The sequence below is a fragment of the Monodelphis domestica genome, chromosome 4 (genome assembly GCF_027887165.1).
Source record: "Monodelphis domestica isolate mMonDom1 chromosome 4, mMonDom1.pri, whole genome shotgun sequence".
NCBI classification, from domain to species: Eukaryota; Metazoa; Chordata; class Mammalia; order Didelphimorphia; family Didelphidae; genus Monodelphis; species Monodelphis domestica.
In genome coordinates this window covers 242,861,108-243,005,286 of record NC_077230.1, presented here as the reverse complement: position 1 = coordinate 243,005,286, position 144,179 = coordinate 242,861,108, and positions in this window count along the sequence as shown.

The following is a 144,179-nucleotide window of genomic DNA, read 5'->3' as shown; positions in this document are numbered from 1 at the left end:
GCAAAAAAGGTAGCAATGGCTTCCCCTAGCCCCAAAAAGAGCTTCTACCTCTCTGCTGTTTTAAGGCACAGAGCAAGGCAGTTACCAGAGGGAGTCTCAGATTCTCTGGGCTATTATTCCCAACCAATACTTTATACTTTATCCTGTCTATATAAGTGATTGTTTTTGACAAAAGGCAGCACAAGACAGCCAAATGGCACCTCTTATGGAAGAGCAATGTGCCTCTAGAGTCATCTGGAACTTCCCAGGTGACCTTTTGCTCTCCTCAATGCCATATTCTCATGGTGGAGAAGTGTTGAGTTGGGCTGTACTATAAAATGCCTGAAGGGGGCCAATTGTGGGGGCAAGAAGGGTTAGACACTTCTTGTTTAGTCATGTCCAAAAATTCATGACTTCATTTGGGATTTTCTTGGCAGAAATATTGGAGAGGTTTACCATTTCCTTTTCCAGATCATTTCACAGATGAGGAAACTGAGGCACACAACTAGTAAGTATCTGAGGCCAGATTTGAACTCTTGTCTTCCTGACTTCAGACCTGGCATTCTATCCACTGGACTGAGCTGTGATGAGTATATATCACTACATCTTTGATAATTGCCAATTGGACATCATCTTCTAAGCCTTCCTCTGTTCTCTTGGGCTTGAAGAAGAAGTTTTAGGTTCCTGGAATTCAGAGGTTCAGAGACCCTTACAATTCTACTCCCTCTCTCTGCAGCCAAGTTTGCCCTGCATCTGCAAAGGATGACAGAGTCAGCCCACACTGGGGGCGTCTGATGGAGCATGTTCTCAGGCGGGTTCCAGAGAGCCACCTGTTGCTCAGTATGGAGTCTGGAATTCATCAGAGGACTTGTTCACTTCATAATCTCCTCCTTCCCCCCTCCACATCCACTTTCCAATGAATTTTATTTTTATGAAGCACAGTTACAAAAACACTTGTTCACAACAGCTGCCAAGGATGGGAGAAAATGGAGAGAGGGTTGTTTATTCTGCACAGAAGCATCTTCAGAGGTAATTTTTTTTTCAAATTTAAATATAGGAGCCACTTGGCTTGATGTCCCTGAATGAGTTATGCAACCCCTATCAGATCTCATTTTGGTGAAACAGAGATAAAAAATTCCTGCTAGGCGCCTTTAGAAGTTTTACTTTGTATTGTATTGAATCACTCTAATGCATTTTGGTACCATTTTCTCATCTGAGGCAGTCAAATGCGGCTCTCTTACCAGCCAGCACACCTGCTGGCCTGACCAATTATTACTTTGGATAGACAGGCCCGATTTTCCATTGCTCAGGGAGTGATTATTCAATATCTGGATTATCCCAGTCTTTTGATACCCTTCCTTTTCCCTCTTCTGGCCAACTTTTACCCATCTTATTGCTCAAAAACACCACATTGGGTAAAGAAGGAAAGGTTTGCTCATCAGTGTTATGTCCCCCATTGCTTCTTCCATCAGAGAATTTTGTGGATTGGAGCCATGTGTAAACGCTTTCTTAGGATCTCTGCCAAGACTATACATAAAAATTTTATACTATTGGAGTTTAGTTATGGGGCAAATAAAGGTACATGAGTAGAGTATGTGTACTAATCGGTAGGGGAAGGAGATTGTTCCCTCTACAGCTTTCCACCATTTCATTGCTGGCAAAGGCTGGGATTCAATTTTAAGCTGCTTCCCTCCTCCATCTCTTTATGAGTTGGTGAGGGAGACACTGAGCAGCAGCCTGAGGATTCAATAATCTGTTATTGCTCCAGTTCTTAGGAGCCAGCATCAGACCCTTCACATCCTCGGAATCCTGCCTGGGGCCTTCTTCTTGTATTAAATTAGTGGAGAATTGTAATGGGCTGTCCTGCTGCTCATTGACAGCTTTGCTGGTCAATGACAGAGGATATTAGATCTACCCTCCCATTTCCTTTACTCCTATGGTGACTTTTGCTTTGTTGAGTGTTCTCAGTGCCTGGAATGCACTATTTCCTTTAATAAAAGTGTGCCATTTCTTCTTAGACCCACCTTCTCCATGGAGCTTTCCTTGATCCCCTCTATCAGGGAAAAAAAAAATATATATATATATATGGATGCCCCAACCACAGAGCTATAATAAGGGTGAGGTGGGGTAATTGAGTCTTTGTTCTGAGGAGACTAAGCACTGGCAGTCCTATTGTAGCTTAGAAACAAAAGAGCTTTGTATTATTGAATTAGAAAGAACAATCAGTTCAAAGTTAAAATAGGACACTACCATATGGCTAGTAGGGAGTGATTTTCCCTTTCTCACCTCACCTGGCTCCCACGTCTTATTCAGCATTCTTACTTGACTTCCTGGAAGGGAATTAGATTGGTTTCTTGGGCTCTCTGTCTGTCTCTACCTATTAACTAAACTTGCCCTCAGAATGATTAGTGGCACTTGCTCTGTAAGAAAATAACTTACTAGCTACTAGTCATGGCTCCAACTAAATATGCTATCTTCCTCAATAGATTGTAAGCTCTTTGTCTGACTGTGGCCCCATTTGGGGTTTTCTTGACAAAGATACTGCAGTGATTTACCATTTCATTCTCTAGATCATTTTGCAGATGAAGAAATCAAGGCAAATAGGGTTAAGTGACTTGCCCAGGGTCACACAGTAAGTATCTGAGGCCACAGTTGAACTCAGGTCATTCTGGCTCCAGATCCAACACTCTATCTGCTATACTAGTTAGTTAATCTGATGTGAGGACAAGGACTATTTTTTGTCTCTTTTTTGTATCTCTAGCACATAATGATGATAATAGCATTTGCCAAGTACTTTTTAGATATTATCTTATTTGATCCTGACAATAACCATGGGAGGTAGGTGTTACATTTTACAGATGAGGAAGTGATCTATCTTATGATACCACAGCTAGTTAGTGTCTGAGGCTAGATCTGAACTCAGATTTTCTTGACTCCAAATCCAGGACCATATTCACTGAACACAGCTTCCTGAATGTTTATTTGGTGGCAGAGTGTCCCTCTCAAGTCCCTGACTTTAAGCCAAGAAGATCTGAATTTAAAGGCAAGTAGGTGGCTCAAGGGATAGAGCACCAGGCCTAGAGAAGAGAAGTCCTGGGTTCAAATCTGATCTCCTACCTTTCCTGACTCTGTGACTCTGGGCAAGTCATTAGCCCCTACTTGAACCAATACTTAGTACTGAATCTAAGGGAGAAGGTCAATTTTTAAAAAAAGACCTGAATTTCAAGTCCTCTGTCTGATACTTAATAGCTGTGAACAAGTCACCCTCTTAGCCTCAGTTTCTTTTTCTGTAAAATGAAGAAACCATGTATTTATGAAGCTCAAAGGATACATCATATATAAAATATTTCCTAAACCTCAAAGTACTATGTTAATGCTAGTTATTATTGATGATGAAAGCTGATTAAATATTCTGACTATTCAAAGCAGTGACTCCTTTCAATTATTCTTTGGGTCTGTCTGGTTGCCATGAGAACAACCTGGATGTTTTACCAGTACTTCAGCTGCAACAGGTCCAAAATGGAAGTCATCACCTTCCATCATTCTAACTTCTCTCTTTTTGTTTATGGCACTGCCATCCTTCCAGTAACCCAGGCTTGTCATAACCAATCAGTTGCTGAGTCTTATCAGTTCTGTCCTTACAATATCCCTTAAACGTGTCCCCTGCTTTCCATTCTTAATGCAACTGACCTAGTTCTGGCCCTTCTCATCTCTTCCTCTTCCAGAATAATAGACTTTCAGCTAGTTTTTCTCCTTCTGATGTCTCCTCTCTCCAATGATCCTTCATATGACTACCCATCGTTTTTGTAATGTACAAAGTTTGACTACATCATTCTTCTGTTTCAAGACATTCCCTGGCTCCCTATTGCCTATTGGGTAAGATATTAACACTTATCCTTGAATTTTAAGAAGTTTGTGCATAATCCAGGAAAGTGAGTTAACCCATGAACTGTACAGAAGGAGGAGAGGTGAAGCTTGACGCTATGAGCAGCAGGTAGGACTTCTGGACATCTTTCCTATCATGTTAAATCTCCTGCAACAAGACCCAGCTGCTCCTAGCCTTAAAATATTCACTTAGAAAAAATCTTTCCTGATCTTCCCAAATGCTAGTGCCAAAGTTACCTCATACTCATTTTGTATACATTATACACATGCACACATACACATATACTTACATATTTATGTACATATATACACACATAAATAGGAAGTCCCCAAAGTCTTAGTTCAGCCTAAAGCTTTAATAGAGTACTATATATGTCTATATGAATGCATATGCATGTAAATATATATGTATATACACAGACATGTCTACATATATAATTATACACACATACACATGGAAGCTGGATGGCACAATGGACAGAATAATAAGCCTGGAGTCAGGAATACTTATCTTCCTGAGTCCAAACTGGCTGCAGGTACTTGCTAGATGTGTGACCCTGAGCAAGTCACTTAACCCTGTTCGCTTCTGTTTCTTCCTCCATAAAATGAGCTGAAGAAGGAAATGTCTGACCAATCCAGTATTTCTGCCAAAAAAGAAACCCTTTAAAGGGGTCACAAAGAGTTGGACACAACTGAAGACAATGGAATAAAAATGATATGTATATATATATATATATATACACATGTACCCAAATGTGCATGTATATATGTATAATTAGATTTATTTATGTACATATATTATACACATTTGTATCTGTTTATATGTGTATATTTCTTGAGGGTATCTCAAAAATCTTGCTAAAGCTCTATAATTTTTCATTTCAAGTTTTAATAAAGTGTGTCCTAAAAGCCTTAGTGGAATTTTAAACTATTAAAGCTTCTGGGACACCTAAATATGTCTATGCATGTATGTACAGACACATATACAGGCATATGACTACATGCATAATGCATGAGACATACACACATAATGTAAACATACATGAAAGGATGAAAGGAACATGAGGTAGTTTCAGAGAGAAGATACTAAAATATGGAAGGATCAGAAAAAGTTTTTCAGTTGACAACTTCTTTGGAGATAGGACTGACTGGATCTTGTATCTCCTCTAATGGAACATATGCTCCTTGGGGGCAGGTACTACTTAATTTAGACTTTGTATTACAAGTACAGGACTTGGTACTCAGTAGGTGCTTAATATATACCCTTTGATTGAGTCCTTCTGGTTAAGATATAAACTAGGAACTAAGACATGAGATACAGGAGGAAATGGATGGGGAAAGGAAGGGCAATGGGGAGAAGATGATGATTTACAGGCCAGGTTGGACAATTCAGTTCAATTCAATAAGCAAATTCTAATGTAATAGCACATATTTTAAAAAATAAATACATTTCTAGCATCAAGCATTTTCCTGTACATCCTGTTTTCAATGACTCTAATTTGGAAATACTGAGTTCGAATATCTCTAAGGTTCTTTTAAATTCTAAAGGTCTATAAATCTGGGATTGATTGGATCCATCCCAACACAAACTCATTCAGATTGATTGGAGGGAGACTAGTCAGATTTGGTTTCTCTTTTTTCAAAAAACACAAAGCAGAGTCAACAACTTCCCATACGCCAGACCTTAGACTTGGAAGAACATCAGTTCTTGCAAGAAACATTTCTAAAATTGACCACGTCTTGGACTTGGAAAAGTCTTTAACTTCTCTAAATATTCAAAATATATGCACTTGCCTAAGTAGTCCTCTTTATTTCTGGGACCTGAGTGAACAGATTGATCATGACTATCAACCAAATTTAGTTAGTAGTTTTGCCTGTAACTTTATTGAGTCATTTATTTATTGCTCTTCATTTATGAGCTCCCATTGTTCCCTCTCACCAAGCTGGTTTTCATATTAAATTAGAATCTGAGTTCAAAATGTTTCCCAAGATGGTCTCTTGATTAATAAGTCATAAAATTAAAGATAAGGGCAAGACTAAAATAAATAAAAATAACCATATTTCTATTTTTAAACCTACAAAATAAAAACCTTTGGATACTCCCTCTCCAAATCCAAAACATTTTTATACAGCTTTTGGTGACAAAGACAAACACAAACAACCTTTCATCTGTTACTTTTAATACAGGGCTTATAAAATCTATTGTAAGGTATTGTGGGAAAAGTGCTGGAAAGTAGAGTCAGAGGCTCTCTTCATTTTACAGAGGAAAAACCTGAGGCCAGAGACTTTTCCAAGATCCAAGTGTTTTCTGACTTAAGATACTTTTTAGTTTCTTTCTATAACAATTTATTTATATCAGTTAAATTTAAATTATTTGATATAAAGTATTCATTATCTGTATCTTTTCTTCCAATCATTTCCCATTTTTACCATTACTTGTTTTAAAAAGCAGAGCATTGTCTTAATTCTATGCTATATTTTCTCATTTTATTCTTTCTTCTATTATACTAATTTTTTTCTTTGCTCTCTTTAGCTGGTGAGCAACATACACAAATAGCTGATTCAGAACTAACCTTCATTTTAGCAATGTAAATTCTCATCTTTTAAATATAATTCATTTTGTGTGTGAGAGAGAGAAAGAGAGGAGTGAAAGGAAGGGAGGGAGGGAGGGAGGGAGGGAAGAAGGGAAGGAGGAAGGGAGAGAGAGAGATGTAGAGGCTAGCCTGATAACAATCTGCTGTTAGTTCAGTTACAATGATGGGACAAAATGAGACACTTGAGAGTCATGGAATAATTAATTTAAAGGAGGTTACTTTGTCCTAGCACAGCATGGATATGCTATAAGGATACAATGCACTTAGATTCTCTTCATGTGACCCTCCTTTTCTCCATGTTGAAACACCTAAGGGCAGTGAATGGTGACTCAATGTGATCTTTGGAAATCCAACAAATCAGAAGAGCCTCTTACTTTATGATAATTGGATTTTTTTATGCCCTTAGGTGACCAAGAAGCTGCTCAGTGGAAATAAGGGCCAATCAAGTCCCAAGGATAATTTTATTGCCTTTTAGGGAAAATAAATACCTATTGTTAGGGGAAGTCTGAACCTATTTCAGTGATGTTATTTCATTTTCACCACATCCAGCACTTAGTTCTGTCCTTGAACTACTATTTCTAAGTGTGAGGTGTCTGTGTACTCTAAAGAAATATTATCAAACTCAAATAGAAATAGGGAGTGCCTAATAATCCCTGAGGGCTGCAGGTTGACTTAGAAAACCACACATTAAAATTAATTATGTCCAATTTTTTTTTATTTTTAAATATCTCCCAAATACATTTTAATCTGGTTCAGGTTGCACTTGGAAGTGCTTCCCCATGTGTTTTTTTTTTTCCCAGTGCCTAATTCCTCTGTTCTTCAGCTCTTTGCCCTCTCCTTCTTATTTCTGATTCTTATTTTCCAACATATTCCAACATATCATCTGTAAGGAATAGAAAAAAAAAGTGTCTAGACCACATTGTATGTGAAAAGAAGTAATGGTATACGGCTTAATGTCAGGTGGCTGGTTGGTTGGTTCATCACCAGGGTGATGACTTTTGACTTGCACATAAACTGGACTTGAGTGAGGTAGAATTGCCCAAAGGTGTCAACCTCACTCTCTCTTCCAGAGTCATCAAAAGTTCATCATCAAGACAAAAGTCAAGATAACTGGTGATGGCTCAGGAGGTAGTGGATGACCTTGGCTTCTTCAGTGTCTAGTTAAGCTCAAATGCTCAACAGCACTTGCTTTCTCTGCCTTCCTGGCTGCTGGAGCAAATTGTTCTGATCTGCCCCTTTCACTGGGGGAAGTTTTCACTTGCCTGGGGTAGACATCCCCCTTACTCATCAATGGGTTTGAAGCCTGTTGGTTATCTGAAACCTATTTTCGCCTATCTGCCAAGACAGTTTGATAGAGTATGGTCACTGTGCATGGGAACCACAGATGAGAACTGAGGGTTAAGTGAACAGCAAAGGTAGAAAGCTGCCCTGAAAAGGGCTTGACAAGACCTCACACCAGAATTACTTAACAAACATTTATTAAGCACTTACTATGTACAAGGCACCACTAAGCACGTAGACATAGAGAAATGGGGGAGAGGAAGTCCCTGCCCTTGAGGAGCTCATAATCTATTATTGGAGACAACATGCAAAAAAACTATGTATAAACATATTAGATTAAGGACAAACAGAATATAATCAATAAAGGAAAGATACTAGAATTAAGAGAGATTGAAAAAGGTTGCCTATAGAAGATAAGATTTTAGCCAGGACTTGAAGGAAGTCCGGGAAGCCAGGAAGAAACAATGAAGAGGGAAGACATCCCAAGTATGGGGGACAGCCAGTGAAATTTTCCAGGGATGAGAGATGGATTCTTGGAACAACTTCACTGGATAACAGAGTATATGTAAATGTATCTGGGGTGGAGAGATGGAGTAAAGTATAAGAAGATTAAAAAAATAGGAGGATGCTAGATTATGAAGGGCCTTGAAAGTCAAAAAGAGGGTTTTATGTTTTATCCTGAAGATGATAGGGAGCCAATGAAGTTAAATGAATAGTGGTTGAACCTGTACTTTAAGGAATCACTTTAGCAACAGAAGGGAGGATAGATTGGAGTGAAGAGAGACTTGTGGCAAGGAGACTCACCATTCAATCTATTGCAATTGTCCAAGCATGAGGAGGTGAAAGCCTATACCAAGGTGATGAGAGTACTAGAAGAGAAAAGAAGGTATATTCAAATAATGTTAGAAAGGTTTAGAATTAACAGGAAAATCAGATAGGGAAGTTGAGAGATAGTGAGGAGCTGAGGATGATACCTAGGTTGTCAGTCTGGGGGACCGGGCAGCTGGTGGTTCCCTGAACATTAATATGGAATTTTGGAAGGGGAGAGATTTGGGAGGAAAGATAGTGAGTTCAGTTTTGGATATGCTCAGTTTAAGATAGCTAAAGGACATCCAGTTTGAGATGAGATGTCTAATAGGCAGATGGAGGTCAGCAGAGAGGTTAGGATTGAATAAGTAGACTTAAGAATCATCCACATAAAGATGATCATTGAATCCATGCGAGCTGATGAGATCACCAAATGAAACAATACAGATGGAGAAGAGAAGAGAGTTTAGGAGAAATCCCTGTGGGACATCCATGATTAGTGGGCATTACCTGAATAAAGTTTCAATAAAGGAAACTAAGGGGGAAAAAAAAACATCAGGTAGGAGGAGAATCAGGAGAATGGTGTCCTGAAAGCCTAGAGAAGAGAATATCTGGGAAAAAGAAGATAATCAACAGTGTCAAAGGCTGCTGAGAAGTTAGAAAGGATAATGACTGTGAAAAGGCCATTGAACTGGGCACTGGAGAGAGCAGTTTCAGTTAAATGATCAGTTTGAAAGCCAGATCATGGAAAGTTTAGATAGTGAAAGGAGTACCTATTATAGTCTTCTCAAGGAAGGTAGTATAAGAAATGTCTTCCATACTCCTACCTCAATTATTGCAAAGGGCCAGGGCATATGATTTAATCAATCTGGCCTATGATCTACACGTGAATGAGGGATAGACATCTCCAATGAATCAATCAATTGATCAGAAAGATCAAAGGCATTTCAACTCAGTGCAACAGAAACATTGGGATTGGTTGGGAAGACTTCAGCCTTCCCTATGAGGCTCTGTATAAAATAACTTGCTAGTTCAGAATCCTTGGGGCTAGAAGGGATCTCATACATCATCCAGGCCATCATCTTTATTTTACAGATGAAGAAACTGAAAACCAGAAAGAGGGTATGATTTTGATCCAATATCAGAGAATTAAAATATTGTAAGGATGAAATTTTAACTGAGGTCCCTGTGCCTCTAAGAGCTCTTTAAGAAATTTATTAGATAATTAGTATATTTTATTATCTTTGGAGCCATAGTTATAAATAATGACTCATTTCATCTTGATAGCTTTCCATCTCTTTCAATGATCAGAATGAAAGTTTATTACATATTTAGAGGGGAAATTGGGTCTCAGAATTTGTCTGGGTGATCATCCAAACTCGGGAATATTTATCTTAACTTTCAAAGCCTCAGTGCTTTATGATTTTTCTTGGACCTGAGAATAAATGCAATAAAAATTGTTTTTATATATGCAGGAAGAAGTGATATATTTTACACGCTAAGGTCACTGGCTTCTACTAGTAGCTTGAAGCTTTGATTTTTAATCCACTGGCCACCCAATGCTTGACATTGTATTATGAACCTGGGAAAGAGTGAACTTGAGCCAGAAATGAAGTGCACCCAAAATCAATATCCTGAAGGGAAAGAACAATCTTTTATAGACTCCTGTTCTCATAGATCATGTTTTCCCAATTACTGAGAGAGTGGTCATGACCTTAAAAATAACCATCAAAAACAAGACTGGCTCTCTGCCCAAGGGAAAAGTCTTATGTTTCACAAGAAAAAGACAAGTCCAATCTTTTTCTTCCTCCATAGCTGATCAAGAATTGAGAATTTGCCCACCATCTATTGATGATGCAGTCCCCAAATGTTAAATCTTTGATTTGAAGCCCTCCTTTGAGACAGTGAATCCTTTCTTTCCAATCTCTAGTAATCATTGGCAATAATAATCACAATATGAGCATTACATCTCTATATTATTTATCACTTTCAAAGGACTTTCTTCACACTTTATTTTGAGGGAAGTCCCAAATCAGCCATACTTGACTCCACAGTCTTTGCTTTCATGTTTCATTTCCTTTCTCCATCTACCTTGGTGGCCTCCTTTTCCCATTAATAAGTTTCTGTCAGAACTTCCATTTTGAGGTAGGGTCTAGATGAGCCATCTTTCATTTTCTGGATTTCACTGCCATGTCCTGTCCTAGAGCATGGGAGGAACAGGATAATGACTGTTATTCCCTATTACTTCCCCAGTTTTCAGTTGCTTTCTATTTGGTCTTCCTCATTAGATCACAAGTGCCTTGAAGAAAGAGACTGTTTTTCTCTTTATTTGTTTCCCTAGAACCTAACATAGTGACTTGTCACATTGTAAGCAATAAATGCGATCTGACTTGACATTATTTCATTTGATCCTTATAACAATGTGTAATGAGAATTTTGCACCCCCAGGACTCCATTTCCCAGAATCCCACTTTCGTACTCACTTTACATCCTTATATTTTGGAGAGAAAGTTTCTGTAACCCTGCCCTTTCTCTGGCTCTTCTCCTGCTAACGTGGTCAGGTAAACTGCTCTTTACTCAGGCTTTTTTCTCTTGTCATTTTATTTCCTCTATTTCAAGTGATTATTAATAAATCTTACAAAATAGAATACTTGGAGTTATTGGATATTAATTTAAATCTTACAACAACAAAGTCTTCATCCCAGCATGGATCCTAGGGCCCTTTCCACTAATTCACACTTCTTTAGGAGGAGAAGTATCTCTCTTGCCTTTGCCCATGCTTTTCCCCACTACATTTAAAGAACATTCTACCGTCATGCTATGCTTTCTACCCCAATCTCCCAAACCCAGGCTTCTTGACCATTGTGTGTGTGTATATATATATATATATATATATATATATCTTTGGACTTACTCTCCCAACACCCCCATCCTAACATAGGCACACTTTGGTTGTATTTCCTTCTCAGGTTCTAGGAGTACCTCTGAGGTACAATAGGGTTCTTTGAATGCTCCAAATCTTGTATATCCCCATACCCCAATTTGTGGCTAAAGCAGGAACTGTGGAGGATATAGAACTTGGTCAGACATCAAAGATGCCACAGGCATCTATTGCATCCTGGAACATCACCAGTTGTTCTGACTTTTGTCTTTTAGTACTTTGATGACTCTAGAAGAGTGAGACTGATGACTTTGGGCAACTCTGCCTCACTAAAATCCAATTCACACTCAAGTCAAGACATCGCCCTGTGATGTCATTAGTCTTCTTCAAAAATAAAAGATGAACAAAATAACAATCCCCCCATATCAATCACCAGTGATTAATGCCCTAATATCACCTAATGTCTCCTTTATTCCATGTTTGTGAAATTACTCGCTTCTCTTGCCTGACACCATCACCATCCTAGAGGAGGTTCCCATCACTTCATACCTGAATTCTTACAATAGCCTGTTAGTTGATGTGTCTGTATCAAATATTGTCCCATTTCATCCCATCCTGAACTCAGCTGTCAAATTAATCTTTCAAAAGTACAAATAGGAACATGTCATACACATACAAACATATACCATTCAGTAGACTCCAGTGCTTCCTATAACCTCCAGGAGCAAATATAAAATCTTCTGTTTAGCATCCAAAAACCTTTACAATCTGACATTCTCCTACTTTTCCAGTCTTTTTATTCCTTAACAACCTCTCCCAACCTCATTCCATACAAAAAATAGAGAAAATTCTGTGGGTTCAGGTATAGGAGCTCCTCGTTCTTTGACAGGTCTCACACAGGAGTATCTGCCCTAAGTCTGGCCTAGGACCCACTTCCCATGTGGCCTGAACAGAATACGTACATATATGTGCACACATGCACACATATAGAGCCTCTCTACAGCAATGAAAAAGATATATCATATCAGTCAAATTTCCTATTTCTTACTTTCATACTTCATTCAATAGCCACCCAATTCTCTCAAAAACAGAGAAAACATGGTAGCATAGTGAAAAGAAGGTTAGATTTGGAGTAAGAATACCTAGGCTCAAATCCCAGCTTTTTCACTTACTATCATCATCAGCCAGTCACATCATATATTTAGACTTCATTTTCCTTATCTATAAAATGAAGAAGTTAGAACAGATCACCTATGAAGTTCCTTCCAATTCAAAACCTTTGATCCCATGAGGGAGTAGGAGTGGATGACCCATAAGGTTCCCTCCAATTCTGAATCTATGATCACATGAAAAACAAAACTCTACCCCAACCATTCAGTTGGCCCTCTTCCCATTCCTACTCTACCACATCATGGCCAATGGTCTGAAAAAATCCTGGCTATTCCTTTAGAGGCCAGGAAAGCAAGCAATAATAATGCATTTTTGTTTTACATCCTATTCCCAGCCTTACTTTTCCTAAGGCCCTTAGGGACAATGTGGTCAGTGCTTCTGTGGAGTATAAGAGCAATAGAGTAGAACAAATTAGGGCAATGGATTCAATTTAGTGGTTTTACAAACTTTTTGGAGTCTACAATTATGGTCTAATGGGCTCAGGCTGAAAATTCTTTAATCATATCTTGAGCAGTAAATAATCATTCAATTTTGTTAAATAAATTTTGCTTCTATGACAAAGGCATATTTTGAAGCATTATAGATTTGTTTCTGCAGTGACTCAAAACCGTCATGATCATGCAAACAGCAATTTTGGTGTTCATGTAGCAATTACATCAAACTCTGATCAATTCTGACTAAATACAAAGTATTCTTTCAATTTCTCAGCCTGTTATCAAATTATTTCCAAACCACAACAAGAGTTAAACATTTGAACACAAACCATTTCCCATTAGATGATCAGATGAACATATATTTCTTAATTTGAGTATTTTACACTTATACTAGAAGAGCTCCCTCATTCCTCTCTTTTGCCCTGCAATTGTATCTCACCAGCTTTATAATCATATGACCAAGATATGAAAACTTGTCTTCTTTTAGCATAAATGTCTAGGTGTCCCAAAACCATAATCAAGGGGTACGTACCATTAAAAGACATTTTGAAACCATCTTGGACCATCACAAATGTTGTGCAGAAACAAAACTTTTAATACTTCGCATTACAGTATTAAAGCTACTTTCTAACTTAAATTTATCTTCCACTTATGTTACTCTTCTTTTATCTAGTAGATTTTCAAATAAACTGGTTGAAACACTAATAAATCATTGAGTGGAGTTTCTGTGAGAGTATAGCCAGTGTGCCAGTGGCAGAAGAGGAAAAATATCATTTCCAAATAGATACATTCCTTTAAAAGTTCATAATACACATTGTTTAAAATAAAGGTTGAAAATCAATAGTAAGTATCAATTCCAAGGCATAAGTGCAGGAAGAGGTAGGCAACTGAGTTAAGTGATTTGACCAGTCACACAGCTAGGAAGTGTCTGAGGTCAGATTTGAACCCAGGACAAAACAAACATTTATTAATCGCCACTATGTGCAGATACAATGTTAAGAAATTTGAAAACATTATCTCATTTTATAAAGAGAAATAACTGTGGGATAATTGCAAAAGACAATGAGAAACTTTTTTTTAAATCACTCTTTTTGTCTACCATATTGCCTATAAGTCTCTTCTCATTTCCGGAAAACTCTTTCTGACTCTCCATCAAAACTCACATCAACTATTAAATGTGCATGTATCTTCCTGGGTATTCTACAACTTAACTATTAATTATTATTAATTGTACATAAGCATATTATAAATTATATACTATAATTAACTATTTAATTTTAAGTATTATACAACTTAACATCATAAAATTCTGATGTGGAATGTGCCTAAAAAGAACATCTCAGACAACCACCTCATTTGCATGTGAGGAAACTGAGATCCAAGAAAGATTGTGACTTTTCCAAAATCAAAACAGGTAATAAATATTAAAATTTGGATCATAAATTTACTGTCATCCAAGGAAGAGTTCTCTGAGGATAACAGGCTGGACAGTGTACAGACAGAAATCCAGTTGTCAAGATGCTCATGTTCTAGGTATGAAGCAAATTCACATAAAATTGTGAACCAGTTTGCAAATTCAAGACAGAACCCCAGTTAGACAACTCTACATCATGTACAATGGACACTTAACAAAATAAATAAATATGATGATGCAAGGACATGATAACCTCTTACATGTGTCCATCTCAGGGCTATCAGTTTTAGAAAAGAAGATCTGGTGCTAGTTGTATGTTTTGGTGATGGATTTAGAGACCAGAAGTCCTTGGTTGAACACTTATAAGTTGTGTCAACTGCTCTGAGTTGGTTCCCTCATCTGAAAAATGAACATCATAGAATATGCATAGAAGTGTTACGAGGCTCAAATGAGATGGCCTGTATAAAGGGTATGAATGTTGGCTATTATTATCATTGCTTTGTTTACTGTTTAGCCCTGTGAACTGTTTATGATGATGATGAAAATAGTTAGGATAGAGGTGGCTCAGTAGATAGAGAGCCAGATCTGGAGAGAGTAGATCCTGAGTTCAAATCTGGACTCAGAAATTTCCTAGCTATGTGGACTGAACAAGTCACTTGACCAAAATTGCCTAGCCCTTACCTTTCTTCTGACTTGGAACTGATACTTAGAATTGATTCTAAAATACAAAGTAAGTTTTTTTTTTTCTTTTTAATGAGGGTAATGGTTATCTAGCTCCAGAGGAGACTATCATCACTATGTGTGTATATGCTCAACACAACTTATGTGCTCTTCAAGGGATTAAGGAAAAATACATTTTCGGGATAAAATATCGTCGATTCAGACTGGTTTAAAGTTGTGCCTAAAAATCGGAGTCAAATAAGGATGCTATGACATTTACACATTTGGCTGGGTCAGTGGAAGTTAAGCATGATATCCTCCAGGGATGCAGGGGGCAATGTGTACACAAGCCCCAGCTCTCTGTTCTTGAATTGCTAATTATCCTAATTGAGAAATTCCAATAAGTACATTTGCATTTTTCTCTTTCCCAACTAGAAAGAAAATAGGAAAGGAGGTTTTAGAAAACTACTTTTATAGAAAAATAGCTTCATAGAGAACCATCCCTTCTAAAGACACTACTGAAAATAGTCCAGCTAATCTGATGGCATTGCTTTGGATTTCTATGATGCCTTTGCTGAGCATTCTAAAGTTTTTTTCATATTTGTACCTAAGAAGGGGAAGCTAGGATTTCTTTGTAGGGGTCAAGCTTCTTGGGGTTGGGGGAGGAAGAGATAACTTCCTTTTTGTTATTAAAAAATGGATTTTTCCCCTTTGACCATCCAGAAACAGCAGTCTATACCTTGTACCTCTGGTCATCCCCATGTAACAGCCATGGAGGTAAGGAATTGGGAAGATTGATAAGAGTGGTAGGTAACGGAATACAGCCTGTCCCAATGCAACCACCTCTACACGTGGCTTATGGGTAGATAATGTCAATCAAAATCCCATCTTCTAGGGTCAAATGAATGGATCATCCATCCTCAGGGTTCCCAGATTATTAAGTTCTGCAGTTCTAATGAATGCAGCCCTGAAAGAGAGAAGTATTTCTTCTTCCCTCTAGAAGGTAAACCGCACTTGCTAACCTCTCTGACAGTTACTACCTACATGCAAGTCATTTAATCTCCTTGAGCCTCAGTTTCCTCATTTGTTAAAGGACAGGGTTGGAATAGCTATCCTCTGATATCCCTTCTAGTTCTAGAGCTATGAATCTTATGATACTGTGCTGACTCACAGAAACACAGCCCTACCTCAGAAAACCCAGTTCATGGAAGAGCTGGGTCTTTCTTGGGGAAAATCTCCTAGAATATGGAAATGTTTCACCTTTGCCCTGCCCCCAAAGATGGTCTAGGACTAGCCTTGCGCTCATATCATATTTAGTCATTGCCACCCCCCCCAAATGTCCAACCCCATACTATTCACTCCTACCTAGCTCTGGTGGGGGGCGGTTAGGGAGGAGTGGTGAAAAGTCATTTCAACTGTTTTTTGACCCAGGTGAAAACTACCTTAGTTTCACCCTTGGTCTCATAAATGGAAGAGACTGACTAATGAGATCCCAGCCCTTGTGAGCACACATTTCATATTTCATTAGCTGCAGTTTCCCTATGCGGATTTTGGAGTATGCGCAAGTGCTCCGTGACTATTTCCTGTCCACTTTCCCTGTAGTGGAGAAAAGATCTTCTGGTTGGTTACTGAGCCAAAACTTGAATGTGCATTGAATCTTGTTTTCCCTTAGTTGTACTCCTATATCCATGAGGGAGGAATGATGTAGCTAACATGGCTTTTAGAATCCTGACTCCTCAATTCAAGGGGTAATTGGGATAAGCACTTCACAAATTTTGTAAGGTCTCTATAAAGAACTAAGCTTCTGTGAGTCAGAAGGGCAGCTAATGGCACTCTGAGATTGATGGTACGGCTAGAGATAAATTACAATGAGACATAGAGATGGGAAAGGAGATGGCTGATTTAGGAAGCTCAACATCATATCATTACGATACTGCTAATTACCAAATGTCATGAGGCTAGTTTGCATTATTAAGAGTTGTCAGAGTGTCTGTCTATATTTGCTAAAGTAGCATAGAATTTTTTTAAGTCTTATTTTTTGGCTTAATATCAGTTCTAAGACAGAAGAGATGCAAGGGCTAGATAATTGGGGTTAAGTGACTTGCACAGTGATAACACAGTTAGAAAGTGTCCGAGGATAGATTTGAACTCAGGACCTCCTGACTCCAAGCCTGGTGTTCTCTCCACTGAATCATCTAGCTGCTCCAATAGCATAGAATTGAATTTTTTTAATATGTAACATAATATTATATATAACACAATAATATAATATATGATTTGTTATAAATATGCTATAAATTATAATAATGCTTATCCAAGAGAAACAAATTCTCACATTAGCTACGTCCAAAAATCTGTCTCATTCTTTTTCCCCCTTTCTCCCCACCTTTTCACCTTCCCCAAGAAGGCAGGTAATATGACTCTGGTTGTATAGATATCATATAATATAGTAGTGTAGAAATTTGAAGTTGTAAATGTCCTCAGAGATTATAGAGTCTCAGGAACCTCAGAAGTCACTTAGTTCCACCTGTACCTGTCTGAGTCCAATTCCTAGCCATAACCTCACCATATTGTCTTTTCTCGGGTCATTATCCTCAACCACATCTCATTAGAATCTTGGAACTTTAACTGACTAGAGTCCAGGCCTCCATGTCATTTTCTGGCCATTTCCTCACCATGCCCCCTTTGTAGACCTGTCCTGGCTACCCTCTCACCCTAACTTCTAGTACTCCTCTACATTTTGTCTTCCCCCATTAGAATATGTAATATTCTAGTTAGGTGGCACAAGGGCAGCTTAGTGGTCCAGTGGACAGAGTATGTGGTCTGGAGTCAGAAAGACTCATCTTCCTGAGTTCAAATATGACCTCAGGTGCTTACTAGTTATGTGATCCTGGACAAGTCACTTACCCATGTTTGCCTCAGTTCCTCAGATATAAAATGAGTTGGAGAAGAAAATGACATACTACTCCAGTTTTTTCACCAAAAAAACAAACAAAAAAACAAAAAAACCCAAATGGAATCACAAATTGTCAGACACAACTAAAAAATAAAAATTAGAATAAGAGGTTGTATTATATGGGGAGGTTAATTTGTAACAAAGGGTTTCAGTCTTTCAGTATTGAGAGGAGGAAAGAGTGGAGACCTCCCTTCTCAAAATGGGGTTCAGGAGAGACAGCAGATGTAATGGGTTAGCTCAGAGAGAGGAGTGGGGATTTGAAGATTTTCTCCCTTTTGCCTTCCCTCCACTACTCAAGACCAAAGGGTCTCCCTTTGATCTGTTCACTCACACTCAGCTTGGGGAACAGATAACTTTTAATGTCAACTCAATCAGGTAATACAAAAGGAATAACGAGCAGAGAATAATGCAAAAGGAATGTGGGGAAAAGGGGTCCCTGTCTCTAAACCCTTTCCCCTTCCTCCTCAAGTTTGGGGGGAACTCAGGCCTTGGCAGCCTGAGCCCCCTGAGATAAAGTCAGGTAGACTCACCCTGGGTTTGGCCCCTTGGTCACAGTTCAGACTCAAGGCAACAGGAGCGGAAGTAAAGTCCAACAAAGATTTGAAATGTCTTTCTCAGGCTTCTTCTTCAATAGTCTTTTCAACTGGGAAAAGTTGGGGGAAAGATTTCCAGTCTTCTTCTTCAATAGTCTTTTCAACTGGGAAAAGTTGGGGGAAAGATTTCCAGTCACCAGCAGGAAAAATGGGTAACCCTCAGGAGAAAGTCTTTTCCCACCTACTCTCTTAGGCTTCTGAAGACTGAAAGAACTCAACTCCTCTACCATCCAGAGTCTTCTCCTCTTCAAGATTCCAATCCCTTGGGGCCCCTCCCCCATCGAGGTAATCAGTTTCACACACTCTTCAGCCTGGCACTTTTCCTTTAGTGCCAGCCTCTGTCACAAGGTCCTTGAAAGAAGGAACTGTATTGTTTGTGTTTCTGTCCCTGGTGCTTAGACCAATGTCTAGAAATAGAACCTTTCCTACTTGCTTGATAAATAACTTTGTAGTGAGGTCAAAATAGATAAATGATTTAGATATAAAAGGTGATATCATAATTAATTTGGGGAGAATAGAAAAAAATGTACTTTTTAGATCTATGGACAAGGGAAGAGTTTATGACCAAACAAGAGATAGAATTATGGGAAGTAAAATAAATAGGTTTAATCACATGAAATTAAAAACTCTTGCACCCAAAGATCTGATGCAGTCAAAATTAGAAGAAAAACAGGAAACCAGAGTGGCAGTAGGATTTTATGCAAGTTTCTCTGAAAAAGAACTAATTTCTCAAACATATAGAAAACTAAGTCAAATTTATAGAAATATGAGTCATTCATAGATAAATGGTCAAAGGATATGAACAGACAGCTTTCAGATGAAGAAATGAAAACTAACTGTAGTCACATGAAAAAAATGCTCTAAATCTCAACGGATTAGAGAAATCCAAATTAAAATAACTCTGAGATACTACCTCACACTTATCAGATTAGCTAACATGACAGAAAAGGACAACAACAAATGCCTGAGGGGATGTGGAAAAATGGAACCCTTGAGTACTGTTGGTGGAGCTGTGAATTTGTCCAATCATTCTGAAGAACAAGTTGAAACTACACTCAGAGGACTATAAAACTATGATATCTTTTGACCCAGCAATACTACTAGTAGATCTGTAACTTGAAGAAATCAAAGAAATGGAGAAAGGGACCTATTTGTACAAAAATATTTAAAGCAGATATTTTGGTGATAACAAAGAATTAGAAAATGAGAGGATGCTATCAATTCAGGAATGGCTATGATAGACTACTATTGTGCTTTAAGAAATAATGAGCAAAAAAGCCTAGAAAGACTGATTTAAATTCATGCAAATTAAAATTACGGAACCAAGAGAACATAATACATACACTATTGTACATATTGTTCAGCACTATTATAAGGAGAACCAACTGTGAAAGATTTAGCTACTCTGCTCAAGACAATGATCCAAGGCAACCAAAGAAAGAAAACCAAAGAGCTCTGAATGCAAATCGAAACACACTTTTTTTACTTTATTTTTATTGTTTTCTTTTATTTATGTTTTCTTTTACAGCATGGCTAATATCCTATCTACACTTTTCTTTCCATCTATTCCTCTGTATCTTATCTTTTGATTGATCTATCAATCTATCTATCTACCTACCTAACCTATCTGTCTATCTTCTGGTCTGTCTGGCGATCTATCTACCTCTCTGCCTGCCTATATATCTTTACAGTATCCCATTAAGTAATCCTTTGGGCTTTGTTTGAAGACCTCTTTCAATGAAAGGACCCACTAATAGTCCAAATAAACTATTTCACTTGTAGGTAGCTTTTTGTTTTTCCTTGGATAGAGCTAAAATTTATTTCTCTTCTATGTCTACCTACAGATCTTGGTTCTGCCCTCTGGAGCCAAGGAAAATCTTCTCTCTTCAACATATGGCAGCCTTTAGAATACTTGTAAACAGCAATCAAGTCATTTTTAAATCTTTAAAAATTTCCCCAACTTGATAATCCCGGGTCCTCAGCTTCTTTATTTAAAATTATCTCAAGTTCCTTTATCATAATTGTGTCCTTCTTCTGAAAGTTTCCTAGTTTTTCAATATCATTTAGCTCAATCACATATTGCAAATATAGGCATATGGGTGTCTGTCTTAACTAATATCTGAAGAAAACAATATCAGCACACACTAAAGTCCTGTCAATATTTCTATAGTCCATTCTAACCATCTGTCTGAACTAAAAGATTCTCTTTTCATTATAGGTCATAGAAAATGGAGGGGAAAGAATGAACAAATGAATGAAAAAAAATTAAATGCTTACTATGAGCCAAGCACTATGATAAAGGCCAGAGATATAAAGAAAAAGTAAGTCAGAGACTGCTTTCAAAGAACACATATTCTAATTTAGGTAAGTATATAGAAGGAGAAATATTCTGGCACCTCCTCCCCTCCTGCAGGTTAGACTATTCTTTTCTTTAAAAGGTATTGAAACATTCCTCACAAAAGACTTCAATGGCTCCAGGGACTATTGGCTTGGATTGCTGATGTCATCCCATCATCATCTGACTACATAGCAGCCACAAGATGCTGGAGGGGCTCTCAGATGTTTGACTGATAAATCATTTTAGGAGCGTTGCTCAACTGAAAAAACTTGAGGTATCCTTGATATTTATTGTTGTTGAATATCCTTTTATTATCACTAAGAAAAACTCATTTTGTTCATTGCTAAGTGACCCATAAGAATCTTATTTTGTTGAAATATTGCAACTTAAACTAGAGTACTAACCTGCCTAAATCAGGGCCAAATCAGAATATGGAGACAAGGCATAAAGAAAGTTTGTTGTCAAGGAGGATGACTATGCCCAGAGGTTCTAAATGTTCAGTGATGAAGAAAGTGGAAAGCCAGAAGTCCTCAAATTGCCTCAACAGATCAAATAGTAGGAACAGGGATCTGGGGGATGTAGAAAGAGGGCATTTCCCTGATAACCACAGTAAAATACCTCTGGTGAACATTTCTTACTTGATGCCACTCATCAGAGAATTATTGAATTTAGTTCTCTTTGAGATCATATGTAACTTGGAATCATGAATGAGCTTCATATATGCTTGGGAAATATTTGTTGGAAGAGAGTGCTTGATGTTGTCTTTTGCTCTCTAAGTCAAAGAAAGTCATCCCAAGCCAGTTGGGCAGTAGTTGACAATTTTTTTTGGCATTGAGATTCCAGAAACTGGTAACATTTCATAAACATATATTTTCGAATGGTACTCAGCTTCACTTAATATTTCATAGGAAGGCAATTTGAAACAATTGCATGAGATCTTATTTAAACTCCCAAGTGATTGGGCTTTCACAATAGAACTATAAAAGCAAGCCACTACAATTAATTTGCTAACAGCTATTCCTTGTTTAAGGAGGTTTGTCCAAGTTGCTTCTTTGGCTCCAAATATGCACATAGAAATCTGATACATGTGTAAGTTTTCTTGTATGTTTGCATGCTACGTGAATTTAAATATTTCATTCTCCTTTCTTCCCCCCAAAAAATGAATTCACCCAAAATATTCCCTTAGAAATGATACTTATTTTTAATTTTTAGGATCACTGTACTTTTATAAGCCTTCCTATTTTTTTATTTTTTATTTTTTGCCAAGTCCTTGAGCAGAAGATATCTGTTTCTAATTGTTTTCTTACTGTTGGCTTTGAACTTCACATCCTTTCAGTTGATGCATTTCTCAAAATCCCTTCTTTCCCAGGGAGTATAGAATTGCTAATGTGAGCTATTGGTCTGCCCCTTTGGGAGGGTGTTTATCTGCAGAGGAATGTTTTGATGAAGGCTTGTAGACCTAGTATTCTGCTTATGTGCACACAGATATTTGTTTGATTCTTCAAGATCTGCTACACTGTGGGCTTTGTCCTCTGTTTACATGACACTGATTTTTCAAATACCACTCCCCCTTTCAACCTTATCACCTAGTCTGTCTCTAGCAATTGGGCATAGAATCATAAGGCTACCTGCCTTGGAGAGCTTTAATTCTCCTTTCCTGATAATCATCATTAGTAGCTCTCCCCATTCCCTTCCTCCCCAACTCCACTGAGGTCTAACTGGAACAAACTATGTGTGTTTCCAGGGCAAGATTTGAAAATAGAAGTCCCTATGTTTTTGCTCCCCTGAGGCTTTAACCCCTCATTGTGACACATATAATGATGACCTGTTATAAAATAAATACTTATCAGTCATGGGACGTAGGACTGTCTAGCATTAAAAATTGAGCATTCTTACAAAAATATATTAAAAAATCATCCCCTTCCTCCCTATTTTTGCTGCCTGGTGGTTGCCTACTTATGTGTTGTGATGAATAAAACTGGATTTGGAGTCAGGAAGACCTTAGTTCAAATCTGGCCTTAGCAACTTACTGGCTGTGTGACCCTGGGAAAGGTACCATTTTCTTTTCTAGATGCTAATTAACAATTTTTAATATGCCCTGAAATTTTGTCAAAAATCAAAGAATGCTCAGTGGCCTAAAGCCATTAACACATAACATTCAACATGGGGTGAGTGTGGGGAGGTTACAGATAAAAAATTACATCTATTAAACAATGTCCACAATATTTTTCTAGGTCAGTTTTCTCCCTTATTCCCTACCCCCAATATTTCCCTGATCCATGGGTAGATTCCTGAAACACTTTTAGAGCGGGGACAATGTTTTATTTTATCATTAAGCCTATAGTATAGAAAGCAAGTATCTTCTTGGAGAGGGGGAAAATGGTGGCTTAAATTTAATCTCGGGCATAAATAAATTTGAGCAATTGGCAAGCAATTATTAGATGCCTACTAAATATCAGGAACTGTCCAAGATTCTAGGGATTCAAAGAGGAAAATGAGCCTTTCCTGCCATCAAAGAGCTTATATTCTATCAGGGAAGAAAACATGTACACATATAAATAGATACAAATATGTTCCAAACAAGCATTTGGAGTGAGGGTAACTAGCAACTAGAAAGATCAGGAAAAAACTAGTGTGAAAAATGGTACAAGCTAAGCTTTGAAAGAATTTCTAAAAGATAGCAGAGATGAGAGTATATATTGCAGGCATGGAGAGCAGTTTGTGAAAAGGAAGTGTCAGGAAATGTGTGTGAGGAACAGCAAGGAGTCTTGTTTGGTTTGACAATAGAGAACATAAAGTGGAGTAATGTATACTTCTATAAAAAGTAGGTTGGAATCAGAGTGTGGAAGATTGTAAGTATCAAATAAGAGGAGTATGAATTTGATCCTACAATTAATAGGGAGTCACTGAGGTTTGTTGAGTAGTGGGAGAGCATGAACAACCAAATATGCTTGACATTATCAGGCAACTGGGACCATAGAAAGGTAGAATGAAGTACCAAGTGAGGAGTCTGGGAGCCACAAAAACAAATGTCACCTATTTGACAATATTGCACTGGACTAGCCCTACAGATGGGTCACTACTTATGAAGATGTCACTCAGACTCCTTTAAACCTCTCTATAGTGGCTGCATTTTGTAGGGCTTTCATTGCTATTCTCCCTGAAACCTCTGCAGACTTCTGCAGTGGAGTCTGCACATGACTTTCATAAAATATACACTCCATTTCCAATGACACTGCCAACCCCTACCAACCATCAATGGCACTGCCTAAGTTGGCATTTTAACAAATTCTGATAGTGATCTTCCTTTCACCTTGCTTGCCTTCTTACCCCATAAGGCTCAATCATCCTGTGTTGGTATATTCTTGATGGGCAGGGGCTACTGGAGCAAGAATTCAGTTCCAGTGGATTGAGAGTAGACATGATAGGGCTTCCCTAAAACCTTAGAACCATAGACCAGGAGACCTGAAGAGGATCTTAATGTCAAGTTCAAATAGAAATGGATCCCTGAAGTCTATATATTTGATTTAGAAAACCACAAATTAACATTATCTCTGACTCATTGCAGTTTTATTTGTTTGTTAAACATATCCCAATTATATTTTTATCTTATTCAACTATACTCGGGAACTTTAACAGCTGCCTGGGTGGCTAGCCTTGAGTTTGACACCTTTAATTTAAACCAACCCTTTCATTTTACACGTCAGGACATATCATAAGAGGTAAACAGACTCACTCAAGGTCACAATGGTGGTAATGGTGGTGACCAAGTTGAGACAAGTTTCCAGGTCTTCTAACTCCCAATTCTCTGCACATGTTTTATCCTTTGGTGTAAGAGGCTTGACATAACTAGCAATTGAAATCATAATAATAAAATGTATATAGTAGCTTAAGGTTTGCAAAGCACTTTTTCTTAGACTTTCCTTTGATCCTCACAATAACTTTGGAAGGAGGTTGGAAGATAGGTGCTCTGAAATTTATCCCCATTTTACAGAAGAGATGAGATAGACAGAGGTTTGCTCAGGGTCACCCAGAGGGTAAATATCTGAGGCTAGACTTGAACTTGTCTTCATGGCACCAAGTCCAAGGTTCTATCCACTGTGCCAAATACCTACATCTCTATCCTAAATTCTTATATGTGGCATGGGGTTGACACTAAACAATCTGAAGCAGACAGTTCCCACATCTTTGCATGATGAAGAGGCGGTCTCCTTTTTACAGCAGGTCTAAATTTCATGTAGGTCATTCCATACTTTGTCTGCAAATCTTCCAAAGGAGAGTTTACCAGATTGTTTTCTCCAGATGATAGTGTGAGAGTAATGGAAAGACTAAAAGGCAAGCAGCCTGGTTTCTGTCTAAGTGCTACCACCAATTAATTGAGTGATTTCCTCTCTGGGCTTTAGTTTTCATATCTGCATAAGAAAGTTGCTAGATTAGGCCAAGGTCTTTTTAAAATCCAAAATGTTATAATTAGAATTCACATTCAAGGAAGTTTCAGCCATTCAGACCTTTTGAGTCCAGAGTCAATCAATTATTCAGCTAGCACTAATTAATTGTGTGCCAGGCACCAGGATTCAAAGCCAGAAAATGAAACAATTCCTATTCTTAGAGAACTTGAATTCTACTCAGACATTGTGTACATATATAGAATAAATATTAAATAAATACAAATTAGTTAAATATAGAATAGTGAGAGAGGGCGCTGCTTTCAACAGGATAACACTAAAGTAAAATATGTATATATGTATGTGTGTATGTATATATATGAATGTTTCCCTTTACTCTCCCTTTCCTTCTTTCCCAACTTGCTTCTATTTTCTGAGATATTTCTGTCTTGGGAACCTTCTTATATCTTTTAGGACCTCTACAGATTTGAAGGGCATACATACCCTTTTCTCTGAGTTTAGAAGAGTTCCTCTATCCCTGCAGATTATCTCATGTTATTGGCCTGAGCCTTACCCACTGTCCTCTCTCTGAGGAGGAGGAGTATAATAGTAACAAGTTTAAGACTGACCAAGTGCTTCACATACATTATTTCAATAAAGATTCTCTACAGGTTGTTGTTTTTTGAGGATTTTTTAGGTTAAGTCCTGTATTTTTTTTTCTTTTCTAAATATTTACCTTGATTGCATCTGTGTTGGGAGATTCCGATTTGGAAACTCTAGTCAGCAATTCAGTGCAGAAGTTCCTTTATGAGTCTTAGAAAGTACCTTGAGGCAATGAGAGGTTAAGGGACTTGTCCAGGGTCCCCTAGTTCATATGTGTCAGAAACAGAACTTTCATATGAATATTTTTGACTCCATTACTGACCCTCTATTCACAATATCACAATTTGTCTCAAGTGAGACTAAAGGAATTTCTATTCCTGTTTTACAGATGATGACACTGAGATAAATAGGAATTAAGTGATTTGCTCAGCTCCAGTGATGAGAGCCAACCCTAGGTCTCTACCAACTCAAAATCCAGCACTCTTTCCACTACATCATGTTCCTCTTTATGGGTAACCTTTGGTTGAAATTAGAAAATCCCTCTTCTAAGGATGGCTAGGTGGTTCTGTGGATAGAGAGCCAGGCCTGAAGATGGGAGATCCTAGGTTTAAAACTGGCCTCAGATACTTCCTACCTATATGACCTGGGTAAGTCACCTAACCCCAATTGTGTAGCCCTTGCTATGCTTCTGCCTTGGAACCAATACACATTCTAAGATGGAAGGTAAGGATTTTTTTAAAAAAGAAAAGGAAAGAAAATCCCTCTTCTAGCACTGATATTTGACTTTAGTCTTCAGGCTGACTGGTAATCTACAGGACTTGACTGACTCTGCAAAGTTTTCTTATTATTTCAGAAGAATTTTTGATGTCTATTAGAAGCAGCCAGGTGGTGGTACAATGAATACAATGAATACACTAAGCTTGTAGCCAGGAAGATTTGAGTTCAAATCTAACCTCAGATGGTTGCTAACTGTGTGACCCTGGGGAAAGGCACTTAACCTTTATTTACCTCAGTTTCCATAACTATAAAATGAGGATAATAATAGTACCCAACTTGCAAGGTTGTTGTGAAGATTAGATGCGATAATACTTGTAAAAGTACTTAGCATAGGAGGAGGGCAGTAACACCAAAACACCAGCAATTCCTGGCTTCCCTGGGAAGACAGAACAACAACTACATAGAATGGACAATTTGCCTAGGGCTAAAGCCTCTGAACACCAGACAGAGATAAGAAAAGCTAGTCCTCCCCACTCAGATAGAGATGGAAAACAGCACAGAAAAGTCTCAAAATGCCAAGAAAAACAAGAAGAAGGGGGCGAATTTGGACACATTTTATGGAGCAAAAATACAAAATGCAGAGGAGATAGAAAAGGAAACACAAGCAAATGCTCCAAAACCTTCCAAAGGAAATGGAAACTCTCCACAAACCCATGAAGGATTTGAATCTGAAATGATCAAAAAGATGGAAGCCTGCTGGGAGGAAAAGTAGGAAATAATGCAAAAGAAATTCACACATCTACAAAACCGGTTGGACCAAACTGAAAAGGAAAACCAGGCTTTAAAGGTCAGAATCAGGCAACTGGAAGACAACAAGCATGTAAAAGAGCAAGGATTAATAAAGCAAAACCAAAAGACCAAGAAATTAGAAGAGAACATAAAATATCTCACTGACAAGGTCATAGACTTGGAAAATAGAGGGAGAAGAGACAATTTAAGAATATTTGGACTACCAGAAAAGCCAGAAATAAACAGCAAACTCGACATCATAATACAAGATATAATCAAAGAAAATTGCCCAAAGATCCTAGAACAAGAGGGCAATACAGGCATTGAAAGAGTCCACAGAACACCCTCTACACTAAATCCCCAAAAGACAACTCCCAGGAATGTAATTGCCAAATTCCAAAGCTTTCAAGCAAAAGAAAAAATCTTACAAGAAGCCAGAAAAAGACAATTTAGATATAAAGGAATGCCAATCAGGGTCACACAAGACCTTGCAAGTTCCACTCTGAATGATCGTAAGGCAAGGAACATGATTTTCAGAAAGGCAAGAGAGCTGGGCCTTCAACCAAAAATCAGCTATCCAGCAAAACTGACTATATACTTCCAAGGGAAAGTATGGGCATTCAACAAAATAGAAGATTTCCAAGTTTTTGCAAAGAAAAGATCAGAGCTCTGTGGAAAGTTCAATATCAAAAAACAAAGAGCATCAAATACCTGAAAAGGAATAATAAAGTGGAGGAATTCCATGGAGACTGGAACGACCTCCAGGAAGTGATGCAGAGTGAAAGGAGCAGAACCAGGAAAACATTGTACACAGAGACTAATACACTGTGATACAATCAAAGGTAATAGACTTCTCCATTAGGGTCAATGCAATGTCCCAGAACAACTTGCAGGGATCTAAAAAACACTATCCACAAGCAGAGGATAAACTGTGGGAGTAAAAAAAAACACTGATAAAAAGCAACTGCTTGACTACAGGGGCTGAGGGGAAATGACTGAGGAGTGACTCTAAATGAACACTCTAGTGCAAATACCAACAACATGGAAATGGGTTCAAATCAAGAACACATGTGAAACCCAGTGGAATCATGCATCAGCTATGGGGGGGAGGAAAAGAAAACAATCTTTGTCTCTAATGAATAATGCTTGGAAATGATCAGATAAAAAATTATTTTAAAAAAAGAAGTAAATATCATGGCCCATGCCTTCAAGGAATCTTACAGATAAGCAGATATGACACCTTGGCATAATAGATAGAATACTGGACAAAGGTTCAAATCCTGCTTCATACACATCCTAGCTGTGTGATCTTAGGTAAATCATTTGACCTCTGTCAACTTCAGTTTGCTCATCTTTAAATTGGGATAATACTAGCACCTACCCCCCCCCACTTCTCATGTGAGGATCAAAGAGAATAACATTTGTAAAGCACTGTATAAAATGTGAACTATTAGTATTATTACTAGAAAGTAATGTGCCAGATGAGGAGTTATAAATTAAACATTAAGGGTTATAAAGTAAAAAAAAAAAGTACTTAGCAAAATAGTATCTGAAACATAGTGTTGTGATTGTTTTTCAGTCATTTCAGACTCTTTGTGACAATATTTGGTGTTTTCTTGGAAAAAGTACCATGTCATTTCCTTCTTCAGCTCATTTTTTTAGATGAGGAAACTGAGTCATCCTGATTCCAGACCTGGCATTCTATTCAGTATACCATCTAGCTTCCCCTGGCAAATAATAGGTGCTTTATAAATGTTGATTTTTTAATAGCTAGAAAGACAGACAGAGACAAAGCAATATGTGAGGGAAAGAGATCTATGTGTTTTGCTTCTCCTTTCCCTTCTCTCCCAACATGCTCTTATTTTCTGAGATATTTCTGCATTGTGAACCATCTAGCATCTGCCAGGCTCACAGACTTGAAGACATTCCCTTTTTTCTGGATTGGAAGAGCACCTCTAACCCTATGGATTGACTGTAATCGGGTTGGGCTTCACATGCCCTCTAATGGAAATTTTTTATAATCATCACATTGTGAAAGAAAGGAATTAGCTCTCTGTGGTTGACTCCACTTTGCAACACTGCTTACAATCAAGAGAATTTTAGGGGAAAGATAGACTCACAAGATTTTCAAGGGTATATCAACTAGATTCAGCTGTCAGGAATTCAGGGAAGTTAAAAAAATGGGAGTGAGTGTGAAAAGGCATCACCAGAGTTGGAAGTGAACTCAGGTAACTGAAATGTAAAGGAGAAAAGCAAAATCAGAAAGAAATTGGTGACCACCCTGGAATGGAGGCAAAAAAAAAAAGAAAAAAGAAAAAGAAAAAACATTTTTAATGAGAAAAGGCAAACCCATTCCTTAGTACCATCAAAACAAGTTCAGATATCAAAATGAATGGTGAAAATACAAGCCAAAATTATGCACATTGAATGGGTATTAAATAAAACAAACAAGAAGGGTAAGATTGGTTAGCAGTTTTCCAGGTGCCAACACTTAGTCTGAGGGAACCCTCCTATCGAGTTTTCTCTCTGTAGGAAGTGAAATCGTTTTCTAAATGCCAGAACTAGTACTCCTTCCTTTTAAGAGAATGCAGGGCAGTCTTGGCCTCATTCCACTCAGGAATGGGCACGCAATTTTTGAAGAGAAAAGTTGCTGAGATACTATGAATGTTCATCAACAATTCCATGTATGATGTACTAATTCTGACTCTCTCACTAGCTGTGTAACTGAAAAAAATCACCTAATAACTCATCTCCAAAGGCAAAATGTAGCACTTGACCTACTTATTACAATTTGAATCCTTAGACTATTAACATGACTTAAACTCTAGATTTCAGTTAGAATCTCAGGTGCTAACTACTTAAATCTAAAGCAGACTTAGATGTCCATCTCCACCCTGAAAGAGCTTTCCCCTTCTTTGAAGGTTTGACTCTAGCATGATTCCAGGCATGAAGTAGAATCATTACTCCAGCTGGAAGTCATCACTGCTTGAGTTCAGATTACACAAAAATACAGTAAGGGACAGACCCAAAAAAGAAAGTACTTAGGGCACCTAATGAAAGAATGAAATTGTGTTTCTATTAAGGGCTAGTACTAAGTATAATTTTTAATTAGCATAATTTTATTTTCATATTTTAGTGGAAAGATTACAATATTTGAAGTCTGAGGACCTTGGGGCAGTTCCTAGCTACTGAGTAATTCCTTTATGCAAGTTCCTCTCCCTCTTAACTCAGAAACTCAATATTGTAGTGTTTTGCAACCATATAGCCACATTGAAGTGGGAGTGAGGAGCCTTAGGGTCTAATTCTAATTGTCTTATGGTATAACCTAGTTAGGTTTTCTAACTGTCAGCTTTATAAACTATAAATTGAGGAAAGTTATATTTGATCATTGGAGGATTATAAGATCACAGTTTTTCAAAGCTAAAAGGTACCCTAGAGATGACTATCTGACCCAAATCCTTCACATTACAGATGGGGAAACTGAGGTCCAAAGAGGGAGAAGTGACCTGTTGAAGATTATGCAAATAATAAGTGATAGAACTAAAAGTAAAACCCAGGTCATCTGATTTCATATTTAGACCTCTTCTGTTTCAAGGCACCTTCCAGCTTTATAGTGCCACTCTACAATTCTGCAGGCAAGAAAGGCTCTGTTTATTTTTCTCCTTATTAGGAAAGTGAGATCAAGGAAGAAGAGGAGATTGTTAAGTGTCATCATTCCAGAAGAACATGACAGCCAATATTTATAGGCAGCTCCAAGTTTTGAATATGAAAGTTTCACTAGGTGATTATGTAGCTATTTGAAAATGTATATCATGGGACTATCCTAGATATATAGCTTTCTAGGAAAGCATCTGTCATGGTTCACATTCTAGCTTGTTTCTGAGATTACAGATAAGCCCCTGGACACATTGGTCTAAAAAGGAAGAAGCACAGACTGAGTGGACCCAGATAGAGGATGGCTTCAACTTGGGGTTTGGACAGAGCTTTTCATTAGTTCATGATGGATTGCATGTTTTTTAAACGGAACAAATTCAAATATTTTCACAATGTTTAGTGCCCCAGAGGTCTTGTTAGTCCTCATTGCAGTCCCCTTGCTCACTGGAATAACTCTGAAGAAATAAGCAATCACTTCCAACAGTAAGCATGGGAACGCTGGATGGTGTCAACAAAGTCTTATGAGACAACTTGGCCCACAGACATTTCTCTAATAAATAACTTTTGGCAAGAGTTTTATAAACATGAACATGTGAGTCTTGAGTCCTATTTTTATTAGCCTGTCCTAGCAATGGCCTCTATTGATTGTTGTCAGCCATAATTTGACTCCACCTGGAGAGTGAAGGGCAAGAATCCCTAGGTGAAAGAATAGAACCTCTAAGTACTTTGCCATGATTACATGGGTTGCATTTTATCAGAAAAGAAATAAACATCATATTTCTAATTTAATTTAAATTGGAGGAATAAAGACCACTGATATATCTGGAAAAATAAAGTCTCAGACGTCTAGGAGGAAGATTAACTTTTAAAATATTTTGGGGTGCTAAAGGCTTAGAAGGAGGGTTAGGACTACAGTTGTTTAGGGATAGGACTTTGGCTCAACATAGACAAGCTCATACAGAGCATATATTAATTTTGTTTTCAGGCTAGAGGTTCTCATTTTCCTTCTCCCTAAGCCTTGCTTGGTGAATGTATTTCCAATAATTATATGAATCATTCATTCAAACTCTTCTAAGAAAAATGTAAAAGGATAGGCAAGAGTGAATAGGAGCAAATGTGGTAATTACTGAGAAGATGGAGTCTTGAATACTGGGAGTCACAGGGAAAACACAAAGCTTGAGAAAGAAAATAAAGCTCAGATTATACTACAATGTGGGTCTTTAATTTCTGGCCCTTAGCTGTCCCATTTATAAAATGAAGCTAATAATTACTGATATAGCTAATGACAGGACTGAGCTAGTTGATTTCCTGAAGTCCCTTTCAGCTTTAAGATTCGTGCTTCTGGGATATCCCATTATAGATTTTCTTCATTGGCTTTAGTTGCAAGAGAAATATGTCTCTATTTTGCACACAAACATACATGCAGACAAGAAGAGAGAAAAATATGACTGAGACGATGATCAGAAAGTATTCTATAATTCTGATTATTAAATTGACTTACGGTCAATTCTATTTTAGAATTTCTTCTCATTTTAATGTCATGCAAAACTGTCCCTTTCACCTTAATCATGTTGACACCAGAGTTAGAACAAGGGACTTGAACACCTCAGTCAAGACTTAAAAACTGTTACTGCTCCCTAGGGACTTGATCATGTCTTACAAACTATGCAAGATGTCTTTGCACAAAGTAAATATCTACATGCCATGAAAAGTGAAGATAATTGATATGAAAAACATGAGCCCTTTTAATGAGTAATGTCAAAAATAATTTTCTGGGTGTATAACACCCTAAGAAACTTGCTAAGTTGCCTAGCCCTAGGCATAGTTCTAGTAGTTCCAGCCTTCAACAATATCTGGTAAAGCATTTGAAAGTTCTCGAAGTTGAAGTCTGGATGGTTCTGCTGACAACATTTGGATATGTTTATTCCTAGCCATGCCAACTGGCACTCTGGCACCTCATGCTAAATAATGAGCTTCATACAAGCTAAAAGAATGACTCATCGCCTGTTAGTGTTCCCCAGCAATGCTTTCTGTCTAAAGACTGACTTCTCCTCTAAAAATAATAAAAACAATTTCATACATCAACATAGTTCCTTACAAAATGTTCTCATACTCATGATATCATTGGCTCCCCATGATAGTCCTGCATGGTAGACAATGGCGACATTTTATTTCCTATGGTACAGGTGAGAAATAGAGGGTCCAAAAGCTAATATACTTCTCTCAAGGTCACCCCATGAGCTAAGGGAACTGACAAGACAAAAATCCAGGGATTGAGGGACTCTCTTTTACTATCACTAATAGGATCCTTAGAACTTGGATTCAGAGCTGGCAGGGAACCTGAAAACTATCTTGTTCAATCTCTTCATTTTAAAGGTGTAGAATCTGAGATCCAAAAAGTGTAAGTGACTTATTCAAAGCCAGACAATTAGTAACAGGGATGAGATTCAAACCAAGGTCTGCTGACTTCATATCAAGTCCTTACCATCCCACATAGCATGAATGTATCAGACCATTCCACTAACTTCACTCTGCTACCAAGGAAGCAATGCAAGAAAAAAGATTAATAGTTTAATTAACAATACTAATAACCCCAGCACAATAAAGCAGACCATTTGATTTTCATGTAGAAGCACAGACATGCGTTTGAATATTTATTTTTAATAATGGCAGTTCATGGGATTATAGGAAGTTGGTATTTGTGAAGCAAATAAAAAAGATTTGACATGGCATTAAATCACAAATCAGGTTTTGTCATTTCATAGGAGGTAGGTATGGGTGTATGTGTGCCCATGTGTGTGCTTTAATTAAGCATTCTCCCCGGAGACTCTGGTCATTTGCGGTCATCTAATATCCCACCATTCATTTTTGACAGAGCAAGAAACGGCCTTGTTCAATCATTAATAATAGTTGACATTGATATAGTGCTTAAAGGTATACAACATGCTTTGCATATATTGTCTCACTTGAGCCTCTCCAAAACCCTATGAGGTAGTAGGTACTGGAGGCATTTTTTTCCCCTCTCATTTCACAGATGAGGAAACTGAGGGTCAGGAAGGTTAAATTACTTGCACCTGGTGACATAAGCTCAAAGGAGAGACTTAAACTTATCTTTCTCCTGATTCCAAGTCCAGCATTCTTTCTGCTATACATTTCTGGCTCTCATTTTCTTTCAGATTATAAAATTAGACAGAACCTTGTGAGAGGGAGCAGAACTAAATAGAAATAAAACTGAATACAATTTTTTCTCCCTTCTCCTAGATGCATTGATTTTGTTTGTGCAAAACCCTTTAAATTTGATGTACTTGAAATTTACTAGTCATTTTTTGGTAATTGTCTCTACCCCTTGTTGTTTGAGAATCTAAACCCTACACCAGGGCTGTGAATAATATATGATTTGTTTCTTTTCTGTTTTTATCTTTAATATTTAGGTTACCTCTTCATTTTATTTTTAATTTTTTTCACCTATCCATTTTAAATTATTTGAAGAAATTCCCTATTATATATAGTTTTTTTTTTCCTACTCTAGCTTTTCTGTTTTTAAATTCTGTGCTGGGAGCCCTACTAATTTCAAGGTTTTCTTTGGAAAGAAATCTAAATTCAACCTCTAACAGGGAGAAGTGTTTTACAAAACAGCCTAGATTGGTTTTCAACAAGCCAGAGGAACTAGAGACCAAATTGCCAGTATTCACTGGATTATGGGAAAGCTAAGGGGTTTTAGGGGAGAAAAAATTCATCTAATTATGCTTCAGTGACTACACTAAAATTTTGGACTGTGTGTGTCACAAAAAACATGAAAAGCTCTCAAAAAGATAGGAGTACCTGATTTTCTTTCTTGTCTCCTGAGGTACCTACCTATATGTGGGCCAAGAAGCAATAATTAGAACCAAAAATGGAACAACTGATTGATTTAAGATCAGGAATCTGAGCTACATAGTAGATGCTAAATTAACTCCTCCTCTATTTACCTGCTTCCAACTCTAGACCAAGTATCTGTCCCAGGGACTATTTATTTCCTTTAACTGATACAGAAATTCCTTTAGCTCTCTGGCACATTTGTAACATTAAGGAAGAGAAAGTCACTTCTCAAAATAGTCCCAAAGACTATGTGATGAAAGGCAATAAAATGAACAGACATAAAGAATTGGCCTTGGAGTCAGGAAGACATGAATTCAAGTCCTGCCTCTGCCATATATGTTATGACACTGGGCAAGTTACAACTACTCAGTGCCTCTAGGTGATTTTGCAAGGCTATAAGTAACAGACTAGAGACAAGAAGGCCTAGGTTCATATCTGGACTCTGACACTTCCTAGTTGTATGACCCTGGATAAGTCACTTAATTCTCATTGCCTAGCCCTTACTGCTCTTTTGCCTTGAAACGAATACACAATATTGATTTTAAGATAAAAGGTCATTTTTTTTAAAGACTATAATATACATCAGTACCCTCTTTGCTGGCTCTCATTTTATAACTGGAAAGAAAATGAGAGCCAGAAAAAGGGTGCTGATATACATTAGAAGAGACCATTTCCTTGCCAAGAATTCTTTAGCCTAATGAAATCCCAAGTCTGATCTTTAAAAAAAAAAAAAAAGTCCCGGATCTTAGCCTTGCCATCTTGGTTAAGTTCCCAGATCACTAGGGTCAGAAGGAGGAGAACTGAAAATCTGCATACTTTAATGTCTACAGGTATTTTGTAGATGGAAGAAAAAAAGTGGATGGAGAAATATTGACCTCCCTCCTTCTGACCCTGCCTGACTATTGACCTCAGTTCCCCTCATCCACCTTCATTAATTAACCTTTCTATTGAGCAAATCTCCATTTTGTGTGTACATAGTTTCATGCTAAATTCTCTGTCAAATGTATGTGATAGCTTGAAATCTGCTCTTGAAAATAATGGGTATTTCTCTCATCAGAGGGTTACCCACAGATTTGGCCAGCATTATCATTCTGCTCTTTGGAAATGAAGCCCTAGGAATGTAACCTGACCCTGTATTATGTTTATGAGCAGAGATGGCCACCCCCTTCCCAAATAAAATCAATTAACTAAATTTGTGATTCCCTATCAGTGATGGAGATTGGGACCCTCTATCCAGACTGCTTCTTAGCAACAATTGGTAAACATCATAAATAAATTGGCAATGCAATTTGTGATATCTTCTTAGGAATTGGGAGTGTTCCCAAACCCTGTTCTTTCAGGACCCACCATGACTCAAAGCAGATCATATTGCCAATAATAGCTTCAGACCTCTAAGTTCTTTGGAAAAGTGGCACATTTACCAACCCCAGGCAGGTAGAGCAGGACCCTGAGGTGATTTGGAACAATATGGAAAGGTCCCTCCCCTCACAAAGACCCCTCCCAACCAATCCTTTGTGTCTGGGACACCCTAGGAAATCTCTGGAATAGAGGAACAAAACCTTGCCTTCCATTTAAGTTTTGACTACAAGTATTTCTGCTAAGGGAATACCAACAGCTCAGATTCCCATTATATTCTAGGATCTTTTCCAAAGGATGAGCTTTGACTCATCCTGCTCTTTTCATTAAAGGTATAGGGTACTAGAGGTTTGGGGTGCTACATATCCAGTCAGAAAGAATCACTATTGGTTGTTTTTGCATTGCTACCTTTTTCATTATAAGGGAAGACTCTCTAAAGTCATATCTAGAAATGACTGTATATGAAATTGAAAGACATCAATAAAACTGTTTGGTGGGGGGCGGGGTTGGTCAGAGGGAAGGCATGAAGCTTAACTTGTTTTTGGCTACAGCTGACCCTGATATTTTCAGATCTGGAGTTTAGAATATTTTTTTTTTGAAAGGTAGAATGGAGACCACACAATAGTGGAAGGAGGGGCACACTTCTCAGCTCATTTCTCATCCTAAGAATGTCCAGGAACTAAATAAAGTCCACTCTGCCCAGGATAATATCTGATATGGAGGAACAGCATTTCTCCACTGGGTATCCTTTCTACATTCTCCTTATTCTGGGACTAACCCACAAAGGAGAATAGGATGTGTCCCTTTTCCTCCCTTGACTAGCACACCACTGCAGGGAAGATGCTCTATGACCCTTATATTACCACCCTGAGACAAAACTCATTGTCTTGCCCTCATTATGTCTCTGAAGATTAGTAGTAGTCTCTCAGTAACCGAGGATGACAATTGTCTTTGTGCGTTTTCATCTATGGTGTATAGATGAGTGTGCACAAAAACATTTGTGCATGAAGGAGATTTAAGTGGAAAAGTCAATGCACAGAGATAGTCCCACTCTCTCGGTGTTGGAAGCCTGGGTCCAATGGAACGAAAAATCGTTACACCTGGAGACTTCCCCAGCTGCATTGGATGGCCGTGTTGTCTTTTGTGCTCCAACATGCCCTAAGCACTCCACAGTGCTTTGCTGCATCGCCATCTCAGCCGTTGAACTTTCTTATTGGTTTCTTCCGTCTATTCAGCCGAAGCAGTCTTCACATGCTGGGTGAGCAAAGCCTTGGTTCACCAGGGGTCTATGACCTGATGGCTACCCTCACAAGGTTTAGCCAGCCTGTCAAAGCCATTGCCCGGGGTGTGGCCGCTGCCACATGCTAGCAGCTACTAAGAGCCACAAGTGAGAGCTGGGTGTCAGGTGGGGGTCAGAGGCTGGAGAGCTGCCCTAGACAGGCATGACAAGCCCTCCATACCAGAGATACTACCCCTCCCTGAGCACCCCATACACCCCACTTTGAAGATTACTGAGTTGTATATAGTGTTTGAATAATCAGAGACAAATGAGGAATTCCAGGTTAGCTTTCCCTGTCCCCTGTTTGTCTTTGGGACTGCTTCCCTTACCTTTCAATTGCTATGTGAACTAAAAAAACAAATTTAAGAGGCTCATCTCCCCAAAATATAGATAAATAAATGGAAAAAACAAATAGATATATGTGTGTGTTTTCCAAGTTTAGGGTCTCTCCTGAGCTCTGGCCTTATAATACTTCCTGTTGAATTTTTCTAAATAGATATCCCATTGCATCCCAAACTGAACAGGTCTAAAACAGAACTGAAGCATGTTAAATTTAAATTGTGGTTGGACTCTGAATATATATATATATATATATATATATATATATATGTATATATATATATATATTAGGTGGTCACCAGGGATTTAATTCTAAATCCCAAAATGAATTACTAAAGTAAATGGAATTTTATAGTAGTTTATTTACAATATTTACAATAGAAGGAAGATATTAAGGAATGAGAGAGAGAGAAAAAAAAAACTCTGACTTCTGATACCAGTTAGAATTTCTAAGCCCAGCCAGGGGAAGAAAGTCTCAAGAAGTTGGGCCTTTCCTGGAGGCTTTATGCCTCCTTAAAGGTGGGATCACCAAGTCAGCTTTTCACTCACCAAGGATAACAGTCTAAAAGAAGTCTGGGTGTTAGTCTTCCAGTCACTCCTCCAACCTTCACTCCAAGTCTGGGTGACTGACTGTTTTCAGTCTTTTTTTTCTCTATTTAAAGACCTTTTTCTCTTATGTCACCTCCTCTAAATTTTCACATCTACCAATCACAGCAAATGCTTTTCTCCAGGATGGCCCATTCTTTAGTTCTCACCTTCTTTGGTTAGATTTTATATTTTGGGGTTACTTAAATTCTCTTTTAAGTTTACCTTTTGTAGTAACAACACTTTTTTGTAGTTAAAATCTAAAAATAGATTGTAGCTAAAAATTCTAGCTTCACTATAAAGTAAGAGCTAAGTACCTTCATTGTTACAATCAGGAGATTACAATTTTATCTTCACAACAAAGAAAGAGCTAAATATCTTCATTGTTACAATCTAATAGCTTAATCCAATCTTCACAGGCAGCTAGCTGGCACAGTAGATAGAATGCTAAGCCTAAAGTCAGGAAGATTCATCTTCCTGAGTTCGAATTTGGCCTCAGACACTTCCTAGCTCTATGGCCCTGAGTAAGTCACTTAACCCTGTTTGCCTTACTTTCCTCATTCTGTAAAATGAGCTGGAGAAGGGAATGGTTAACCACTCCACTATTTTTGCCAAAAGAACCCCAAATGAGGTCATGAAGAGTCAAATACAAATGAAAATGACTAAATAATAAAATCAGAACTCACCATCTTTACTTCCAAATCTTCTTTCTTCTGAACTCCCTATTACTTATGAGAGGACCACTATACTTTTAGTTATGCAGGTTTTACCTCAGAGTCATCACTGACTCCTCTCTTTAGCTCACTATATTAGATCAGTTTTCAAATCTAGTAATGTTTTACTTTGTAACATCTCTTGAATAAATACATCCCTTTTCTCTAGTCACATAGCCATGACCCTCATTTATGCCCTCATCAGTTGTTGCTGGACTATCAAAATAATAGCCTTATATTGGCATCCATGCCATTCTTTCTCCATTCATGTCTGACTCTTCATGATCCTGTTTAGGGTTCCCTTTGCAAAGATACTGGAGTGGCTTGCCATTGCCTTCTCCAACTCAGTTTACAGCTGAAGAAATTGAGGAAAAGAGGGTTGAGTTGATTCATCAATTGACTTTTCACTTCTCCATATTACCTAAACAAGAGCCCTAAGGAGAGAGAATTTGATTTCTGAATCTATGTGAGGATCCACTCACAACATTTTCCCCTTAAATCTAATATAAAAGCAAAAAATCAAAACATCTTTTGTGAATACCTATTTTGCCACCATTTCTGCCTCCAATAATCACTCTCTTCTTTGTATGTTCCCCTATATTAGAGGAATATTAGAAACTCTGCAATGTAGAGCTCATCTTCCTGGCAGTAGCCACATAAGATATAACATAGAAGAGTTGGGGAGAGCCCTAGACTCCTCTGCAATAAAGGCCATTTAGAAGAGATAGCCCCTGAGAGCCTCTGAGGAGATTTTCCCAGGTAACCAAATGAGAGAAGCAATATCCTGATTATTCTCCACTGTGCATGAGTCCCTGTATATCATGGAGGAGAAATCCCGGAGTTTCTCTTTGCTGTCTAAAAGATAAACAAATGATTGGCTCCCAGCCTGATCCTAGAGCCTTAGTGAGATGTTCTGCTGAAAAGCAAGTGTCACCAAAAGAGAACAGAAAGGGAAATAAATCTTTGCTTGCTCCATATAGCTGTTAATTTCCCTTCTTGTAGAAAATGTGAAGATAGCAGGTAGAGTAAGCAAGAGAAATGTCATCAAAACAAAGACTTTCCTCAAATAATTAAACTAACTTCTCCCAATTGCTCTGAGAAGCTGCTCTGCTTTTCCAGGACCCTAGTGCTGGGTGCCTTGCCTTTCCTCTTAGAGATAATCTATATTGTAACATTTGAATTAGCTATAGACACCAAAGGCAGAATCTTGGGGGTTTTATGTTAAATTCACTCTCAAGTATCATTCTGAGTGCCCAAGGATGATTCTGTGCTAGGAGTTGCACATTGCAGGCTAACCTAACTTGCCTCCAATGAACTTATTATGATACAGAATGGACTTAGAATAACATCAGAAAACACATGGGGGGGGGGAGTGATGCTGACCCTTTCTTCCCCTGGAAAATGAGCTGAAGAAGGAAATGGCAAAGCTTTCCAGTATCTTTGCCCTCCAAATTCCAAATGTGGTCACAAAGAGTTAGACAATACTGAAACTACTAAACAATAGTCATTCCATACCACTACTTAAAAATTCTCAGGGATCTTCCAAAGCCTACCAGATGAAATTGACTCTTTCTTGGCATTCAAGGACTTCTCCAAATTTTCTTTAAATGACCTTTCTAACCTTGTTTCATACCATTTTCTGCTGAGGTCCAATCAATCTATACTACTTTTTGTCTCCTATATATCTGAAATTTTCATATCTTCATGTCTTTTGTAATGCCTTTCCCCATGTCTGGAATAGCATCCCTCAATCAAAAGACATTGAGATGAAAAAATGTCATGGCATGAGTAGGAACCTGCAATTTGATTGGCAGGATAAAGAGAGAGGAAGAAGAGTTAAAAAACTAGAAATTGGGAATCCACTTAAAATTTCAATTCCTTGCTGGCGATAACTGAAATAACTTTAGAACATTGGCAGGAGTCTGCTCATTACCTATCAAAGATATCCAAACGAACCAATCTAAACCCATGGCATCACACAAGATCATGTTCTATTAGAAAGAAACTTAGTCAAAGTCATTCTCCTCTATACATCCATATGTGTTTATCTATATGTGTAGAATAAATAAAGCATCCCATCTCAATAAATATAGATTGTCTGTGAGGCATTGTGAAGGATCTCAGAGCTTAGAGATGTTTTAAAAGTAATGATAATAGCTAGTAATAATAACTATCAATTATATAGTGATTTTAGGTTTACAAAAATGTTGCATATATATTATCTCATTTGATTTCTTAATCCACAAATATGGTCCAAATGTTTATTTTTCCATTATATATGACCAGGAACTCCCAAAAGTATGAAGACTTCTCCTAGTACAATATTCAGATGAAAACAATTCATTGAGTGTTACCAACAGATCTCATATCCTTCAGAGAGTTTGGGGGATGTTTACCCCAAGCATGTGAGGACTTCCCCTGCTGGAATGAACAGATGAAAACAATTCATTCCCATGGCCATGAAAGCAGCTGAAGCAGGCACTGTGAAGTGCCTAGAGCTTGATCAGACATCAGAGATGCCAAGGTCATCCCTGGCTGTCACCAATCATCCTGACATTTGTCTAGTCACTGAACTTTGATGACACTGGAAGAGAGAGAGACTGACAGCTTTGTGCATGTGCCTTGCTTAAATCTAACTCATGGGCAAGTCAAAGCATTACCCTCATGATTTCATTAGTCTTGGAAAGTGAAGGATGAACAATAGCAATTTGTATGTTTTGAAAAGGACATGGGATTGCAGTCAGAGCTCAAAGGGATCTTAAAGGCCATCTAGCCCAACCTCCCATGTTAGAAAGGAGGACATTGACCCTCAGAGGCTAAAAGAATTGCCCACAGGGATTTCAACACAGATCCTCTGATGCCAAAGACAGTATTCCTTCTATACCACACTGTATCATTTCCTTTCTACTTAACCACTACTGTACCACATAAAGGAAACTGAAGACAATGACAATGTAAGTAGATCGTTTTATATTTTAGTTTATTGATGACTTTTGTACATTATTTCAACCTGGTTCTCCTCCTCCCACTGAATTCTCCTTTGTAACAAAAAAATAAGCAAAAGCATCTGATACATAGATTGCATCTGATAGTGTTTATAACATTCTATCCTAATAATCTCCCACAGCTAGATGACACAATGGAGAAGGTATTGGGTCTGAATTCAAAACTGGCCTTAGACATTTACTACCTATGTGATTCTGGGTAAGTCATTTAATTTCTGAGTTTCCTCAACTATAAAATGGTGATTTTAATTGTACCTACCACTCAAATATTGTAAGGATCAAATGAGATAATATTTTAAAAGTATATAGCCACTCACAATCGAATATATAATGGACTTCTCTACTAGCAGCAATGCAATAATCCAGGACAATTCTGAGGGACTTATGAGAAAGATCCACATCCAGAGAAAGAACTGTGGGAGCAGAAATGCAGGAAAAAAACCACAATTACTTGATCACATGGTTTGATGGGGATATGATTAGGGATGTAGACTCTAAAGGATCACCCTAGTACAAACATTAATAGTATGGAAATAGGTCTTGATCAATGATATACATAAAACCCAATGGGATTGCTTGTTGGCTATGGGAGGGGGTTGGGAGGAGGGGAAGGAAAGAAAATGAATCATGTAACCAGGGAAAAATATTCTAAATTAACTAAATAAATAAATGAACTTTTTAAAAAGGTATATAAACACTGTGTCTAGCACATTCAAGATGCTTAATAAATATTTGTTCCCTTCCCTTCTCTGCCTTCAGGGAGGTAATATGTTTCATTATCTGTTCTCTGGGATTTTCAATGGCTATTAAATTACTCAGTTTTACTGCTTTTTTATTTTACTTATTTATTTGTTTGAGATTGAATCTCCTAGTTTCACCCACACTAGAAATTCAGCAACCATTCACAACCTGATCCCAATGCTAATCAATTTGGAAGCTTTAATCTGATTTATTTTCATAGTTCACCCCTCCTTGTAGCCCAATGGCTCTTCACTTTAGTGATCTCAGCATATTGGTGCAAGATTTAGTATAGGCACCAAATCTGCTTAGCCTACTGAAGCTCAGAACTCTTGTGTTCCAGAGATCCATTATCCTTAGTTTCTTACATAACTGGGACAACTAGGCCTGTACCATCACAGACTACTTCTTTTCAGTCACGTTTTCATGCATGTTTTTGTAATTACTGTGTATATTATTCTCTTGGTTTCTATTCATTTCACTTTGTGCAGATTCATACAAGTCATCCCATATTCCTCTGAATTTCTCATATTTGTCATTTGTTGCTATAGAATGATATCCCACTAATTCATGTTCCATAATATGTATGTTTGTTCAACTTTTCCCAGACTGAGAATTCATTTTGTTTCTAGTTCTCTGTTACCAGTATGAGTGTCCTTATTAATATTTTTAGATAATAGACTTTTGTTTCTAGTTTTTATTTTCTTGCGATATATCGCAAGTAGTGGGATCGATAGGTCAAAAGATTAGAAGATTTGGTCATTTTTCTTGCATAACTCCAAATAGAAATCCAGATAAAAAGGATTCTTTTCATAGCTCTTCTAATCCTTTGCCTCTCTTCTTATAATCTCTCCCACAGTGACTATTCTTATCCCTTGACATTGTCACCATTTTTCTGGCCATCAGGTGAAACCTAAAAATTGTTTTATTTTTAAATGTCCCTTACTATTTTTGTTTTCAGGTGTGTTTTCTAGTAGATATTGATAGTTTATAATTACTTTTTTGAAAACTGTTCATATCATTTGACCTCCTTTGAATTATGGAATGACTCAGTGCTATGTAGCTATCCCAATATTTTTAATTCCATACTTCTATTAGTGCTTTTTGGTGGAAATATTTTTCTTACACTTACTTTTTGCCTTCTAGTTTTATAGCCAAGTGATCTTTCAAACAAATAGTCGTAATCATCCATTATATCAGCATAATATTTTTTATTTCTTATTTGGTTGTTTTCTGCTTCATTATAGTTATGAAGAAAACCTCATTTCATTCTCCTTTATGTATTTCTTTATTTTGTACTGAGAACTTTCATATTCAGTTTGTATATTTATTTTGAGTGCTTTTGGAGGGGCATTATATAAAGTGTTAGGCTGAACCAAATTTCTGTTACACATAGGTATTAAATGTTCTTTAAAATTTATAGAATCCAATTGTTAATGTACATATATCAGTTTTTCTCCTCAATTTCTTTCTTTTGAGATTATATTACTTAAGATATCTATCACTTGGTTCCTTAATAATTAGTGCTTTTATAGATATCATCTACTTCCCTTCTCAGTTTTGTTGTCATATGATTATACAGTACAATATTTTCAGATAACTCTTCTTATTTTATCTCAACTGTACCTTCATTTTGTTCACTTTCTAATCATTTGTTTTAGCCATTTGATATTCTTGTCTTTTCATTGATTATATTAACTAAGGAGTTATCAATGTTTCTAATTTTTATAAGTTCTTATTCCATAAGTTTTATAGTTTTATCTTTCTGAGTTTCTCCATTTTGATACTAATTTTCAAGATTTCCTCTCTTGGGCTTATTTTAATACACTTATTTTCCAATCTTTCTAATCACCTGTTTGATTGATCATCTCTTTTCCTATTTATTAATTACAGTTTTGTAAGTTATATGAGTTAGAAATATAAATATAATAAATATAAAATAGATATTCATTTATGAATTTTCCTATAAAGACTGGCTGTTTTAGCTATGCTCAATACATTTTGTTTCATTGTTTTCATTAGGTTTTTCCATAATTCCTTGAACCATTAATTACTTATTATCCATTTAGGTCTATAGATTTTGTATATATTGCCTTTCTTATCATCTTTGTTGTATTTTATAAATAAAGGAAAAACTTGTTTGCCATTTTCCATTTGCTTGTGATCCATTTATGCCCTACCATGTGATAAATTTTTACATAATAAAAAAATCTATATAAACATTAGCATTATTTCCTATGTATGATCAGCAAACCTCAGTAGAAAGAAGAAGAGGAATTTCATTCAAAATAAATACAAAATATATCAAGCATTTTGGAGTTCCTCTACACATATCCAAGAACTATATGAATATAAGTGTAACTATTCTTTTCAGAAATAAAGGGGAGATCTAAATAATTATGGGAATTTAATTGGGATTGACATTGAATGAGCAGATTGTTTAGATATGGTTTTCATTTTAATTATATCAGCCATTTTATTGAACTAGAAAAAAACTAACAAAATCCATTTGGAAAAAAAAAGGTCAAAAATATCAAATTAATATAAAGGAAGAAGATATATCACTACCTCTCTCTCCAACAATGACTTCCTACCCTTTCTCACCTTTGCCATTTTTCTGGGCTATACTCAAAGTATATTAAAAAGCAATAATCATAAAAATCATCTGGTACTGGCTAAGAAATAGAAAAGTATATCAGCAGAATAGAACAGACACACAGCAAACAGTTGTAAAAGATTATAGTAACCTTGTGTTTGACAAAAGTAAAAATCCAAGTTGGGGGAATAAGAATTCACTATTTGGTAAAAATTATTGGGGAAATCTGGAAAACTTTTGGTCAGGAACTAGGTATAGATCAATATCTTAATATATTTTACCAAAATGCGATAAAAATGGATACATGCCCACAGAATAAAGGGAAATATCATAAGCAAATTAAAAAACAGAATATATTACTGTTCTGACTTATAGATAAAAGAATTTGTTATATAACGAAGAGATAGCATTGTGAGGCATAAAATGAATCATTTTGAATACATTAAATTGAAAAGGTAAAATGAATGTAGCCAAGATTATTAGGAAAGCTGTAAGTTGGTGAAATTTTCTAGAGATAGTTTCTTGGATAGAGGTCTCATATCTAAAATATAGAAAGAGCTTTGTCAAATATATAAGAATATGAGCCAATCCCCAATTGACAAATTGTCAAAAGATATGGAGAGACAGTTTCTGAATAAAGAAATCAAAGTTAATAATACTTAACTATATGAAAAAAAATGCTCTAAATCAGTACTGATTAGAGATATGCAAGTAACATAACTCTGAGATATCATCTCACACATATCATATTGGTTAAAATGATAAAAGGGCAAAATGAATAATATTGGAGGTGATGTGGGAAAACAGTAACACTAATTCAATCAATTGGTGAAACTGAGAACTGATCCTACCATTTTGGAGAGCAATCTGAAATTACACTCAAAGAATTATGAAGCTATGGGTATTTTTTAACCCTGTCATGCCACTATTAATTTCCTAAGGTTATCAGGAAAAAAAGGAAAAGAATATATATGTTCTCATGTATTTATAGCAGCTCTCTGTGGTTGCAAAGAACTGGAAATTGAAGAGATGTTCATAGATTGAGTGATGGCTAAACAAGTTGTGGCATATGATTGTGATGGAACACTGCTGCACTGTAAGAAATGATGGTTAGGTTAATTTTGGAAAAATGTACACAGACCTATCTGAAATTATAAGGAGTGACATGAACAGAACAAAGGAAATATTACAGAAATATTGCTTGAAGAATGATTTGTATATGTCCACATCCAGAGAATGAACAGATAAATAGCATTAAGTGAAACAGTTTTAAATATACTTATATATTTTTGTCAAATGATGTCTCCTCTTCTGGGGAGAGGGGAGAAAGAGAGGGAGCTAACTGATATTTTAATATAACAAATTACTTATTTAAAATAAAAAATCATTGGAGAAATATGAGTTCCTTATAGGTAGGTCATACAACATAATAAAAATTACCATGTTACCTAAGTTAATTTACTTTTCCAATGCCAAACAAATCAAATTACCAAATGATAAGTTCCCAGAGCTTTACCAGAGAGGTAATGAACTCAAAAAACAAAATCAGATACACACACACACACACACACACACACACACACACACACACACACATTGCAGACAAACAATGAGGGAACTTGCTTTGCTTATCTATTTATGTTTTTTCTTTAAAATTTTTGTTTTGTTTAATTGGGTGGTGGGATTTTAGAAAATTCATGCTTATTAATTGAAAAAACAAAATCATTTAAATTATTAATAAATATTTTTCATATTTGCCTTTTTACATTTATGATTCTTTTATATTTGCATGATTAATTTTGTAAAAGTATCTAAGTATGCTGAGAAATCCATATATTCTTCAATATTTCTGTTCAGAAGTCACCAACATGAACCAAAATTATATCTTCCTTTTTACTTATCCAACTCTGAGAAATAAATATTATGGTCTATTATTATGGCCTTTTTTGCACATCAATTATTCTTCTAAAAATGTAGCCACTATGTCATTTGGTGCACATACATTTAATATTGTTGTTTTTTCTTGCCTGTTGCACAATGTAGATTCTTTGTCTTTTGACAATTTTTATTGTCTTATCTGAATCATAATTTCAACTACTATTGTTTTAGAGTCACAAATATACAATAATGTTTGGTTGTGAGAAATTATTTTCCTTTGTTACCCTATAATTTCACTTTTGAGCATCGCTCATTCCTCCTGAAATGATATCTCTTGCAGCATTTTCCCCATGGGATCCAACCTATCTTTCCTTGGAAATCTTTGAATTCCACTTTCACAAAATCTAGAGTACATATCAGATTGTGCCCAGATTTCTTCTACTCTTTAATAAACTCTAAGAGGGAGTAGTCACTTCCCCATGGATTCCCATAATTTCTACTCTTATAATCAATTCCTCCCTATGAGAAACAGGTCCAGAATATAACTTCACCTTATTGTCTTCTCCACTTCATAAAGGATGAAATTATCCCCAAATCAAGACAAGAAACATTTGAGTACAAAAGATGGGGTCTGGCTATACTAACAGACCTGCCTTGAAACTGACAGATAGGGTAAGTAGGCTCCTTCCTGAACTCAAGTGGCTAGTCCAGTGGCCTATTACATGGGGTTCTCTTTCTCATTATATATTTTCCTCATTCTCCATTGCTGTTTATAATAAAGAATTTACCTCAACTTGAACTATAGCCAGAGACTTTCTTTACTACCATTAGTTGTAGATGGATGGGAAGAAAGTATAATACATTATTCGAGATGTCTTTGATTCCTAGAGACAATAGGTTCATCATCTTTAGTGCATAATGGATTGACAATGGTTGCTGTTGGTGGGGATACTTTTTGAAAAGGATCAATGACATCATGAGGTTATATATTGACTTGCTTATGAATTGGGTTTAAGTGAAGCAGAGTCATACAAAGTCATCACCTTTGCTCTCTCTTCCAGAATCATCAAAGTCTTGAGGCAAAACAAATGTCCAAAGATTTGGAATGGCTCAGGATGCAATGGATGATGTTGGTATTTTTTATGTCTGCCAAGCACTGAGCACTCCAGAATGCCTGCTTCAGCTCCCTTTATGGCTATTGGAACAAATTGTTCTCATCTACCCATTCCAAGATCAAAGAAGTCACATAAAAGATTGGGTACAATGTGTATCCTATGGAATTGGCAGAGACTTTTCATCAGTACCTTACCATTTACGCCAGAGCCTCAAAGTCAAGAAAGATATTCTGAGGGAAGAGTGCTGAAACCCTCAGCCTTACTAGAGGAACTGGATCAGAAAAAGTATGATAGACTCTACCCAGGATCACAAGGACACATTGGTAGGATGTGGTACAGAAAAAAAAAAAAAAACAGTTGCTAGGAAAGATCACCATATAAGCTCCATGACAGTAAAGGTCATTTCTTTTTGTATCTGCATTTTCTAATACAGTGCCTGGCAAATAACAGATACTAAATAATTGCTTATGGATTGATTGATTAAGTCAGAAAAAGGTTCTACTCAGCTTCAAAACCATATATGATATTTTCTAATCCAGCATTGACCTACCAACTCTAAACCTTTTCTTATAGAAAATTTTCCCTATTCCTTTTAACTTCTTAAATGGTTAGGGGAAATTATGAAAGTGTTTTCAGAAAAAGTTGGAAAGATTTACATGAACTGATACAGAGTAAAGTAAGCAGAAATAGGATAATGCTTGATCAATACTGTAACATCACTGTAAAAATGAATAATTCTGAAAGATTTTAAAAATCTAATAAACCATCATTCCAGAGAATTGATGCAAGTGGGGTAATGATCTAATATTTGAAGAAGTAGATTTTTTGATGTGTCCAGTGTAGGAATCTGTTTTGCTTGATTATGCTTATTGGTTACAAAGATACATTTCTTTCATTCCCTAAGAGAATGATAGATAGGGAGGTAAGAAGGGGATAAAATAAATGCTTGTTATTACATATATATATATACATATATATTTAGCTTTTCCTTTTCAAAATAATATTTTATTTTTCCCCAATTACATATAAAAACAATTTTAACATTCAGTTTTTTTTTAATTTTAAGTTCCAATTCTCTCCCTCCTCACTTTCCCTTCCTTACTCCCTTTCACCCTTCTCCCCTCCTTGAGAGAAATCTCATATAGATCTTACATGTACAATTATGTAAAACATTTTCCTTAAACTATATATTTTTAAAGAGATTGGTTGCTCTCCAGATGATTTTAGCTCTAAATCCTACGGTCAAGGATGTCAGCTCTCCAAAGAAATTCTGATACTACCCCAGCCTGTTTTTTAAGTTCATGCTTGCTCAGTCCACAATCACAATCCTATACATTTTCTTTCCTAATTTGCCTTCTGACAAAGATAGCCCTTCCAGTAGCTTAGTTTTGCCTAATTACCAGCATGTGTCAGTTTTACTCCAGGTGGAATATTACATTCCCATTGGATGTAATGTGTTATTGAGTAGTACAGCCATTATCCATCATCCCTACTGCATGACCCACCCAATGTCTCTTCCCAGACTAGGCTGCCTCCAATACATCTGCCACCCCTGACCTTCTGCTGAGTTACCTATACATCATGTGGTTCTACAGAGCTATTTTGCATATGACTTTTTTCCCACTGCATGCTGGGTAAACAGCATAAGCTCCTACTCATCATATTTTGTAGTGGACTAATTTTTCAGAAGTTGGTAAAAGCAATTCAAACTAATCTAGACAGCTTTATGGATTAAATGAATAAAGATAAATGAATGAAGTAAAAGAACTAATTAATAAGTGAATAGTTGTGGAAGGGAAAATATAGTCCATTTGTTTCAACTTTATTAGAGAGAGCTTTAGGAAAGAGACCATATTTCTAAGTATTCTTAGAAGAGTGAAGGGATATCACAGTTAATTGCAAAACAAATGAAAAAGCCCCCCAAAAAACTGGTAAGTCAAGTAAAATCATGCTTCTAGTAAGTTGGAATATGGAAAGTTACATGGAAGTTTTTAAAAAATCAAATGATTGGCAAGATGTCAGAGTAGTTTTCTGTAGTCTTTTCTAATATTACAGAAACTGTTGGACATCAATGCTATATTGGTTTACTTTCTTGAGCTTTATTTTGATACAAGAGATGACTCACTGGATAGGAAAATATATTTTGGGGAGTGTATATATTGTGAAAATGAAGAATACTAATTATTTTTTAGAATCAAATGCATGCTTTTCTAGAAAACCTAGAGAAGCAGAGATTTTCTTGACTTTGGACACAAAATCCTAAATTTGTTAACAATATTTCAACTAACTGACATTTGACAAGAACTAGCTCTATTATTTTGTAAAGATACATAATTCACAAAACATTGGTAAATCCAAGTTGTATACCTAAACATTGTCACCTTCCAACTCAAAATGTTGGGGGCAGGACATTTCTTTCTCTGGGGATTAACCAGAGGTAGAGCCAGAGTCCTCGGAGCTTATGGCCATAGAGTTTATATAGGTGTGGGATATTGATGACAGGCTTATTATCAGGGACCAGATGTAAACAGAATGTTGATTGTAGTTAGACAGCAAGCAGTCAAGGACCAAAGACAGAATAGATATCAAAGGTATTAAGAAAACAATGTGAAATAGTTGGAAGAAAGTTACAAAAAGACATAGAACTCAAAAAGTGAGCTCTGTTAGTATGGAATCCATTTGTAGGAGCAGTGGGAGGAGCAGAAGGAGTAGGAGGAGGATTGGTGGTAGTAATGATGGTGGTAGTGCTAATGGTGATAGTAGTGGTAATAGTAGTAACAATGATAATAAGCATAAAGAGAGAGGGAGAGAAATAGATAAGTGGATGGATGGATAACATGTATATAGCACTTTAAGATTTGCAAAGCTCATTACAAATATTGGTGTGGAATGCATCTATCCAAATCTTTCTATTCCTCATGATAGTAGTAGAGTAGTGGTAGTAGTAGTAGTAGTAGTAGTAGTAGTAGTAGTAGTAGTAGTAGTAGTAGTAGTAGTGTAGTAATTCAGTACTTCAGTCTGTCTGACTTTATGGACACTGTATACCATGACCCTATGGACATCATCCATGGAGTTTTCTTTGCAAAGATAGTAGAATGGTTTGCCATTTACTTCTCAAGTTTGACCCTATTTTACAGAAGAGGAAGTGAGGCAAATAGGGGTTAATTGACTTGCTCAGGCTTACACAGTTAGTACGCTTGAAGCTGCATTTGAACTCAGATCTTTCTGACTCCAAGCCCAGTGTTCTATCCACTGTACCAACTAGCTGCTCTAATTTGCAGATAAAAGATGTTTAATAAATATTTTTGAATGCGTAAATGAATGACTAGATGAACAAACATTTTATAAGTTTTTCTTCTCTTACCTCTATTTTTAATCACCTAACTGATCCATTTATTATATAACTTTTAGGTTTTCTGGTATCACCCATTCTCACGTTCGCCTAAACCCCAAAAGATCGACTTTATAGTTAGTGTGGTTTCTACACCGGTTTAGTCAAAGATCATAGAAGACTTTGTTGGTGATGCCTCAGTCTTGTCATTTGCAGAGGAATATTAGTCTACAAGGTATGTAGGTAAGCCCTTTCAAAAAGGGCTTCAAGTATCATCCATTACTCACATCCTTGGACTCTTCCATCCTTTGTAAATTATGATGATGATACTTGTGCCATCAAAGGACCATTTCCACTGAACTAGTTTTCTTTTAATAGTCATAGCTTTGTACCAAATTTTTCACTTTCTACATCTTCTGTGGTCTTATTGAAGACATATATAATATCTCAAGCACAATTGCTTTCTACAGGTCTTTCATTTTCTTTTTAAAAATATTTTTAACATTGCTTTAAAAAATTTAGGTTCCAAATTCTATAACTCCCTCTCTCTCTTCCCCAACCTGCCAAGAAATAACATGTGCAAAATCATACAAATAAATTTCTGAATTGTCCATATCACAAAAAAAATGAATCAATTGAGAAATTATATGTCAATTTGCACTTGGAGCTCATCAGTTATCTCTTTGGAAGTAGACAGTATTTTTTCATTATGAAACTTTTGGAATTATCTTAAATCACTTTATCAATCAGAATAACTAAGTCTTTCACAGTTGATCATTACAACATTGCTGCTACTGTGTACAACAATTTCCTGGTTCTGTTCACTTCGCTTTGCATAAGTTCAAATAGATCTTCCCATGTTTTTCTGACACCATTCAGCTCATCATTTCTTATAGCACAATAGTATTTCATCACAATCATATTCCACACCTTGTTCAGACATTTCCTAATTGATGAGCATTCTCTCAATTTCTAATTCTTTGCCACTCTGAAAAGAGCTGATAAAAATGTTTTTGTGCAAGAGGTTTTTAGTCCTTATTCTCTGGCCTTTGGGGGGGTATAAACCTAGTAGTGGTAGTGCTAGATCAGAGTATATACAATTTTATAGACCTTTGGGTATAGTTTAAAATTGTTCCCAGAATAGACTATTTCACAATGCCACCAATATTTCATTAATGTTCCTATGTTCCATCATTCCTTCCAGTATTGTCATTTCTGAAAAATGTGATTTAGAGCTTTATTTTTTCAGATGACTATAAATAGCTTTAATTTCTTCTTCTGCATACTGGCTCCTTTGATCATTTATCAATTGGGTAATGTATCTTATTTTTATAAATTTGACTCAGTTCCCTATATATTTTAGAGATGAGGACTTTATCAGAGAAACTTGGTATAATTTTTTTATATTACTTAATTGTCTATTGTATTTTTAGTAAAATAGTTTCCCTGATTATGTCTTTTAATTAGATCTATTTTTACTTTTGCTATATTTGAGATAATTATTGTTACCCTTGCCTTTACTTTAGCTGAAATATAATAATCTCTGCTCCAGCCTATTATTTTAACTTTGTGTGTGTGTTTCTGTTTCAAATGAGTCTCTTAGATTGTTGGATTCTAGTTTTTAACCCATTTTGCTATCTAATTCTTGTTTGGGGATGAGTTCATCCCATTCACATTCATAGTTATGATTACTAACTGTTTATTTCCCTATATCCCCTTTTATTCTATTTCTTCCTCTCTCTTATTTTATCCTGCCTCTCCTCAAATGTCTATTTTGCTTCTTAATCCAGTCTTTTATCATCTCTACCTTTCTCTTATCTTCTCCTCCTATTTCCCTTTTGGGTGAGATCAACTTCAATATCCAGCTGAATGTCTATGTATTCTTTCCTCTTTAAACCAGTTCCAATATATATAGCATAAGGAATTAAAAAAGCTTATATTACCCAATTGTTTCCAGCATTCTTCAAACTTTTGTAAAAACTATTAGCAATCAAGCAGTTAGCTTGAACTTTATAATCTACACTTATCCATTAGATTGTGAGCTCCTTAAGAGGAAGACATTTTTTTGTTTTGTTGTTGCTTTTTACCATTCTTTAGGGCTCAGCAGAATGGTTAACACTTAGTAAGCACTTAATAGATGCTTACTGACTGACTGATTTTTCTCTCCAAATGAAGTTAACTTCCAGTGGATGAACTAATGAATAATCAAATGTCAAAAAGAGGACAGGAAAACAGACACTGAACGGAAATAAATTTGCTCTGGAAAATTAAGAATTGACTGCCAAAAAGCAGTAGGAATTAGATTCCAAGGAGACCCATGGTTGAAGAAATCCATGGGAAGATCTACTCTTCTGAAAGGGGTAGGCTTTGATCAAGAAACTTCACATTGAATGAATCTTCCTAGAAATCCTTATTCGCAAGAGTGAGTTATGATTAATTGGAGAAGTAGCATGGAATTAGAGTTGACATTTGAGTCAAGATTGAAATCTTTTGTTACTTGAACAGATTGTTGCTGAAGGTCCAGGAAACTGCCTGTCCAGACAATATCCATATGCTGCTAACATTTGCCTGAAGCCAGTTCTCTGGTACAATTACATATCTTCATTTCACATGCTAGGCAGAGAAAAAATTGAAAATAAAAGGAAAGGGTAAGCAATAGTTTAGATCCAGAAGTGTCTATTATGGGTGAGAATCAGGAGAGAAACAACCACTGATTTATTCATACCTACATCTACCACTCCAATCCTACTATGATTATTCTAAAGCATTCTGTAAACTTTGGTGGCAATTGGGACCATGATAACTGACAAAGAAAGATGGCTTTTAATTTCAAAATGCTTTTTTATTTATGATTGTTAAGTTCATAATAAAAAACAATCATTATTTTTAAAGGAAGAAAAGGTTCAAATGTCTCTTTGCAGGGTTTTCCAGACATATCATGTTGTTTGGAGAAGATTTACATAATATAGGTAAAATAAGTTTCAAATGGGTGTGACTAGGACTGGGGAATAGGCTATGTCCACTTTAAATTGTACTGTCACCTCTCCTCTGGACTTTGACTGGTCTCCATTCTGCAAGTTCTTTTCCCTCTTCCACCTACCAAACTGATATTCCTAAAACAAATTCTGACCACTTCATTTCTCAGTTCAATAAGCTCCTGTGGATCATTACTGATTCTAGAATTAAATTAATATTCCTCCATTTGTCAATGAAAGACTTTCATAATCTGCAACCAGTCTATCTTTCCAGACTTTATCAATGCTACATTACAGCCAATCCATTTTCTTACTTCTCCCTAGCCTAGAGTACATTCTTTCCACACCTCCACTTCAGAATTCTAATTGAAATTAGAGCCAAGAATGGCTATCTTGAATTGAATTAGGAATACAGAAAAAAGAAAGAGACCAGATAATTATAGAGGTCATGAATCAGAGAACAGAGATCTAGAGAAAATAGAGAATATTGTTCAATATTTGAAAAACATTCAACATAATTAATCATATTAAAAACCAAAAACATCTCAAACTACAAGATCATTTTAATAAATACAGAGAAAAAAAGACTGACAAAATATAACAATCTTTTTTGCTAAATAAATAAACAAAAAGCATACAAAGTATAGGCATAAATTTTAAAATATCACAAAAAGCATTCATATAAAATCAAAAGCAAGCATCATATGCAATGAGGATACATTAGGACAGTTTCCAATTAATTCAAGAGTAAAGCAAAGATGCCTACTAAATCCATTATTATTTGATATAATTCTGGAAGTTCTAGTGATAGAAATAAAACAAGAGAAATAAATTAAAGGCATAAATATTGATAAAGAGATAAAACTATCCCTATTTGCTTATAATATCATTTACTTAAGAAAATACTATGATATCAGCAAAGATATCAATATATATGATAGCTTCATCAAAATCATATGCTACAAAATAAATTCTCAAAAATCTACAGCATTTCTAAATAATAAAACAAAACCCAAGAAGCAACAATAAATATGCTTCTTTTTAATTTTTTTATAGTATTGAGGTCATATGTCCATTTAGAATATATGAGATGTTCTAAGCCTGTGTATACCAGACAATTTTCCAGATTTTCCAACAGTTTTTACCAAATAAGTTTTTTTCCTAAATAATTTGTTTTCCATTTTATCAAACACTGGGTTATTGAGTTCTATTATTTCTGATTTTCTCTGGTAGAGTCAGTTCCATTGATCAATCAATATGAATTTTATGCATGTACAAGTCACTGTATTTGGATTACTCTGTGCTTGGATTATAAAGTCAAAAATGAATGTCCTTGCCCTCAAGGAGCTTACTTTCTTCACAGGTAGTGGTGGTGGTGGTGGAGATGGTAGAGAATATGTTCAAGGAAGCAGTATGTAAAGGACCTGGCACATTATAGTTGCTTAATGAATACACATCAAAATGAATTTATTTTTAGCCAGGCCTTGAAGAATCGGCAAAATTTTGATATTTTGACACAATTTTACAATAATACTTCAGAACATTCTTTCTGAGCCAAGGTATTACATTTTGCTGCCTTGGCATAAAGTCAATTACTGTATTAGTTATATTTTCTGGGGGTGAAAGTTTATCACTTCAACCTAGATCTTCTTCACTTCTAGTTTCATCTTCTATTTAATTTCTGAAGAAAAAGAGGTATCAAAATGCCACTGACTAGGTACTCTTTGCACTCACTAGACTAAGAAAATTCCTGAAACTGAATAGGGAGTCTATGATCTTCATTTTTCTTTGTCAAACACTTGTTATGATTCTATAGAGAGAGGGTATTGTATAAGAGGGACTCACAAAGGCTCCTGCCCACACAAAGGTTACAGTCTGGTAAGAGAATAAGATAAAAATAGTTAACTATAAGAAAAACTGATCTAGTTATGTCTTTAAGGTATACCAACAAAAGGAAATTTAATATCCAAAAAGACGGATTATCATTGAACGAAAGGGTCTTTGAAACCTTGTTTTGGACAAGATAACTTCACACAGTGCATAGCTCCATTTGTCTAGAAAATAGACTGGATGGAAGTGAATAGTGGAGGGAAAAAGCTGGAAAGATCAGGTTTGGCCAACCAGGGGAAGGCTTTTAATGCCAGGTTTAGAAGAAAACCTATAAGATTTGTCTTGCAAATGAAAATAATGTTCAATGAAATAGTTGTCTCTCATTGAAACATCAAAGAAACTGATCTACTGAATATGTTGTCCAAGAACTTGAGGCAATGAGGCTTCCTGTTTAAAAGTCCAAACAATGCAAATACTTGCCATGCCAAGGTCAAAATGCCTACTGAGGATAGATGCCTAGACTATAAAGATGTCATGTTAGAAAGGGCACAGGGAAATAAATGTCTATGGTAAAAGACACCAATCATAGCTCCCCAAAGACTTGTGTAATATTTCTAAACAATGATCAATAAAGCTATTTAAATACTTTCAGCAATATGGAACTCATTACCTAACAAGGGTGTCCATTTTATCCTTGGACAACTTTGATCAATTTTTTCCTTATAATGAACTCTACATTGCACCTCCCTATACAATTTTCACCTATTGGTTACTTCTTTTCAGGTTCCAAATGTTCCTACTTTACAAGAAGGTCAATCATTTCAGTCCCCATCTGTGAGGGAAAAGATATTGTCTTAATTGAGCTTGTATCTTCCCTCAGTGCTTGTCATAGTGCACAATAGACACAGTAGGCACTTAATTATTGCTGGTTGTTTTTGCTTTCAGCGTGTAGGGCAGAATAGTAAAGCAACAGGAGAGCAATTCTTCACATTATTGTCTTCACCCTTTGACACACAACCTCCTGAGACCTAATGCATAAGAAATAAAGACACAGTAAGCAGCAGCATCTTTGTTTTATTTCCTGATGGGCATGGCACAAATGCCAAAGACAGCTACAAGCAATTGTTCTCTGAGCTCCAGTGAACTAGAACATCTTCATTGAAGTCATGCATAGTTTGGAATTTTTCAACAGAGAGAAATGACTTTATGAAAGGGTTGCTAAGCAACCAAACTCTTCAGAGAACCCAAACATACATGTGATATTATGGAACCTCAGCAGGAAGGCTAGAAGTAGACATTGGGCAATTTATGTTCTTTCAAAAGAGATCTATAGACAACCTCACCAATATTACGATAGAGAAAAATGAGATATTTTGAGTTCCTTGTTTCTAAAAAAATAATAATAATAGAATTGTATCTATTAGCCAGTTACAATCCAGGAGACCTTATGAGCTAAGAGAGATACATTATATCCAACCTACCTCTCTGACTATTCTCAGAATTTTTGAGCTAAAAAGGAAATTTTCAGAAGAGGAAAATGTCACATCATTCATCTCCTTCATCTTCCAGTAAAACCACAATTAATCCACTCAGGAGGCATGGAATTTTATCCTATTTTTAAAAGAATCCATTGAAGGAGATTCCAACACCTTGTTTAGCAATCCCATTAGAGTTCTCAAAACTCACTTCATCTCTAATCTAAGCCCTTCTCATTGCAAATGAAGTCCATTTTCTTATGCTTGTTTTGTATGTATGTTTTTTGTCTACTGCTGGCCCACTTCTTTGTTCCTGGGCATGTTTCCATCTCCTATCTCTGGGCTTTTGCATAAGCTATTTATCACTATCATTATTATCCCCTTTGTCTTCTTACCTCCCCTGTTGGAATGCCTAGATGCTTTCAAGGGTCAGCTCATGAGCTACTTTCTAATATGATTTCTCCAATTCCCTGAGTTATAAGTGCTCTTCCCAGTGAAATTACACAGAACTGAGTTATTATTTGTTATATTTTCTTAGGAACATAGAGTTAGAGCTGAAAATGATCTTAAAAGATCATCTAGCCCAAATCTCTCATTTTATAGATGAGGAAACTGAGGCTCAGGGAATTTCATTGACTTGCCAAATCTAGATTCACCCAGGCTTTATTTGTCACAGGTGGTAGTACTGGAATTAAAATTCAGATTTTCCATCTCCAAACCCAAGTCCTTTTTCCTTGGGTCCTTTATGGGTGTACCCTGTATGTGAGTACATGTTTTGCCCTCAGTAGAATGTAAACTCCAGGACTGAGATTTTAAAACATTTCTTTATATCTCTAGACTACAGCATATTTCCTGATACATAGAAAATGATTGTTGAGTTTAAATTGAATTTCCTTAGATACTCTGAAGTTCAATTTTCATTTTGGAGTGTATATGAATATCTTTGGTGTACACCAGTATTGATAGCCAAGGTCTTTAATCTTTGGATTGAGGGGGACAAATGATTTTGAGACTTCTTTTTCTTAATTATTTTGAAAATATATTCTCATTTATGCATATATAGGCAAAATCCAGCTCAAACTATATATGACAGAGTTTTTTTCAATTTCTTAAAATTAGTATATCTTTTATTTTTACATCACTTTCATTACATATATACCTCCTCCTTTGAAATAAAAAAGAAAAGAAAAGAAAAGAAAAAGGGAAAGTGTTTCAGCAAAACTAACAGATGAGTTGAGTGACAGTATATTCAACAATTCATATTCCCATTTTCCTCACTTTTCTAATTAAAAAAAAAGATGTAAGATATTCCCTTTCTGAGGTCTTATGGACTCTAAAATTGATGAATGCTATGTAGTCAGTCAGCATCAAAACCAAGTCCCTAATCTAACTCAGGACAGAACTCCATAGTGTCAAGTTTCTTTTTCCCTCTTTCCAAACTCCTTTACCAACTTTTATCAGTTGGTTTCTAACCACTAATGATCTGGGAAGAGTTCCTGCATAAAAAAAAAATGTTCCCAGAATGAATTGCCTTCCTTAAATATCTGTTGGTTCCTGATACATGTTTCCTGCCTGTATATGTTCCTAACTCCAGCCTGCCTCTCCATACTTCTGAAGACTATGGATTAATGTTCTGATCCACCTTTTAGCTCTTCAGATCAATTCAATTCAATCCTATGAATATTTGCTAAATAATTATTATGTACAAAATATAAAGGCATTCACGAGAAATCTTGGCTTGGAGTCAGAAAGATCTGCTTCAAATCCAGTCACTGATATATACTATTTATGTGATCTTTGGCTAGTCATCTAATTTCTCTGTCACCCCTTCCCATCATCCCATCAGTTGAGGGGTTTACACACCAAAAATTTCTTTATTGTCTATGTTGAGTGTTGACCAACTCTTCAAGATTCCATTTGGGGTTTTCTTGTCAAAGATACTGGAATGGTTTGCCATTTCCTTCTCCAGCTCACTTTATGGTTGAGGAAACCAAGGCAAACAGGGTAAAGTGACTTGCCCAGGATCACACAGACAGTAAGTGTCTGAGGTTAGATTTTATCTCAGTAAGGTGAATTTTCACTGATTCTAAACCTAGTAATCTATCACCTGACTGCCCCCAATAGATTTCTGCTACTTCTTTATATTTGTGGTGAGTTACTGATATTTTCATTTTCATCTTTTGTCCTATGGTCATCTGAATTATCATTCTTAACTATTTGGGGTTATCATTGCTGTTGTTATCATCATCATCATTGTTGTTGCTGTTGCTTTCTGTTGTTGGTTTTTGTTTTTGTTTTTGAGGGCTGGAGGGTTTGGATTTTTCTGCCTTTACTACCTTTGACCTCATTGGGAATATTTGGTCGCAGGACATGAGAGACTCAAGTTGGGTAATCTACGACTGGAGCTATAAAATAGTAAAAGATAAGCTCAAGTTAGAATGCTTGCAAATATCTGAATTCAAAGACAAGGGTCTCTTGTTCCTACCTCTATTGACTGTACGTTATTTAAGGGTAGGGGCTGTCTTTTTCATCCTTGTCTTTCCAAGTATCTCCAAGGCATATCCTGGTATCTCTAAGAGAGGCAAAAGGAAATAGAAATAAGAACTAGATGTAGAAATGGGAAGCCAACAATTTAAATTCCACCTCTTCCTCAACATTCTTCCTATGTGACATTGGGCTAGTAACTAAACTTTAATAGTATGAGATACTCTCTAAAATTATAAATAGGAAAGAAGGTATGACCTACACTGATTTAGGGAGACTTTGCCTCAGTTTCCTCATCAGTAACACAAGCTAGAGAAAGAAATGACAAACCATCCCAAGAACTTTGCCAAGATAACTCTAAATGGGATCGCAAAGAATTGGACACATCTGAAATGACTGAAAAGCAACAAAGCAGAAACCTATAAGCAAAGTGCCAGGACAGCCAGAGTATAGAACAAGCTGTGGTTTGAGAAATAAAAAACAAACAAAAAAACAATGAAGTCAACAAATCAGATATTTTGTTCCCTCTGTCCAATGTCAAAGGTACTAGGAAACTTATACTGCCTGTGAAAGGGATTATAATGTTAACAGAAGACAGGAGATTTCATCATCAAAAGTAAATGTTCTGAAAACCACAAAGGGCAAAATGAACAGAGGAAACTGAAAGTGTGATTTGAAAGAAAAAAGGAGATAGGAGACAGCATCTCCCCAACCTAATTACTTTAAGTCCAGGCCTTACAGGCAAAGGGGCTCAGTGGATGAGAACCAGGTCTGGAAATGGGAGGTCCTGGGTTCAGATGTGGCCTCACAGACTTCCTAGTGGTGTTACCCCAGGCAAGTCACTTAGCCCCAATTGCCTAGCCTTTACTGCTCTCCTGCCTTGGAATAGATACTTAGCATCAATTCAAAAATGGAGGTGAGGGTTAAAAACAAATTTTACAAACCAGGGCTCTGAAGGAATTTAGAGATGTGATTTCAGTTCTATTGATTTAGATTTATTGATAGAGGCAGAATAGGAAGTCAGTCCTTTGCAATTTAAATCCCACTGGACTATTCTAGTTCTTTGCTGGCAATTACTATTTTGACTATTAACAGAAATCATGACAATTCAACTACATGAACAACAATCAAAATCCTGAAGGTGCTCAAATAGTACCTAAATTACTAAATGTGAAGAAGACCAAATGATAGAAAACTGCAGAGCAGCAAACTTGATGTCAATCCCAAGCAAAATTCTAGAATCAATTATTAAACATATTTATTTGATTCTTTTCAAAAAGAGCAAAATTATTTCTGAATATATAAGAAAACAATCATGAAAATAAGGGCAAAGAAAGAATCTATTATGTACTAAGCACTGTGATAAGAACTTGACAAATATTATTTCATTTGATCTTCATGACAACCCTAGAAGGTATTATTAACCCATTTTACAGTTGAGGAAATTGATGCAGGCAGAGGTTAAATAATTAGCCCATTGTTACACAGTTAGTAAGTGCATGAGGAAGGATTTGAATGCAAGTCTTCCTGACTTTCCACTGTACTGCCAGATGTCTCTCTCTATGAAACCTTATTTAATTTTATGATTGGATAGAGACATTAGGCTGGCAGGTCAGGGGAACACCATGGGCATAGTGTATCTTGATTTCAAAAAGTATTTTATAAGATATTTTTATAGTTATAGTTGATGTGAGGGATAGTTACCACACCTACCTATAATTTCATTATCACAGAGAAATCTAGATAAGGAAATCTCTTTTTTGCCAATGCATTTTGTCTATAACTTTTAGAGAACTGCCAAGAGGTCTGAGATTAAATAGTCCAGAGACAGAAAGCCAGGATGTATTAGAGATGGTACTTAAATTGTCTCTTCCCCTACTTTGAAGCCAAGCTCAGTGCTCTATCAGTTTTGCTATTTTGTTGCCCTGAGATGCTGAAATATGGCTTGGGTGATAGGTTGTGATAATTATGTCAAGATTCTATACCTCTTTAATACTTACAAAGTCCTTTCCTCCCAATAACTATGGAATAGTATTTGAATTATTATTACCATTTCACATATAAAGAAAGTGAGACCCAGAAGGACTAAATAATCTGTCCCATGGTTACAAACCTAATAAGAGCATAGGATATATCCAAATGGAGCCCCGTAAGGCCCTTTAAAGCCCTTTTGTGTCTCTTTAATGACATGTAATCCCTTGGTCTCTGTCTTCAAGTCTGCTACTCTTTACAGTAATCCAAGTTCCCAAATCAGAAGTAGGTTGAACCCAAACATTGTTGGTTAATGACTCTATTAACCTTGAAGGAGACCTCCAGATGTAAGTCAAAGGGCGCTGCTTCACTCCCTATCTGATTCAACATTTGAAATAATGACTTGGATGATGATACAGGAGACATATTTATCCAATTTTCAGATGACACAAAAGTAGGAAGAATTGCTATAGTGAGAGATGACATTATCACAATTCAGAAAAAGTCTTGACATATTTAAACACTGGACCAAAGCCAGGAGAACAGAGAAAAATGTGAAGTCTGGCATTTATGTCCAAAAAATTAATTGTGAAAATAAATATAGGATGGGAGAGATTCTATTTGGCAATAGTTCATCTGGAAAATTATCTGGAAATGTTAGGTGAATGAACTAGTATGAAACAACATTGCAATGCAGTTCTTAAAAGGTTAATGAAGGGACAGCTAAGTGACTCAGTAGACAGAGAGCCAGTCCTGAAGATGGGAAGTTCTGGGTACAAATCTGGTCTCAGACACTTCTTAGCTATGGGATTCCGTGAGTCACTTAACCACTGTTGCCTAGGCCCTACCACTTTTCTGCCTTGGAACCAATACTTAGATCAATTTTAAGACAGAAAGTAAGGATTAAAAAAAAAGGTTTTGCACTCAGGCTACGTGCATAGGTAAGTAGGAGTCAGATTATAGGTGATAATCATCATGCTATATATAATCTAGTCATCAGGCTACAGTTAACAGAACACACTCTGAAGTCAGAGGGTCTGAATTCAAATATTGCCATTGACACTTACCTATCTAATGTTGGCCAGGTCATTTAACTCCCCTAAACTTCAATTTTCTTATCTATAAAGTAGGATTAGGTGGAGTCTGAGGTCTTTCTAGGTCTAGAACTATGGTTTTCTGTTTAACTTGGGTCATAATGTTTTGAGAAAGACATCAAAAAAAATAGTTCATCCCAAGGTGAGAGAACAAAGTTATGAGGGAGCTAGGAACCATATAATAAAAAGAACAGAGGGAAGGAATCAGGTACATTAGTCCCAAAGAAGAAGACTGAGTGAGTATTTGTGAATGATGTTGCAAAAGAATGTGTAGGACATTAGGCTACAAATCTTCTAAAGTCTCATCTAATTCTTAAAATTCTCTACTTTCTTAGAGGAATTCTTCAAATGAGAAGCCCACATGGTACATTAAAAAATGATTTCGTTTTTTAAATTTCTATTGCTTTAAAACTTCTTTTTTTGTATAGCAAAGTATACCTGAAGTGTTGGAGGATTAGACTGAACTTTGGCTCAGCCCTTAGGCTTACAAGATTGAGAAAGAATACTTATAGTACTCCAGCAGTTCATTCATTAATTAATTCATTCAATAAACACATATTAAACTCCCTACTCATTTATTCAATGAACATATGTTAAATGTTCACATTATGTACAAAGAAAGCATGGGGCTAATTAGTTGAAAGCACTGAGTTTTTAGTTCAGTACTGGAAAAGAAGAGGAAATAGAAAATAAAAATGCCCTTCAAAATTCAAACTTTAAAACCTAAAAAATTCAGATTAGGTTTCTTTGCCAAATAATATTTTTGGCAAAATGTATTTGTTGTGGAAGTGAGGAAGAAAGCATGAATCTTTTTTGAAGAAGAAAGCAAAACTTTACTATTAGCAGATTTATTCATTTAGCACATATTTAATGACATTTTATGAGCAAGAGATGAATTCTGGACTGATTTTTTATTCAAAAGAGTGTAATGGTAAATATTACTAATATATACACAAATGCATATTCCTGAGCTTAAAAAATGTTTGTTTTGGGGGAAGCTGGGTAGCTCAGTGGATTGAGAGCCAGACCTAGAGACAGAAGGTCCTAGGTTCAAATCTGGCCTCAGACACTTCCCAGCTGTGTGACCCTGGGCAAGTCACTTGATCCCCATTGCCTAGCCCTTACTACTCTTCTGCCTTGGAACCAATACACAGTATTAATTCCAAGACTGAAGGTAAAGGTTAAAAAAAAATACTGCATATTGGTTCCAAAGCAGAAGAGTGGTAAGGGCTAGGTAATGGGGGTTAAGTGACTTGCCCAGGGTCACACTGTGTCTGAGGTCAGATTTGAACCCAGGACCTCCCCATCTCTAGACCTGGCTCTCTATCCACTCAGCTATCCAGCTGCCCCCAAACACCAACCATTCTTGAAAGCAACTGGAAAATATGATTTCAAACCAACTAAAATATCCATATCATATGATACAAAGATATCACTGATAGGCCCATAGTCCCAAAAGGCAAAAGTTCCCAAATACACCAAAATATTTATAGCAGATAGCAAAGAACTCTAAGTAGATGCCCATTGATTGAAGAATGATGAAGCTAACCAGGATATACGATTGTGATGGAATGTGTGTATACTGCTATAAAAGAAGATTTTGAGGAACTTAGAGAATTATGGATGGATTTATATGAACCATATTGAAAGGCCATATGGTATAGTGTAAGGAGAGTTTGATTCAGAATTAGAAGATCTGGGTTGGAATTCTGGTTTAGCTACTCACCATCTATGAGATTTGGGCAAATCATTTAATTTCTCTAGACCTCATTTCTTGATCTGTAAAATAAGGGTACTGCACTAGTTCACTTCCAGCTTTAAATTTAAAATTCTATGAACTGTGCAAAACAAGCAATACAATGTACAAAATGACTATAAGAGTTTAAACAATAAAACAAAACTGCAGACCCTTTGTAATGATGAGGACAAAACTTAACTTCAGGTGAGAATTCAGAAAATGCACTCAGAAAAGTCCCTCTCTTTTTTGCAGAAGTGGCAGATTAAAGATATAGAATATTGCATATGTTATCAGATACGCAGTGCATTGGTTGGTTTTGCTAAACTAGTTGTTATTCTTTTATAATCTTTGTTATACGGAATGGATTGCTGGATAGAGGGAGAAATAGGGATAGAGAACATATGTATGTATACATGTATGTATAGCATATACATAGCAAAATGTATGTATAAAAAAAACTTTAAAGGATACATTGATCAAAGAACAGACATGTATTTGAATTTATTTAAGTCTAGGTAAGGAAAACAGAGACAGCATGGTATTGGCCTACCTACTTTAATTGACATCATGTTAAAAGTTATAGAATAGACAGAAAGCTGAGCTCAGATTCAAGATTTAGGTTCAAGTCCCACCTCTAACATGATATTTATTAACTCTTTGACTTACTGGATGAGATGCATGACAACTCGGAAGTGCCTAACCTAATTAACCAGGAAAAATTGAAAAATGCCAGGTGTTCAGACATAAAGCTGTATGTGTACGTGAACTATGTTGTTATTCTTCCTTTGTTTCCTAAGAGGACCAATAACATCACTGGTGATACTCTTGACTTATACATGAATTGAATTTAAGTGAGACAAAATTGCACAGTGTCAGTCTCACTCCCTCCTGTAGAGGTATCTAAATCCAGTAACAAAATGAAAATTGGTGGCCCAAGATACCGTGGATGCCTTTGACATCTTCAATGTCTAACCAAGATCTAAGTGCTCCATAGCATGTACTTCTGTCGCCTTGTGGCCATCAGAACAAATTATTCTCATTTGCCTCTTCTGACAGAAGAAGCCTATGTGCCTGGTGTAGACACCCCACTAACTCATCAATAGGTTTGAGGGCTGTTGATTACCCTGAACCCAGATTAGCTTATCTACCAAGACAGTCTATTGGGTCATGGCTGCTGGGCATGTTGTGGCCTCTTAGAGACAAAGGTGGACACCACAGGAAGAGAACAACCCTGAAAACACGTTAAAGGTACTGGTCTTCTCGGAACACAGCATACGTCCTGGTAAGTTAACCTTTAGGCATGTCAAATAAGTTCATCCATCATACAATTATAGATTGAAAGGAATATAAGAGGTAATTACTTCAACCTCATGATTATACACATGAAAAAACTGAGATTCAGCTAGGTTGTGTGACTTGCCCAAGATCTCACAGGGACTAAGTCAAAAACAATATGTGATTTCCAGCTTAGCTTCAGAGAAGAACTGAGAAAATGTACTTCCCTTTCTCATCATTGAAGAAGTAGGAGAGTGTAGAAATAGAATATTGTATATACTATCAGGCATAGTCCATTTACTGGTTGGTTGCTCTTTCTGAGCCACTTGTGAATTGTTGGGTTTTTATTTTGTTAGAAAATGTACCTTGTGAGGCATTGTCTTTGGAAAACTACAAAGTTCTTTTAATGACTTCAAAATTCTTCCTGGCCCACCTTTCAAATACTAACATCCTTCCCAGATTTTGAGATGACTGCTAGAATTTGAAGAATCAAAGGCAAATTTTACCCAGAAAGCAATAGAAAGGTATAGGGGTGGATGTGAGTATTGCAAAGAGAGAATTACAAAGGAGCAGCAAGGATGAAGGGCATCATCAAAGAAATTCATAAGTAAAAAAGATGGTGCTGATCACCTGGCATGACAAGTATGGACAACTTTGTGCTCCTGTTCACCTTTATTCTCACTATTTTAGAAGAAGTAAAAGAAATGAAAGCCCTTAACAGATGGGACAAGCCTCCTATGGTATACTTATGTGAGGACTTGAACAAGAATAGTATAGGGTTGGTAGGCATGAAGATGCTTCCATTTTGCATCACTGGAGGGAAACCTACATTGATGATAACACTACTATTTGAGTATGTGCTACACCGAGCAAATCACTTAAGTACTATTGTTGCAGGAGGCTGAGGTGAACCCCTGGATTCAGGACAGGAATTCATGTTGAACTTGGCTGGGAGGACAGCATTGATGGAAAGCTGCTTCCTCAAGGAGACCAGTTCTTGGGGTTTATACTCTTTACAGCAGGCAATCTGTGACTTGAGGAGGGTATAAACTCAGGCGCAAGTAGGGAGAGAAGGGTTAGTCATCTGACCAGTGTCAGAGTGGTGTCTCATGTCCTGAAGACAGAGGGGGTGACCCTCATAGTTTAGGGGACAAATTAGATACAACCAGATGGTATCAAAGCATAGCCTCGAGGTATATCTCTGTGTCCATCTGGAAACCTGGGGGAGAATCCAAGGGGAATAATTCTCTCCAGAGTCTTATCGCTGTCCATTGAAGTCCAGGCTGACTCTTTAGCCTTAACAAAAAAGCAAGGAAGCAAAGGAATTTTCCTGCTTACAGTTTGGCCTGAAATATTTCTATACTTTGGGGGTGCAAGTTAAACCTAGGGTCCCACATCAATACCACTGTGAACCTCATTTACTTCCTTAAGATTTAGTTATTTAATTAAAAGACTGTACCCTCCACTGGTGCTCAGAGCTCCTACATTGGAAGTTACACATGGTAGGAAAACTACAGATCTTTCTTTATTTTCCCTAGAGATTACAGGTGGGCTAGATGACCAGAATGGGGTCACTTAGGTTTACTTTGGGGACTAGAGAAAGGGTATGAAACAGTCAAAGAGATGAAGAGAGGACATATGTTCCTTTAGAGACTGGGTTGAGTAATAGAGTTTAACCTCTTGAGAAAGGTACAGCTCTCCACCAAGCTTCAGTTCCCTTCCTTGATGCTATGAGGCAGGCAGACTTGATCTAAGAGGAATAATTCTTTTATTCTAAGAGACACACAAGACAGGGAGAGTAGGGTTTTTGGGTAAGGGAAGTGGGAACTTGGAAATCCCTATGAGCTAACAACTGACTCCCTCCCCAAATCCTGAGGGTTCAGGATATCTGCCTGACCCTCTTTGGTCAGTTGTAAGATCTGTCCTTACTTCTATCCACCCTAATTGTGGCTTGAAGTTCATAAGACAACTTTTAAGGAATAGAGAGAATTCTTCTTTGGGTGAATGGCTTTCTAACGAAGTTCCATCCACTCCTTTATTTTCAGCTGGATTCAAGGGGGTTTGAGTTCACTGAGAGGTGGCCAATGCTCAGAAAGGTCTTCTGCCTCAGAGGTTTCTCTCAGACCAGCCACTCCAGGAGAAATCTCAAAAAGAAGTGAGGTGATCTGGCAGTTTCTCCTCAGCTCTTCTAAGTTCCTTCCTGGAATCCTCTGTCTTCCTTGCACTTCCCCCACTTGGGTTGCTCTTTTCCATGCTGGATCTGACTTTCTCTCTTACACAGGTACACAGGTACACAGGCACTAGTCTTTGTAAACCAATATCTGTCTTTAAATTAGCAAATATATAGAAATATGTGATTGGGGACCCTGGGAAGAACAGAATAAGAAAAAATAGTTTCAGATCAAAGGTTGTCTGTTCTTCCCAAGTTTATACAGTCAGTCAATTAGCATTTGGTAAGCACCTTCTAGGTGTCAGATATTGTGCTAAGGGCTGAGGTTACAAAGAGAACAAAAGGAGTCCTTAGCTCAGAATCTAAAGAGGAGTGGGGGGAGCAATATGTAAATAACTGTCTATAAATACCTTGTATACAAGATAAATTTGGGCAAATTTCAGAAGGAAGGCAATAAGATTAAAGAGCACCAATAAAGACTTCAAGCAGAAGGTGATACTGATCAGGAAAACATAAGTGGAGAGTTCAAAACTAGACAGGTGGGACTTCCAAAAGCAAACGATCATCTTACTGAATGTGCCAGTGACTCAAGGCTAGAAAATTGGGTAAAACGCCTGCTCTGGGAACCTCTCCACATTAGAAAGAATCAGTGATCTTAAGCAAAAACCAAACAAGGAGCTTTTTCATGAAATCTTACTCTTCTCATGCTGAACAAACATCTGCCAAATAGATCACTGATTTTTATGAGCAGAAGGGAACATGGAAACAGAAAAACACCAGCAGTCCTGAGAGATATTACCTTCTTGCCTTAGAGTCAAGAATAATAGGAGGCAAAATAAATCAAAGTCCCTCTGTTTCTTTTGGGAGGCAAGGAGAGAATTCATACCAGAGCAAATGTCTGACTAAGGGAAAAGACTAATTGGGGTATCCTTCAGGGCTTCCAGGACCCCTTGCCCTTCTCTACAAAAAGCCACCAGGAGTGCTGAGCCAACTTAAGTCAATGATGGTCAACATCCAGTTGTGATTGGAACATAGACAAGGACACATTTATCATTTCACACTTAATGCTTTGAAGCTTTTATTGGGTAACAAAGAATCAGCATATTCTCTATATTATCACTTCCCTCCATCCCACAACATATCAAAACTAACATGTTGCAGGAGCTGGTGGGTCCCTGCTTATTACAAAGAGCAGGTTAGATTAGTCCCAATCACTCCTCTCCATGTTTGCCAATATACAAGGCCCTAGAATTTAGACATGCCAATCAAGTGTAACCTAATGCCACAAGTCAAGCAGAACTCATTGTAGTGGAAGAGCCAGATTAAACGGTAGTTAGTCATAACATGAATCAGCAAAGATGATCCCTAAGAATTTACTAATGTTGGGTGCTATTTTGATGAATCTTTGAGCTGTCTAACAGTACTAATCACCACTATCCTCATATTATAATTTTTAAAAGAGCATCAAGTTTAAAGTGAGAGCACCTGGGCTCAAATCCTATCTCTTTTATTTGCCACCTTTGTGATTTGGGTCACTTAATCTCTCTGGGTCTCAGGTTCCTCATTTGTAAGTGAGGAATTGGACTAGATAGTACTTAAAATACTACCCTATGTTACAAGATAACTCAGGGACACTAGGTAGTACAATGGATAGAGTGCCAGGCTTGGAGTCTAGAAAACCTGTATTCAAATTTGGCCTCAGACGTTTCCTAGCTATTTGACTCCAGGCAATTCACTTTAGCAAGTCACTTGCCTAGCCCTTACACTCTTCTGTCTTAGAACTGATAGAAGAGAATAGACAGAATAGAATATAAGGGTGTTTTTTTTTTTTCAAAAGAAAAACAGAATATGTTTTTAATCAGAAAATACATCACAATGAATGAAAAAATATAGTACCAAGTTGAACAGAGGCCACTGGGTGCAAAACAAAAAGAAAAACAAAACAACATACAAATGGGACGGGAAAAAGTGCAGATATTACCCCAGCTGGTGAAAGACGAGATGATAAATAAATGCCAGTCAGAAAAGGAGTAGAGAAAAGAAGAGATCAGAAGGTGAGAGAGAATAGCAAGTATGGGTTGAATGGAAACTATGCAAAAATCACAGACAATCAAAAATTGGAAAGAAACTCAGGAATGCTCTAAGTCTAATCCATTCCTGAGTCAGGAACCCTTCTAAACATCCTTAACTAAAGATCATTCAGTTTTTGTTCAACACTTTGAATGAATGGGAGCATACTACTAACTGACCAGTTCAATTCTCTATTCAATTAGCTTTAATAGTTAGAGAGTTTCTAAAATAGTAAGGCTAGGGAGTTTTTCTTAGCATCAAAATTTTTTTTAATTTTAAACATTATTTTATTTGGTCATTTCCATACATTATTCACTGGAAACAAAGATCATTTTCTTTTCCTCCCCTCCCGCCCCCCACCTTTCCCTCTCCCATAGCTGACGCACGATTCCACTGGTTATCACATGTGTTCTTGACTCGAACCCATTTCCCTGTTGTTGGAATTTGCATTATAGTGTTCATTTAGAGTCTCTCCTCAGTCATATCCCCTCAACACCTGTAGTCAAGCAGTTGCTTTTCATCGGTATTTTTACTCCCACAGTTTATCCTCTGCTTGTGGATAGTATTTTTTAGATCCCTGCAGATTGTTCAGGGACATTGCATTGACACTAATGAAGAAGTCCATTACCTTCGATTGTACCACAGTGTATCAGTCTCTGTGTATAATGATTTCCTGGTTCTACTCCTTTCACTCTGCATCACTTCCTGGAGGTTGTTCCAGTCTCCATGGAATTCCTCTACTTTATTATTCCTTTTAGCACAATAGTATGCCATCACCAACATATACCACACTTTGTTCAGCCATTCCCCAATTGACAGGCATCCCCACGTTTTCCAATTTTTGGCCACCACAAAGAGTGCAGCTATGAATATTCTTGCACAAGTCTTTTTCCTTATTATCTCTTTGGGGTACAAAACCAGCAGTGCTATAGCTGGATCAAAGGGCAGACAGCCTTTTATCACCCTTTGGGCATAGTTCCAAATTGACCTCCAGAATGGCTGGATCAATTCACAACTCCAACAGCAATGAATTAGTGTCCCCACTTTGCCACATCCCCTCCAGCATTCATTACTTTCCATAGCTGTCATGTTAGCCAATCTGCTAGGTGTGAGGAGATACCCCAGAGTTGTTTTGATTTGCATCTCTCTGATTATAAGAGATGTAGAGCACTTTTTCATGTGATTATTAATAGTTTTGATTTCTTTGGCTGCGAACCGCCTGTTCATGTCCCTTGCCCATTTGTCAATTGGAGAATGGCTTGATTTTTTGTACAATTGATTTAGTTCTTTATAAATTTAAGTAATTAAACCTTTGTCAGAGGTTTTTATGAAGATTGTTTCCCAATTTGTTGCTACCCTTCTGATTTTGGTTACATTGGTTTTGTTTGTACAAAAACTTTTTAATTTGATGTAATCCAGATTATTTATTTTGCATTTTGTAACTCTTTGTAATTCTTGCTTGGTTTTGAAGTCTTTCCCTTCCCAAAGGTCTGACATGTATACTATTCTGTGTTCGCCTAATTTTCTTATAGTTTCCTTCTTTATGTTCAAGTCATTCACCCATTTTGAATTTATCTTGGTGTAGGGTATGAGGTGTTGATCAAAACCTAATCTTTCCCACACTGTCCTCCAATTTTCCCAGCAGTTTTTATGAAATAGTGGATTTTTGTCCAAAAAGCTGGGATCTTTGGGTTTGTCATATACTGTCTTGCTGAGGTTGCTTGCCCCCAGTCTATTCCACTGATCCTCCTTTCTGTCTCTTAGCCAGTACCAAATTGTTTTGATGACCACTGCTTTATAATATAGTCTGAGATCTAGGACTGCAAGACCCACTTCCTTGGTATTTTTTTTTCATTATTTCCCTGGATATCCTTGATCTTTTGTTCTTCCAAATGAACTTTGTTATGGTTTTTTCTAAATCAGTAAAAAAAATTTTTGGAAGTTCCATGGGTATGGCACTAAATAGATAGATGAGTTTGGGTAGGATGGTCATTTTTATTATATTGGCTCGTCCTACCCAGGAGCAGTTAATGTTCTTCCAATTGTTCAAGTCTAGTTTTAGTTATGTGGAAAGTGTTTTGTAGTTGTGTTCATATAGATCCCATGTTTGTCTCTGGAGATAGATTCCTAGGTATTTTATTTTGTCTAAGGTGATTTTGAATGGGATTTCTCTTTCTAGTTCTTGCTGCTGAGCTATGTTGGAATTATATAGAAATGCTGATGACTTATGTGGGTTTATTTTGTATCCTACAACTTTGCTAAAGTTGTTGATTATTTCGATTACCTTTTTGGTTGAATCTCTAGGATTCTTTAAGTAGACCATCATGTCATCTGCAAAGAGCAATAATTTGGTCTCCTCCTTGCCTATTTTAATGCTTTCAATTTCTTTTTCTTCTCTAATTGCTACTGCTAGTATTTCTAATACAATGTCAAATAATAGAGGTGATAATGGGCATCCTTGTTGCACTCCTGATCTTAATGGGAATGGATTTAGTTTATCCCCATTGCAGATGATATTAGTTGATGGTTTTAGATATATACTGTTTATTATTTTTAGGAATGACCCTTCTATTCCTATGCTTTCTAGGGTTTTTAGTAAGAATGGGTGTTGTATTTTATCAAAGGCTTTTTCTGCATCTATTGAGATAATCATGTGGTTCTTGTTGGTTTGCTTGTTGATGTGGTCAATTATGTGGATAGTTTTCCTAATGTTGAACCAGCCCTGCATCCCTGGTATAAATCCTACTTGATCATGGTGGATGACCCTTCTGATCACTTGCTGAAGTCTTTTTGCTAGTATCCTATTTAAGATTTTGGCATCTATATTCATTAGGGAGATTGGTCTATAATTTTCTTTCTCTGTTTTTGGCCTGCCTGGCTTTGGAATTAGTACCATGTTTGTGTCATAAAAGGAGTTTGGTAGAACTCCCTCTTTGCTTATTATGTCAAATAGTTTGTATAGTATTGGGATTAACTGTTCTCTGAATGTTTGATAGAATTCACTGGTGAATCCATCAGGCCCTGGGGATTTTTTCTTAGGAAGTTCTTTGATGGCCTGTTGGATTTCTTTTTCTGATATGGGATTATTTAAGAAAACTATTTCTTCTTCTGTTAGTCTAGGCAATTTATATTTTTGTAAATATTCATCCATATCACCTAGGTTGGTATATTTTTTGCCATATAGTTGGGCAAAGTAGTTTTTAATGATTGCCTTAATTTCCTCTTCATTGGAGGTGAGATCCCCCTTTTCATCCTTGATGCTGTTAATTTGCCTTTCTTCTTTCCTTTTTTTAATTAGATTAACCAGTACTTTGTCTATTTTGTCTGTTTTTTCAAAGTACCAACTTCTAGTCTTGTTTATTAGCTCAATAGTTCTGTCACTTTCAATTTTATTAACTTCTCCCTTAATTTTTAGGATCTCTAGTATGGTTTTCTTCTGGGGGGTTTTAATTTGTTCATTCTCAAGTTTTTTGATTTGCATTTCCAATTCCTTGATCTCTGTCCTCCCTAATTTGTTAATATATGCACTCAGGGATATGAATTTTCCTCTATGTACTGCCTTGGCTGCATCCCATAAGGTTTGAAAGGATGTTTCACCGTTGTCATTTTCCTCTCACGAAATTGTTAATTGTTTCTATGATTTCTTCTCTAACTATCCGATTTTGGAGTATCATATTATTTAATTTCCAATTAATTTTTGATTTGGCTTTCCATGTACCCTTGCCGATCAATATTTTTATTGCGTTGTGATCTGAAAAGGCTGCAGTTATTATTTCTGCTTTTCTGCATTTGAGTGCCATGTTTCTATGACCTAGTGTATGATTTATTTTTGTGAATGTGCCATGTGGTGCTGAAAAGAAGGTGTATTCCTTTTTGTCCCTATTTATTTTTCTCCATATGTCTATTAACTCTAATTTTTCTAAGATTTCATTCACCTCTTTTACCTCTTTCTTGTTTATTTTTTGGTTTGATTTATCTAAATTTGATAGTGGTTGGTTCAAGTCTCCCACTAATATGGTTTTACTGTCTATTTCCTCCTTCAATTCTCCTAGTTTCTCTATTAAAAATTTGGAATGCTATACCCTTTGGTGCATACATGTTGATTAGTGATATTTCCTCGTTGTCTATACTCCCTTTTCGCAGAATATATTTATCTTCCCTATCCCTTTTGATCAGGTCTATTTGTGCTTTGGCTTTGTCAGATATCAAGATTGCAACTCCTGCCTTCTTTCTATCAGTTGAGGCCCAAAAGGTCTTACTCCAACCTTTAATTCTAACCTTGTGAGTGTCAACCCGTCTCATATGTGTTTCTTGAAGACAACATATGGTAGGGTTTTGGGTTCTAATCCACTCTGCTATTTGTCTATGTTTTATGAGTGAGTTCATCCCATTCATGTTCAAAGTTATGATTGTCATTTGTGGATTCGCTGGCATTTTGATATCTTCCCCTAGTTCTGACCTTTCTTCTTTAGCTATTTCCTTTTGAACCAGTGATTTACTTTACGTCAGTCCCCCTAGTCCCCTCCCTTGAGATGCTTCCCTTTCTAGCCCCTCCCTTTTTATGCTCCCTTCCCCTCCCTCCTCTCCTTCCCTCCCTTTTTGTACTCCCTACCCCCTCCCCCTCCTTAATTTTCCTTTCTTTCTTGCCCTAATGGATAAGATAGAATTCAGGATCCCACTGGATCTAGATGTTCTTCCCTCTCAGATTTGATTTCACTGAGAGTAAGGTTTAAGTAATTCCACTTCATGCTCTCTTCCTCTCCTTCTCATATGAGAGTTCTTCCCCTCCCCTTCCCATGTGTATCTTTATATGGGAAAGTTTATTCTATTAAGTCCCCCCCTATTTCTTGAAGTAAATCTTAGTATTATCGATGGTTCCCCCCTCCCTTTTCCTTTCTTTGCCCCCACTTTCCCCAAATCTTCTTAATGCCCCAATCTTTCCCTATGAATGTTTCTTCTAACTACTCTTATGATGCTACAATTTATGAGAGTTACACAAAACATTTTCCCCACATATTAATATATATAATTTGATGTAAATGTAGTCCTTATAGAAGGGAGTTTGACTTAAAGAAAAAGATAAGATTTATCTCCTTTTCCCTTTCTTTCATATTTACCTTTTCATGTTTCTCCTGCTTTCTGTGTTTGGATATCAAATTTTCCACTAAGTTCTGGTCTTTTCTTAGCAAATGCTTGGAAATCTTCTATTTTGTTGAATGCCCATACTTTCCCCTGGAAGTATATAGTCAGTTTTGCTGGGTAGTTGATTCTTGGTTGGAGACCCAGCTCTCTTGCCTTTCTAAATATCGTGTTCCATGCTTTGTGGTCTCTTAGTGTGTTAGCCGCTAAGTCGTGTGTGATCCTTATGGGAGCCCCCTTATATCTGAAGCTCCTCTTCTTGGCTTCTTGTAGGATTTTCTCCTTTTCTTGGAAGCTTTTGAATTTGGCAATTACATTCAGAGGGGTTGTCTTTTGGGGATTTAGTATAGAGGGTGTTCTATGAATCCTTTCTATTTCTATTTTGCCCCGTTGCTCCAGAACATGGGGGCAATTTTCTTTTATAATCTCCTGTAGAATAATATCGAGTTTATTGTTTATCTCTGGTTTTTCTGGGAGACCAATAATTCGGAGGTTTTCTCTTCTCCCTCTGTTTTCCAGATCAGTGACCTTCTCAGTGAGATATTTTATGTTTTCTTCTAATTCATTAATTTTTTGGGTTTGCTTTATTGATTCTTGCTGTTTTATCATCTCACTTTCTTTGAGTTGCTTAATTCTGGTCGTTAGGGATTGGTTTTGCTTTTCAGCTTTGTCTGCCCTTGTATTGGATGCTTCGAGCTCTTTTCCAATTGAACAGTCTTATCTGTCAAACTGCTGATCTCTTTCTCCCATTTTTCTTTCCAGGTTTCCATCTTTTGGATAAGTTCCAGTTTGAGATCTTCCAGAGCTTGTTGATAGTTTCCATTATGGGAGGCATGTTCTGATTTTTTTTGGATTTCCTCCTCATTCTCCTCTTTTCCACCATAAAAGTTTTCAATAGTCACTTTTTTCCCTTTCTTCCTGGAGGCTTGATTTTGGGCCATGTGAACCATCCCTTTGGTGGTTTTATTCCCCTTTCCTTTTTGGTCTGGGGTCTGGGTTATATGGGTGGTTTTTCTGTGAATTTAAGTTGCTTCAGACTAGTTCTTCCCAGCCTCCGAGGTTTCTTAGAGCGCTGGGTCCCTGATCACAGCCACACTGCCCAGGTGTTCAGCTCCGCCCAGATAATCAGCGCGTGGTCCGCCCCTGATGTTTAGCTCCACGGAGATGTTCAGCGCAACCGCCCCAAGTACAGCTCCAAGGACCCCTCTGCTCAGCGCTAGGTTCTCCAGTGAAACCGCCCTGAGACGTTTTTTCCTGGCAGTCCCCACATCCCAAGGACCCTGGAGTGCCCCCCCCCCCAGACAGAGACATTCCCCACTCACTCGCTGTCCCGGTGAGCACTCAGGTAGCTCACTCTGGTTTGGTGGGGAAGGTGGGGTGGGGGAAGGGCGGCTCAGTTCACTTTTCTGTGCAAGCTTTTCCTCTTTCTTATTATAGTGTGGAAATGTTCAAGCCCCACGTACCTTCACCTCTGTGGGATACTGGGGAGTCCTGTTCTGACAAAGGTGATTTTTATGCTCCTTTGATGTAGTCTATTTCGTTCAGTGCCGGGGAGAGGAAGCGTGTGGCGTCTAGATTGCAGCCATGATTACCCGGAAGTCCTCAAATTTTTTTAAATAAAAAAACTATCTATGATAAGAGATAAAAATCATAATATAACATAATAATACAAGCTATCTCTATATTAAGAGATTGTTCCTACATCTGTCCTCCAGTATCAAGTTAAATAAGTCTGATTTCTCTGTAATTAATTGAAAAGGGCAAAAACAAAGTTACCCTTCTGAATCTAGCTGACCACATGTGTGATTCAGTACTTGGGTGGACTGCAAATGACCAGCTTCTTGACCTCTTCTGCCATGTGTCTTACTGCTTATTGGCAACTGAGAAGGATGAATTTATAACTCAGTGAATATTTGAGGGGATGACCCCATTCTCAGTTCTCCATTCTCTTTGGGTTTTTAATCAGGTGAGGGCTATTTCAAATCACTTTCTGAGATGATGTTCGAAAAATGGTTTTTTCTGGCTTGTACTCCTCCTTCCCTCCCATATAGCCATGAGTTTATGGCTTCTAAAGGACATGTTCTATCTAATTAAGTCTGAGCTTGGGTTTGGGAATGGCTCATTTCTTTTTGTTCTTTCCTGATATAAGGGGATCCTCAGAGATGGACACATACAAGTTTGGAAGAAATCTTGAGAGTTTAAAATGCCTAAAGGCACCTTTGGGCAGTGCTGACTAGTTGATCAGAGCAGATTTCGTGGCAACCTCACCAGCAATTGAGCCAGTCCTCTTGTAGATAATGCCTTCCAAACTGGAGGATTGGTTTGAGTCCTTTCCTAGCTTGCCAGAAGACATGAGTGCTAAGAAAAGAATCAGTACAGAATGAAGGTGAAACATATAGTAATTAATCAGCATTCCTTTAAATGATTATGTTCTAATGCTATTTAAATTCATCAACCTCAAGAGAGATTATACCAATAGCCAAAGGTAAATTACTGAATTCTGTTCAAGTATAACAGAAGTCATTCCTCACTTGGATAAGGAGGACAAGTTGCTAAGGACTTTTGCACAAAAGGGCCTTGGGCCCTCTCTCATTCTGAGCTGTCACAAAGTCAAGAACATATATTCCTATTTTGTTGCTCTTTCTGTTGTATCTAATCTTCCTCATATTTTAGTGAAAAAGCCTAGAAATAGTTATTACCCTGTAAGCTTCCAAAAGTTAGGAGAGTGAGCCACTATAAATTCCAGAATCTGGAATCCATGTTGGTGTTTATCACAAAGCCAAAAAAAAATGATAAGCAAAGTCCTGAATTAAACAGGAACAGAGATGCTAACTCTCTCGTCCATGGTCACAGCTACATTTGGAAGTAAACTTCATATACCAAATGTTATGTAGAAACTGAATTAAAGGTCTGAACCCACACTTGTTAGGATTAAAATTCTCTGGAAACTGTATCTTAATTTTATAATTATTATTTATTAAATAGCAAAAAATGGACCAGAGAGAGAGAAAAAGTGTGAGCCACATGTGACCAGCTAGCTCTTTCAGCTGTATCCTTCACAAGCAGGCTGAGCCAGCCCAGAACCAGATCACCCTCCCCACTCCCCTCTGGGAAACTGAATTCCTGTCCTCTCCCTAAATGTTTGCTCTTTTTGATGTCCCTTTCCCAAGGCTCTCTGTTGGAAGACTCAGACCTCAATCAGGACAAGAGGTGGATCTTTCAGACACCAGGAATAATCATGCAGCACATTTTAGAAGGACTGCACAACACATATCCACTTTTCTCCACATGGCTCTGATTAACTCATTTAATTACTTCACCACTCAAGAGACTTTTTGTTTATAGATAAACAAAAAGCTGGTCTCCACCCTGCCTCAACCTGGAGGGAGAAGCCAGTTCATAGCTTTAGCCCTATGATCAACCTTTTCTTTTTTCTACTTTGAAATCAAAAGGTTATTTGGGGAGCCAAAAATAGGTATAAATTAATATTAACCACTCCTCAAGAAAAAAGGGGAGAGGGTGTTCAGTTAAAAGATATGTAGTCTGCTCTTGTTATTTCTTCACACTGAAAATCCTTTTGTAAAGGTTAATTGGTATCATTTGATTAAGCAGGACTAATCATTAGCAATTAACAATGGGAGAATGGGAGTTTGAGCTGATAGCATCACAGGAGAGACATCTCAATTCCACAGGACTACCCCAAAAACTTTGAGAGGTATTAAGGCCAGATATGTTCTGAGAGTGATTTCAGAGCAATCACTACATAAATGAGCACAAAAGACAACTAGACAGTGGATAGACTGCTGGATCAGGAATAAGGAGGACTAGAGGTCAAATCCAGTCTCACATACTTGCTAGTTGTATAACTTTGAACAAATCACTTTAGTCTACCCATGTTTCCTCAGATTGAAATGGAAATAATTATGACATTTCTCTCCCAGAGTTGTTGTACTTAGTAAACTGTGGAGAGCTATATAAATACCAGTTATTAAGTCATTCTATTAATGTGCTTTTATTCTTTTAGAATTTTGCGGGGGAAAGGGGTGTAGGAGATAAATACTCATGACAAATCATGTTTATATTGTACATTGAGAAACAGAAAAGTAAAAGTGAAAGATCAAAATACAAAATCAGAAGAGGACAACAGTGACAAAAAGGAAACGTGAAGCTCCAAAGGAAAATGAGAAAAGTTGAAAGGCCTCAAAAGGTATTAGATGAACTTGAAAAGAAGTTTTTAAAATTTGAACAAAAGAAGAAATGATAGACAAATTCAACAACTTTGAAAAATTCGATGAAGAAAACAACTTCCTAAAAACTAAAATGGGCCAAATGGGAATGATTGTCAAAATACCTGAAGAAAACAACTCCCTAAAGGCTAGAACGGGCCAACTAAAAAAGAAAATAGCTCCCTAAAAATTATAACTGAACAAATGAAAGCTAATGACTCCATAAGATATCAGGAAATAAGAGATGGAAAGACCTCCAGGAATTGATGCAGAGTGAATGGAAAAGAACCAAGAATACATTGTACACAGAGACTGCACAACTGAATGTAATAGACTTTTCCATAGCAATGCAATGACCCAGGACAATCCAAAGGAATTTATGAGAAAGAACTCTATCCATATCCAGAGAAAGAACTGTGGGAATAGAAATGCAGAAGAAAGCATAGGATTGATTACATAGTTCAATAGGAATATGATTAGGGTTTTGATGTTAAAAGATTACTTTACTACAAATATGAATAACATGGAAATAGTTTTTGAACAATGATACATGTATAACCCAGTGGAATTGCTTGTTAGTTCTGGAAAGAGGGAGGGAATAGGGACAGGGAAAATCATGAATCATGTAACCATGGAAAAATATTCTAAACTTAAAAAATCTGGTGGGAAAAAGGAAATAATAAGAGAAAGTCAAAAATGCAAAACAGAAGAAGAAAATCTAAAATTCTTCACTGGAAAAATATCTGGCCTGGAAAATAGATCTAGGAAATAATCATCAGAATATCTGAAAGCTGTTATTTAACAAACGAAACAAGAAAGCCTAGAAACCATAATAAAAGAAGTCAACAGAGGCAGCTGGATAGCTCTGTGGATTGAGAGCCATGCCTAGAGATAGGAGGTCCTATGTTCAAATCTGGTCTGAGACACCTCCCAGCTGTGTGACCCTGGGCAAGTCACTTAATCCCCATTGCCTAGCCCTTACCAATTTTTTGCCTTAGAACCAATACACAGTATTGATTCCAAGACGGAAGGTAAGGGTTTAAAAAAAAAGTCATCAGACAAAACAGCCCTGATATCCTCAAACAAAAAAGCAAAAATTGAAATTGAAAAAAGTCATCAATCACTTCCTGAAAGGGACACAAAAATAAAGCATCCCAAGACTATTATAGCAAAATTTAAAAACTCCCAGAGCAAAGAAAAAGTACTGCAAGTAGCTAGAAGGAAACAATTCAAATATTGTGGAGTCACAGTCAGAATTATACAGGATCTGGCAGCTTCTACATTATAAGATCAGAAAGTATGAAATATGATATTCTAAAAGGCAATGGATCTAGGCCTAAAACCATGAATCACATGCCCAGCAAAACATTATAATCCGGGGGCAGCTGGGTAGCTCAGTAGATTGAGAACCAGGCCTAGAGATGGGAGGTCCTAGGTTCAAACCCAGCCTCAGCCACTTCCTAGCTGTGTGACCCTGGGCAAGTCACTTGACCCCCATTGCCTAGCCCTTACCACTCTTCTGCCTTGGAGCCAATACAGAGTATTGACTCCAAGTCGGAAGGTAAGGGTTCTAAAAAAAAAAAACCCAGTATAATCCTCCAGGGGAATATAGTGATATTAAATGTAATAAATAACTTATAGGTATTCCTAACAAGAAGAAAAAAAGAAAACCCAGGGCTAAAAAGAAATTTCAGTGAGCAAATTCAGCACTCAGGTGAAGCTAAAAAGATAAACAGAAAAATGAAAACTAAAGGGTTTCAACTAAGGGTGGTTTCTTAAGATATCTATGATATTTGAGATACTTAAGCTATTAAAGTACTCAAAATATCTAAAGTACTTAAGATATTTAAGACTGTTATCACTATTAGGGCAACGAGAAGGAATATACATAGATAGAAGAAAAGGAGTAAGCTGAATAGGATGTATTAATACTTTTAAAAATTAATGGGAGGGAAAGAAAAACAGGTAGAAGAGAAAAGGATAATTAGAAGGAAAAGGTACTTAAGAGTCAATATAGTGGAATAGAATATGATGAACATTGCAGGCAATGTTTGAACCTTACTCTCCTTGAAATTATTTCAAAATCAAAGCAATACCCACACTCAATCAACTATAGAAACCTACTTTGCCCTCTTTGGAAATAGGAGGGAAGGGGGAATAAAAGAAGAGGTTGGACAAAAAGAAGGGCAAATTAGAGGAGGTGGTGGTTAAAAGCGAAACATTTGTCAACAGGGAAGGGCTGAAAGGAGAGAAAAGGGTAAATGGAGGAAAATAAGATAAATGGAAACATGCAATTAATAACCATAAATGTGGATGTGAATGTGATGAATTCACTCATAAAACAGAAAAGGATAGCAAAGCAAATTAGAAGCAAGAATCCCACAATATGCTGTTACAAGTAATAAATTTAAAGCATGGAGACATACATAAAATAGGGGCTAGAGAAGAATTTATTATACCTCAGCTAAAGGATAAAAAGCAGGGGAAGTAATTTCAGATGGAGCAAAAGTAAAAATTAATCTAATCAAAAGAGAAAAGGAAATAAATTACATCTTTTAAAAAAAAACATCTTATTCCATTAAAAGATATCAATACTAAATTGATATACCAGGGGGACAGCTGGGTAGTTCAGTAGATTGAGAGCCAGGCCTAGAGATGGGAGGTCCTGAGTTCAAATCTGGTCTCAAACACTTCCCAGCTGTGTGACCCTAGGCAAGTCACTTGACCCCCATTGCCCAGCCCTTACTACTCTTCTGCCTTGGAACCAATACATACAGAAGGTAAGGGTTTTTAATAAATAAATAGATAGATATACCAAATGGCATAGCATCCATATTCCTAAAGGAGAAATTACATGTGTTACAGGAAAAAATAGACAGTAAAACTTTACTAATAGGGAACCTCAACTTTCTCTTTACAGAAGTAGACAAATCCAAAAAAAAAAAAAAAACAAGAAAGAGGAAGGTAAAAGGAACTTTAGAAAAGTTTCATGATTGACCTCTGGAGAAAACTGAATGGGAATAGAAAGGAATATACCTTTTCTCAGGAATATGTGACACCCTCACAAAAATTGACCATGTAATTGGCCATTAAAAACTTCACAACTAAATGTAGAAAAGCAGAAATACTAAATGTATCATGTTCAGACCATAATGAAAGAAAAATTACACTCAACAAAGGGCAGCAGAAAAACAAAAGTTTAAATAAAAACTAAATATTATTCTAAAGAATGACTAGGTTGTGATGATTAAATTTAACACTCCCCTGATTATAACAATGAAAATACTTAACTCTCCCCTTATTGTGGCGATTAAATTGTAACCTCTGTCTATTTTTAGAACACGGTACTTAAAAGTTAAGTATGGAGATTTTTACCCATTTTTACCCATTTTTAGATTTAATCACCAAAGGTCCAAACACCCCATTTGACACATTGAGTGGGGAAGGTCTATGACCCACACATGTGATAGTGGTTGACAAATCAGAATCAACTGACTGCCTTCTGGGCAGTCCTAAAATAAAGCTTAAACTGTGATTAGTAGAAATAAAATTAGGGGAAGACACAGGAAGTGGCATAAAAGAAGTGCCTTTAAAAGGAGCTGTTACTTCCTGTGAGAGGCAATTCTTCAATTTTTGAAAGTGGAGACTTGTGAGAATTCTTCATGCTTTCAAGTTGAGACTGGTGAAGAGGGGCAGAAAAATCTGCTGATTGGACTGACACATGGTGAGTGAAAGGATGATTCTTAACTGCTGGATTTTTCTGAAAAACTATCCTCTGGAGATACCTACTTTTGAGAGACACTTCCCAGTTCCTCGGCTTTGCCAAGGCTGACTGAAACTAATTCTCCCTGCTCAGAGGGGCCAGGAGTAAATTACTTAGTGCTCAGGCTAGATATTTTTTTTCTTTACCTTTGGATTTAATTTTTTAAATAATATTTTATTTGATCATTTCCAAGCATTATTCATTAAAGACAAATATCATTTTCTTTTCCTCCTGCCACCCCCCATAGCCGACACGTGATTCCACTGGGTGTCACATGTGTTCTTGATTCGAACCCATTTCCATGTTGTTAATATTTGTATTAGAGTTTCGTTTAGAGTCTCTCCTCTGTCATGTCCCCTCAACCACTGTAGTCAGGCAGTTGCTTTTCATCGGTGTTTTTAGTCCCACAGTTTATCCTCTGCTTGTGGATAGTATTTTTTAGATCCCTGCAGATTGTTCAGGGACATTACACCACTACTAATGGAGAAGTCCATTACATTCGATTATACCACAGTGTATTAGTCTCTGTGTACAATGTTCTCCTGGTTCTGCTCCTCTCGCTCTGCATCACTTCCTGGAGGTTGTTCCAGTCTCCATGGAATTCCTCCACTTTATTATTCCTTTTAGCACAATAGTATTCCATCACCAACATATACCACAATTTGCTCAGCCATTCTCCAATTGATGGGCATCCCCTCGTTTTCCAGTTTTTGGCCACCACAAAGAGCGCAGCTATGAATATTTTTATACAAGTCTTTTTGTCCATTATCTCTTTGGGGTACAGACCCAGCAGTGCTATGGCTGGATCAAAGGGTAGACATTCTTTTGTCGCCCTTTGGACATAGTTCCAAATTGCCCTCCAGAATGGTTAGATCAGTTCACAACTCCACCAGCAATGAATTAATGTCCCTACTTTTCCACATCCCCTCCAGCATTCATTACTTTCCTTTGCTATCATGCTAGCCAGTCTGCTTGGTGTGAGGTGACACCTCAGAGTTGTTTTGATTTGCATCAATCTGATTATAAGAGATTTAGAACACTTCTTCATGTGCTTATCAGTAGTTTTGATTTCTTTATCTGAAAACTGCCTATCCATGTCCCTTCCCATTTATCAATTGGAGAATGGCTTGATTTTTTTGTACAATTGACTTAGCTCTTTATAAATTTGAGTAATTAAACCTTTGTCAGAGGTTTCTATGAAGATTTTTTCCCAATTTGTTGTTTCCCTTCTCATTTTAGTTACATTGGTTTTGTTTGTACAAAAGCTTTTTAATTTGATGTAGTCAAAATTATTTATTTTACATTTTGTGATTCTTTCTGTCTTCCTTGGTTTTAAAGTCTTTCCCCTCCCAAAAGTCTGACATGTATACTATTCTGTGTTTACCCAATTTACTTATGGTTTCCTTCTTTATGTTTAAGTCATTCACCCATTTTGAATTTATCTTGGTGTAGGGTGTGAGGTGTTGATCTATTCCTAATCTCTCCCATACTGTCTTCCAATTTTCCCAGCAGTTTTTATCGAATACTGGATTTTTGTTCCCAAAGCTGGGATCTTTGGGTTTATCGTATACTGTCTTGCTGAGGTCGCTTTCCCCCAGTCTATTCCACTGATCTTCCTTTCTGTTTCTTTCCCAGTACCAAATTGTTTTGATGACCGCTGCTTTATAATATAGTTTAAGGTCTGGGACTGCAAGGCCCCCATTATATGTTTTTTTTTTCATTATTTCCCTGGATATCCTTGATCTTTTGTTATTCCAAATGAATTTTGTTATGGTTTTTTCTAAATCAGTAAAGAAATATTGTGGGAGTTCAATGGGTATGGCACTAAATAGATAAATAAGTTTGGGTAGGATGGTCATTTTTATTATATTGGCTCATCCTATCCATGAGCAGTTAATGTTTTTCCAATTGTTCAAGTCTAGTTTTAGTTGTGTGGAGAGTGTTTTATAGTTGTGTTCATATAGTTCCTGTGTTTGTCTCTGGAGATAGATTCCTAGGTATTTTATTTTGTCTAAGGTGATTTTGAATGGGATTTCTCTTTCTAGTTTTTGCTGCTGAGTTGTGTTGGAGATATATAAGAAAAGCTGATGACTTATGTGGGTTTATTTTGTATCCTGCAGCTTTGCTTAAGTTGTTGATTATTTCAATTAGCTTTTTGGTTGAATCTCTAGGATTCTTTAAGTAGACCATCATGTCATCTGCAAAGAGTGATAACTTGGTCTCCTCCTTGCCTATTTTGATGCCTTCAATTTTCCTTGCCTATTTTGATGCCTTCAATTTCTTTTTCTTCTCTAATTGCTACTGCTAGTGTTTCTAGTACAATGTCAAATAGTAGAGGTGATAATGGGCATCCTTGTTTCACTCCTGATCTTATTGGGAATGCATCTAGTTTATCCCCATTGCAGATGATATTAGCTGATGGTTTTAGATATATGTTTATTATTTTTAGGAACAACCCTTCTATTCCTATGCTTTCTAGGGTTTTTAATAGGAATGGATGTTGTATTTTATCAAAGGCTTTTTCTGCGTCTATTGAGATAATCATGTGATTCTTGTTGGTTTGTTTGTTGATTTGGTCAATTATGTGGATGGTTTTCCTAATATTGAGCCAGCCCTGCATCCCTGGTATAAATCCTACTTGATCATGGTGGATGACCCTTCTGATCACTTGCTGGACCAGTCTTTTTGCTAGTATCCTATTTAAGATTTTGGCATCTATATTCATTAGGGAGATTGGTCTATAGTTTTCTTTCTCTGTTTTTGACCTGCCTGGTTTTGGAATCAGTACCATGTTTGTGTCATAAAAGGAGTTTGGTAGAACTCCCTCTTTGCTTATTATGTCAAATAGTTTGTATAGTATTGGGATTAACTGTTCTCTGAATGTTTGATAGAATTCACTGGTGAATCCATCAGGCCCTGGGGATTTTTTCTTAGGAAGTTCTTTGATGGCTTGTTGGATTTCATTTTCTGATATGGGATTATTTAAGAATTCTATTTCCTCTTCTGTTAGTCTAGGCAGTTTGTATTTTTGTATATATTCATCCATATCACCTAAATTGGTGTATTTATTGCCATATAATTGGGCAAAGTAATTTCTAATGATTGCCTTAATTTCCTCTTCATCGGAGGTGCTGTCCCCCTTTTCATCTTTGATGCTGTTAATTTGCTTTTCTTCCTTCCTTTTTTTAATTAGATTGACCAGTACTTTGTCTATTTTGTTTGTTTTTTCAAAGTACCAGCTTCTAGTCTTGTTTATTAAATCAATAGTTCTATCACTTTCGATTTTATTAATTTCTCCCTTAATTTTTAGGATTTCTAGTTTGGTTTTCTGCTGGGGCTTTTTAATTTGATCACTTTTGAGTTTTTTTATTTGCATTTCCAATTGATTGATCTCTGCTCTCCCTAGTTTGTTGATATATGCACTCAAGGATATGAATTTACCTCTGATTACCACTTTGGCTGCATCCCAAAAGGTTTGAAAGGATGTCTCGCCATTGTCATTTTCCTCGAGTATCATATTGTTTAATTTCCAATTAGTTTTTTATTTGGTTTTCCATGTACCTTTACTGATCATTATTTTTATTGCCTTGTGATCTGAGAAGGCTGCATTTATTATTTCTGCATTTCTGCATTTGTGTTCTATGTTTCTGTGACCTAATGTATGGTCAATTTTTGTGAATGTGCCATGTGGTGCTGAGAAGAAGGTGTATTCCTTTTTATCCCTATTTATTTTTCTCCATATGTCTATTAATTCTAATTTTTCTAAGATTTCATTCACTTCTTTCACCTCTTTCTTATTTATTTTTTGGTTTGATTTATCTAAATTTGATAATGCTTGGTTTAAGTCTCCCACTAATATGGTTTTACTGTCTATTTCTTCCTTCAATTCTCCTACTTTCTCCATTAGAAATTTGGGTGCTATATTATTTGGTGCATACATGTTGATTAGTGATATTTCCTCATTGTCTAAAGTCCCTTTTAACAAAATATAATTACCTTCCCTATCCCTTTTGATGAGGTCTATTTTTGCTTTGGCTTTATCAGATATCATGATTGCAACTCCTGCCTTTTTTTTGTCAGTTGAGGCCCAGAAGGTCTTACTCCATCCTTTAATTCTGACCTTATGGGTGTCAACCCGCCTCATGTGTGTTTCTTGAAGACAACATATGGTAGGGTTTTGGATTCTAATCCATTCTGCTATTTGTCTACATTTTATGGGCAAGTTCATCCCATTCACGTTCAAAGTTATGACCGTCATTTGTGGACTCCCTGGCATTTTGATATCCTTCCCTGGTTCTAACCTTTTCTTCTTCGGCTCTACCTTTTAGTCCAGTGATTTACTTTAAATTGGTCCCCCTTGACCCCTCCCTTGATGTGTTTCCCTTTTTAGTTCCTTCCTTTTTGTTCCCTCCCCTTCCCCCACTCTCTTTCCCTCCCCTTTTGTTTTCCCTCTCTCCCTGTCCCCCTTGGTTTTCCCTTCTCCCTACCCTTGTTGGGTAAGATAGAATTCAAGATCCCAATGGATCTGGATGTTTTTCCCTCTCAGAGTTGATTTCCCTGATAGTAAGGTTTAAGGAAAAACTCTCTTCCTCTCCTTCTTATAGGAGTTTTCTTCCCCTCCCCTTCCCATGTGAATCTTTGTGTGAGAAAGATTATTCTATTTGGTCTTTCTTTTCCCCCTATTTACACATTACATTTTCCCCACATGTTAGTATACATAGATTGATATAAATGTAGTCCTTATAGAAGAGAGTTTGAGTAAAAGAAGAAGATAACATTTTTCTCCTTTTCCCTTTCCTTCATATTTACCTTTTCAGGTATTCCATGCTCTTTAATTTTTGATATCGAACTTTCCACAGAGCTCTGGTCTTTTCATTGCAAAAAGTTGGAAATCTTCTATTTTGTTGAATGCCCATACTTTCCCTTGGAAGTATATAGTCAGTTTTGCTGGATAGCTGATTCTTGGTTGAAGACCCAGCTCTCTTGCCTTTCTGAAGATCATGTTCCATGCCTTACGATCATTTAGAGTAGAACTTGCAAGGTCTTGTGTGACCCTGATTGGCATTCCTTTATATCTAAATTGTCTTTTTCTGGCTTCTTGTTGGATTTTTTCTTTTGTTTGAGAGTTTTGGTATTTGGCAATTACATTCCTGGGATTTGTCTTTTGGGGGTTTAGTGTAGAGGGTGTTCTGTGAGCTCTGTCAGTGGCTGTATTGCCCCCTTGTTCTAGAATCTCTGGGCAATTTTCTTTGATTATTTCTTGTATTATGATGTCGAGTTTGCTGTTTATTTCTGGCTTTTCTGGAAGTCCAATTATTCTTAAATTATCTCTTCTCCCTCTATTTTCCAAATCTGTCACTTTGTCAGTGAGATATTTTATGTTCTCTTCTAATTTCTTGGTCTTTTGGCTTTGCTTTATTAGTTCTTGCTTTAAAGCCTGGTTTTCTTTTACAGTTTGGTCAAACTGGTTTTGTAGATGCATGAATTTCTTTTGCATTATTTCCCACTTTTCCTCCCAGAAGGCTTCCATCTTTTTGATCATTTCAGATTCAAATTCTTCATGGGTTTGTGGAGAGTTTCCATTTCCTTTGGAAGGTTTCGGAGCATTTTCTTGTGTTTCCTCTTCTATCTCCTCTGTGTTTTGTATTTTTGCTCCATAAAATGTGTCCAAAGTCGCCCCCTTCTTGTTTTTTTTTTTTTTGAATTTTGGGACTTTTGTGCTTCTGTGGAGTTTGCCATCTCTATCTGAGTGGGGGGGGACTAGCTTTTCTTATCTCTGTCTGGCGTTCAGAGGTTTTAGCCCTAGGCAGATTGTCCGTTCTATGCAGTTGTTGTTCTGTCTTCCCGGGAAGCCAGGAATTGCTGGTGTGTCCCTGTTACTGCCCTCCTCTCCTCGGCACCCTCCTGATGCTTCTCCGTTGCCTTACTTCCACGCTCTAAGCCTGGCTTGGCCCTTGTTCCTGTTCCAGCACTCTGCAGGGGGAGGGGCCACGGCTTCCTGGAGCTCTGAGGGCTCCTAATGAGATTAGCTTTCCCTGGGTTGAATTTAGTATGCCTTGAGGCAGAGACTTTTTTCGTGAGACTCCGATGGAAGGATCCAGCCAGGGGGTTACAAGCTCCCCCCTCTCTGTGTTTCCCTGCTGTCTGGATGCCCCCTCGACTGGGTCAGGTTGTTTTCAGGATGTGGCCTTCAGAATAGCAGGCTCCAGAGGCCCTTTTGCCAGCCCTGAGGGTTGCTGTTGTTCCAGACGACCCTGCTCTCTGAGGGGGAGGGGCCGCGGCTTCCTGGAGCTCTGAGGGCTCCTCCCAGGGGGTTACGATCTCCCCAGTCCCTCTCTGTTTCCCTGCTGTCTGGGTGCCCCCTCGACTGGGTTAGGTTGTTTTCAGGATGTGGCCTTCAGAATAGCAGGCCATGGGGCTCTGAGGTTGCCTCTGCTGCCTCGGACTCAGTGCTCTGGGTTGGGGAGGATGGGTCCTAGGATCTTCCTTCTGCCTACCCCTTATCCGAGTGGTCTCGGGTTCTGGCTTTGGGGGGGGGGGGGGGGGCGTACCTTTTGATCCAGGTCCAGATCCAGGAGGAGGACTCCCGTGGTCTATGCTGTTGATCATTTTGAATTTCGGTGCCCTAGGAGCATTTGGTTTAAGATTGGTAAGGAAGGGTTTCAGGAGATCTGGACTTTAGCTTTCTCTAAGCCGCCATCTTGACCGGAAGTCCAGGCTAGATATTTTACCTTATCTTCTCTCTGATTTCTTTCTTCACTCTTTCTACATTTTGTAAATAAATTGTAAATAAAATCTCTTTGGAATTAATTGAATTCCTGGTGACCCCACTCTTAAATAATCAATTCCAACCCTTTAAAAATTAACTGCTTTTCCCCTTTACAAAGTCAATGAACAAATCACAGAAATATCAACAATTTATTAAAGAATGTGACAATGAGGAGACAACATACAAAAATTTATTGATTGCAACTAAAGCTGTACTTAGGGTAAATTTTATATCTCTAAAGCTTTAGATTAATAAAAGAGAAGGAGTAGATCAATGAATTGGGAATGCAACTAAAAATAACTAGATTAAAACATTTTAAATCTCTAATTAAAATGAGGATTATTTGAAAGAACTGAGCATTGATAATCTGAAGAAGAGAATATTTAGTAGGATACAGAAGTTGTGTTTAAAGTATATGAAGGACTGTTAAGGAGCAGAGCAATTAGATGCCTGCTAGGCTCATGAGGGATGGGGCATCTAGATGGTACAGTGGCTAGAACAATGGACCTGGAATCAGAAACATCTGAGTTCAAATCCAGTCTCAGATACTTATTAGCTATGTGACTTGGGCAAGTTATTTAACCCCCTATTCACTTAGTTCCTCATCTGTAAAATAGGGACACATTGGAGAAGAAAATACCAAACCACTTTGTCTTTATCAAGAAAACCCCCACAGACAAAGTCCACAGGGTCATATAAACTTGGAGAGGACTGAATGACTCAACAGAAGTGGGAACAGTAGGCAGAACAGAAGGCAAGCAGATTTTGGTTCAAAGGAACCAAATTTTAACATTTAGATTAGGTCATGAGTGGAATGAGACATCTCAAAAAGTGAAAGGTTCCCTCTTAATAAAGGTCTTCAAGCTAAGGCTGGATACTGATCAAATGGGTTGTAAAGAGGGATTCTAATTCGGATCTCATTGATGGGACATAGATGGGACTAGACCTCCAAGGTCCCTTCCATTTCTGGTGTTCTGTGACTCCATTTTTCTGTGAAATATACCTATCCAAACCACCTTGAAGTCTTCTCTTTTCCAAAGTAAACATTTCTAGTTTTTCCAACCTACACTCTCACAGGGCATGGTTTTCAATATCTTCATCTTGATCATTTTTCTCTGATGTCCTTTATCTTATTAGTGTTCTTTCAAAACCCTGACACCCAAGGGAAAGCAAAGGAGAATATCATATAAATAGGAATATGCAGTTTAGTTAAAAGCATTCCATGATCTTCACTGACATGACTTCAATTATTTCTGTGAAAATGTAGGGTTATAATTAAATGAGGTGAGCTTTGTACAATATTAGATACTCACAGAGAAGAACTTGGTTAAAATTCAGATTTTAAGGCATGGGTTTATGCAAATGTAACCTTTCCTGGTCTACTCTCTGCATCTAGAGTCACAACTTTTAGTTTTCTAATAAATTGTCTAGAGCTATTTACAGTGTTTAAATGCTAAGTTTAATGGAATAGACAAAAGATGAACATAGCACTCTGGAATGCAAATTCTATCCCTGTCCTTCATCATTGAATTCAGTCTTAAAAGTTATTTAACATGAGAAAACATTTTCACAGAAGTCCTTTGATCCAGTACTTTCAAGCCATTTCAGTTTTTTAAATGAATCCCTACTGGTGGTCATTATGTGCATATGTGACCCAATTAATTAATTAATATACATATAGAAATGTCTACATCATAAGAGCAAGGCTAAGTGTGGACCAAAAATTTAACCATTATTGCACTCAGTCAAAGTCTAAGCAGAGAACTAAATCCATCCAAAGTAACAGTTATAACTAGGAACTTTTCCACCTTAGGTCAAAGATCTCAAAATGTACCTTAGCGAAGTGTTGCTAAAGAGATCCTATAGTGGTGGAGAGGGAAGGAGACTGAGACACTGGGATGGGGTTTCCTAAAATGGCTTCCTATTTATTTTAACTATTTTTGCCCACCTCATGATTTCTAAGGGCTGCAAGTGATCAGTGCCTTTTAAATTTGACATCCTATGGCAAAAACCTAATCTCCCCACAAATGGTTCAAGTTCTCCAGGCCAAACAGGTCCAAAGTAAAAGAAAAGCAAGCCATTGAGAAGTTGCTTTGTATACACTATCATTCTGCCTATTTTATACATTCAGAAGAAATCAGCAACCAGGACCCAAGAGAGCTGTCACTGCAGTGTAGGCGGTAAAAATAGCACAAAGACTAAATTTAACTCTATAGCTAAAAGTAGGAAGCCCACGGGTAAATCTAATCTGTGCACCTCTCATAGCTTCTAAATTTCAGTAGGCTGTCCACTATTAAGAGATGTTCCCTGCCCTCCATCCCCAGAAAAGACACCATCAAAAAATGAAATCCTAAAGGGCATCTTAGTGTTCTTTAATTTGCTTTATACAGTGAAATAGATAGTGTGTCCATTATTACTATATCCCAGGCCCTGGAAAGCTGCATCAAATTGTACAAGAAAACGCTAATAGAAATGGACAGATTCCTATTTTAGACAAATATTTCACTTCTTTTCCTCATCTCTGAAATGAAAGATTGCCTTTTTCAAATTCTGCCTTCTTAATTTCTTCCTTCCAGACTCCTCTCATGTGACACTCTATGTTACAATGCTTGAGGTGAAGGCAGGGTTTGGGGATAGTTTATGTTGCAGAGAAATTTGAGTACTTCCTTAGGTCACCATGATGGCCAAAAGTCTAGTTAATTTGTATTCTATGCCTATCTAGTAAATATTGTGTTCAATTCTAGCCACCACATTTTAAGGACATTGACAAAGGTCGAGAAAGTCCAGAGAAGGACAATGAAAATATGAGGACTCTGAAAGGGAAAAAAAAACGTCATAGGAAGAATCAAAGAATTTGGAAGATTTCCTCTGGAGAAGGAAAAGCTAAAGGAAACAATACTCGTCTTAATATATGGGAAGAGAATATAAATTCATTCAGTGCTCAGAGTCTTACCTGAGGACACTGAGCATTATGCAGATACCAACGAGGGATACAGCTTATCCATCATCCTCACCATCATCCATCTCATCCATTTTGATCAAACATTTTTGTAATGGCATCTCTTAGACAGCATCTCCTATGTAGTTCCTTGTTTTTTATGAGCAGCAGTCTATTTACACTAATCAAGACTGCCCTTTGGGTAATATTAAATTTCAGTTCTTTATAAACTTTAGCTCTTTTAGCCATAGAGCACCTTGGGAAGGATACTGGCTTTAAAATGAGGTAATTTCGTGGGGCAGCTAGATGGTTAAGTAGATTGAGAGCCTGGCCTAAAGATGGGAGGTCCTGATTTCAAATATGGCTTCAGATACTTCCTAGATCTCCATTGCCTTATCCTTACCACTTTTTGTTTCCTAGAGAAGGTTGGAGACAATCAGCTTTATTTCTTTCTATCCTTTTCTGGGTCCTAGTCATTGACCATTTGCCATATAGTCCAAGAAATATGAAGAATCAACTTCATGGACTAACTATCAAAGTATATACCATAATCTGGACAATAGGAATTCATATAAAAATATAAATCAGGGTCAGATAATTGGTCTATGTTCATTTGAAGGAGGGAAGAAAATTATTGTGATTCACCCTTAGGTGCAATTTTTGCAAAAGAATGTATATTTTATATGTGTATAATTAATGTATAATGGGTTTGGGTGCCCATTCAAGCATATTATTGAGACCAATAGTAAAAGAAGGGGAAATATGTGGCCACAAAGAGACACAGTCTTGGGAGCATATTTATGATTCCAGAGAAGAAAAGGCATTTTTTTTTTTGCTCACCATCATAAGCAATCTGTTTAGGCCCCAAAGCATGAAGTTTGATTTTCTTTCTCTCTGGTTTTTATGTTCAAGAGAATATAAATGTCAGATATCAAGCATTCCCTCTGGAGAGTAGGGCAATAAATAACTTCCATTCTATTTTGCACAGATGCCACAGCTAAATTGAGTTTAGAATAAATATAGACAACTAGTGCAATGAGCTGGTGATGAGTCTATTTTAAAGAATAATTGTGAGATTAGAAAGATTTGTCAAACAAAAAAAAGGGGATAAATCATGTGAGTTCAATTCAACCTACTTCCTAAGGCGATGGATAAAGAAAGCAGTGCTTTCATATCAAAAGGATAGAGCTAATGTGTTCCCTGCTTTAGAATGCTTAACATAATCATAAAAGCTCACATTTGCATAGCACTTCATGATTACAAAATTGTTTACATTGCTATCTCATCTGAAGCTCACAACAAATATGTGCAATAGGTAACAAAGCATTATTATTCCTGTTTTAACATGAGGAAATTTGTTTCAGAAAGATTTAAGTGACTAGTCCAAAGTTACCCAGCAATTAGTTACAGATTTGGGCCTTGAATCTAGAACCTGTGATTTCATACTTTTCATTATAAAATCTGATTACTTTTAAAATAGAAGGAAAAAAATATTTTAAGTTTATTTTGAAAAACTAAAAATGTACTGAGATACCAGGAAAAAAATATTTGTTTTATAACATAAATCTGAAAATGACCAGAAGAATTCATGTAATCTGCCATTTTATTATTAACTCATTCATCCGTTACTACTGAGATGAAACTAAGAATTCTGAGGTCCAGACCAAGCTCATTTTTGTAAGAATGGAAGCAAAGAGCCTCAGTTGGATAGAGTCACAGCGGACAGCCAAGCCTACAAAGCACAGATGCTGAACCTTGATTCCCCAACACCATGGAGGAGGTAGAGGAAGATCTATGGGTGATTAGAGGAGGATACAAAAGAGAAACCAAATCTTTGTTGTTGTTCAATCATTTTTCACTCATGTCTAAATCTTCTGATCCCATTTGTTTTTGCTACAAATCATTTTCCCCTCTAAGATCACTTTAAAATGCAACATTGGACTGGATATTTTCACCCTCACAACAGCACTGATTCAAAAAATTCAATTCAATAAGCATGTATGAAATAGCCTACTTTGTATAAAGCATTGTGTTAACCACTACTGGAGTTAACAAAGCTTGAATGAAGGTTTATTTGGATTTTAAACACCTTCCTTAAGTAAACCAGTCCAAATTTCAAGAACATTTAATGAAAATTGAAATTATTTTCTTAACCCTTCTGGTTTATTACTTAAACTCATTCCCATTCACCATCCCATTCCCATCCAGGTCTCACATCCTCTCATAATCACTTTTTAGGCTGTACACCTTATTGGGCTTAGCTACCTATAACTGATATAGGATCTAGTTCCTTGACCTTTGGGGATTTCACTAGGTCAAACAGCCTAATCCTTTATACCTCCAACCCTCAGTGCCCTAAGAGCAGAAAAGGTCAAATTCAAGAAGCAAAAATTGCAGGGACTCCATCTTGCCAATCCTATGTCCACCCAAGTGGGGAGATAAGGAATTGGCAATAGGAAGCTACTACAATCACTTCTCTTCCTTTACCATAAATTTACAGCTGTCCTTGCCTTTACCACCACCAGAAGAGAGAGTGATTTTCCTGTTAATGGGTTTTATATGCACTCTCAGTTCTGGCAAATCAGCTAAACAAAAGGATGCTATTCAACATGAAGTAACTGATAGAAATCCATCACAGAATGCCTTTGCAGTCTCTGAAATTGAAAGCTAAAGTTTTCCATTAGACGAAATTATGAATTTCCAAAATTAGTCTCACCCAATAGCCACATTAGTAATCATTTCAGGCAAAATCTACCATGTATGTGCTTTAGAAATGGGTGTCCTTAGTCAGACCTCTTCTTCCCACTGACATTCCTCTTCCCTGTTTAAAAATTCTGCCATCCTTAGCAAATTGCCCAAGAGCTTGGTTTTTTAAATATTTTGTCCATGTCTCCAATCCTAATTAATTCTCTGTGTTCTTGGGAAAGGATATATGTTATCCTTGCTTCTTCAGAGACATATAAGGAAAGAGTCTCAAAATAATCAGTGTGGCATAGCAAATCCAGAGAAAGCACCATGGCCTCTACTCAGAGAGCTAAATTCATTCAAACTTAAAATAAGCTTATAGGAGCAACTTATTTATAACATTAAAAGAAGCATTAGAATCACCAAATCACTTTTCTGAATTATTGGCAACATTTTGGCAGGGTTCTACAGATAGAGTATTAGTTAGAGAGTAACAAGCAACACTTACTTAGCACTTTAAGCATTATACATAATTGGATCTTTGCAGTACTACAGGTAGCAGAATCCTATTTTATAGATTAGGAAGCTACAGCTCAAAGAGGTTAAATGACTATAGGGAGTAACAGATTAGATCTAGAAGTAACTTTAAAGGTGATTTAGTCCAACCCCTTTACTTTACTGGTAAGGAAAATAAGACCAGAGAAATTAAATAACTATAATTAGTGACAGAGGTTATATATTCAGTTCCTCTATTTTGGGTATAAAGCTTTTCCTACTATACCATGCTACCTCTCAAGTAATTAGAAGAGAATTCTGGGTAATGGTCCCAGAGATCTACTATTATCTACTTTTATCTCTGATTTGCTCAGTAATTTTAGAAGTGACTCAAAAGTGACTTGGATGAATGGATGAAGACATAGATTTCAACTTAAGAAAAAACTGTCTGAAAATTGGACTTTAGATTGGGGTTGAATTAAACTGAGCTCCCTTTCAAGTCTAAGAGTCTATGATAGAAAAATAATCCAACTAGTTTTTGACAGACACTCTAAAATCAAGATAGATAATGGCTTAAATCATTGGTTCAAAAGTTACCAATATGCTACTTGACAAATAATCAGGATCATGAAGTTTGGAGCATCACACCAAGTCAGAAAGTCAAAAGACATATGGCATCCTTGACCTGCTTTCCTTTCCAACAGAAAAGTAAGAAATCTAATTAAATCCAATCAACAGAGCAATATTCTTCTTTTATTCTTTTTGCTATTCAGACCCAAGGCAAAATGAAAATAATAATAGGCAAACAAAAACAAAGCAGGCATCACTGAATTCCAATCAATCAACAAGGATGTATGTAACATCTATGTAACAGCACAGTTCTAAATGCTAGGGATATGAAGACCAACATGAAAAGTTCCTTATCCCAAGGATTTCCCCAATATTCTGTTGGGGAAACATGTACAAATACATGTATAAAAATGGTACCATTTTATCTAGATGTCTATATACATTACATAAAAGATGGTGTTTAAGTTGTGTATTGAAAGAAATGAAGGATTCTAAGAATCAAAAAGCCATGGAAGCATATGCAAGATAAATGGCAAGAAATGGAGTGCTATGTGTTAGGAGTAAAAAGAAGCACAATGTGGCAGTACAGTACAATACAGTATTGAAAGGTAAATAATATAAATACAATACAGTATTGAAAGGTAAATAATATGTGAGCAAAGCATTCCACTTAGTGAAATAAAAATACTCAGTAGTAAAATATAGTCTCATTGTTAGTAAAGGTTATATGAATATTTTATCATTGGAAGTTATAAACCTAGAGATTTTTGAAATACTGATTTTTCATCATTTTCCAATGAAAAAATACCTAGTTTCTTCTTTTGCAGTAAGTAGGTGGGGTGTGGGTTACATTTTATATTTTGAAAAATCTATTTTTTCCTCATGCAATTTTAGTATACTGTCAAGAAAGACCATTTTTTACTTGTTTTTATAATTTCTTTCTAAACTATAAATTCTTGAAAGTAGGACTGTTCCTTTTTGTTTGTTTGTTTATTGTTCTATCTTTGTAAATCTAAATCTTAGTTTGCTGCTGTGGACATAGATCTTCCATAAATATTTTGAATTAAACTGAATTGGCAAGAATAATTGGTCCCCTTTTTTTGGACTTTTTGTACAATTATTTATATAAATTTAACAAAGGTAAAACTTCATCCAGAAGGGCTACAACAATAGCTCTTATGAATGCATACTTGTACAATAAGGAAAGAATCATGGCAGAAAGGCTGAATTGACAGCTCAACCATATTTCAAAGGAAAAAAGAGAGATTCTATTTGACCCTTTATTCATGACTTGACTTACTACAAAAATTAGATCTATAAAGTAATAAGAGATTATGCTGGAGCAAAAACTTGTTATGTGCAAAAGCTAATAATGGAATTGGAAGATTTTGAGGAAAAAAGGTTAATTGTATACAGAGAAAACATAGTCAAATGTCTTCAATTAAGAAGAGAACGCAAGTGAAAGTATTTTGTAAAGTATAAAGCAAAATACTGAACATGTATGAAGTATTATTTTTGTGTTTCTCTTTAGAGAAGTAAAATATGAATAAAAAGTAAGTGCCCTTTTGCTTTGAAAGATTACTTTCTCAATGGATACTTGTTTTCTTTCAGATCCAGGTGAATGAAGGCATATTTTTTAAATTAAATACATTCTTAAAAACAATCTCTCCAAATTACTACTAGATGTGTGAATTTACCTTCAAATGTGGGCTACATACCAACTACTTTTCTAACAGTAAAAGCTGTGTTTCAATGTCAGCCAAAGGTTTAATAACCATTGATATTTATGTATCTTTTGTACTGGAGTATTTGGAAGTTTGTTTGGTTGAAGGAGAAAACAAAATGATACAGTACTTAACTTTAATCTCTGGCCTCCACCCTTGGAATGTGAATATAACTCTCTTCTCCCACTGAATATGATTTACTCTAACTTCCCTACTCTGTAAAGTATAAAAACCATTCCAAGATGATGGGGGAAGTATGGGAGGCAGTGATGCAATTATCCCAATCTCCTTTCAGAAAACAATGGCAATTGATTTTCTTTTACCTAAGGGCAAGGTCCTAGGCCCAACTTTACCCACTTTGGGACACATTAATAAATCAACATCATTCACTCTCATATTGCACCTAGTCCCCCAATCAGTATTCAGATTTGCTGATGATTGCTGCGGTGTACTAGAGTCAGTTCATCCTGACTTGGAAGAATCAACTGTTAAATTTAAATTAAATATTCAATGTGAGATTGACACCTTGGAAATCAGCAACACTACATATCAGGACTTGATTTATTGGTTTTTTGATTGTCTAGTATTAAGAAAGTGTTAGAGAAAATGTTTATAATGTACATTAAACTTAAGTGTATTGTGTAAACATTGTTTTTTGGAAAGCTGATTGTTAAACATTTATCGGCATGTCTCTTGCCTGAACACCAAGGTCACTCAGTATAGTTCTTTTTTTACAACTACTTGTTCACAAATAAGAAAATGCACAGATCAAAAGAAGTTAAGATCATTCATATTTTATCTAGAGTACTAATTAAATCAGGAATTATGAATAAACTTAAACTAAAAATCTTTGGATCTGCCATCTCAGGCAGCAAGGAGGAAAGAGGAGAAAAATGAATATGTTATCTTTTCATTTAAGGTCTGATTTTAGGGAAAATACAAGAAATTGTGACAAGTAAAATGGCACTGAGAATCAGGAGGCTTTAATTTAAGCTCCTGGTTCTCAGTGTTGTCTGTTCCATGAATCCCTTTCAACAACATCAAAAAATATTTTATTAATTCTCAGAGTAATGTAATATACTGATCATAATATTCTTTTAGTTATTCATAATAATTATGATGAATTTTGTCCCAAAAAGCTCCAAATTTAAATTTATACCATATAAGTATAAATACAAAATTAATTACATAAATAATTATTAAAGCTCTAAATTATATACTCCAATTATAATTATGAATATTTTATGTGGGGCATTCTCTAAAAATTAAAATAAATAACCTAGCAAGACTTCATGTGATTACTGCTATCTGTAAGACATATTAAATTTATTTTATAACTTTTATAACTTAGAAAATGTTTAATATAATATGATAATCATATAAAAACTTAGACTCATTTTTAGATTTTTTAAAACAAATTTTGCTATATATGGCTTGCCTCCAGACAAATACAGTCTTAAATCTGGTTCAACACAGAGTTTATTTCTTTATTATGATTTATAACAAGAATAAAGGGAAAATGCTCACTCATAAATACGTGTTACAAAATGGTAGGGAAATTTTACAAGCTCTCTTCTGAGTAATAGAAATTAATTATTTACATTTTAACCACCTAATCAATTGTCAAAAATGAACAGTTGTAATATACAGCATTTACTTTCATATTGGCTAATAATTATTGCATTAAACAGTAGGTATACATAATGTATGTATATACAAACTAATCTTTTTAAGGAAATTATCTCTTCAGACATTATTTTCTTTTCTGTTACCACTTGCACAGAAGCAGTACTCTCATAATAACTCTCCTGGATTATGGACCAGTTCTGTTAACAAGTTTATTTGAAAATCTACTAGATAGAAAAATAATAAGATAAGCAGAAGATGTTTAAGTTGAAAAATAGCCTTAATACAGCAATGAGAGATGATTTAGAAATTGTTTATGCAGAAACAAAATGTGATGGTTGATGATGGTTTCAAGATGGTCTACAGTGTGCATTCCCAGCGATCATACTTTCCAAACAACCTAACATTTGTGATGTTAAAATGCAATTGATCATGAGATTACCCAGCTGATGAACTGTGATTCTGAGATAACCAGAGGGAACTAAGGAGGCACTCTAGTGCAGTATACAGAATGCAATAAATATATATGTATGTAAATACATATACATATATATGCATTTGATCACTAGTTATGAACTTGAGTATGCACATGTTAAACTCTTGTAGTTTGGAAACAATTTGATGACAGGTTGAGAAACTGCAAGAACATATTGTGCTCAGTCAGAAGAAGCCCATCAGAGTCTTATTTAATCACTCCATGAATAACAAATCATTACACACAATGATCATGATCACTACAAAAGCAAGCCTATAATTTTTCAATGCACATGCTCATTGACTTAGATTATTATTGACTTGGTAAAACATATTGGTCACATAATCAGATATTTACTGTTTGAGGCTCCATTAAAGAATTTTTAACCTAATCCCCTTGGACTATAGTCATAGCCCACTCAGGGGTTTGTGAATCACTAAATGGGAAGTTTTGATTTAACCGATAGGAATAGTAGGAGAGAGAAGAAAAACATATGAACCACTCCAGAGAAGAAATGAAGACTGCAAAAGAGTTGAAAAACTGCCTTGTTGGGGATATGGCAGTTAAAGTAGTAAGCTTCGAGAAGGTATCCTTTAGGTGATTCCTAATAAATTAGAGAGAGAACTGATTCAATCAATCACTTCTGGCTTCAGAAGGAAAAGTAAAGAAAGTTTTCTGGAACTTTTGATATCCTGTTGAACTACCTTGAAAGGACAACCTGAAATGTGTTGCTGTGAGCTCAGTTCTGATTGTATAATGTATTTTCTGAGTAAATGAATTAGTAGCTAGGGTTATCTACATAGCATAGAAATAATCAGTTTGATAAACTTTGTAGTTCTCACAGAAAACAGTTATATACTCATAACAACTAACATTTTCTAAAAGCCCTTTTAAGGGTGATGATAAAGCTACAGTTGAGTATAGAGGAAGATTTTCTCAGCTGAAGCTTAGTAAGGATGAACAGTTAAACAGTGAACTGAAAAACAGTTGTTTGGTATAGAATTCCCTGAATAAACCAATACTCTATTTTCATAGTCTCTACCTCTGTTAGGAAGAGGGAGGAGAGGAGCGAAAATATCTTTGTATATCTCTCCTTTAAGAACAAACATAGTCATCATAATTTCATAATTATTTCCAGTAACTGGGAAGAAAAACAACTTCCTCTTTTTAAAGGTGAAGAAATTGAAACCCAAAGAAGCTTGTCTAAAATTAGAAACTTATTAGAGGTCAAAATTTGAACCCAGATCCACTAACTCCAAATGAGATTTTTTTTTTTCACTAAAAAATTGATTATAATTAGCCTTAACTTTTCCCAGGGCAAAATCAATTTGAAGGGGTAAGGAGTGGAGAAGTAGACCTAGCAACACAGATGATAGTTTGAATAGTGGAAAAGGGGGTAGAAGATGGAGTGTCAGAGAGGATAGGTCCACCATGGATACAATCAGGCTAGAAGGGGACTTTCCTCAGTGAATCTCTAAAGTGTCCTATGCCTGGAAATGAGCATGATATGAGCACAGTGAAGCTGGTATTATAGCTGGCATTGGGAAAATGCATAGAAGTGAACCTTCTAGGGAAGAATACTCCTCTCCTTTCCATATACACACACATAAAGCAGCCTCTTAGAGCAAAGCTCTATTCACCTCCAAGCTAATTACAAGACACAGTCTGGGATCTTGTGAAACTAATCTATACAGCATAACATCTATAATCTTATCTTTAGGATAAGAAACATTAAAGATTAAATGAACTCACTTTTAGAAAGTTTATATTTCAGTTAAATAGTGATGGTGTGAGATGATGCCACATGGTATCTGCTGAAGATTCACCTCTGACCAGAGTGCCAAGTACCAAGTACCAAGAGTACCAAAGGAAAGATCTTCCCTTTTGACTCAGGTCAAGCAGTTGTTGTATCCAGGAACTCTAAAAGCTGCCAATTTAACAACTACCAAAGCACATTGCTCAGCCTCTGTCCTAAAATGATTTCAAAGAAATGGGGAGCTTATAAACAATTATCTAAAGTGTCCCTTCATCTAAGGGCATGGTATGACTCTTCCTTCTTGGGGAAGAGAACAACAATTAGAACAGATTATGGTTACCACCACACATGATAGGGTTTACATGAGCAGTAGTCAGTATCTTCCCTATATTTCAGGAAAAGGAAAAAGTCTTTTAAATTACACACATGCATTTAATAAACAATGGGAATATTATAAATTTCCTCTTATTCAGGATATTTTATGGAAATGTAAGCAGCTAAGAATAAAGTTTGCATTTAAAATTGCTTTAGAAAATATCTTTTTCTATTTATATCATTTTCATTATCAATACCAATTGGAAGGAGAATTGAAGGGTAAATAAGGTTCAGAATAGCTTGCTAAAACCAATCTAAAGGAGAGTTTGGAAATCAAACAAAATCACATTTGAAACCTTTGTTAGGTCCACTATTCATTTTTTAGATAGTTGAGGAGGGATATGGGAAATGCACATTTTATCTGGCAAGGAAAAATGAACCTGAGACAAGAATTATGCTTGTGATTTGTTTTCATTGGTAGCATGTGTGGTTGAGGAGGGAGTCAAAGGAACAGATGAATTGTTCTAAATGCATGAATATACATCTATTTATATGTATATATAAATTTCACTGTCTATATAAATTTTACTATATATAGTCATAATTTATATATTTATATGTGTATATATAAATACACACATATAAATTTCACTGTCTATATATAGACAGTGGAATTTAGCTCTGGCTGAAATATAATACAAAAAGTAGGGATAATTTTATTTTGGGGAGGGGGAAGAAGGAGAGTTTCTACCAACAAATATATATACATAATAAAGAGAGAAAGCAGGCCTGGAAAGTGCAAGATGATGATATTGCTTACTTATTTTAGTTTTGTTCTTAAAATCATTGGCATGCCAATTTGGAGAGCATCTTGGAAGTGAAATGAGATTCAAAGCCTTTCCATGGAACTTTGTGGGATTTCTTTGGCAAAACCCCATGATATGGTTTTGGAGAGGATCAGAATGCCTGTAAGGAGTTAAATAAGAGTTAGAGGAATTTAAAACTCTAAATCATTAGTTTCCTGAGAGAAATGATTGTGATTTAGATGCAGATATAGGTCATTAAAAGAAGCAATTTAATCTTAGTCTAGAGACATTCTTAGTAACCTTTTTCCCACCCACTAGCTCTTAACTAGGTTTATGGGTACATGGCCTTAGCTATAACTAAAGGGTTGTGATCTATCCCTTGTTAATGTTAACTTGGAAAGATATAGAACCACTAAGATGTTAAAAAAAAAAAAACAAATCTTTAATCAGGTAAGAGAAAAGTTCATAATATTTGGCCATCACACAGAGTCAAGTGCTTAAAAACCAAATAGAGCCAAGGGCTAAAAGGCACTGCCAAAGATGATTCTCCAAAGAATAACAGATCTTGGGGGTCTTGTATACCTTTTGGGGGAGCAAAGGGAAAGAAAGAATGATTGGCTAGCACTACATTGGATATAAGGAAGGGAGGAGCCCAGGGCTTCACTAACAGGAAGAGGCTGATGCTTTGTACTAGCTACAAAAAAAAGATGTTTCCAGCAAGGGGTTGACTACCAGGTTAATGTAGATAAACTTTAAAAATTAACAAGGATACTACTAATCTTATCTAAACTATGGTAAATTAAGTACCTCAAAGTCTATTGTTCAGTTCAGAGGTAGAGTCAGTCAAGTCACTCAGGTCAGTCAGGAGTTTTCCTCAAGGAGAGCTCCTAAAGGATAAGGGGCAGAACTTGGGTTTTCCACAAATAGAGTTGACATTAAGAAAAGACCTTTTAGTTACTGGATCTAAGACCACAGACCCTAAGAAGGTCATCAGGTGATCCTAGGAAGCTAAAACCCAAAAATGGTTAGGAGAGAGACCAGTGGAGGGGTATGGAGACATAAAACCTAGTCAAAAGCAGTAAAAGCACAATGACCCAATGAAGATTAGCAGAGATGGCATGGCCAATAAAGAAAAGACACAGAAAAAATCAATGCCCAGTGCAACAACAGACCCAGTGAGAATAACATTATGACCTCACAAGAGTAAAAGCTAGTACTTAATAATAGCTAACAGTTAAGTAGAGCTTTAAGCTTTGCAAAGCACATTATGAATATTGTCTTATTTTATCCTCACAATCACTCTGGGATGTAGATAGATAGTATTATCCCTATTTTATAGACTTGAAAACTGAGGCAGATGATGGTTGTATGATTTACCCAGGATCACAGAAAATGCTCTACTCTAGGAAAAGACAAGTGTAGAAGTACCAGCCCTCCCCTTCATTTTACTGTATATGTGACCTTGGGCAAACTCAAGTCCCTGGGCCTCAGTTTCTTAATACATAAAATGAGTAGTGTTGGATTTAATTATAGGAAATATCATTTCTAGCCCTAACAATCTATGACTTGGGTTCCGTATCTCTGTCACAGACTAGTTGTATGGCCTCATGCAAGTCATCTAACTCTGTTAAGCTTAAATTTTCCCTTTGGTAAATTGGGAAAAATACTCCATGTTTCATGCCTCATTGAGAGGGAAAAATTGATGAAAATTTGGGAGAAGAAAGGTCCTTCTGTTTTTGGTATCCAGATTCAAAAAAGTGCACATACTATCCCATGTTCTTTTCAGGGAGAGGTCCCCAGAAGGAGAGAAAGGCTATCTACATACCAGCCTCTTCTTAGACTCTTTATCTCCTTCTGGGGACATCTTCCTGAAAAGAATCTAGAATCAAAGCTAGATGCCAAAAAAAATGATCTCTTCTCTCTGAAACTCTCACCAACTCTGCCCTCACACAGGCATGGAGGAAAGAGCAGTCTCTATGAATGAGGAGAATCTTATACAAATAAATTTGAGTCACGGGTCCCATTAGCTAATCTTAAACAAATTGGGATTCATTTTCCTCTCCAATTTTTATTTACCTAACTAATTACTCATTAAGGAATCTCAAAGTGTAGAGGTAGCAGATAATACCTAATTCCCTACTAACTACTATTTCATAACTTCCCCAAAAGTATAGATGATATTCTGGCTACATTGCTGGGCCTGGAGTCTGCAAGACCTGAGTTCCAATCTAGCCTCAGACCATGTGTCCCTAGGGAAATTACTTAAAAACAAATAAAAATCTCTGTTTGCCTCAGTTTCCTGAACTATAAAATAGAGATAATAATAGTACTTTCTTCTCAGAGTTGTTGTGAGAATCAAATAAATCAGATAACATTTGTAAAAAGAACTTAGCACAGTGTCTGACCCATGGTGGTATTAGTATTAATTAAGCCATGGGGCTAATGAGGACCATTTGTAGTAACTGGAATCTTAGCAGCTAAGGACAGAGTAAATAACAGTGGGTAAGGTTTCTTTAAGGCCAGACAGAATCTTGGGAAGGTTGCCTGTTGGAATTCTGGGTGGCTTGAGTCAGTTGGTTGTCCAAAGAACACCTGGAGGGTTTTTTTTTTCCTAGGAGAAGGCTGGTATTTCTGTTCGCTGGAACACTGAAAAATCCCAGTGGCAGGTGAAGGAGGAGAACAAGTTAGAATTTCTGGAATGAGTTTGTGGGGGAAATCAACAGAAAAGAGAAAGAGACAGTTTTTCCTGTGTGTGGCTACTGAAAAGGCCAAGCCATTTTGCGGCCTGCTTAGGCGGAAAAGCCTAGGTAGTCCAGAAGGGCTGGCAGTGGGCAGAGAAAATAAATAACCTAACTGATTTAAATTAATTGAGATTAGTATTTAGCATAGAATATTTAGCATAGAGCCCAGGAATTAGAAGTAGTTTAAGGAGAAAAAGGAGGCTCTACTGAAACCCAAGCGAGAAGCAGATTCATGAGAATCAGATGGGAATGGGAAAGCTTAGCCCCTGTTAGACTTAGGGATCCTATCCTCCTATCCTAACCTTACCTTTTCTCAACCCTTTTCCTTAATGATAATAATTAAATAGAGTTTTGGGTTTTACAAGCTGCCTACAAGTATTGTTACTCTCAGCAAATTTTACAGACCAAACCTGTTACACAGGGTCCAGCTCAACTGCTATTACAGCAATAACCACCAGTCATAAAAGTATCCTATTTTATACCTTACAGTTGGTACTATATATAAATGTATATTCCGTTTCCTATCCAAAGAGAATCTCTAACACACAACATAAACAGGACTTTTACTATATCAAAAGGGAAAGATTGAAAACGATCTTCTGGACTGCCACATCATTACCTCAGTCCAGACAACTATCATACCATCAGCCTAGTACATTTAGAAGCATATAGTGACCCACTCCATTTCCAAACAGCTGTAAAGAATGTACTTTAATAAATCTTTTGGACATGTCAGTCCTATGCATAGGTTTCCTCCTTTTTCTTCTCTCTGGTGCTAGAGTTACCACACAATCATTCATTTGGAGAGGTATTGGTTGCCAAATGAAGGAACTGAAATGAAGGGGAGAACCTGATTAAGTCTTCTCATGTTTAAATTCTTCAAACTCAGAAGGTTCTAATTCTAGCCATGTCAGTGAGTGGTTCAAATAAATAATAATAATAATAACTAACAATATAATTATATAAGATTTGCAAAGTGTTTAACAAATATTGTTTTATTTTATCCTCAAAAGAACCTTTGGAGAGAAGTGCTGTTATTATCCCCATTTTGTTATGAGGAAACTGAGGCAGGCAAAAGCTAAGTCATTTTCCCAGGACCTGCTAATGTGTTGGAAGCCAAATTGGAACACAGATCTTTCTGAATCCATGTCCAGTGCTCAATCCATCATGTCACCTAGCTGAAATATCATTTTTACAAACCATGATCCTAGGTAGAGGAGGGGAAAGGGAGAGGAGAGAAAAGGAGAACTGAGGGCTGTAGTCTCTTTCTAGTAGACCCTAATAATGCAATGTCTAAGGGCATTAGCACACTGCTGTTCTTTCTTCTCATTTCTAATCACTCCTCAAAGAGGGCTAAAGGTACAAGTTGCTCCAGACCAGCAAATAACTATGCCTATGCTTTATTCCTTTCTAGGAATGACTTACTTAAAGATTTGCTCTGGCCTTTGGGTCACCTAAAGAATATTCTGCAGTAGTAGAATCAATCTCTATGTGTCCTTAAAAAAGTATTATAGGTATCAGTTTTCTAAATTCCATAAGATTTTGCTCAGTTAGTCTCTTGTCATTTAAATCAGACCATAGTAATTACTCACTATTCAGATCTGGATTGTACTAGATGACCTCAGGTCTCTTTCAATTTTATTATTCTGTGATTCTATGAATTGTAATCTGTCTCCAGATTCGAATTTCATATAGAATTAACCTGAACTGTGGGCAAATTCTTCCTATTAATTTAAGTCCAAAATCAGAGAAGTATCATGGTTTGTGTTAGTGAGGGGAGTTCCCACATTGGGAATCCTTATACAATGAAAAAAATCCAAAATTATTTTTCCTCTATTCATTTCACGTTCAGGAAGGCATGAGAGTTTACTAAATCCTTTTCAGGGCTGTTCGTCAGTCGTGGTGTCCACCTGTCACTTAACTCTCACCTCTAGATCCAAGCTATATAGGGGCCTTATCCAAGTAGAACTGTCTCAGCCAACAGGACCTGAGAAGCCTCAAACCCATCAATGAGTTAGGGTGATGTCTATCCCAATAACATGGAGAACTCTCCAGTGGTACAGGTGGATGAGAATCTGTTCCAACAGTCATGAAGGAGGTTGAAGCAGGTGCAATAGAGGAGCTTGACTAGACATGGAAGATGCCAAGGTCATCCATTGCTTCCCAGGCCATCACCAGTTGTTCAACCTTTTGTCCTGCCATTGGTTTTGGATGGCTCTAGAAGAGAGAGTGAGGCTAATGATTTTGCATAATTCTGCCTCACTTAAATCCAATTCATGTACAAGTCAAGACATCACTTGTGATGTTATTTGTCCTTTTCCAAATGAAGAGCAAACAACAATTCTTGTACCGGACATGTGAAATCTAGAAAAGAAAGCTAAACCTCATAATTGGGCTAGAAGTAAACAAGAATTGAATAGCACTGCAGATCAGAAAGCACCCAAAATTGAGATGTCCAAGTGAAGAGAAAAATTGGGAGCCATGTGACCCAGTAGTCAGGGGAATCAGGAGTTAGAATAAGAATCCTGAAGCTTCTAATTCTCCATAATCAAGCACAACTCACTCCATCTGCCTCTTGCCCCAGATGTGAACCAGGCCTAACGTCCCAACAGCCTTTCATCAATCAAATTAACTTTTGGGTGGGGGTAGAGGTTACCTCCCATTAGTGATGACAGGGAAAAGCCTAACACCCTCAATTGGTGTCACCTGTGCCATTTTCTGTGGTTAGTGACTCTCTTGTCTGATGGTCAAGTCAGAAAATCCACCTCCCCCAATAAGTATCCTTTCAGTCCTATTCCAAATACAGCTGAGTGATTTTTGCTGGCTTTTTATATCCCCTTGGAAAAGGAGAGAATTGGAGCTGAAAGAAATATGTTTCACTGCAGGGCACAATGCACTTCTGGATTGTCTTTAATTAAAAGGGGATTGAGGGAATTCATTTTTACTGTTATCATTTGCCTAAAAGATACCCCAAAGATTTTAAGAATGTATTTTCTAAATAGATGACGATGTTAACCAAAAGCAATAAAAGAGAAGTTATTCACTGTTTAGCAAGAATTTACATTATGACTGATAAGAATTTAAGTGATACAAAATAACCTCTTTGTTACTGAAAATATCTCTGAAAGCACTTCAATATCAAGTACCCCCTTTCAAAGAATTCTTTCCTCTATCCTTAGTCTCAACCTTTACTCAAAATAAGTATCTTGACTAGGAAGAGATTGGGACAAGTTGCTGAATACAGCCCAAAACAACCTATCACATAGTATTCTCTTCCAGATTCTGTTTCAGGAAAACTCCACTTATGTGTCACTTCACCACCTCTTCTCCTTTCCTGCCATTTCCATCTTCTTCATAGATTCCTCTACAACTTGCTTCCCTCAAAGAAGTCATCCTTTTTTTTTATTCCTCTTCCCTCTAAATTTGGAACCATGAGCCATGATAAAATCAACTCCACCAATGTTCCTGGATGGTGCTTGTTAAACTGTTCTCTAGTGGCTCCACTCACATTCCAAGTAAATTTCCAAAGTCCACCTCCACATACACTAATACCCAACATGTGTTGTCTCTCCTATTAGAATGGAAAATCTTGAGAACAGGGATGGAATATGCCTATGTATTCACAGTGCTTCTTGCATAGTAATATCTTAATAAATGTTTTTTTTTTCATCAAAATGCTAAAAAAGGTATGAATAATGGCCTTGAAATGGTCTTTCTAGAACATATGCATACTCTCTGTTGTTTTTTTAAACCTTTATCTTCTATCTTAGAATCAATACTCTGTATTGATTCAAGACAGAAGAATGCTAAAGACAAGGCAATGAAGGTTAAGTGGCTTGCCCAGGGTCACAGAGCTGGGAAGTATCTCAAGGCATATTTGATGTCCCATCTAGACCTGGCTCTCAGGCCATTGAACCACCTAGCTGCCCCCTGGATTGTTGTTGTTCATTCAATTCTGATTCTTTGTGACCCCAATTGTGGTTTACTTGGCAAAGATAGTAATTTTGCCATTTCCTTCTCCAGCTCATTTTTACTGGTGAGGAAACTGAGGCCAACAGGTTTAAGTGACTTTCCCAGGGTCACACAGCTAGAAAGTATCTGAGATCAGATTTGTACTCAGATCTTTCTGACTCTAGGTCCAGTCCTCTGTCCACTGCACCACCTAGCTTGCCAGCAGGCACACTCTTAAAGGGCTATATTATCAGATTGTTTCTTAGTCCTTTATATACCTGTCCTAGCTATATTTTACTCAAGATAGAAATTAAATCATGTGCTCTTGCTTGGGGTGAACCTAGTCTATTAGAATGCCCATGCTAGAAAGGGCTCTAGATATCATCTAGTCCAACTCCCTCCTTTTACGAAGGAGAAAACTGAAGCCCTGGAGAGTTAAAGTGACTTTTCCAGGGTCATACAATGGCCCAACCAGTGCTCACAAGTGAGTCTGCTGACTCACACTCCAGTATACTTTGCATTAAAACAGATACAAGAGAGAAATGGGAAGAGATTTTTCTATACATTATAAACAGGTTAGAAAAGTGAATAGCAAACTGACCTGAGAGTCAGGAAAACTTGCCTCTGACTCTAGATATATGATGCAGGGCAAATCACTTCATCTCTCTCTGACTTAAATTTCTTCACATGTAGTCAGTTGGTGGCACAGTAGATGGAGCACTAAACTTAGTGACAGAAAGAAACTGTGAATTCAAATCCAGTATCAGGAACTCTATGTGATCCTGGGTAAATCACTTATTTTTTTGTTTGCCTCATTTTCCTCAACTAAAATGGGGATCATGATAGCACCTACTTCCCAGGGTTGTGGTAAGGATCAGTAATATTTGTAAAAGTGTTTATCACAGTACCTGGTACATAGTAGGTGCTATATAAATGCTTATTGCCTTTCCTTCCTTCTTGTCAAATGAACAGTTTGAGTTAGAAGATCCCTGAAATGCCTTGCAGTTCTAAATAAATGAAACTCTAAGCCTCAGCCTCTTAGGGTCCCCAGGAAGCTCTCTAAGATAATAAGTTACAGAGGGGTTTTCTTATTCAGTCTTTTCATTCATGACTAACTATTCATGACCCTATTTGGGATTTTCTTGGCAAAGATACTCGATTGGTTTGCCATCTCCTTCTCCAGCTCATTTAAAGATGAGGAAACTGAGACCAACTGCATTAAGTGACTTGCAAAGAGTCTCATGGCTACTAAGTATCTGAATCTGGATTTGAACTCAGATCTTCCTGACTCTATTCCTGGTCCTCTATTCATTGCTTCATCTAGCTGCCCCAGAAAGGTAATACAGACCCAAATTGGCAACAGGCATTTTCTCACCAGGAGTTCTCTATATCAATGAAATCATGAGTCTGGTTAAAAACAAAAAGCATCAGAGGCAGCAGATACAAATGCAATCTCAGAGACTTTATTGCAAGTCCACCTTTAGCAACTGCTTATCAGGAGAATGAAACTCCAAGTGGGAAAGCATCACCACTATTTTCTCAAGTCTTCCCAGATCCCAGCTAGGGCCATTCTCCAGTAAGGCATTCCTTTAACCTAATGCAGCAGTTAGCTGCCCTGGGTGTGTCTCTGTCAGCAAGGAGGGTGACAGGAGTTTTATTTGAGGCCTACACTCTACTTGGAGTGTTTTCTTTCTTTCTTAGGGGGAACAAGAAGGGATACTTGGAATGAGGAGAGAGGACAGGGGTGATCTCTGAAATTAGTCAGTCATTTGTTTCAGATTTCTTTTTTTTTTTATATATATTTTATTTGATCATTTCCAAGCATTATTCGTTAAAGACATAGATCATTTTCTTTTCCTCCCCCCACCCCCCATAGCCGACATGTAAGTCCACTGGGCATTAGATGTTTTCTTGATTTGAACCCATTGCTTTGTTGATAGTATTTGCATTAGAGTGTTCATTTAAAGTCTATCCTCTGTCATGTCCCCTCAACCTCTGTATTCAGGCAGTTGCTTTTTCTCGGTGTTTCCACTCCCATAGTTTATCCTTTGCTTATGAATGGTGTTTTTTTCTCCTGGATCCCTGCAAGTTGTTCAGGGACATTACACCGCCACTAACAGAGAAGTCCATTACGTTCGATTATACCACAGTGTATTAGTCTCTGTGTACAATGTTCTCCTGGTTCTGCTCCTCTCGCTCTGCATCACTTCCTGGAGGTTGTTCCAGTCTCCATGGAACTTCTCCACTTTATTATTCCTTTGAGCACAATAGTATTCCATCACCAACATATACCACAATTTGCTCAGCCATTCCCCAATTGATGGGCATCCCCTCGTTTTCCAGTTTTGGGCCACCACAAAGAGCGCAGCTATGAATATTTTTGTACAAGTCTTTGTGTCCATTATCTCTTTGGGGTACAGACCCAGCAGTGCTATGGCTGGGTCAAAGGGTAGATATTCTTTTGTCGCCCTTTGGGTATAGTTCCAAATTGCCCTCCAGAATGGTTGGATCAGTTCACAACTCCACCAGCAATGAATTAATGTCCCTACTTTGCCACATCCCCTCCAGCATTCATTACTTTCCTTTGCTGTTATGTTAGCCAATCTGCTAGGTGTGAGGTGATACCTCAGAGTTGTTTTGATTTGCATCTCTCTGATTATAAGAGATGTAGAACACTTCTTCATGTGCTTGTTAATAGTTTTGATTTCTTTATCTGAGAACTGCCTATCCATTTCCCTTGCCCATTTATCAATTGGAGAATGGCTTGATTTTTTGTACAATTGATTTAGCTCATTATAAATATGAGTAATTAAACCTTTGTCAGAGGTTTCTATGAAGATTTTTTCCCAATTTGTTGTTTCCCTTCTGATTTTAGTTATATTGGTTTTGTTTGTACAAAAGCTTTTTAGTTTGATGTAGTCAAAATTATTTATTTTACATTTTGTGATTCTTTCTATATCTTGCTTGGTTTTAAAGCCTTTCCCCTCCCAAAGGTCTGACATGTATACTATTCTGTGTTTACCCAATTTACTTATGGTTTCCTTCTTTATGTTTAAGTTTGTTTCAGATTTCTTAAGAGACATCAAATAGTTAAAATGTGTTCAGAGTGGTCGTGTTTGGAGAGAATGTTTTTCTCCCTCATTCCAACTCTCAAGAAAAATGACTCCAAGTATAATTAAAAGGATCTCAATTAAAATGGGTTTATTTACTCCAAATTTTTTAGCTATTGGGAGAACAAATTATAAGTCCCCTTTTCTCAAGGGTTCTGGAGCCAAGATCATTTGGTAGTAAATGTCTGGGATTGGTCATTTTCTAGTCTATTTTTTTTTCTGTTGGGCTTTTTTTTTAACTTCTGTGATTCTAGTGTTCATTGTTTTCTGATTCTCACTGTAAAAAAAATAAATAAAAATCATATCCTCATCCTTTCAGGAAGGAAGGAAGGAAGGAAGGAAAGGAGGGAGAGGCGGAGAAGGGGGGGAGAAATAAAGAAAGAAAACAGTCTGGATCAAGGGTCAGAGGATATGGGTTCAAATTCTGGTTTTGACCTCGAACAAAAACTAAACTCTCTGTGCCTTGGTTTCCTCATCAGGAAAAGAAAGGGTCTCTCTGGATTCTAAGTCTGCTTTGTGATTGTGTCTCCTTCCCTCCCTCCTTCTTGACTCTGGAGGAGTTCCTCCTGGTCTGTCATCCTTTGGAGTGGATGCTAGCAAGAAGCTTGGCTTGCTGGATTTCACAGACCTCTGACCTCACTTTGAAGTCTCCGGGCTGCTTAATCACAGCAACCTGACTTCAGACTCAGCACTTTGGGTTGAACCAGCTCACCTCTTGAAACCAGGAAAAAGGTCTCATTTTACTCCTGCATGACACAGAGAGACAGAAGAATGCAGAGGAGGAAGAAAAGGGTGTATTCTGTTCTAACAGTGGACTGCCAAGCAGGCAGATGAGGTGGGCTGATGCTCAGGAGGGTTCCAGGACAAAGCCATCCATCACTGTAACCATGGGTCTGAGTAGTCCCCACTTTGGCCCGACTGTCAGCCTGAGTGAAGCCTCAAAGGATTTATTGTTCAGCCTCCTCGGTTCAACTTTAGCCTTCCAGCAGAAGTAAATTGCCTGCACCAGCAGCAGACCAGGGGTAATTCTTGCAACATACAAACTGTAGCTGGGGCAGCTGGAGACATACTGGATAGAATGCCAGACCTGGAGTCCTTCCTAGAGTCAGGAATCCCTGAGTTCCTATCTAGTCTCAGGTACTAGCTACCTAACTCTGGACAAGGCATTTGACCTGTGTTTGCCTCAGTTTCCTCCACAGTAAAATGGGGATCATAATAGCATCTACCTCCCAGGATTGTTGTAAGGATCAAATGAGATGATGTTTTTAGAAAGGGCTCAGTACATATGGTACCTGACACATAGTAGGTGCTCTATAAGTGCTTATTCCCTTCCAGTGGTACTTTGACAAAACTGGTGTTCCATGAACCTTAAGTGAATTATCTGCACTGGGAATTACCTAGCACTTCCATTGAGCTGATATGCACTACAGTAGTCAAGCCTTTTGACTTATCAATCCCATTACTCTCCAAAGAGTACAAAGGGACAAGGAAAGGTCCTGTATTTCCCAAAAATTTCTGCATTTCTCTCTAGAATTGTGTTCCTGAATGGAAAACACAGTGGCCTGGGAGCCAAGAGATCAAAGCATAGCAGCATATTTTAAGGTAGCAAAAACACCAGAAACAAATGGTTGTTCAGTCATTCCAGTCATGCCTGACTCTTGGAGACCTATTTGAGGATTTTCTTGGCAATGATACTGAAATGGTTTACCATTCCCCTCTCTGACTCATTTTACAGATGAGGAAACTGAGGTAAACAGGGTCACATAGTAAGAGTCTGAGGCCAGTTTTGAACTCAGATATTTCTGACTCCAAATCTGGCAATCGAGTCACTGTACTACCTCACTGCCCCCAAAAATGTTGGTATTATTTTTCTATTCATTTTCAAGTGGCTAAACAAATTATAGTATATGAACATAAAAAAAAAATGTGTGTAAAATTTTGCTCACCAGATTCATTTTGCTCCTAGGAATACACCTATCAATAGCATCGGGGACCTGGTTATATCTAAGCTACATCAAGGATGTCACCAGCTGTTGCTCTAGGTCCAAGCTACTCCAGGCTAATTCAATGGGCATGCAGAATGGGAACTCACCAGCTGTACCATGCTCGTTATAGCTAATCAAACCACCAGGGAACATTCAAAACTTAAGCTACCAGGTTCACAAACTGTGCTTCTACAGAGATTAGCATCTCCTCCCCTCACTTCCCTGAGGGTCTTTATTAGTAATGGGGACAGGAGTTGAACCTGAGGTTTCATTGGTATAGGGAACTTCTAGGTAACTATAGATCTCTATTTATGGAGTTCCTTTTATTACTATAACTTAGAGTCTTAGAGAAGCAGTTAGGTGGTACAGTGGATAAAGTGTTGGTTTGGAGTCAGAAATATTTGAGTTCAAATCCAGTCTCAAATCCATCCTTACTAGCCATATGATCCTGGGCTAGTCACATAATGCTGTTTGCCTCAGTTTCCTCATCTATAAAATGAGCTACTCAAGGAAATGGCAAATCACTCCAGTATCTTAGCCAAGAAAACCCCAAATGGTGTCACAAAAAGTTGAACATGACTGAAAATGACTGAAAACAACATTAGTCTTAGAGAATGGTCTATAGCTCTGAGACATTAAATTATTTGCCCAGAGTCACAAAGCTAGTATGTGTCAGGGGTTGAGGTTGATACTTTTCTTTGCTCCAAGGCCAGCTTTCTATTAACTATGCCATTCTGTTTCTCATATTGAGGAATTTGGGTATTCAGATAATAACTCATAAACCTCTTGAACTAGAATTTCATATCTTTTCCCCTTCTCAGTAAGGCATCAATAAACTAGCCAGTCACTTAAAGATGAGGTGAAATGTTTGCCATAGTGAAAATGAAAGCAATGGCATCTCCTTAAGCCTCCAGAGCATCCAGCACCTTCTGCTTTTAAGGTCTGAGTTTCAGATTCTCCCTGAACAGAGATATCTTAGTAAATCTACTCAATGAGCTCTCTGTTAGGTGGCAAGGTGGAGAAAGTGCCAAGCCTGGAGTCAGGAAGATTATGAGAATTCAGCGAAATCTCAGAAGACTTGTACAAACTTACACAAAAGAAATCTTACATAGAGAATAATATATAATGACTACAACAATGCAAATGAAAACACTAAAAGATAACTGGATGGGGGCAACTGGGTGCCTCATTATTTTAAGAGTTAAGCCTATGGACAGGAAATCCTGGGTTCTAATCTGGCCTCAAACACTTTCTAGCTATGTGACCTTGGGCAAGACACTTAACCCCAACTGCCTAGCCCTTGATACTCCTCTATCTTAGAACTAAGACTTAGTATCAATTCTGAGACAGAAAGTAAGGGAGGAGGAGGAAGAAGAAAGAAGGAGAAGAAGAACAACAACAACAAGGAGAAAGAGACAGAAGAAGGAAGGAAGGAAGGAAGGAAGGAAGGAAGGAAGGAAGGAAGGAAGGAAGGAAGGAAGGAAGGAAGGAAGGAAGGAAGGAAGGAAGGAAGGAAGGAAGGAAGGAAGGAAGGAAGGAAAGAAAAAGAGTACCATCACCAACTCCTTTTCTTTAGGGTCAACTTATAGGACCAGATTTGATTGTTGGCTAGGACATTATCTATATCTCCATAAACATTTTAAGTTTTCTATAAATTATATTAGTTCATCTTCACAGTGCTTTGAGATTAATAACATAGTTATTAGTATCCCATTTTAGAAATGAAGAAAAAGAAGTTTGAAGTTCAGATAATGACTGGACAAATGATTTGGCCAGGGTCATAAAGCTAGGAGGTGTCAAAGGAATGACATAAACAAAGATTCTTCTTTCCTAGCTCAGGCTTCTTTCCAGAGCCCCATAGCTCTTGATTTATGAAAGTGTAATTCCAGTGATAAAGGAGAGGGAGGGGAAGGGGACTAATTAACAAGAATTGAGAGTCTGGGGGAGGAGAGAAAGAGGGTATGCAGATGTAGTAAAGAATGAATTATCAGTATTTTTTTTCAGTCTGGTAGAGAATTTCCAGGGAACTGGCTTAATAACTATGCTCACCAGGGGCCTAAAAAATCTCTGTGTTACATAGGATAGTGTTGCTATGATGTCTAAGTATTTTCTAATTGCTCAGCAGGAAATCTGTGTGCCCTATTTCTCCTGCCTAACTCCTCCCCTTTCTCTGGGCATCCCACAGAATAGAATAGATAGAATGGCTCCCTTAGCCAATCAGTTCATTTAATGTTACTTCTTCACCATTATCCTTGAGAATAGAATTGAACAATTAACCAGTTCCCCAGTGTAGATTTTTGTGCAGAAATGAATTGTTCTGCTCCATTAACTCATTTAATTCGTACAAGTTTCTTAAAGTGACAGCTTAAAATTGAATGAAGGGACTTCCCATCACCTCTCCAGAGGAAGTCTGGTCATTAACATTTTAAAGTGAGCAATGATGAGTTTTCTTTTGTCATAACAGATGGTATTGTTTCATGATTACATGAGGATGCCTTCTCACCCAATGGCATCAGTCCACTCCTTGATACTGCAAGATTTCAAAAAGGCTATAACTTCCATTGAAGATAATAAAGGAATATAGGTTCTTTAAAATGTAAATTATATCCAAATATAATTCTTTATACTTTAATGAGTTGTTTTACTTTTTGGAGCCAATCACATAGGCCAGATATCAAATGCATTTTTTATAAACAATGGATGAAATTCAAGTTAATGAGACCACCTTACAGCAGCTTCTCACTCTGAGTTCATGTGAGGGTGGTTCTTCCTTCTCTGCTGTTATAATTAAAATAGTTAATGTTGTAAACTGTAGTGAATTAAAATGGTGGGAGATATAAATTGTGATAGATATAAGAGTGGGTGAGTAAATTGTGACCACAGAAAATATGTTTCACTACAGTGTCTTGGTTTTTAAATCAAATATAAGGTGGTCGCCAGGGAATATATTCCCAATTATGAATATGCCCAAGTCAACTGGGATTTATAGAAAATTTAATTAATAATACAATGAGTAATCAAAGAAAGAGAGAAAGAGTAAGAAAGGAATAAGTATGAAGGGCCTTAAGCCAACATGGCCTAAACCTGAGTCTTAAGAGAGAGAGAGATCAGTCAGTCAGTCTTTTATCACTCACCACAAGGTTTGTCTTAAGCAAGGATGTCTGGGGAACAGAGTCTCCCCAGAGGGAGTTCCAGCCAGAGTCGGCCTCCCAAGGTACTTCTCAAGAGATCTTCAAAGGGCCTCCTCCAAAGGGATCTATCTCTAAGAATCCAAGGATCTAAGGATCCCTTGCTCCAGAGATTCCTTTTCTTATATAGGGTTTTTTTTCCTATGTCACCTCCCCTAAATTCTTCCATCTACCAATCACCATAGATGTTTTCTAAAAGATAGCCCATCTGAATTTCAGCTAAGTCGACTAATCTTCTCAGTAAGTTTGAACCAGAGGAAACACTGCTGTGTCAACTAATCTCATCAAGAGAAAACCTGCCCGACCTTTATAGGTACCTAGCATCCCATTGTATCAATTCTAAAAACAGGCATGGCTCAAAGAACTCCTTGCCTTATTATAAGCATGGGTCCAAGTACTTTCATTGTTTAGCAAGGAGTTTTCTCCCCTAAAGCAGTCTTAAGTATGGGTGGAATAGAGGTCCTCCCATTTCTGATCCTGGCGAGTTCTCACATTAAAATGGGTAATGTTTCCAGTAGGGAATTTGTTCCAATGGAGGATTCCTCAATGTGGAAATTTTTAACATTCACAAGTCTGAGAAATTTCAAGATTTACACTGCTTCACTTGCTCCTGCTATCTATCATGGAATATCTCATTAAGAGCATCACATAACAATCTCATTGTTCATCATTATTATACTTTAATAAGTGTGCAAAAATTTTATGAGCTCTTGGCTGACTGGGAGCAACTCCTTCCTGCTAGCCAGTTCCCCTCATTAGAAATGTCCTTCTTCCTGGTCTTTTTATTTCTATATTGCCTAATTGACCGATTCCTTACTGGGTTTCCAGTTGTTTCATGCACCTGCATGAATCATCATAAAAAGGTTATGGGTTATTATTGTTAATTTCATTTAAAGTCAGTTGGTATAATGGAAGGAAATGAGCACTGGGTTGTAAGGTCCAGTTCAAGCCCCAGCTCTTCTAAAGAAAAGATATATGACCCTGGACAAGTATTTTTAGCTCCTCCAAATCTGTTTACTATGTTACTTTACTTTAATAATTGCCGTATGTTTGCTCATTCTCCTATTTTACAAATAGGAAAACTTCAGTGATGAGGAAGGAATTGATTTATCCAGTAACACAGCCAATCAGTGAGAGATAGTGATAGCAAATCTTTAAGTATTTGAAGGGCTGTTAAATGGAACATAGGTTACACCTGCTTTCCTTGGGTCCAAAGGGCAGCACTATGAACATTGGGTGGGAGCTGCAAAGTGGTGAATCAGATTTAGGGTTGAGGTAAAGAAAAATTTCCTAATAATTAGAGCTATCCAAAAGTGGAAAGGACTGCCTCAGAAGCAAGTGGATGGCCCCTCTCAAGAGGTCATCAAGCAAAAGCTGGCTAAATTAGATGGCCCCTAGTGTTCCTCCCATCATAGAGGTGCTTTATTCATTTTCACATCATGATAAAGCAAGAAGACTATATTGGAAAATAAGGACAAGGATTTTCTAAGGGAGTTAAAAGAAATGAGCCTAATGACAAGTTCTGGCTAGGAAGTGAGGGGGAGAAGCATTTAAGGGGAAGGAAAGATTGATAGGAGTGGTTGAACAAAGGGCACAGTGCCTTGAGAGGGGGGAATTTGAACCTTAATTCATGAGAGGGTTACAAAAACCTAAGAGTTATAGAAAGGACATGAGACAAGGGCATGGTATTACACAAAGTCAAGGCTCCTTCTGAGGAGAAACTGTCCCTTTGGGAGAAACTCACTACTTCTGCCACCACAGATTATAATCTGCGCATTGGAGAAAAGTGTTACTAGCCTTGTATCCATTATGCTTTTAAAAAATTTTTATTTTACTAATTACATATAAAAGCAAACAACATTAAATTTTTTTTTAATTTTGAGTTCCAAATTCTCTATTTCACTCCCTCTCCTCTTCTCATTGAGAAGCCAAACAATTTTATATAGACTCCACATGTTCAGTCCTATAAAACATATTTACATATTAGCCATGTTGTAAAAGAAAACACAGATAAAAAAAAAGAAAATTTTTTTTAAGTATGCTTTGATCTGCACTCAGACTCAATTTCTCTGGAGGTGAATAGCATTTTTCATCATAAGTGTCTTAGATCACAGTTGATGATCCTACAATATTATTATTACTACATACAACATTTTGCATCAGCTCATGTAAGTGTTTCTAGGTTTTTCTGAAAGTATTCTGCTCATCATTTCTTAGAGCACAATAGTGTTCTGTCATAATAATATATCATAGTTCCCTAATTGATGGACATCTAATAAATTTCCAAATTTTTACCACCACAAAAAGAATTATTATAAATTTCTGTATATATAGGTCCTTTTCTTTTTCTTTGATATTTTTGGGATGTAGATCTATTAGTAGTGAGTGGTATTGTAGGGCCAAAGGATATGCATGGTTTTAGAGTACTTTGGATGTAGATCAGAATTGCTCTCCACAATGGAGGCTCAGTAGCAGTGAAAACTGCAACTGCTCTGACAGTCCTTCCAAACCAATCTTTAAAAAGTACTTCAGAGGTGGAGTCAAGATGGTGGCATAGAGGCAGTGAAAGTTCAGACCTCTGAAAACCTTTCCTCACCAATTAAAAACAAAATGCTCCTAGGGGACTGAAAACCAAATCTAACAACAGGACAGAGCTCCCTCCTGTTGGACTCAACTTAAAAGGTACACTCCCCAAAAGGCAGAATTTGAGGATACTCGGGTTTAAGGGGAAGGAAGAGGGAAGGTCCCAGGACCCCTCCCCCACCTATAGTACTAAGCCTCCAGCAATGAATGAAATCTCAGGGTAGGCAAGGGTGCTTAGGGCAGGCAAAGCTGAGCCAGGCTCAGGGCATTGAACATAGACAGCTAGAGGAGAACCTCAGAGAAGGCAGCCCAATCACAGCTGAGACACTCCATATTCTAACCCACCCCCCTTTCCTGAGGTTTTGGCCTCAGGGCACCTCCAGCTCTGCAAAATCAACTCCACTGGGCTTAATTTTATCAAGCCTTCAGAGGGCAGGGAAGCTCAAGCTTTAATACCCCTACCCCATAGACTGCTCTGAGAGCCTTGCTAAGCTCCAAGATTGAAGATTGACAGAAAAGCCCAAACCCACAGATCCAGCATATATTGAGAGAAACAAGACTACAGGCCACTACAGGGGGGAAAAGAAGGGACAAATATGAACAAACAACAGAAAAATAAAAAATAAATTATAATCGACAGCTTCTATCCAGGCAATGAACAAAGAGCAAATGTAACAAAGGAAGATCAAGGACCACCAAGCAAGAAACTCCAACAAATTGGACACAGGATTTGGAAGAACTCAAAATACAATTCAAAACACAACTAAGAGAGGCTGAAGACAACTAGGAAAAGAACTTAAAAAGCAAAATAAGTTATCTAGAAACAGAGGCATTTGAACTAAAATGAGAAAATAGTGTCTTGAAAGTCAAAATTAATCAGTTTGCAAAAGAGGCAAAGGAGATGAAAGATGCCCTCAAAAGAAAATGAGACCAGAAGGAGAAGGATGATCAAAAATCCAGGGATGAAATCAAGTCTTTAAAAACTAGAATACAACTAGAAGCAAGCGACTTCACCAGGCAGCAGTAAACTATAAAAAAAATGAAAAGAATGAAAACATTGAGGAAAATATAAAACACATTATTCATAAAACAGAAGATTTAGAAAATAGGTCCAGGAGAGAAAACTTAAGAATCATTTCTCTACCAGAAGACCAAGACAAAAGAAAAAGCCTGGGCATCATCCTACAGGAAATTATCCAAGAAAACTTCCCCAACATTCTAGAACAAGAGAGAAAAGAGGATATTGAAAGAATACACAGATCACCTCCTCTATTTAATCCTCAATTGACAACGCCCAGGAATGTTATAGTCAAATTCAAGAACTACCAGACCAAGGAAAAAATATTACAAGCTGCTAAAAAGAAGTCATTCAGCTACCATGGAACTATGATGAGGATAACACAGGATCTGGCTGCATCTACACTGAAAGATCAAAAGGCATAGAATATGATATTCCAGAAAGCAAGGGAACTAGGTCTACAACCAAGAATCAACTACCCAGCAAAACTGACTATATACTTACAGGAGAAAGTATGGTCATTTAATAAAATAGGAAAATTTCAAGCATTTGTAAAGAAAAGACCAGACTTGAACATAAAATTTGATGCCCAAACACAGAACTCAAGAAAATTACCAAAAGGTAATTAAGAAAGGGGGAAAAAACAAAAACAAAACAAAACAAAAAACTTTTTTAAAGGGACCCAATAAGTTAAAATGATATGTATCCCTATAAGAAAAGAGGATATTGGTAACTCTTAAAAATTGTTATTATCTGTGATTTGTCTGGTGACTTTCATACTGTACAATGAAAAGTCTAGGAATAATATAAGGAAAAAAATAAAGCCTTCTTTAAAAACGTGCATCAAGATAGTGTCTTTTGAAAAATGCATTTTATTAATGATTTACTTTCTTATTTTTCCACTGGATTTGAGGCTCCAATTAAAACCATGCTTGGACCATTGTGTTACTTCCTGCTAGCACTTAATCTTCACAAAAAGCCTCATCACTCATTTCCAAACAAAAGGAGAACAAGGTAAGGAGGAAAAGTAATGAAATGCAGCCTAACTCATCTGTCAAAGTAAGGGAAAGTAGCTTTTTAAAAAGGGTCTAGCATTGGTGACATTCAGAAATTATTTGCCGAGCCCTGAATGTGCTCAAGTGTGGTCTCAGTTCCAAGGACTTTCTGTCTTCCCTTATGAAGTATGCCATGTGGACATTATTATTATTATCATCATCATTACTATTATTTTTGTTATGTAGAAGCCAAAGGTAATTTTTTAAATCACAGATTTCCTGCAAATGTATATGTAGATTAAAAATGAATCTTTTAAAAAAAAGTTGTTATTATCACCTAGGTAGCTAGAAGAATTATACTTAGAGGGAACAGTGGCAAACTGTATAGGATGAAATGCCAAGACATAAATATGTATATTGATATATGTATGCATAAATATATAAGTATATATATATACATATATAACTAGAGTTTTAAAAAGAGGTTAATACTAAGAGAAATGGGAAAAGAAAAAAATGGGGTAAATTTATATGTCACAAAGAACCACATGGCAGGAGTAGAGGAGAACATCAATACACTGGAAGGGTAAGGATCTTGGAGATAGGAAATACTCAACTCTTACATGCATTGAAATTGACTCAAAGAAGGAAGAACAATCAAATACATTGGGGTAGAGAATAGATTTGCACATTATAGGGAAGTAGAAGGGTAACAAACAGACTGGTGGGAAGGGAAGCAATTCAAGGGAGGGTGAGGGTGGGGGTAGTTTAAAAAGACTGTAAAGAAAATAAAAGGGGAATAAGAAGGGGGATAGAAAGGAAAGTAAAATAAGGGTGGGAATTAGGGGGACTGATTAAAAATAAAACACTGGGGTAGAAGGAAATAGTGAAACAAGAAAGGGCAGAACTAGGAAAGGAAATCAAAATGCTGGGAAATACACAGCTAGTAATCATAACTATGAATGTGAATGAAATGAACTCACCCATAAAACGCAAGCAAATAGCAGAGTGGATTAGAAACCAAAACCTTACCATATGCTGTCTACAAGAAACACACATGAGGCAGGTAGAAACACACAGCGTAAAAGTAAGCAGATAGAGCCAAATCTATTGGGCTTCAACTGAGAAAAAGAAGACAGGAGTCTCAATCATGATATCTGACAAAGCCAAAGTAAAAATAGATCTAGTCAACAGAGATAGGGAAGGTAATTACATCCTGATAAAAGGCAGTAGAGACAATGAGGAAATATCACTACTCAACATGTATGCACCAAATGGCATAGCATTCAAATTTCTAAAGGAGAAACTAGTGGAGCTCAAGGATAAAATAGATAGAAAAACTATACTCGTGGGAGACCTGAACCTTACTCTATCAGAACTAGATAAATCAAACCAAAAAAATAAATAAGAAAGAAGTAAGAGAAGTGAATGAAATCTTAGAAAAATTAGAGTTACTAGATATGTGGAGAAAAATAAATAGGGACAAAAAGGAATATACCTTCTTTTCAGAAGCACATGGTACATTCATAAAGACTGACCATGTACTAGGGCATAAAAATATTGCAAACAAGTACAAAAGAGCAGAAATAATAAATGCAACCTTCTCAGATCACAATACAATGAAAATAATAATTAGTAAGGATACATGGAGAGGCAAAGCAAAAATTAGTTGGAAATTAAACAATACAATTCTCCAAAATTGGTTAGTTAAAGAACAAATTGTAGAAACAATTAATAATTTCATTGAAGAAAATTACAATGATGAGACATCCTTTCAAAATCTAAAGGATGCAGCCAAAGCAGTAATCAGGGGGAAATTTATTTCCTTGAATTCATATATACTGGCACCCTGCCTATACCAACAAACACCCTAGATCCACCTCTTAAGTCTCAGGTCCTGGCTCCAGCCCATAGTGAGACCTGAAAGTCCATAGCACTTGGCCCTTTCAAGCCTGTGTTGTGGTGAAGCCTTAACCCCTAGGGAAAATAAATAGCTTCAAGTGCTGAGTCCTGCAAGCCATCAACAGAATTATCAGCTTTCAGAACTCCCAGGCCACAGGCAAAAAAAAAGGCTGAAAAAGTGAGCAAACAGCAAAAGAAGCAACTAACCCTAGAATATTTCTATGGAAACAAAGAGTAAAATACAGAGTTAAAAGGGGATAATGATATCCAAGCAACCACATACAAAACATCAAAGAAAAATGGGACATATACTTAGGCACTGGAATAACTCAAAAAGGAATTTTAAATCAATAAGAGAGGTCAAAGAAAAAATGGGGGAAAGAAATGAAACTACTGCAAAAAAACAAATAACAACTTAAAAAGCAAAATTGGTCAACTGGAAAAAAGAGGCACAAAAATCCAATGAAGAAAAGAGTTCTATGAAAAGTAGAATGGACCAAATGGAAAAGGAGGATCAAAACGTCAGGGAAGAAATTCAAGAAATTCTAAAAATTAGAGCTGAGTAAATAGAAGCTAATGACCTCATGAGACATGAAGAAACAATGAAGCAAATTTTGAAAAAATATAGAAGAAAATATATAATATCTCATTGAAAATACAACTGACCTGGAAAAATAAATCCAAGAAAAACAAGTTAAGAATTATTGGATTACTTGAAAGCCATGATAAGAAAAAAAAAATCCTAGAAATCATATTATAAGAAATTATCAAAGAAAACTACCCTGATATTCTTGAACAATAGGGTAAAATAGAAACTAAAAGAATCCACACATCATCTTCAATAAATCCCCAAATGTCAGCTCCCATGAATGTTGCAACAAAGTTCAAGATCACCCAGGTCAAGGAGAAAATGCTGTAAGCAACCAGAAAGAAACAATTCAAATATCATGGAGCCCCAGTCAGGATTACACAGGATCGGGGACCTTCCACATTGAAGGATCAAAAGGCTTATAATATGATGTTCCAGAAGGCAAGGGAACTGAGTTTATAACCAAGAATTACCTACCCATCAAAATTGACTATATTCTTTCGAGGGAAAGTATGGTCATTTAATAAAATAGATTTCCAAGCATTTCTGAAAAAAAGATCAAACTTTTTAAAACAGAGTGGTTAGATCAGTTCAGAACTCAACCAAATACTTTATTGTCCCAATTTTCCCACATCCCCTCAAATATTTGTCATTTGTTTTATTATGTTTTTGAGTTCATTTTCATTGAGTTCTTTTTCTCCATTCCTGAAATTTTCTCTACATCAGCATCTTTCCTTTCTTCTTTCCCTTTGGTCACAGAAGAAGAATATTCTTCTTATTGAGGATAAGCATATTGTATTCTCAATGCCATTCTTCCCACCTCCCAACACAACCTCACTTCAGCAGTCTTTTCCTACACCTCATATATCTTCAAACTTACCCTTTTTGTTAACTATATTCCATCTGCATATAAATATTCTCAAATCTCCCCAATTCCTAAAAAAATTTCCGTTGATCCTTATATCCAAAAACTAACAGATCTCATCTCACCTTTCCTTCCAATTAAAAGAAGAACAAAACTTGATGCCTCCACTTACTCATTCACCTCACCCTTTCCTCCTTGATTTTCTTCAATGTAGCTTTTCAAATGAAACTTCTCTCAAATACTTGGGGGGTTTATACCTAGAAGAGATTCAAGAAATCAAATTAAGTTCCATCATATTATAAACAAGATACACAAAAGATGAGAAAAAGGGTGGGTAGAGAGATAGGGAGGGTAGAAGAGGTGACTTTCCCGCAGATACAAAACAAGTAAATAGTAGCAAAATTACTATGCAAACCCAGCTCCTTGGGTGAAAATCTGGTACCTTTATCACTACCCAATGCTTCATGGATGCCTCATGATCTCCCAATTCAATAATGTTGTTTTTTTCTGACTCTTTATCCTTGTTGACTTCTTATGTAAGACTTAGGACCACTAAATACTCCTTTCTACCAAATAGTTTATTTTTCATTGGTTTCAGAGATAACCTTGGTTCTCTTCATATCTCTTTAATTACTCCTCTGTCTTTTTTTCACTAACTTTCTAACCTCTCCTAGGACACTAACTTCCTTGCCCTTTTAATGTGGATGTTCCCAAAGATTTTATACATAGGAAAATACATTTACAACTATTTTATTCACATTGACTTTTCAATCTTTTGCTGTCTAGCTTCTAATCATGTCCATTGGCTGAAAATACTCTCTCCAAACTTACAAACTTATTTGCTAAATATGTGATCTTCTCAGTCTTTATCCTTTATGACCATTCCACAACATTGGATACATTGGCAAACCATTGTTCTAATATTTGTTTTGCCCCTTGGTTTTCATGACATTTTCCTCTCCTAGTTTTTCTTCTTTTCTTCTGATTCTTTCTTTTAAAAAATTTTTAACTATATACTTAGTAACTACTAACACCAAAAAAAAAAACATTTAAATAAACAAATGCATTTTAAAAAATCATGTGTAAAACTACAAACTTTACATTATTTATAATTTGTTTTAAAATACGTAAATTATATAAGTGTGTTAATATAGACACCCTCTTCTTTTGAGTTGCTTTTGGATTTGTTTTACTTGATACTTTTTTCTCTTGATTTTGTAGCTATTCTTTTTTTTAATGTAATCATACTGTTTTTTCTCTTTTCTTTTTAATATCTTGATATAATCCCCTTATTTCCCTTGTATTTCCAAAACCTGTCATTTCTAATAACATAATATAATCCTAAAAAACAATTCATAACTGCTCTAGTAATGCAATATTAGGATGTTTCTCCATATTCCCATCTGCATTTGATTTGATCAAGTTAATCCATCTGGTTCTCAGTTAACATACATTACCAGGACAATATGTAGCTAGATTGGTCCTTGGGCAGCAGAGACAATCTGTTGCCAGGACCATACTCTTTCCCAAACCAAGTCTTTCTAGCTTGGTTATATTCAGGGGAACATTTGTTCCAATGCCACAACCCCACAGGAATGCATGATTACCTCCATAGTATGATAATTGTTAAGGCAAGACTTTTGTAGAATATTTATGCTCTCTAAAATCATCATTGTCCCACCAGAAACTATATTTGGTTCATGTGTATATTCAGGCTCAGATCTATTACTAAACTCATGCAGATATGTGGGAGCTCACCAGATATCTATCATATTTAATTATCTAAGGTTCTATACATGCACTTAATTTTTTCTTTTTTTTTTTTGTTTTGTTAGATTTATCTAGTTCTGAGAGGGGAAAATTGAAGTCCCTCTTTATTATTATTTTTTTATGTACTTCCATTTGTTTCTTATTTAGTTTTTCCTTTAAACATCTATATTCTCTTGGGGCCTACAGGTCCAATATTGATAACACTTCACTTTCCATAGTACTCCCCACCTCCTCACACACAACATAATATATTTATTCTGTTCATCCCTTCCAGTTATCTCCATTTTAGCTTCAACCCTATCATGACTACTTCTCCTGCCTTCTCTGGATCATTTGAAGCATAGAATATTCTGCTTCAGCCCCTCATCTTCACTCTATGTGTGTCTCTCATTTTCCGTGTGTTTCTTGTAAACAAAACATTGTTAGGTCTGGGTTTTTTATCCTTTCTGCTATTCGTTTTCTTTCCGTGGTGAATTCTTCCCATTTACTCTCAATGTCATAGTTACTAGCTATGCATTTCCATCTACTCTGTTCTTCTTCACTTTGTCCACCTCTTCCTTTCTTTTCCTCCTCAAATGTCCAGTTTCCTCTGACCAATACCGCTCTAATTCACACCCCTTCCCTAAAATCTTCCCTTATTCTCTCCTCCTTGCTCTCAAATGTCCCTCCCATGTCCCTTCCCCACTTCCTTTTCTTATTCTATTCATCTGTTCAAAAATCCCTTCCTATCCCCTCAACTTGTCCTTTTACTTCTTGATATGAGATCCGTTCTAAAAATTCCTCTCCTATCTTATCCTGAGTCCTTCCCTTATCCCCTCACCTTACCCCCTACCTCTTGAAATGTACTCTCCTCTGGGTGTCCCTTCATTCCCTCCCTTTTCTTATCTCTTTGCCCTCCTTTCTCTTGGCCCACCATGACTTTTCTTATTCCCTCAGTCCCCCAAGGGGGCTCTCAGTCTCTTCTTTATCCCATCCCCCTTCTCTCCTATTTCTCTGTATGTTAATAAAATGTTTATACTTCTAGTTCTAGGTATTGCTCTCTCTTTACCCAGATCTGATGAGAGTAGGGTTCTAGTACTACCAACCCTCCATGCTCTCCTTCCCTTCTCTATGGCAATTCCTCCACTCATTCCTCCTCCATATGAGATAGCCATCCAACCCTGCCTCCTACTATTCTATTCCACTAACATTTTGACTCATTCCATTCCATTCACCTAGCCTCCAGTCTTCCATCCATACATGCCCCTTCAAAATACCCAGGCTATGATGCTATTTCCAAGGGTCATAAAAGGCATTTTCCTATACGGATATCAAACAATTTGGCCTTTGGGTTTGCTTTGTTTTTCTGGTACTATTTGTTTGATTTTTTATAGTCCAAGGTCAGATGTACTCCTGGTTTCCTACTTGGGCCCTGGCCTGTGATTTACCTCAGGTACTTGAACCAGAACCTATGGTCAGTTCTGGCACTGCAACTACAAGCAAAATATCCACCTCTCCCTATAGCAGCAACCAGGACTCCACTCTCCTGGGAGTGACCACAGCTGATGGGGCCCAGTCCCTCAGCAACCACACCCACCAGTGTGTAGTTCTTTCTTATTCCTCCTCTCCTACTGCTGCAGCCAAGGATAAAGCAGGTATCCAGTTAGTGTTCCTCAGGCCTCCAAAGTCCCCTTTTTTGTTAGCAGGGAGGTTTAAGCATCTGCTCTTAGGAGCTGGTGCCCATACGGTCTGTTGTATCCTTTCTTTCAATCCCCAGCCATGGGCATTTCAAACATGGCCAAAATGGAATTCATTTCCCCCCCAAATCCTACTCACATTCCTAATTTCACTATTATTGTTGAGTTTACAGAGTTATACTGTGAATCTCAAAAGAAAAATAGTAGGCATTAATGGAGAATGACTGAGGGGCAGGGAGGCAGACTTTGAAAAGCCCACTGTAGAAAGTGAGATTTGAACTGAGTGTTGAAAGAAGCAAGGGAAGCTTAAAAAGTTGGAGGGAGGGAGGAGGGAGAATATTTGCAGCATAAGAAACAGTCAAAGGAGTAGAAATGGAAATTTTAAGGTTGGGTGGGCGGGGCTGCCAACACCTTGGAACACAAAGGATCTGGAATAGGAGAAGGTGGAGGGTATCTTGTTCTAGGATGGGCCTGCACTGGAATATGTTTGACAGGCCTCAAAAGACAAGAAGTACCTGTCCCTAAAGATCGCTCTGAGATAATAGCAAAGAAGAAAAAAAGTGTTTTGGGTTAGAAAAAAGAAAAGGAAGGGGGACAAGATGTTGAGTCCATAGTAACTTCCTTGAACTCAGGGGACTTGGTAAAATCCTGATAATTCTGGAATCAATTAAAAGAATGACTAAAAGAGCAGAAATTTTTATGCTGACTACTAAGATCAAAGTAGGGTCTTGCCCCACAATGCTGAGAAGGTATCATTTTTCCTACCTTTTTTTGGATTTTTCTGGAAGTTCTCAGTTCCCCACTTGTAATTGTAAATAGCTTCTGTCATTCACTATAAATGATAATTGAGGGGAGGAGGATGGAAGTGGCTAATAATGAATCCACTACCTAATTATCTTCTTTTGATTATTCTCCTTAATATTGTTTTAATTAAATACCTTAATATCTGACTTATGACTCCTTCATAATCTGTAACTAAAAACTATGCTCTGGAATGGGAACTCAACCCATGAATTATATAATTATGATTATTCAACTGCCCATGGATCTTGAGGTAGCACATTTTTTCTTTGTTTCTATAAAAAGAAAATCTTTATGATATCAATAGCCACACCTTACATTTTATTGTGTCTTATAGTTTACAAAGTACCTGGATTGTTTTGCTTGATCCTCACAAGACCCAGATAGTATTTTATTATCATTCATAAAGGTGAAATATAACAAGGTAGTTTGCTAATGTTTCAGATTGTGGGTTCCAAAACAGGCCTTGGCAAACACAATATAGACAGTTATTTCTGTGGTCACTTAATGAGCATCTTAGCAAGTTTCTCTGGTCCCACACATAGCTCCACTGTAGTACCAATGACCTTCCCACATAGTCTCAAGTAGAAGATAAAACATATAAAACTTTGATTTCACACTAGGTTTTGATACAGTGAACAGCAAAGGAGAATGGAGGCAAGGAACATATGAATCTGAAGATTAGAGAATGGAGCAGAGTTTCAGCAAAAAAACTAGGCTTCACTTTCATCACTGTTTTACCCCAGACCATCTTGGTCAAGACAGGAAAATGGCACAGTTGGATAGAGTACCAGGTCTGGAGTCAGGAAGATCTGAGTTCAAATCCGACTTCACAAACTTTCTGGGCAACTCGTTTAGCCCCATTCACCTCAGTTTCTTCATCTATAAAATGACTTTGAGAAGGAAATACCATTCTAACATCTTTATTTAGAAAACTCCAGATAGATCGTGAAGAGTTTAACATGACTGAAAATGACTGAACAACAACCCTTCTTGGTCTATTACAGGCTAAGGGAGAAATGGACATTACTGATTAATGAACACCTTTCAGGAAATCAGGACTTGAGGATAAAAACTCTAAGTAAGGGATATTGCAGAAAGGAAAAATCAAAGATGCTAATGAGAAAAATCCTTTATTCTCCTTACCTAGCTATGGTTAGATTCTCTGTACAAATCACCAGGAGTAAGTGTGTTTGGAATCAGGGTTTGCTGTTCTCTGCAGCACATATTAAGTTTGTCACTGAGTAGTACTGATGTCATTCTAACTCCCTCATAATTCCAGGAAAATATAAGAGCCTGAACCATGGCTGAATGTGTCATTCATACAAACAGGGCAAAAGGCAATGACATTGACAAATAGGCCCTTTCTGGCCTTTCCTAACTGTATTAATAAAGGTTCAGAAAGCATTTTAACCCCATACTTTTGGGGCTCTGAAACAATCCAATGTTATTTCCTCTCTCATTTTTTCTAAGGACAGAACAATAAGACATCTGATACTAAGTTTAAAACCCATAAGTCCAATCACCTGCTGACTGAATTTTTCTCCCTGCATGAAAATTTCTCCTAGAAAAGCAAAGAATGAATCAAAATCTGAAAAGAAAAATTGAATGTGACAGGTAAAAGGGTTCACCAGTGTTATTGCCTCAAGATAGCATGATGAAGATGAGGAGGATACTGTGGACATTGTTTACTTGGATTTTTGCAAAGCTTTTCATAAAGTATCTCACATTTTTTGTCAGGGAGAAGATGAAGAGATGTGATCTAGATAATAATACAATTAGATTAATTCAGAATAATTCCTTGGCATGATTCAGCATATTGTTAATTATCCAAATGTCTGTGTGGTAGGAAAACCTCAGCTATATATGCTCAGCCCATGTGAAACTTAACATTTTAAGAATCAAAACTGGATAAAGCATAGATGGTATGCCTATCAAATACGTATTTTTATTCTAACTCTGATTTTTTAGTTTTAAATCTGGCAATCTCTTTTTGAGAGTGCCTGCTACTGTAGAGTGAATCTCCACTATTTCTTTTAATGTCTAACAATTTTTTTTCCTATAAGTAGCATATAAGACCCCCATGAGCAGAAACTATTTAATGTTTTGTCTTTATGCCCCAAGGAGGTATCACAGTCCCTCACACATTTGTTGTTGTTCAGTCATTTTCAGTTGTGTCCAATTCTTTGTGACCCCATTTAAGGGGTTTCTTAGTAAAGATACTGGAATGATTGCCATTTCCTTCTCTAGCTCATTTTACAGATGAGGAAACTGAGGTAAATGCCATTAAGTTACTTGCCTGGAGTCATACAACTGGTAAATAACTGAGACCATATTTTAACTCAGGAAGATGAGTCTTCCCAACTTCACACCTGGCCTTTTGTCCACTATGCCACCAAGCTGCCTATGTACATACTAAGTACTTAATAAATGTTTATTTGATTATTGCTTATTTTCTATGTTTGTGCCATATTCTATTATAATCTACTTCATAAGACAGGGAAATGAATAATCCATTTCATAGATATTTCTTTCACAATACTTTTGAATTTGAATTTTTTAAAAAGTTCATTGTTTAAAGAGATAAACTTCAATTATGTTGAAACTATACTGATGTGGACTACCATATTCACTAATGATACTGGATGGATATAATTATGATTACATTCTATTTTCATCTAATACTTATTTTGTAATTAGTTCTTGGGGAAGCTCTAGCTTCTGATCTTAGTCACTATTTCTTGGCAGCTCACAATCCATAACCCCAGTTTGGGGTTTACACAGCCTGGATCCAATTGTGGGAGTCTTCTAACATATATCATTCTTTGATTCATGTTTCCAACCAAGGTATCCCTTTGAAACATCAGAACTTGCCTTCCATATTTGTCTCTAATAAAAAACTAGAATGGCCCCTACTTCCCGTGAAAGTGCTCTGCCTAAATAACATAGCTTGCAAAGGAAAAAGTACTAACTTTGAAGTAAGATTTTGAAACCTAGCACTACTACCTATAGGACATTAGTCAATTTATTTTAATTCTCTGGGCCTCAGTTTCCTCATCTGTTAAAAATAGGATTAGACTTGGCAACCTCTAAGTTCTACTCTAAATCTTTGATTATATTAATTAATATAGAAGTCATTATTTAAACGGACCCACAAAAAATCCACCAAACACAAAGGACTTATGATAAAGACCAAGAATGGTTAATATGATTTCTTCCTTCTACATTTAGCCTACCCTCACCCAGGAATCTACTGTAGAGTCCTCAAGAGTTATACTGCTAAAGAATCAAGTCAGTTCCTTCCATAACCCCTAGGCACCTCTACTGTCCTACACACTTATAATACTAACCTGAGCTTAAAACACCCATCCCAACTACTAGGAAGTATTTTAGGGTACTAGGGAGTTAATTCTTTACCCTGGATCTGCAGGATCCACATAATTCACATTACTAATAAAGAATAATGTCTCTGTTCATGGGACAATGGAAAAATCAGATTTGGTGTCACAGGCTTTGAGTTTAGAGTCACAATTTTGACATTCACCATCTATATCATCTTCTGACACCCAGGTTCCTCCTCTGGAAAATGAAAAAATTGGATTGGATGCTATCTCATGTCCCTTTCAACTGGCGGATTATCCTACAATCCCTCAGATTGTGACGTTGTCTCTTGCTACTTCTGGGCTCCATCTTGAACCTTTTCCAGGAATTCAGGCACTAGGGTTTTTGATCTAGCAATTTGATCTAAGAACACCTGCTTGGTCCCAGAATTTAACATATTCAAGTACTTCTGCGTTTAACTTCACTGTTGTTTAGCCACTGCTAATTTACTGAAACTACCTTGTTTTTGAGTAGCTCCTGGCTTTTCCCAAAAATTTCTTGCTTCTCTGTAATCATTTCTGTCTGTTTCCATCTCTGGAGCCACATTATTGTCTGGCATTAAGGGCATAAATGGTTCCCCCTCCCTCTCACTGAGGGAACCAAATTCAAGCTTATGTGTGTAGCCTCTCTTCTCAGCTGTAATTTTGACCCTGCTTTCCCTTTTAAAGTCCAAATGCCTAGTTCAGATGCATGAACTGGCCCTGAATTAACCCATCATTCACTCAATCATCTTTAATGGGGTTTTCAAGGGGAAAGGGAAGTGTTCTGGAATAGGTGAATTCATCTCTATCAGGGCACTAACCTTGTTAACATATTAACATTTTGTGAAAGAGCCTCAGGAAAGACACAGAAAGAACTTACCAAAACCTAAATTTTTGAGCACAGCCTTTATAGCCCACATTCTTATCCAGGTCATGTTCAATCAAACTCGTCAATATAATTTAAAAAGTAACATATAACTAATTCTTTCCAGAAATCCAATCGCATTACTTCCTTTGCTCACCCCCTTTCTTTGCTAATTAGTTTAGTTCTTAAGGACTCTTTCCATGGATTTCACTAACCCTTTAAACAGTCTCCTCAACAAGAAGAGAAACTCTCTGTTCTCCCAGTGGTATAAATAAAAAACAAACATTGGACTCAGAGTCAACTTGGAGTATTTCTGATTCGTTTGTTGTGATATTATTCAGCTGTCTACTTCTGAGGGCTTCATGGGGAGTGACCTCAGTCCTTTGGCAGACTCTGACATCAGTGGGTATTATGGGTACTGTGCAGATGTTCTAGGGGCCCCTGGGGAAAGGAATGAGAAAAACAAATCAAACCAATAAAGGGGAGAAGAGACTGTAAGCACTAATTCTAATTTGCATGACTTGGATAGTTTAAAAGGTTGAAGAATTTGCTCATTTACCTGGGGACGAAGAATTAGAACTTCATAAGAACTCTAAAGCATAACTACCTATTGCTGTAGAAAACAATGAAATTAATTGGATTGCCTCCAACATACATCACCTTCCCCTTCCTTTTAGTTCTCAGTTCTACTATCTCATTTCTCCTACCTATAAGGCATTTCCTTTTACCAGAAATCCAAAGAATCTATAAAGGTGAGACTGACAATTTCTATGCCTACAGAAAAATGCACAAATCTCTGGGATTTTTTCTGGCTCCACTTTTATAGTAAGCATCCATCTGCCCTCTCCAGGACTCCTTTTGGTGGAATTACTGAGCACCATCTCTGTTTGAAACTCCATAGTTATATAACTGGCCAAATGTTTGAAGTGGTGTTTCACTGTTTCCTTGACAGCTATTTGGAAGAATACAAGATCAGAAGACCATAACAGTGTCATAACATAACAATGGCTCCCTGTTATTTACACTAAAATTATACTGTGTACTTAGCATTTTAAAAAATTTTAATATTCCTATAATCAATGAACAAATCCTTTTTTAGTCATTCCATCATTAATTACTTTATAACTATTAATTATAGGCATTTTTGACACCTACCAGACAAAAATTCAACCAATTCACTAAACATTTATGAAGTGCCTACTATGTGCAAGGCATTGTCCTGGGAGCTAAGGATAGAAGGTACTGTGTTAGGTGCTAGGATTTAATGTGTTATTAAAATACTAGAAGTTGAGGCACATCAGAAACTGTTTTCATTATATCAGAGCTTCTATCCTAGCATAAAGGACCTGGGTATACTTTGGGGGGGGGGGAGGGATCTATATTCCTCTAACTCATTTCCTCTACCTAGAAGGAACCTGGGAACTTCAGTATCCAGAATTCTACCAAGGCTAGTCGTCATATTCCCTTACAAACACTTGGGTTTTATTTATCAAACAAAGAAATAGTATTCTGTGTACAATATAAGAAATGGCAAAGTTTTTTGTTTTTTTTTTATCTGAGCTCATAGATAAATCAAACAATTCTCTCCTTTTTCTGTTAGGATGAACTTTTTTCCTTACCTGTACATTCTTTATGATCTACAAAACTACCCTGAGTAGAGGGAAGACCTGGGAATCACTTCTCCATGTCAGGACCCTGTGCTTCATTGATCTTTCACCAGCATCTCCTCTACTCCTGTTCCTTGTCACATAATTCTTTTGCTGGTCTTTCTCCCATTGGTTTCTTTTCCTGCTGCTGTCCCACCCGGTGGTGTCAATTTCTTCCCCTCCACCACAATTGTCTTTTTGCAGATAGAAAATGTCTGAGGTCATATTTGAACTCAGGCTTCCTCAGTCCAGACCCTGAGTTCTATTCACTGCACCACCTACCTGCCAAAGAGGGGAGAGATAACTGTCTTCAAGGATCTGAAAGTCATGAAGGAGATTAGATTTGCTTTTCTTGATCCTGGGAGACAAAAGTAGGAAGAACAGATTGAAGTTACAAGGAGGCAGATTTCAAATCTGTATAAGAAAGAAATTCATAGCAATTAGAATTGTCTGAAAATGGAATAAGCTGAAGTTTACCTCTGTTCTGTCTCTGTACTGTCAGTTCTATTTGCTAGACCAATTATCTGTGTAAGATTGAGAATTGTAGGGGGAGAGTTTAAATTACTTGAGAGAAAAAGCTATTTTTAAGCATTTGAAGATGAACAATAGTAAAATCAACAGAGGTACCACTACTTGGGCTGGCATTTTGATAAGCAAATTGTAGCTCATGCCTATTTAAATTTTTACTTCTGTGGACACTTTGGTAGCCTCCTTCAAATTACTGTCTGAAAGTAATAAAAAGGACTTTCTTCTTTTTTAAGTTCTGCTCTTCATATTAATAAGTCAGACTAGTTTCTCCCCATTGATCTAAAATCAGTGAATTTTTTTTTCTATTTTGCATGTCATCTTTAAAGCAAAGAGAATGTATATTCCTTTAAATATGGCAAAACAGGGGCAACTACATTGCTCAGTGGATAGAGAGCCAAGTCTGGAGATTGGCAATCCTGGGTTCAAATCTAGCCTCAAATACTTTCCAGCTATATGACCCTGGGCAAGTCATTTAACCCCAACTGCCTAGCCCTTATTACTTTTCTAACTTGGAATCAATTCATTCAAAGACAGAAGGTGAGGGTTTATAAACAAACAAACAAACAAACAAACAAACAAAAATAAATGTGATAAAACAGTTTTCCTAAACAGTAAGTCTAACCAGGTCACTCCATGTTTAAAAACTTTCAGAGGCTCTCTGTGGCCTCTAGGATAAAATACAAATTCCTTAGTTTGGCATTTAAAGCCCTCCCAAGTCTGACTCCAATTTCCCTTTCCAATTTTTAAAAATATTACTCCCTTTCAAACACTGGACATTCTCATAACTAAAATATATTCCCTCTTCACTGCTGCCTCTTAGAATTCCTAGTTTTATTCAAGGCTTATCTCATGTACTAACTCCCATGAAAGACCTGACCTTTTCCTCCACTTAGTGTATAAGATCATAAATTGAGAGCTATAAGCTATTATTGCATAATAAGAACTATTAGGTGACCTCAAAGGCTATTCAATCCAACCCCATAATTTTTTTTTCATTTATAGAAACTAAGACCCAGGCAGATTAGTTGTCTAGCATATAGTAGGCACTTAAATGAAAGATGACTGATTTGGCTGCTTTCCAAGATCTTTCTTAATTAACACACAATTAAAATTGAGCAAGTTCAAAAGGCTAATGGAAGAAGCTATCTGGGTCCAGATTCCTCCCCTGTTATGCATATCTACCAGCAAAAAAACCCACTGACTTTTGCTAGCCAGAGCAAAACCTCACTGTCTTCCCTCTTTCCCCTTTTTTTCCTTTTTAATGTTCTATCAGTATTGTTTTCTTTTTTAATACCACAATTAATTCTAAAGACACACACACACACACACATACATACACATACATACACACACACACGTGCCAAAGAGGCTCGTCTCTCATAACAAATATGTAAAGTCAAATAAACCAAATTGCTGTTTGGACCACCTAAAAAGTATAAATTTCCTAAAGTATTTGATCTAGATTTTTCCTTTCCCACATCACAACATAATACCATGTTGGCAGATCTATGGTAGTGTGCCTGAGCATGCTAGAGGGGGCTGCTCACCTCCCCTTCTCCACACCTGCCTGAGGACCTTTCTCACACCACCCACCCCTCTGCCCAGCAGCCCAATAGGAGCGCTTTCTCCCTCCCCTGTCTGGGATAAGGCTGGGTGGTGGGGCTCACATGTGGCATGAGGGTTTCAGTTTGGGCATGCTGTCTCTAAAAGATTTGCCATCACTTCCCTAATATATTTATCAATATGTATAAAATATCCCCCAGTAGAATGTATGCATGGGAAAATTAGAGACTATTTAATTTTTCTCTCATATTCCTAGCCTCTTGAGAAGTGCTTCTGTATAAAGTAAGGTTTTAATAAATATTTGTTGAATTTAATTAAATTTTAAAAAGAAACATAATCTGTTTAAAATAATGGACAATGAGATCCAAAATAGGTACATTAGCCTCCTAGGACTGTATTTACATTTTTAAAGAGAAGCTCTTTAATTCATATGAAATTTTAGTTGGTAGCAAGAGTAGGAGAGAAGGGCATTGGAAAATCAGGGGCTGGGCATTTCCCTCAGGCTCTTGCCTACTGGAATCCCCCTTATGTTTAGTCAGTAAGGGCTCTAGAAGCTACAAAGAGGAAGCTTTCTCCACCTGTAAGTTAGAACAGGTCACCTTGTCCTGTGGGTAATTTGTCAGACAAAGGTAGACTCTCCTGAGACTCATCTTTGAAAGAAGCTTAGGATATAGCTCAAATTAAATATGCTCACTGCCTTATGGCAAGTGCTGCTGTCTTATATGCCACATGATCCTGGAAGAAGAAACAATAGAGAATTCAATGAGAATCTGTAGTAGCATAGAAAAGAACATCAATCAGAAAACCACTACTCAGCATATGAAAGAAATGAAATACTCCTTAAGATCACTGCTGGTCAGAGGAATGAAAGGCTTTATTTTGGGGGGGCAGGGGTGGGGGGGCGCTAGTCAGTCTGGCTCCTGAAATGTCCATTTAACACCATTGTAATTTGTTCCTCTTAGTTAATAAATGTCTGTAGCTCAACCATTTTCCATAGAGTTATTCTAATCAATTAAAATCAAATTAGAGAACCTAATTCACAAAAGATGGAGCAACAGAGATGGCATCCAAGGAGGTGTCTGCCCTCTTAGAATAATCACATAGTACACAAACTGGAAAGGAAAGGCACAATGCCTACAAAATGAGCCTAAAAATGAAAGATTTTCTGGGGAATTTTGGGAAACCTGGTGCAAAGTATACATTCTAGTGTTTTTAGTATATTCAAGCAAATATCAAGAGTTCAGATTTCCCTTCCAGGACCATTCTTTGTTTTGAGCAGCAGTTCTCATACTTTTTGTTCAAGGACTCCTTTATCCTCTTAAAAATTATTGAGGAGTCCTCAAAGATATTTTGTTTATATGGATTATTTCTATCAATATTTACAATATTGTTATTATTAGAAATGAAAACATGTTAGTATTTTTATGAAAATAGTTTTGACTTTCCATGCCTCCTGAAATGGAATATGAGATCATTATGGGTCCCACAGCCACATTTTGGAATGCTATTGATTTTTATCATTCAGAATATTCTGTTCCATTCTGAGATAGTGTGAAAAGGGCAGTTGTGAGTTTCAATCATGCTTCTGCCACCTGTGTGACATTTGGCAAGTGACTTCACCTATCTCAGCAGCATTCCTCATCAGTATGATGAGTGGATTAGATTATATGATCCCTAATATGGCTTCTAGCTCTAAATCTATGATTATCTGGAGTTCAAAAATCACATATATTATTATTATATATATTATTATTTCCCATATATTAGTCAGCAATAGGTGTTGAGAATCCAGGTTGAGTTTCATTTCCATTGTCACTGAAGAGTTATAATACAATCTTCTGTCAGAATCATTGAACTATTATTCGATGAGTCCTTCCAAATTTTACCAAAACCATAGGTACCAGGTTCTAGCTGCTGTTGTTCATATGGCAGACTGCAAAAAAAGAGAGAAATGGCAAAAGAAGTTATATGATGCCTTTTTCAATTCCACCTGCTAAGGCAGGAATTACATGTCCAGATCCATACTGGGAGTAGTCAAAGAAGAGGGAAGACAGGGGAATAAAAAATATTTATTTACTCATTCAACAAATGTCTATTTTACTCCCACTAAGTACAGAGAGTCATTGTGGGTAGGTAAATAAGTGATGGGGCATGGAATCAGGAAGACCTGATTTCCAACCTCACCTTCAAGTGATACTGGCAAGTCCCTTAACTTTTCTGTAATTTCTCTTTGAATTATTCTAGTCATTCCCTAGAATTTATCTCCACATAATGAACAACTTCTTAACAATTAGAGTTGTATCCCTGAGAAATGTTTTGGTAGTTTAGGGCTCTTCTTAAATCAATTCTGAGAAAAACTGACAATGATGCATCTTTAGAAATCCACAAAATCTGAGTTGGAAGGAATCTCAGCAACCTTCTTAATTCCTCTTAATTCCAGTGCCTTCCCTTTATTAATTATTTCCTATTTATCTAGAATGATTTCTTTGAATGTTGTCTTCTCTGTTAGACTGCAAGCTCCTTGAGGGCAGGGATTGTCTTTTGCTTCTTTTTGTATCCTCAGTCCTTAGCAGAGAGTCTGGTACATAGTAGGTACAATTATTGAATTGAATTGAACCCATACCAAAAAGAATCCCAATTCTAACGTTTTTACACATTATAAGATATGACAAGATAATATGCCTAGGTTTACTACAGCATATTGCAAACATTTTATGTTTGCACTATATAAATGGTAGTTGCTATTTTTATGGCCAATTGTTGTTGTTATTATTCAAACTCACCATGAAACTTGCTTCACTATCAAGGACTCTACCTGTTAAAAAACAGATGATTTCTGACAAATATATCTCTCCTGGGGCCTTAAATTTCAAGCAAAAGAAAAATTTTTTCTCAGGATATTTTTGTTTGGGGTTTTTTTTCTGATTTTCAGTTTTTCCTGAGAACAATTTTATATCCTTTCCAAACCAGTCTTTCTAAGAAATCAAACTAATTCATGGCACCTGATGGCACTGAATATTATTACAAGTTTCTTTCCTAATCAAAGACATTTCACAATTACAGGTGATAATTTTCAAAATATGTTTTCCAACATTATAAGATCCAAATTATCTCCTTCTCTCCCTTCACTCCCCCCTCTAAGACATGGTGAGCAATTTGATCTGTGTATTACATGTATTATCACACAAAACACACTTCTATATTGGTCATTTTTGTAAGAGAATATTCACATGAAAACAAAACCCTAAAATAAAGCTGTAAATAAACTAATGTGAAGGAGAGTGTGCTTTGACCTGCATTCCAACTCCAACCAGTTTTTTTCTGTGGAGGTAGATGGCATTCTTTGTCAGAATTCCTTAAAGGAATTGTCCCAGATCATTGTATTGCTGAGAGTAGCTAAGTCTTTCATGGTTGATCATTGTAAAATAATATGCTACTGTGTACAATGTTCTCTCAGTTTTTAACTCTCCTTCAGTTCATCTTTCCAGCTTTTTCTGAAATCATCCTGCTCATCATTTCTTCTAACACAATAGTATTCCATCACTAACATATACAATGATTTTTTCAGTCATTCTCCAACTGATAGACATTCCTTCAGTTTCCAATTCTTTGCCACTAGTTTCTCTCCTATTACACATAGTACCATGTTGCTTGTGTGATGCAAAGGGAGTCTACAAGGGGTGATTACACTTCTCTTCTTAACTCTCTATTGTCTGGTTTCTAACCTCCATTATTCAGGGGCAGCTAGGTGGCTTTTTTTTCTGAGACACTTAGAAAAGCTCATATGAATTAATAGAGTATAGTAAATAGAACCAGGAAAAGAATACATACAAGGATGTTAAAGAAAGAATAAAAAACAACAAAACAAAACAGCATATATCATAATGACCTCACCCAGCCTCAACTGAGAGCCAGGCTTAGAGATGGGAGGTCTTGGGTTCAAATGTGTCTCAGATACTTCTTAACTGTATGACCTTGGGACCACTTAACCTCTATTGTCTAGTCCCCCATCACTCTTCTGGAGTAGAACCAATACACGGTTTAATTCTAAGGTAGGTATTTAGATAGATTGATGGATAGATAGATAGATAGATAGATAGATAGATAGATATAATTACCAATCTTTTATTTGCCAAATCTAATGACCTTTCCTCAATTCTTATCATTCTTGATTCTTGATGCTCTTTTCTCCCTAGTTCTTCATGATCTCATATTCTTTTTTAAATTTATTTGTTTGTTACATTAAAATACCAATTCATTCACTCTCTCCCTACTTCCCTCTCTCCCTCCTCCATTAGAGAAGACATTATTTGACAAAAAAGATATGTCTATCTGACCCTATCTGACCATACCTCCTCAGGTTCTTTCACAGTGGGTATCCCTCAGGACTACATCCTGGGTCCTCTTTTCTTCTCTCTCAGGCTTCAGCAATTATAGACAGGTTACTTATTTTTGTAAAAGCTATAGCAAAATAAAATAAAATAAAAATAAATAAAAATGGCTTTTATATTTGTATATATTTGTATATTATGTTCTGTATTTTTTAGTTTTTATTTAGAATATTTTCCATGGTTACATGATTCATATTCCCTCTCCTCCCTCTCATCCCCCCTCCCAAAGCCGACAAGCAGTTCCACTGGTTTATACATGTATCATTGTTCAAAATATATTTCTATGTTATTCATATTTGCAGTAAAGTGATCCTTTAACATCAAAACCCTAACCACATCTCTATAGCA